Raw genomic sequence first — 131,027 nt, 5'->3', positions numbered from 1 at the left:
GAGAGGTGGGTGTTGGTCTTTTCTCCCAAGTGACTAGTGACAGGACAAGAGGAAATGGCCTCAATTTGCGCCAGGTGAGGTTTAGGCTGGATATTAGGAAAAATTTCTTTCCGGAGAGAGTGGTGAAACACTGGAACAGGCTGCCCAGGGAGGTGGTGGAGTCACCATCCCTGGAGGTGTTCAAGGAATGTGTGGATGAGGCATTGTGGGACATGGTTTAGTGGGCATGGTGGTGTTAGTTGACGGTTGGACTTGATGATCTTACAGGTCTTTTCCAACCTTAGTGATTACGTGATTCTGTGAAATACAGAATAACAACCTTCCTCCACCCTGACCCATATTCAGCCATGTTATAGCAGGACTACAAACACCGCTGTAAGAGTCCTTCTCCCACCCTTAAAATGACTGTCCCGTATTAATGCACTTATTAGAGGTGCATCCATGAGCTCCCCACTGTGTGTGAGTATTCCTCAACAGAAAGGCACACGTGTGGTCCTGAAGCTAGGTGGTGACATTTCAATTCAATACACAGGGAGCTGTAAAGTGGCAGGAAGAATAAACTTTGATAACATGGTGTATGATGGACCAACTGAAAGGTGTTTTATTTTCCAGATCTTCTTAAGACAAGCATGCAAAGAAAACCTTTACTAGTTAGAAAACAAAGCACGCAGTGCTGGTATTTGAATACTTAGGGGGCAGGCAGTGGGTCTTGTGTCTCAGTGAGAATTGGGAGCCCGATGACGGGTCACATATCAATAGGCCACACAAAGCAGGAGCAGAGAGCCCTAGAGCCTTTCCTAAAATGCAGGTCTCCAGAGGGTAAAACAAGGGCCAGTGAAAAAAAAAAAAAAGGGGGGGGGGGCTGTTTATTTATTTGTTTAAACAAATCCATTTTCTTTATATTCTTTATACTTCCCTGGCAGCACTTAAGCCCTGCAATCAGTAATCAGTGCAGACAGATTGTGTGTCCAGTGGATCGCATTAACAAACAAAACTGTTTGTGATTTCCGACATGTCGAGGCAGGACAGACCTGCCTGGCTCCTGGCCGAAGGAGGTCCAGCAGCCCTGGACGGCTCTGCAACCACTTTGCTGCTATTGTTCCTCCTCTCTTTGTCTTCCTCTGCCCCAAGGAGCCACTTTCACTCATCCCTTCCTGACCTGGCTGCTACCACGCAGAACACATGGGACAGTCCAGACGATACTTTATTCCCTCCTGGCCACCAGTCATGCACAAGACTGCAGTCCCCATGCAATGGTGGTGCTGATTTCTTACCACTCTTGTAGTTTTAACGATAAAAGTAATTCCACTGAAATGCGTTGCTTTAACAGGGTAAGAGTTCACTAATAGAAACCATCTGCAAAAGAGAAGCTTTCAAATGCAAACAGCTTGTTACTTCAACCCACACCACATCCATTCTCCTCTTTCAACCTGTACCACGTACACCCTACCCTTCAGAAGTTGATTGTACTAGCTGCTATACACTGTCACTGTTTATAAATTTAAGATGATGGCACAACTAACAGCAAATATGTTTTGCAACTGTCCAAAGGAGAATGACCATAAACCAAAACCAAATAAATACATAAAGCCCAAGAGCACCATCCCTCGCAAACTTCACACATAGGCAATGTACAACCAAGAGCTGTCATGGGATAAAAGCAAGCCCGGAGGGAGCAAAAAGCTCACCTTAACATTAAAAACAGCACAGACAAAACATATGTGGTTTGAACATAGGACAGGAAGAGTTAACAAAGAAAAATATTGAAGTCACTTAAACAAACAAATCACTGCTGATATTGTCTCTGGAAGCAAAAGTAAGTGATAAAAGTGTCTAAATGGGAAAGTTAAAAAACTCGTTTACTTCTTTCTCATTTTGCTACATAGAAAAACAGAGCATTGATTATAACATTGGTTTCATTTACACATATATATATATATACACACACACACATTTTCTAACACCAGCAATATATGGCTTTGAACCTGCTAACCATTAATTAGTTCAAGCAAATTCTGAGGCTGACCCATGGCCACCCATGCAATCAGAAAGAGATAAAATGCAGATTTAAATACAGTACAAAACCACTTAGAGCCGTCTTCCACCACAGGCTTACAGAGGTTTCCTCAGGTCAGAGTCTGACCTTGAGTTGAGAAGGCAAACTCTTTCACTGCTTGTTAAAAAAAGGATGAATATTAATTCATTTCCTCTCCACTTCCAAACAACTTGACTTTGTAACCATGCTCCTGAAGCTGCTTCAAATTATTAATAGTCTAATCAGGCTTATAGCCACTTGCAATTACCATATACAGCTCATTCTCATCTTGCTATTAACTCCCCCTTTACATAGTGAACTACAGAATAATTGAGCTTGGAAGGGAGTGCGTTGACGCCAACCTTCCGCTAAAGGACAGCTTCAACATCGGGTCAGGTCGCCCAAGCCTCATCCAGTCACCACAGAGTGGCCTCCAGGGCTGGAGACGGCACAGCCACTCTCCTGTGGAGTGCGTTCCTCTCACCCATGCAGAACCTTTCCTGCTGCAACACACGGCTGCTGCCTCTCGTCCTCCCCATGCACCTCCGAGATAGACCACTGTTTATTCAGCTGCTTGATTTTGGCAGCGCTGCAGTCTGATCTCTGGAGGCCCAGGCATGACTGGCGGGTAGGCTGCTCGGCTGTCCTATTAGTATCTCCACGGCAATATAGATAGCCAGAAAGGTGCATGCAACTTCTTCAGCCTTACCAATTGCAAGTTATTTTTAAAGCAAACACACCTATTCTCTTCTTCCATTTAACTTCAGGAGGGTGTCGGTGCTTACAGCACTGGCTGGGTGGGGACTGCTCTCTGCCAGCACGCCGCCTCACCGGCCCTGCCGGGAGCCTCCCGGCTGGGCTGCTGGCATGAAGATTGTGCCGGGAAGAGCAACACAGTGCCAGAGACTGGGAGCCCCGGCTGGTGGCAAGGGGACCGCAGGACACCCGGGGACACCTGACCCAGGCAAGGGAGAGCCTGGCAAACAGGCCTGAGAGGAGGCTGTGGGGCCGGAGCAGCTGCCTCGCGCCTGGTCAACCACGCGCAACCCTTCGCTGGAGCAGCCCGATGGTGAGGTGAGGCGAGGCGAGGCGAGGCGAGGCTGGGCGGAGGAGCGAGGTGAGGAAAGGTGGTGAGGCGTGGCGAGGTGGAGCCACGCAGCGGAGCAAGGCGAGGCTGAGGCAGCAGCCCCAACCTCCTCCTGCCTCCTGCAGGCTGAGCTCTAGACTAGGAGGAGACAGGCTCTGTCTATTCCAGAAGGCTTCTAGAGAAAAGAATACATTAAAACCGTGGAAGCCGCTAATTGCACGGCACCGGCCCTGCTCGCCGAGGGGGCCCGGGAGGTAAGGGAACTGCCACGCTCATCATGGCGGCCGAGGGCGCCCCGCAGCGCCACTCTCACTATGGCGGGGCAGAGCCGGGACGACCCTCTCGAGATGGCGGCCGGGGCGGGGCGTGGGCGGAGCCAACCCCGCGGGCGCCCCCCGTGCGGAGCGGTCCCGCGGCGCTGGGGAGGCCCCGGGCCGCCCCCCGCCTGGCGCGCTGGGGGTCATCAGGCGGCTCCCCCGGCCCTGCCGCCAGGCGCCCAACGCCGCGCCCGCAAGATGGCGTCCGGCTGCCCCGGAAGCGCTCGGCGCGCGGGGAGGCGCCCAACATGGCGTGGCGGTGCTGGGCCCGCGCCTGGGGCCCGCGCCCGCAGAGGTACGGCCGGGCCGGGCCGGTGAGGGGGCGGCTGGGGAGCGGGGCGGCGGCGGGCGGTCGCGGCGGTGCTGAGGGTCCGTGTCTATCCCCGCAGACTGACGGTGCTGCTGGAGCAGCGACAGGGTTTCCGCCGGGCGCGGCCGCGGCCCGAGGAGCCCCCTGCCCCCGCCGCCGAGGCGCGGCCCGGCCCGCCACCCCCGCGCCGCAGCCTCTGCCCGCCGCCGCCGCCGACCCGCGCCGGCCGCCCCTCGCCGCGCCGCCTGGTCAAGCCGCTCCTCTTCGCGGTGGGGGTAAGTGGTTCCTGCGGGGGTTGCCGTGTCCGGGCCGGGGGGAGCGGGGCCGGCAGGGAGCCCCGGCGGGCAGCGCCGCGGCGGGACCCCCGTCTGTCAGCGGTGCCTTGGTTCCCGTTAACGTGCTAGCATTGCTGAGGGCCGAGCGACCGGGAATGGCGTGTCACGTAAGCCCAGGGCGAGCCTGGCTTCCTGGGCCGAAGCCACACACGGACTGCGCTCGGGACGGTGCGTTCGTTTTGACTTTATCCGGTGTGGCCCAGTTCACAGGCTCTGCCTTCGGATCCGCCGCCATCTGGCAGTATGAGTCGCTCAAGTCGCGGGTCCAGACCTATTTCGAGGAAGCTCGAGCAGACTGGTTGGATAAAATACGGCCGCAGAAGAGGGGGGACTTCAGAAAGCAGGTACACGGAGCCAGGCACGGCCTGTTCGCACACGGGTGGGTCCCTGCGGAAGCGTGAAACATGACCGCGTCTTTCTTCTGGTATGGGCACATCTGCGAGCACCGTGTGTTCGACAGATACTCATCCAGTTTATCTTGATTTTTAACCTGGAAAAATAACAGGTTCTCAGCAAATTGCAGTGGATGCGTTTCCTTACAAGAATTAGTTCTAGAAAACTGTAACTCACAATATCACTGCAAAAGCTGTATTGGAGAAAAATACCATCTTCACCCTGAAATGCAGGGAAGGGAGGTCAGTAATAGTAGTTCATATATCTAAACTAGGTACTTTTTACTTTCTCATTATAAAAAACATTCTATTCTTGCTATGTCTAAGCATTCTCACAAGTGCACATGAACTCTGAAAGAGGACAGAGCTAGCTTCAATTCTGAACCTTAAGCGTACAATTTTTTAATGCTCTGGCTTCTGAAACGCATTCGTATTTTCAACCTGTACTTCACAAATATGAGAGTTTAGAGGGCTTTTTACAAGAGCTGACATTTCCATGCAAATACTTTGGAGTTTGGGCAGTAAGAATAACGTAAGTACTGCAAGACTTGTTACAAATTTAGCTGACATCCCCAAAGTGTCAGTCATTGAGTTTTCAATTAAGTGTATTTAAAACTAAACTAAACATGCATGTATGTTTTACCTTTGTTTCAAGGCAACTGCTGTGGCTTGTGATAGACCAGGCTTGATTATTCTTTCAGGTCTGCTTGTCCAAGGGAAGTAGGGCTGAGTGTGGAGCTGGAGAAGCACGGGGTCCTGGGCAGGACACAGAGGAACTGTTTCTGTAATGTGTGTTGTGTGCAATACGGTACTTCTTTCAAAATGGGCATGTGTTTTGGGTTAGCCCTGGTGGGCAGCCACGCACCACACAGCTGCTCGCTTGCTTCCCCCGCAAACCCCCAGTGGGGTGGGGAAAGAGGAAAGGAAGAATCAAAGCAAGAAAACTTGGGGGTAAAGGTAAAACAACAACCAAAAGAGTTGTTTAATAAGTGAAGGATAAGTGGCAGAAGAGAGTAAAAACCCAAAACCCGTGTCGCAAAGGCAATCACTCACCATCTCCTGTGGGTAGATCAATGCCCAGCCAGTTCATGAGCAAAAGATGGCTAAACCTCCTAAAATCCCCTCTTTTCCCTTTTATTTCTGAGTATGACATTATATGGTAGGGAATATCTCTTTGGTTAGTTCAGGTCGTCTGCCCTGTTGTGTCCCCTCCCAGCCTATTGCACACCCCCAGTCTATTCACTGCAGGGGCAGAGTGAGAAACGGAAAAGGTCTTGATGCTGTGCAAACACTGTTCAGCAAAAGCTAGAACATGAGTGTGTTATCAGTACTGTTTTGGTCAAAAATCTAAAACGCAGCACCATGTATGGGCTGCTATAAAGAAAATTAATTCTATTCTAGCCAGGCCCAGTACAGCATGCTTGCTTGCTCAGTGTATATGAACTGCAGGTGAGATTATGATTGCCACTTAATATTTTAAATAATTTTGTTTTCCTTCAAAACCTGAAGGGGAAGATCTGGTGATTAGCTATCCAAAAAATAAAACAGAACTGCCCTGTTATTAATAGGCTTGAACTGGTAAGTTCTATTTTTAAAAGCTCAGGATCCTCCAATAGCTTCCGAGGGCATCACTCTCTTGTATTTTAGAAAAATCATGTTTGTTCAGTGTTCTTTTGCTGGAGAACTTTGTAGGAAATACTGTATCCTGTGCCAGAGGATTAAACAAAAAAATGCAATGAAGTTGTGTTACTTTGATACCAAATAGTGAATGATTTGTTTCATACAACATTATCTTCCCCCATCTCCAACCTACAGATAACTTTTATGACATTGTCCCCATCAATATGGTTGGAAGGTCATTGCGCTATCAATAAATTATTTGTCCAAAAGTATTCTGAAAGCTGAGGAAGGTAAAGGGGAGTGGAGTTTTGTCTGTGGGCTGACTGCGCTCAAAATAAACTTTTTCAGGGGTTTTAAACTTGGAGGAGGGCTGGGTGAGCTGCACGCAAGGGGGAATGGATTCCACATCTTGTGAGCCACCTCTGCAAAAGTGACCCTGGCACAAAAGTGGAATCTCTCAAAGGTGGGTGGTGTGATGTCAGACAGCATTAGGGTGAGGCTTAGTCGAGGCAGGGTTCATGCTAACTTTGGCTAATCTGCTAAAGTAAGCATTATGGGCTAGACCCTTATTTATTACCAGCAGAGGTAAACCCATGGACTTGTGTAAAAGGATATAACCCCATTCTTTTTGAAGAAACTCTTCATCTATGTTGGGATGTTTTATGAAAAGGAGGGTAGATAACTACTCTTGAGTAAGGAAATGCCAACTTGAAAAGCTAAACCAATCAGAAATAAAAAAGTTTGAAACCGATTTACTTAAAAGATTTCAAACAAATGCTTTCCATTCTTAAAAAGGTAGAACCTCGTGTGACTGTTTTTGAAATTGCAAATACTCTACAGTGGCACTAACGTACAACAATTCCGTTTCAGGTTAACAGCTGGTGGAATAGCCTGACTGAGGGTCAGCGGACTGTGACAGGTTTGTGTTAGCTTACAAGTATTAGACATTCACAGGAAGAGAAATATGGCAAACAGGTACAGTATGTTAAAACAGATGGCTTTCATACCACGTTTAGGTTGTTAGGCACAAAGCATGTGTAAACTCACACCTGCACATATACTACTTCTGCTACACTTCCTTCTCACAAACTATTTTTATATGCATTAAAAAAATCCCTGTGCATCTGTGTGAGAGAGTGTGGAGGATTAGCTAGAATCTTCCCCGGCAACATTTTTCTCAGGAACTGTGAAAAACAGCAAATGCTTTTAGAAGGAATATGAGTATATATTCCACTGATATGTGGAAATAAAACTCCCTGATAATTTTTTTGCTATTTTACATACGTAGTGTTGCAAATAAGAAACTACTATCTTGAGAGCTTTCCTTTGGTTATGATGTAGTTTTGATTAGTTAGCCTAACATCACTTGAAATTCCCAAGATAAATGTAATGCATGGAGAGAAATTGACAAGAGCTTGATTAAAATCTAAATAAAGTAGTTAAGCTGTATCTGAGCTCTGAATTGTTCTTCCACATACGAGCCAAGTCACGATACAGATACAAATATTGTCAGTAGAGAATATTTATGTGACACCATTCTGTAAAGGAGGCACAATTATTTTCCCCTTTAATGTTTCTAGCTATTAAAAAACACTTTAAATACCTAAATGCTTGGATAGAAATAGAGAAGGCTCTTTAAACAAGAAACAATAACTTTGCATCATTATGTTTCTAATCATTCAGTTTAAATAAGAATGTAAAATAAGATTGCAGTAAACATCTGTGAAGTAAAAAGCTGTGCATTTGCTGTCTCCCAAAGGTAACTATGCCTTAGCAATGCCAACTCAACTTTTTTATGCTTGGTCTCTAAACAGTATCTTTACAATTACCTCAGAACTAAACCTCCCCAGAAAATGGAAGGGATGTATACCGCGTGTCTGTATGCTTCCTCTAGCCACCGTGCACAGTTAAATGCAACTGTGCAGCAGATCAGTAGCATTTGGAAATAAGCAGCTAGAGAGGCAAGAAATGAGACCTCTTAACCTGGCTCTTGTTTCATTGGTTCTACAGTGGAATAGAAGTTTGAAACCATAACTTGAATGTCTTAAGTACAGCTTTTCTGGATTGTTGTATTCATTCATGACCTCATATGTTAAAACAGTTGCAATTAAATGTCATATTTCTGAAAGGCTTCCATTGTATAAATATAGCTTTCAGTATTTTTCTTTGCTTTTTCTAAACTCTATAAAGTAAGAAGTGGATACTGCTTTTAATGAAATAGTGAAGAAAATGTACGATTCTTGTAAGCTTACTTTTGAATCCTTGTTTACAGTAAGCATTATGGCGTGTTACATTCATAATTTGCTTTTATACTGTTTTTTCCTCTTAATAGGTATTATAGCTGCAAATGTCTTTGTATTCTGTTTATGGAGGCTGCCTGGTATGAGACGGGTTATGTTTACATATTTCACCTCAGATCCATCCTCCAGTAAGTGAAATTTGGGGGACTTCTCTACATTGGGATTTAATAGAACCTCTGATCATACTGCAAAAGCTTTGGACGGCACATAGCTTACTCACAGCTCCATCAATCTCAGTCATGTCAAATACATCATCTTGTCTAGACAGAAAACATTTCTAGGGGAGAAAAAATAGAAGTGATGGATTAAGAAAAAAACCTCACTGGTGCTTTTCTAAATATTGTAATGTCAAAACTGTTGCCTGCTATCTGGCCTTTTACTGCATTCAGTGGGATGCAGCTGCTGCTTTTGTAAAGGTGAAGAGGCACTTCTCTAAGTGATATCACAGCTTTCTGGACAGAATGCTAATCGTGCCAGTCTTTGGGAAGCAGGAAAATAAGTCATACTATGTAATGCCATTCAAAAACTAGTCTCAAATGTGATTTTTTTTTTTTTTCTTCCTTTAATGTTCTGTGGCATGCAGATGAAACAGTCACCAGTTACATGCTTGTCTGTTGACAAAAGTGCACATGTATTAGTCTGTGTTACGTACAGAGTCCTTGTTTCAAAGCTGTGTTTTGGGTCACATTAAAAAAAAAAAAACACACAAAGAACTTGGCTTTCACTGTGTGTGAAATGTTTTTGAAGAGGTTAACTTAGGAAAGCAAGTTACTGGTATTTAATGGCAGAACAATTAGTTTTCCTTTCTACAGTAGAGAAAAGAATTAAAAGGATGAGACAAACATGCATTAGGAGAGGACTTTCTGCTGTTCTCTTAATTTCTGCTGAAAAAGTGGAAGCTCAGCCAATTCCCCACACACACTCCAAAGCTAAAGATATTGCCCAGATATTACCCAGATCTGAGCATCAGTCATCCTGGTTTAAATAATGTTGACCTTTAAACTTGCTAATTGACTTTTTTGCATTTTCAAGGCTGCTGTTTCAGTGAAGAGAGCTAGTAGCTTTTTGAAAAGAAAACAAGTTTTTCTTTGAGTCCATCTCTGTAGCAAAATAATTTTAGATGCTCGCAAAATATATTAAAAATCTTTCACCATATACATATATAAATAAAACCTCTCTTTTCTTTTCCAAAGCATAGGAGACATGTCGTATGATAAACTTTTTTAGATTAAACATTCCCCAGTAGGTAATTAAGACTTTCTAAAGTAGCTGTTTGTACACAGCTTGCATATCTCTGGGATATATGTTCTACCTTTCAAAAGGTACTGCATGGAATTTGAAATTTGTTACATTTCTGGGTTTATTACATAGCTTGTATTTGAGAATTCTAAGCGTAATTAGCCCACAGTATGTCTTGATAAATTTCTAGTCTGCATGACATGTAAGTTGAAGCAAACTAAAACACTTTTTTTTTTTTCATTGTTCTTCTCTTTTGTAGGAGCCCTGTGTTCTCCCATGCTGCTCTCTACGTTTAGTCACTTCTCTCTATTCCACATGGCAGCAAATATGTATGTTTTATGGAGTTTTTCCAGCAGCATTGTCTCTCTTCTGGGATGTGAGCAGTTCATTGCAGTGTATCTTTCTGCTGGTAATGTTAAATTTTTTATTTTTTTTTACAACACTTAAAAATATGTATTCATGCAAGCAAAGCATGTGCATGGTTAATAGATGTATAATGACAGATGGCCATCGTTCAGTCCCACACATTCCTCTATACTAACTGCAGTACTTATTTGCTGTCATACAGAATTTTGGTGGGTTTAGGATATTTGGCTTCAAAATATCATGACAATACAAGTATCTGGTTTGAAGTCATGCTTAGCTACCAAAATAAAATAGCTCTTAATACAGCCTCATGGGAGTTTCGTGGGAAAAGATGAGGGTTAATTCAAGTTAAAACAAACACTGTGGCCCTGCCCCGCCCCAAAAAAAAAAAAAACCCACAACCAACACTAAACTAAACCACACCACTTACTTACACTAGCTTCTGTAGGAAGATGTACAGATAATATTGTTGTACTTTCTGATGCTTCAATGCATTGCTAGCATTGTTTCCAGTAGTCATTTTTTCTTTCTAGGGGTTATCTCCACTTTTGTCAGTTATGTTGCTAAAATGGCCACTGGAAGGTTTGAACCATCCCTTGGAGCTGTAAGTATCTCGGAATGTGAGAGACCTTATAATGATGTCTGAAGCCATTTTCAAAGCCTGCTGTATTCTTTAACCTGCCTAAAAGCCAAGAATATATTTGGGATAGTGGAAACTAGGAAAGCTTACCAAAACCCAGTAATCAGGCAGTGATTCCTGTGTAGGAACTTGCCCATTCTTCAAATACGTTAAATCTTGTAGCAGCAGCCCAGAACTAATGCCACTTAATGCTAATGGCTTGTAAATGAGTACTTAACAGCAGGACCTCTTGTCACTGACCAGATAGTTCACTTCTGTAACTTAAAATTATGCAATAATATTTGTGAAGTGTATCACAGTCTTCTCTAATTGAAAACAGAATAGTTTAGAAAGAGATCATGTAATCAGACAAACAAAATCAGCATGCGATACTAGTGGAAGTTGTAGGGCATGCTGTGCCAAAAGGGCAGCACTCCTGCCAAAAGTCTTACAGTATGAAAGATTATGAGGCAAGTGGAGGAGATGTTGTGGTTGTCTGTTCTTTACAAGTATTTTTAGTAGTAGAACGTTTTAAAACACTTAACTTGCTATAAGTTTGAGGCTACAACTTAGCCATTTGCCAAGTTTTAAAGGCTCCTCAACTTACTTTACTAAATGATTTTGATAAAAGCCAAAAGTCACATTCTTATTTTGCAATTGGAATAAAAAAATCTGTTGAGCAGTCCCTAATTTAGAATTTTTGGTAGTGCTGTCTATGTATTGTCCCTTTATCTTGTGAATAAACTATATCTAGAGCAAGTTACTTTCCATTTGTCTTACTGATCTGCACTTACTGAAACTGCCACACATTGCATTAGTTTACTGTATTCACAGCCTTTCCATTGAGATATTTCATGGATACAAAAGCCCACGGTCAATTTAGTACAGATCAGGGAATTGCTTGTTTCGTTGACAAAAGATTTCTTGTCCCTGTCCATCTGTTATTTTCCTTGTTTTGGTACAAGCTTCAGAATGATTCCCTTCATCTGAGATGTCTGTGTTTGATTAATATATGTTACATGTCTGGGGTTTACTGGGGAGAAAAAGCACATTAACGTAAATTGTTATCTTAAAAATCTGGGCAGGGATGTATTTCTTAATTATATAAGAGCATCTGAGGGGTATTTTTTTCCCCAGTATTTATAATTCCAGATATTGAAATTAAATAGCAGTGTCTTGTTTATTTTTATTCTGAACTTTGCTGTGTTGCTGTGTACTTTGAGGTTTACCACAGGGTTGCATTTGAAAATAAAAGCCAAAAGGAAGATGGGTTCACATGCAGAAAAATAATATTTTCCCTTATGTAACAACTCAGCTTACTTTCATGTATTTTAATGTCTTTACAGTCAGGAGCTATAATGACTGTCCTTGCAGCCGTATGTACAAAGATGCCAGAAGCAAAACTAGCCATCATTTTTCTTCCAATGTTCACATTTACAGCAGGAAGCGTAAGTGCCTTTGAACTTCAAAGAAATCCTACTCTTAAAACATTTTCTCCATACCTCTCCAGTATCTGAGCATGTGTCCTCTTTGTTTGTGTTTCTAAGCTGTTAAATTTGTTTTGAAAGGCAATACATGTCATGGAACTCCTGGAGACCAATTCTGAATTGTTGCAGCCTAGCACAGTCATTACACAAGTGTGTAGTGAATTTAGAATTATCTTAAATTCCATCCTCCATGGGTCTGTTTCAAATCTGATACCAAGAGGTGAAAGGAGTTGGGAGGGACTTGTGCTCACCTGTCTGAGGAAACATGCATACAGATACTGTTCTTTCTGATGGGTGATATTTTTATAGCAGCACTTGTTACAGGCTAATCTAATACTGATACACTCTTCTTGAAGAAAAACTTACCAAGATGGGGAAAAAAACCCAGAATTTTGCTTTGCAAGGAAAATAACATTCCAGCCCTGGAGGAATACCTGCCGCCTCATTTGGATACCATCTTTTGATATTTTAAGAACACTGTTGGAATTAGAAATAAACTACCGAGGCTTTTCTTCATGTGTAGTACCAGGACTTCTTTTTTGTTTCATTAAGTTCTTTTAAGCACATCCACTACCTGTTTTAAGAAAAGCTTCTCATGTATACCTTGACTTACTTTAGTAAGTTAATCATCTTTGGTCCACTACTTAAAGTTGTTTTACTTAAAGCAGTTAAGCTTTGTTGTTTCAAGATCATAAAATTTAATTTTTTTATTGTAAGTAAATGAAGCTTACAGATTTGAACAAGTGTTCTTAGATACAGCCTTCATGTTTCTCTTGCACTTCTGCTTGAGTGGACCTGTTTTTTTGCATGCTACCCTTTAACTGCATCTTTCCTAAAAAAGATGGCCAGGGTAGAAATATTGGCAGAGCCACAGAGAGCACTGCCATGAGGAAGTACTTACTGCAACAGTAAAACATGAGCAACATTGGCTATTGCAGTATCAACATTGGAATGATTTTAGCCCTACTATGTAATTGTATTTCTAAACTTTATGTACTCCTTTAGCCTACCTTACATATATGGTAATCGGCTTTTAAAACAAACAAGCCAACGTAGCAATAGAGCTGCTATTCTAACACATACGCTTAAGGAAAGAAATCCTACTTAAAGCAACATTTCATCCTAACATTAAATCTGTTGGTCTATTTGGAATGAGGCATTTAGTAAAATTTTGCATAATTACAGTTAAGGTGGTTTGCATCTGCTGAGGATGGTATACTGTTGCTCATGCTGTTTCTGGCCATGGAGTTGTTCATTATCATCCTCATTTTCTACCTTGCAATAGATGTGTCATTTAGGAGAGTGTGATGATCAATTTCTATCAGATGACAGGCATGCTGCCCCACATGTTCCATCCCCAAGAGGGTTGTATTTGGGAGGACAGATGCACATGACCTAAGCTATGTCAGAATTAGCAAATGAGAATGTTGCAGTTATGTATTTTGTGGTGTCTTTTATAGCATGTACTCTTTCAAGTAGCTTCCTTTTTTTTTTCTGACCTGAGTTTGGAATGTATGTGTAGCTTTAGAAATGAAGATTGGAAGAGACTGAGTATTTGAAAAGGACACATTCCTACCCTGCACTATTCTGTAGCTGTTCATGTCTGTATTTTGACAGCACAGTACAGCTAAGGCCCGAGTCTGTTGTTTGAAAACAATTTATTTTTTTTACAGTGATTGTTTTGATATAAAATTTGAGATTTTTTTGATCCCAAATTTTTGCTGTGTGCCAGAGTATGAAACTTTGTTATCAGCGGCCATTATATGCTGTGACTGATCCTGTCCATTCCATGTTCTGTTCCTGTCCAGGCCTTAAAAGCCATAATTGCATTTGACACTGCAGGGCTTGCTCTAGGCTGGAGACTTTTTGACCATGCTGCACATCTTGGGGGAGCTCTCTTTGGAATGTAAGTTTGTATTTACTAACTTATGTTTATTTCGTATTTAAATCTGTCCTATATTTTTTTCCTCTTCACTTCCTCTTAGTGTGGGGGTTTTTAGGAAAGTTGTCTTAAGTAGCATTGAAGACAACTCACTGTTATCCTTGATAGTGCTATAAAATTGTGTGGAAAATACTGTTAACAGATGCTTAGAACTGAAAGAAATTGAGCTGGACTGCCTTAGAATGATAGATTAGATCTCAGGCTGTCCTGTCACTGTAACCTGGGCTGGCTGTCTCTGTCCTGCTCTCCCCAGCACATTAGAGAGTCACAAGGCAGATGAGATTCTCATGAAATACAGCATGCACAAATTAAAATAACTTCAGAATTAAACAGCTAAGAAAGTTTCTTTGTCTCAGTGTTTTTCCTCTAATTGCCAATTTAGAGAGCTACAGAGTTAGTGTAAGCTCAGGCCAAATTCCTTTGAGCAGCCTCTACTGCTGTTTCTCAGTGTTGCTGCGCTGTATTTGTGTGGAGCCTTCCTAATTGGGAAAGAAACCAGTTTGTAGGAGACAGTTCTGCATTGTTCTATGTTTGAACTACCTTACCTAATGAGTTTTTCCCCTTCTACCTGATTGCAGTGTTGTCTTAATTTGCACACTTACTGCTAAGAGCGTTTTTAAACTTTTTATGGAGGCATCTTAAAAGCCTACCTGCAATTAAACTAGGCCAGAGAAAGAACAGGTGGAGGACACTTTTGTTTTGGTCCTTGAACTGGTTTGCCTTTGTTTGCTGTTTCTTGGCTTTGGTGTCAGTAAGTTCTGTGCTGCACAGTCCCCTTTTCTCCCTTCCTGTGGCATCACAAATGCATTTGATTTAGTCTTGCTGATTCGTAGCTACTTTCTGCCATGACGTATCTGTATCAGCTTGTTCATTACAATACAGGTTCACATATTATTAAGATAGGATAGCAGTTGCAGTAAAAATTGTCTTGAGTTGACAAGTATCCTTCCTCACCTATGTATCATCTTCTCTGATCATTTTGGTCACTACATCCTAAAACAGGGCCTCTATTTAGGACAGATGTTGAATGGACAAAGTATTTTCTATACATTGCCTCACGGACAATTGTCCGCTTCAGAAGGCAGCTATATGATTTAACAGAATGGCCAGTTTACCTGGCACTGGCTGATGGCTCGTGTAAAAGTGCTTTTGTTATTCGGGACTCGGGTGTGAAGTTAGGCCTGTGGAAGCAACATGCAGTTGCTTCCCCTCCCACTTCCCCACCTTCCCCTCCCAAACCTCCCTTGCTTAATCACTTATGTTGATATTCATATATAGTTCTCTATGAATATAAATTAAGCTAGAACACTTTGATAGATTAAATCTTCCTTTAGATGTTTATAGAAGAAAATTCGCTTTGAATGGAATGTGGCTGTTCATTATGAGGCAGCTGTATTTACATATGAGAAAAATACTTTTACTTAGTGGTGTCAGTAAGGATTAGCGCAAGCCACAGTACTGTTTTAACAGTCTCTTAAATGGAAACAGGTTTTTGCATCTTTTTTAAGTAGAAATCATGAGAGCATGAAATTAAAGGCATGAAAACGGTTCATTCTCAGGATTGAGACAAGCAAGAACACAAGTTAACTATTACGAGTCAAGAGAACAAGTGGCTTATCTGCCACTTCCCAGGAATGTTGTTCTTTCTGCTTCAGTTTATCTTGTCTCCTATACTAAGGATTTGAGTTACAGGCTGATCACTAAAATCAAGTTCCTCAGATACAGAGGAAGGTTGCAGTTGGTTTTAACTAGTATTTTTTCCTCAGGTGGTACGTGACTTACGGCCATGAGCTCATATGGAAAAACAGAGAACCACTGGTGAAAGCTTGGCATGAAATGAGGACAAAGAACACAGGAAAAGGAGGAGGTGGAAGATCTAACTGATTCTAATCCTGGAGATTCCTTGTGCCAAAGTGGTACATTACTTGAAGACATGGGATTGAATTGGTTTTGAAGGTTTTTTGCTACTCCACATTAATCCTTTAAGCAGCTGAAGTTTCTAGTGTAAACTACAGTTACAAAAATGCATACCGATAGAAAATGAACTCTGACAAAGGTGGAACAATAAAGGTTTTTATCCTATTGCTCTCTGAGGTGACAGTCTGCATTACATTTTTTAAAGGAGGGATAAAAAAAGCTTTCCAATGAAGTGACCAAAAGCTCTGTCCAAAAAATAAACTTCAGAATGGGGTACAACTGGTTAATATTTAAGAGAAACATTTTTAAAACTGAGGAAGTTAATGGATCATGCATCCCCCCAACATCCGTGAAACAACACTAGGTGCTTTCCTAGAAGGCACGCTTTAGACAGATTGGACTGCAACATAAGGCTGATGTGGTAAAGTTCAGTGCTCTTTATTGTTGAAAAGATTGGATGAGATAAGCCAATGGTCCTTTCTGATCTTAAACTTGAAATACATGAAGCAATACTGGATTGTTTGCCAAAACATATGTACTGCTTAATGGTCCAGCTTTATTTGTCAGCTGTGGCTTATTCAACCTACATTTTTCATATGCTGTCACATCTTGTTAGAATTTGCTATTACTATATCTTCTCTTTTGTAATTATGTGCAGTGGAAGAATGACTTATACTGTGGGTTTGGATGTTTTACCATGAGTTATACTGCTCTCTATATTCTTTTACTGCATTAGGTGTTTTTTCTTAAAGCTCTGCTGTATTGCTAGTTTCCTTATAAGTTCTTAGAAAAACCTTAAAACAGGAACACTTGGTTCAGAATGTGCCAGTTTGAGAAAAATAAGCAGCTTCAGCAAAAATAGATGAGGTGCCTGAGATCAGCAAGACTGTAACTGGAAGCAACTACTAAAGTAAACCTGAGGGTAGTACCATGACCAATGTTCCCATAATACAAATAAATAAAAAGAAAAATTGGATTTTGGGGCATGCTGCTACTCTCTGCCTGTCCTGCAAGGATGAGTACCAAAGCCCTTCCTTGCAAAGGGCTGAGGAGTCTGCCCAGATGTGAGCTGGTGGGTTCAAACCCTTAACTCTTCCCCGTAGGCTGAGTTAGTCATTCCAGATGGACTGACTTGCCAAAGAACACCTTGCATCTGTAAGAAGCAACTTGTGCCTTTTTACTTTACAACAGTGCCTTGCAGAATATACGTTTCCTGTAGGGATAAACAATACATAATGCTAAATGGCACCATCTGTAATAAGTGATGGAGTACAAAATTGGTGTAACTCCCTTAATGCTACCAGCCAGTGCTCGAGTCTAAATTTTTTTCTCCCTTGGAGAATGAGACACTTGAAGATTTGTTCCTGTAAGTGCCTGTTGACTTAAACACTTAAAAAATGAAAGAGTTTGAGTATCTACTATTCCTTTGCTCCGCCTCAGCAGCTTTCTGTTTCTAATCTGTCACTTCTCCTTTCCTACTCTGTGATACTCAGGACCAAGCATGCCAGTTTTTAGGGCTTCAGGCACAGTATGGCAGAGGGCAGCCGAACGTGCAGCCAGCCGCACTGCTGCCAGTAGCAGCCACCTCCTGCAGAGGCAGGGAGAAGCCGGCAGCATCAGAAGATGGCCACTGAACAGGCTTGTCATAAGGGAGTATTCCATGCCAAAGAAGTTCAAAAGCCATAGCTCACAGTATTTTTTGCATGTTGATTTTACACCTATTTAATACTTAACTGTTGCCTTTGTCCACTTCCTTTTTTTTTTTTCCCCTTCTCTTCCTTGCGTTAGTCCGCTCAACAACTTACCTAGGTCTCTTCAACACTTCCGTATTTGCTGAGGGCTTTTTAGAGATCCTGGCTGAAAGCAGCTGGGAGTAATATTGCAGGAAATGCAGCGTATAAACCGTGAAGGACATTGTATTTTACAGGGCTAGAAGAATAAACCAAGGTTACAGTTAAGTTCTTCACCGTAGTAGTGCCAGTGCCTATCTCAACGTTTGAAAGTCATGCCCCTGTATCGCTTGCAGAGACCAGAGTCCCGCTCTCCCGGTATGTTAGACCTGCTGAGGCAGTGTGATATTGCTGCACCCTTCCAGTTTGCAGGAAGGATGCAGCTGAGCACCATGACATTTTCAAGCTGACCCTTCAGAGACAATGCCTGCTGGATTCTCAGAGTTACAGGCGTTCCAAGCTCCTGAAAAAACAGCCTGGAACTGTCAGTGAGGTTTGGAAGTCACTGTCTTTTTCAGTCAGTGGCTGTGGTTTGAGGGTCTCATGCCTAAGCTTCACCTTAACTTCAGTCCTAACAGCATTCACCCTTCTAAAGGCTGTTGAATACCTCTATCTTCCTCACTTGTAGAAACCCTAGAGGTATTTAACATATGTAAGGTTGTACAAAACACATTCACATGGCCAAGCAGTGGGTTTCATGTCATCTTGCACCTGAGCCTTTGTGCAGCATTGTCTGCCAAAGGTAAGCTATCTTCTCTGGTCCAAAACGACTTTCAAACTGCAATAGGCAAGTCAATACTCACTCAGACAAGGAATGGCCTGGAGTTATGACAGCTTACTACAGTAAGAAGGATAGCTTTCTGGCAAACAACTGCCCTTGCAAAACCTGGCATCAGGATATGCTGGTATCTCAGTATTTAGTCACACCTTTGAATGGCAAAGTAATTAGAAGAATGAAACAAACCACCCACAAAATAAAACCCAAACCCAGAAAAACCAGCAACAAAAAAACCCAACCACCTAAAACAAAACTAACCACGTGGAAAGACTTTTTTTCACCCCTTTACAAAGAGCTTATTATTGTGAACAAAAATACAATGTGGTAATTATGCAGACACTTGGCAGAGACAGCAGCTAGTGTTTTGTGTAGGAAAATAGCAATAAGTATAAAGTCACGGTTAATCACATAGAGGCACAATCCTTCATCCCTTCTCAACAGCTTTAAGAAAGTCTGCTGCAGCCTTACCATGTTTAAGGAATATTTTGCTCCAGTGTAGTGATCTGCTTTACCGAAATTTCATTTTAGCAGTAGAACAAGCTAACTGTTGGAGCGTTCAGCCCCCATTCCTGGCAGCAACAGCTGTTTTGCTTTCTGATTTGACGGCTTGCCTTTGTCTTACTGTTGCAGTATTCCCCCCCCCAAGCTTTTAATCATGATAAATCTCTTCTAAATGCAGACAACTTTTTAATCTCATCCAGCTTCTTCCGGTTTCCCTGTCCGAGATAGCCTTTGTGCCAATTTCATCCTACAAGCCGTGATGAGCAGCTGCTCAAAGCACTCCCTGATTGTAGGTGGGCTCCGAGACGTGCAGTGCCAGAGCTGAACTCAGTACTAGGAAGTGGCAGGCACAGGGAGAGCAGAGACATCCGATTTATTCTCCAGTGTATTTTGCCAAGTCAGGCCTAGGCACAAGGATCAGAGCATCATTTGTACTGTGCCGGTGATAATGGATGATAAAGCGGATGTTCTTTCTCTCGTGACTGTAAAATCCATTTCTCTTTACCAGGGTAAAGTGTTCTACATCTCACCCAAATATGATTCATTTTTTAAAATTACTACATAGAGCAGAGTGTTTCTAGGAAAAAAAAGAGCAGCAGAAAATTAAGAAATGGCTCCCTGCATATTCCTAAAAGTATTTATGTTTATGTGTTTTTCAGGCAACGAATGAAACGCAGCATCCAATATCCCCTATGTTACCGTGTCAAGGCTTCCGTGTGGGTCCAAAACATTGTCACCTGAAATTTCTGAGTCTCCTTGCCCTAACCGACACCCATCAGGGGCATGAAATCAAAACTGCTAGTAGCACCAGCAAGCATCAGACCTGGTATTTAGGACAACAGGATCATCTGCAAATGAATTTATTGCTATCCCTTGATAACTGTGGTTCACAGGGAGGCCAGACACTCAAGGAGGTGTTCTGCCTCAGTCCATACCCACATTTCTAGCCCTCCTCCTCCTCACCAGAAGCAGGTCCAAATCTGGAGTGAAGTCTGAGGTGCTAATACGCTACAGATACAGACTGCTCAGCTGAAATAAAGCAGTAAATCTTCGCTTTTCGAGTTCCACTGTGTGATTAATGTCTTATTAGATCTTATCAGATAACCACCCCTAACTAGATTATTACATTCTAAAGTGAGCTAACTGTCTAGTTAGCCTTTAAATAGAGGATTTTCTAATAGGTGGCATCTCAGTTTACCCGTGTTCTTCACTTTTACAGCCTTATATTTCATAGTTTGGTGACCCGTTGGGAGATTCAGCTGCTTCTGTAACAACCCACTGAATGGAGAATTGTGGAGGAGCATTATGGCCTGTAGCCACTTATTACGCAAGACGTCAAGTTTCAAAAGCCAGACTGATCCCCGATGTAATTCTGTCGGCTTCAGTGGTTTGCGCCAGGAGCGTTTGGGTTTGAACCTGAATGTACAAAAGGAAAGCCGTAGGTTCTGGCCTCTGGCAAACGGTAGATGATGTGGCCCATATGTTAAGATATAGAATAGACGCTCGCATTTTGGTCGGTAAGTGGTATTTTAAAAGTGAAGTGGTTGAACTGTTAATGTAAATGGGGGGTGGGTTGTTTAGTGAGGGGTTTGTTTGTACACACCTATCAAACACGCATTGCAAAGCTGCTACTTCTCATCCAGGTGACTTACTCTACACACCAGGTTTGGTATGCAAACGCTTTCTCTGACGGTAAATGGTCACGGCTGCCTGGAAATCATCACCCCGCCGGCGCGGGCACGGCTCCCCGCCCGCCGACGCGCGGGAGCGGGTACGCCACGCAGCTTGCCGGGGCAGCGGCAGCACCCAGCGCGCCGGGACAGCCTCCAGAGGCGAAGGCGCAGGAGGAGGGAGGGCCGGTACCCCTCAGCAGGCAGCGCACCCCGCCGCGGCAGGGACGCCGCCGCACCGCGGCACCGCTCGGGTGGGGGGCCGGGGCGGGCTCCGGTCTCGGCGGCGCTTCCCCGCCCCGGCGGCTGCACGGAGCTGCTGCCGGCAGCCCGGGTCACGTGTGCGGGCCGTAATCCCGGAGAGGGGGTGTCGTCGCCGGGGGAAGGGGGCGGCGGGAGGAGGGGCTGCCGCCGATGAGGGCTGAAGCCGGGCGCGCGGCCGGCTGCGGGCGCCGGAGCCGCGGGCGCCGCTGCGGGCGAGGCCATGGCCTGGCCCTGCATCAGCCGCGTGTGCTGCCTGGCCCGCTTCTGGAGCCAGCTGGACAAGTCCGACCTCTCCGTGCCGCTCACCATCCACAACTACTCGGACATCGAGGAGCAGGAGGACGGGGCGCCCCAGCGCGGCGGGGCCCCCCCGCGGGGCAGCGCCCGCCCGCCCGCCGCGGCCCCGGGCCGCCCGCGGGACCCCGCCGCCGGGAAGCCGGGCGGCCGCAGGAAGGGCCGGGCGGTCGCCGCCGGGGAGCCCTTCGCGGCGGAGACCCAGTACCGGCGGGACTTCAGAGCGTGGCCCCTCCCGAGGAGGGACGCCTTCCCCTGGGTCAGCGCCAGCAGCGGCGGCGGGAGGGACGGGGCCGCCCCCCAGACCGCCCCGGGCCGCTCCGCCTGCGCCCTGCCCGGCGGCGGCGGCGGCCCCGAGCAGCTCCGGCCGCGCTCGCAGGCGGACGGCGGCCACACCACCTCCTACAGGTAACCGGGCCCGGGTCGGCTCCCTGCCGCGGGCGAGGACGCTCCTCCGCAGCGCGGCGCGGGGATGCCGGCAAACGGCGCGGGGGGGGGGGGGGGGGTGTAACCAAGGAGCGGGGGCTGCCGCCTCGGCAGCGGGCTCCGCCGGTCGCCGGAGCCGCCTTCGCTTTTCAAAGTGCGCTCCTTAAAAGCCTCGCTCGTTCCCCAGGCGGGTGCCTGACCCCGGCTGCGCCGGCCCGGCCAGCACCATCCCTATGCCTCTGCAGCACAGCCTGCCCCGGGCGGGCACGGCGGCCGCGCCGCCCTGCCTTCCCCGGCCCCGGCCGGGCCGCCCTGCCTTCCCCGGCCCCGGCCGCCGCGGTTCGGGGGGATAAGGGAGTAAGCCGGGACGGGATCCACGATGCCACCCCCCGCGCAGCAGCGCTTTACCCGCCCGCTGCTGGGAGGCACAGGACTTCCCACAGCTGAGGCTGCCCCGGGCCTGTCCGTGCTCCACAGTCGCACTGAGCTGCGCTCCCCGAATCGGTCAGTGCCCTCATCTTTTTCCCCTTTAAAACTCCTGGAATGCCACATTCGACGCAAGCCAAATTATTGCCTCAAAGATCAGTCAGATGCGAAGACGGAGAGGATATATCCCCAAAGGTATGCCCGTATGGGTAATGGGAAAAATTGTCACCAAGCACCTTTCCCAAAGCCTTTAAAAATTAAGTGGCTTTTATGTTATTGATGCCTTCCCTTCCCTATGATCAATATGACTGATTACAGACACTCATTTTCTGGAGCAAGCAATCAGGCAGGATGCACCTCAATCCAACCCTTGTTCTCATTGACATCCACCATGGGAGGAGAGGGGATTTCAGCTCCTACAAAGCTGCAGTTGAACACTGTACCAGTTTCATGGTGTTACCACACGCTCCCTCATAATGATGTTTGGCAGGTTTTAATATACCTATGAGGTATATTAATAGAGTAGTTATTTTTATTCGAATAGAATCCCAAGTATTTAGACACTTATTATCTATTATGTACCTAGGAGACATTTCTCTTCGTAATTGCAATTCATTAGACTATTTATCACAGCGCTTTTAAGACAAACACGCTGGGGGCCCTGGGAAGGATTACAGGCCTGCACGGGTGAGTGTATTACTTATCCCACTCCTCCCCGCACAGGCAGCTGCCCTGGTACTAGTGCAGTTAACATACGGACTCTGGAAGGATAACCGCAGTGCTGGAATTTATGCGCTATTTTATCCTTTGCCACGTCTCACAGGACAATCACAGAGCAATGATTATTTTTGAAGAAAAGCACTTTTAAATTGCAAAGCAGCACAGGAATTACTTCAGAGAAACCTGCCTAGAACAAGACTAGCAAGGTTCGTCTTTCAGAAATGCATCCATCTCCGTGTTGTTGTTGAAGCCTCCCCCACTTCTTCAGCCTGACCCCAGGGGAAGGGTGCCTTAGCCTGCATTAGAGCCGCAGCTTCCCTACAGCTGTTCTAACGCTCTGCGAAGAGTCACTTCTCACACCTTTCATCCCTCCGACTTGTCTCTTCTTACATAGGGCTCTCAATTACTGTTATGACAGAGCAAGAAGTTTACAGACCACACGACAAAGTACTGGCTGGGGCGACATACCAACACGCAAATCAAAACAAATTTTACAAAAAGTAAGACTTAAGGTAGTCAAGGAACTCCTCATGGCTAATGGGAGGAGCAGTGCAGGGTGAGGATGGAGGCACAAGCCAGGGCAGCCACACTAGGACAAAGTCCTCACGTAAAACCTTTAAGCTGTTTGAAGGCTATATGGCACAACTAATGCAGACAGGAGAAGTCAAATCACTTTTATCTTATTCCAGTAATTCCCACAGTTTCTTTGATTTACCACCTAGTACAACACTGTAAATTTAAGTCCCCATACCACTGAGCACACAGGAGTCTCAACAACCAGCAGGAGAAAAGTCCACAATAGCTTCACAAGCTGCAAGAGTCTATTTTGATTTAGATTTTTTGCTTTTTTTTTAAAAAAAAAAAAAAAGACCAAGTACTTGGCAGAGTTACTCACTCTCATTTTCAGTTACACTTGAGGCACTGGGTTTGTATTTGGTAGCGTCAGTCATGCCAAAGCCCCAGGAGCACACCCCTGGTCTGAGGCGGGGAAGGGGCGATCCACAGCACACCCACCTTCTGTGAGCTGAGCACTCACAGCCACAAAGACATTTCCACTAACACCACTGCGGTTCAGTTCTCCTTTCCTCTTACCTTATTGTTTTCCAAAGGCAGCACTGCAGTCTGCAGACATTTACCTCATCTTCAGGTAGTAGCTGAACAGCACCATTAAGGCTTGATGTTCTTCAGCTTCCTTGCCGACAAAGGCCAGAAGGCCCCTACTCGTGCATTACGCTGTCCCTTGGTGGCCACACACAGCTCCACTGCCCTCCGGCAGCAGGGACCTGCCCCGCTTTTTGTAGGCTGCACCCACCCACAGGTGAGGAGGCAGTGCTGGGGAAGCAGGGAGGGCAGATCAGCTGTGGTAGGGGCAGAGCAAAGGGGGTTTCTGTTCCCAGGGGCAGCTGGAGGGTGCTGAGCCCTGAGGAGAAGGGTAGCGAATCACATAATGTCTTTAGCGGGGTTGGGAAAAGGGAGAGTGTGTCCTGCACAGAGATGTGCAGGCGGGGACCACTGCAGGTAGATGGTTAGAGAGGAGCAAAGGTGTGGAAAACACATTTTTGGTTAGACACACTCATTTCCTTGCTAGGGAGAACCTTGGGGAGATTGCCCCTTTTTTGCTGTTGCAGGAATATCAGCCCTTCCAGCAAGTAGGGTGGCCCTGAGGACTGGGCTCTATGCGTGGGACCGCTGCCTCCACTCTCAGAAGAAATGGGCGATTGGAGTCCTATGTGCTACAGGTGCTTCGGCAGGCTCCGCACCCAGCCGGGTCGGGCACGCACCACGAGGCTCTTGCTGGTAGGATCGGCTGCTGCCGTGTGGACACTGCCAGTCAGCGGCCTCCAGCTGTGTTTCGTGACTGTCAGGTCTCAGCAGCTGGCTGGGCTTGCTTAATGTGAAAGACAGAAGATCTGAAGGAAGGGAAAGACTGGCTTGACCAGGACAGCGCAGGAAAGTTGGCATTGATACGTGGTCCACTCCAAGGAGTCCACTCCAATGGCAGTGGTGGTTTTCTTGCTTAATTCTGTAAGGTGTTGGTGAGGGTTTTTTTAGGTTTTGTGGTTTGTTTGTTTATTTTTAATTCAGGGATTTTGACTGCGTGGTTCTACAACAGCCTATATTGCATGTTTGTTTCTGTAGAGCACCCAAGTGTAGTGGTGAGTGTCCTGTGAAGTTCAGCACCGTTTGATATGCTTTTGTGCATCAGTGCACTGCTCCCATGAGATTTCATTTTGCAAGTTCCTACTACATCTTTCTTTCTGCATTCTTTTTTAAGCACAGAAGGAAACTCGGCTGCATACCAAACTGGCTGTACGTGGTGCAGCCAGACAGCCCGACTGGCGTTTTCTAGAACAAAATAAACCCACCCCCAGGATCAGTGACCAAGACAAAAAAACCAGTCCTATTCCTATTGACTTCTGGTGGGAGTCTTTCTATGGCCAGAAGAAAGATAAAAGTGGAGGGGGTACTGGAAGAACACCTGTACCTCTGAGGAAGCAAAGATATTTTTAATTTTGAAAGAATAACTCTGTATAAAGGGTGGAAGGACAGCGCAGCTGCCTGCCCTCCAAGCTATTGCCCCATGGCCCCAGATCTTTGCGGCAGCTCCTGTCTCCAGTCCCTGGATTCAGGCTGGAGTTCTGCAGGCTCTGACTAAAGGCAAACCCTAACTGGGCTACATGGGGGGAGCTCAGGCACACAGACCAAGGCAGATCGATGCAAGCTGCACCTGAAAGGCTAAAATGGGATGTGCTCCAACTGTGAAAAGATCCCGGAGAGCGCTGCAGAGGGTTGCGGTAGATTATACCTTAGTGATTCTGGAGGAGGCAGAAGGAAGCGCTTAGTGGCCTCCTCTGCACCTTCCTGAGGGTTTGTCCTTTGGGGTCATGGAAGGGGCTTCTCCCTTTCAGCAGGCAGTTGCAGGTGCAGTGTACTTCTGACTTTGCACACAATTAATTATAGTACTAGGTCTTGATTGCACTTAGCAGACATTTTAGAAATAGGCAAGTGCTTTACTTAGCTCCCTTCTACAGTGGATGAGAGAAGCTGATGCTGTCAGCAGGTATCTCCAGCTGGCTCTGTTCTCTGGATGTCATCTTCTTACCTTGTTAGAAGGCAACGGGGATGAGGGCGCAACCTCTAAGCCAGGGCTGGTATTGCTGGGAGGAGAGCCCTGCTCAAGGCTCTGCTGTACTTCAAGTCAATTCAGACCTCAGTTTTCCCGTCCGTAACCTGCCAGTTTCTGGAAAGCACTTCAAGTGTGTAAGTGAAAACGTTCCATCAGAGCTGTGAACGATTGTTTTGCCTCTTCTTCCCCCACCCATCGGCTTTGCTTGTATTAGCACTCAGGGAAGGGGGAGGATGACTGCGAATTTCTGCACAAAATCAGAACGCCAGCCCCAGGCTGAGCCTAATCTCTGCAGTTGGCGTTTCCGCACTCTAGGTGTTTTGAGCGGGCGTTAGAGTCAAGAACACCCGAGTTGTTCGCAGGTGGGAGGCACAGCAGTAAAGCAGACCAAACTGAGGGCCTTGAGATTAGCAGGGTTTCCTGCTCGCTCAGAGCAAGCGATTTTGTTTTGTTGCTTTGATGAAAAGAAAACACGTAAAGAGCTGGGGTTGTTATGGAGAAAGAGCCTGTTGTGCCATTGCTAATGCTTTTGGGAATAGCAGGGTGGAAGATCCCTCGGCAAACTGAACTCCCACCTTCTTGTGTGAGCATGTGCTGTTGCACTGTGACCAGGGGCAGAGACATCCTCCCCACCGGGGGAGATGCCGCAGAATGAAGGGGAATGACACTTTTCCCCATATTTTGCTGTTTATACTATTCACCTGCCTTCACACGGTGCTGGTGCAGAAGGGCAAGGTAAACTCTGGTGACCGCTTCACGTTGAAAAGCATCTTATTGCAGCTGTGCAGAAGACAACAGAGAAAACACCTGCAGTCATGTTCAGCAGAGTATGGGATCACAGCACACACCTGAGCTGGCAGGGTTAATAGTACTGTGTATGAAGATCCTTGATCCAGCAAGATATTTAAACACATGCTTATCCTTAATAAAAGGAATAAAGCTTTTATAATCAAGGCTTACATTTATCTTTACATTCTTAAGTGTCTTGCTGCTTAGGGAAATTAATACTGAAGCCCCTGATTTTTACGCTATTTAAGAAGTAAGCTTGCTTGGTGCAGGCTTTGGGATGGATCCAGAGAGACTTGCGGTGCGCTGCATAGCCTGGCTGGGGGAAGGGAGGGCTTGGCGGGGGACAGAGCTGTGCAAGGAGAGAGCGAGGGGAGCTGGAAATAGTGCCTCAAGAGAGGATGTCTGTTCTGCAAAGTACGCTGCAGAACTGAAATGGGGAAGATTCAAAGCTGTTGCATAAAGGTAGGAGGAATTTCCTCCACTCAGAGTACACCCAAACTTATGTTAGCGGAAAAGGGGAAAGAACGGGAAATGGGATAATGACAGAAGCCAGGACCCTAAGACCTACCCACAAACTTCCAGACACACGGCTCCGATAAGAGGGAAGCAGCTGCCTGTCCTATCACACCACTGTAAGTGCTCCTTCCATGGGGATCTGTCTGTGACCAGAGCAAGCCCCTAAAACTCACCCTAAGACAACAGTTTTAGGCTTAAGGATTTTTTTCCTGGCATTTCAGTCCAGTCTTTTGCTGTTGCTTCTTTCCTGTGAGTTATGAGCAGCTCCAAGTACTGCCTGACCTTGCTACAGGTGAGAGCTGTGACGGGAAGCAGACACAGGCGTCTTCTGCTTTCCTCTGCTGTAATTCCTGTGTGCTGGTCTTTCCTCTACCTCTCCAGCTTTTTCTCTCCTTCAGCTTTTCCTTTCCCTCATTTCTGCCCTCACGCTGTGCTTTTTGGCTGGATCAGAGTATGGGCACAATCTGCTCCTGTGTCCAAGGCTTGGAAGGGCCTTCAGCACCCCTCCGGTGTCTGACATAGCTCAGAGAAAAAGCAGTTTAATGGCTCCGCTACCCAGGAGGGGTCCTGGCTTTGTCCACCCCACAGAGCTCTCACCGCTGCATCCGTGACTCATGACATTTGCAATCCTCTGTTGACCAGGAGATGTCCCAGCGCCCTGATCTGTGCAGGTCTTTGCCGTAAGCAGACGCAGCCTGTCCTCGGGGAGAGCACCGCTGCCTGCCCGGCTCTGCCTGGGCAGAACAAAACTGTTCCACCCGAAGGGGCGGCTGCGCGGCTGTGCCAGGACCCTGCCTGCGCACCTGCGAGGAGCTGCAGTGCAATCGGGGGGCTATTTCATACCCCATCACCTTCTGCCCGAACCCCTCGCGCACCACTCTGGCTTCCCCAACAGACACCTAGAGTAGTGTGTACTTCGAAAAGAAAATAACAGGGACCCCCCAAAACTGTGCACACAACTTTTCTTCCAAAGGGAAAATGGGACAAATGTTCATTATGCGGCTTAATTCTCACTGGCATGCTGGGTATGAGAAGGAAGAGGGCAGCGGAAGAATAAATGCAGCCTAGCTCCGGCAGTGTAGCCCAGAGTTACGTTCAGCTGTACAGGGTGAGCCTTTTTCTCTATTTCTTAAATGAGAAATGGGATTGTAATGCAGTGGCTCCAAACACCAGCGATAATTAATCATGTGAAGCAAACCATGACGTAAAGATAAGGTACTAAAGTGCCAACTGAGATGGCATTGGTGGCATAGTAGGAGACGAAGGAATGCTATAAATACTGAAGGTAAATCTGGCTGGAAATGGCAGCCCCAGCATTGCCAACAGCATGGTCAGTACTTGATTTCCGCCCTCTGCCTCCCCACACCCAGTAGACATGCCCTCCATCCCAGTGAAATCAAAAAGTTTTCTAGGTTCGATTTTCACTAGGTCAGTGAAATCAAAAAGATTTCACAGGCAGCTTTCTTTGCAAGGCCAGAAAAATACTTGTGGAGCACATGAAACAGGGAAGGAGCTGGATGCAGCACGTGGACCGGCAGCCGCGTGGCTCGCAGCACCCAGCAGCCCGAGCCGCAGCCCACGGAGCTGGCAGCAGCGGCACGCTGTGTGGAAGGAACAGAAGGACCAATCCTGAATCCATCATTCCAGGTCACGCCCTGAAGTCTGTGAGGCCACATGGTGAATCGTGGTGAGGGCCGGTGGGAGCATCCCCCCCGCCTGACCCCCTGTCTAGGCTGTTTGTCCACCCTGGTACCGGTGGTCCTGCTCAGCCGGGGGGGGAGATGGCACACAACCACCAGCTCACTGAAACAGCTCTCTTCAAAGCTGGGCTTTGTCGTAACCCTCTGGTAATTATAGTCCAACAGTTTCTTTGTTTCTAGCGTACACATGCTTGCTGCATTCCCCATCACCACTGGGGGGTTAAACTGTCCCAGCAGGCCACTAAGCCTCCTGGCTCCCCACGCTGCACTGATCCAAACCTCCCCCTCCAGACAGCTCATCCTGACACATTACAAAAGAAGAAACGCCTTTCCCCGGGCTCTGTTAACCAATTACAAGAAAAAGCAAAGAAATGATCGACAAGCCAGTGATTTACGTGATCAAAGCAGTTCCACAGAGTAACAGGGCAACCACCTGTAAAAAGCTGCTTCTTTCTCCTTCCTAGAGCGAGTCAGCTGTAAAGCAACAGCAGTACACAAAAAGCAGCCCTTCCCTTTTGATCTCTACTATTTTAAAGCCTTCCTACAACTCGGGAGGCCTTTTTCTTTCACAACCCTAGTGCTTTAGTACTTCTAAGTACCACTGGGTCATTTCTATTTATGGAGATCAAAACTCTTACCTCTGGGTTGTAACAGTGGAGAACAAACCAGAACCTCAAGAGAGCCTGGACACTGAGTCATGGGCCTGGAGACTATTTCCCCTCCACTGCAGGTCCTTGAAGCCCCGAAGTAACCTGACAACTGCTGCTGTCCAGGGATGAGGGGAGGAGGAGGAGGGCCACAGCAGGAAGGATGAAGATGACTATCTCCAGCAGCAACAGTCAATGTCTCTTGTGTTCATCCCCAGCAGCAGCTGGATGTCACACCATGCAGGGTGCTCTCCTTCTCCATGCCGTTTCTGTAATTTCCTCTCCCACCATGCTGTTTTCTTGCTAATAACTGCTACTTGTGTGATCTTGGACAAGACACCACCCACGGTGACGGACCTGGGGAAGGGCAGGAGAGGCAATGCACTGGCTGAGCATGACCTGACGCTTTGGCTTCCTCAAGCACAGGGAGCAAACGTTGCACCAGGGAGTGCAAGGGGGGAGACAGTCACTAAATCTTGACACTTGACATCTTAAAAGAGGTGGTTCCTCTTCCCCAGGCTCCGAGTAGTTTCTGCATTTTGACTCCGCTCATGACTCCATGACTGGTTTCTAGTCAAGCCAGCAAACTGGTATTTGGGCTCGTGTTCCTTCTGACTCTTGGCTGTACAGCTGGAGGTGAGTGCGTGTGTCCTGCAAGCTGAAAGGCAGACCAAATTTAGTCAGCTGTACTTTCAGGACCAAAAGCTATCATTTTAATTTCTTGTTTTGTTTCAAGTACCCTACCTCCCAAAGGAGATAAGTCATCTCTGTTTTGCCCAGCCCTTCGCTGCGGCCTGACGTCCTGGGTACGCCCAGGAGGAAATGCTGGGTCCAAATAAGAAATGCTGCTGTGGATCTGAGCTGTGACTGTATCTGCCCTCACGTTTCTGTCTCCGTGGGTGAAGGCAGAGCATTTCCTCACTGCATGTAGGTGCCTCAAAAATAGTTTTGGCTCTCCAGGCTGAGAGGAGAACGGTTTGGCTTCCAGCCAAAACAAGGCTCCTGAGATCCAAAAGGGCTGTGTTTGGGGGCCTGCCAAATCAGCAAATGATCTGCTGCAAAGCAGGGAGACAGAGCTGGCTGCAGAGACGAGCAGCACAGTCATTCATTGGAAGCCAGGGACACACTCCATTGCAGCGTAATGCAGCGGGGAGACCAGCCGGCACGCGGATGAATGGTTAGGAATCAATGCCACCAGCATCCTTGAGGCAGTCCAGCTTTATGTGGGGTGGCAGGTTCCAGTTCCTGGAAACTGCTGGGACATAATTGATGGCTTTGTACCATTTTGCTGGTATTTTGCCCAGTAGCTCTGCGTCCTCCCTCTGGCTGCACAGCAGAGCTCAGATTTAACTCGGCGTTCACTTGCATCTGGGATTCCCTGCTGAAAGGTTGCCTTCTTGGGGCATCGCTTGGCCAAAATCACCTTTCTGCAAAGGTGCTTCCCTATCCTGAGGTGCTAAAGCAGCAGGAACCGCACCACCAGCACCGGGAGAGCTGTGCAAGCACTTACCTGCTGCCGGAGCAAACTTGAACAGCAAGGTGCAGGGAAGGTAGAAGGTGGCGGCTCAGAACAGTGAGAGCAAACTGATTATAGACAAGATTTGCAGTGCCCACGGACAGCCCTGACAGGGCTGGTTTTGCTTTCCGACGGGCAGGAAGCTTTTCTGTAGAGCAATATCCGTTACTGAGTGGATTTAAGAACTCACTCCACCTCCACTCAAGCTGACAAACTGCTGTCAGCCCCCGCTGCGGGCTCCTGCCCGTTTCCCTCTGCCTGCACCCGCACTCATCTGTCCTGACGGGAGGCCAGAGCCAGCAGCTAGCTCTGTCAAGAAACAGTAACTTAAGGTTTTCAAATTAATTTTGTTTGCGTGCTAGTTTCTCACTGGCTTACAGAATCACAGAATCACTAAGGTTGGAAAAGACCTGTAAGATCATCAAGGCTTAGATACAGTCTAGGGTTGTACCCTGTATCTACAAATCAACCAAGAAAAGAGGCAGCATTTTAAGGCTGAGTCTATGTTTAGAAATCAAGCATAACCCAGGCAGTGGATATTTTGGTAAGATACTAAAAGGATCAAGACCAAACTACACATTCTAAAATAGTACTCCACACTTACACACTTGAAGTAAGATTTTTAAAAGAAGAATTTGCAGCTACTATCAAAATAGCAAATAACATGAAAATTAGGCTGTGACCAAAGCCAAGCTTGGCACTTTAAAACACAGCCTATTTCCCTAGCCTGGACATGGCTCAGGAGTCAGTCTTACCCCTTGGTCCTGTCTATAATCAGCAAGTAAAAGTCAGTTATTATTTAAATATGCCAGGATATGAATGTAAAATTGTCACAGCTTTGTTAGTCGCCTCTCCTTTTGCTACAGAAGCTGCCTAAATTGGTTGCCAGAGGTGCGCACTCAAAAAGAGCAGAATTCTGTCTTCTGAGAACAAACAAGCCAGCTCAGCTGGCTGCTACTGCAGCATCCGGAAAGTCCTAATGAGAGGGCATTCGTGAAGCCTGTTTGTGACAGGAGGTACAGAGAAGCCGAGGGGGGGCTGTGGAAGGGAGCTGGCAGCCGGGTTAAGCCAGACCCTGCCATGCTGTTCTTCAGTGCTCTCGAAACGTGTGTTGCCCAGTGCGGTCTCTGCCCCCGTTTCTGAGATGTCACTGCTCCAAGAGTATGTCAGCCAAGTGCTGCCTTCTCAGACGTTATCATGCAAAGTCAAAGCACTTGCCCCCGTCTGAAGGAAAATATCAGCGGAGGCATCTGCCAGCTGCGATGGTGTCTCCCTTTGGATGCATTTCAGACTGAGTTGCCACTGAGGCACAGCACAGCACAGATTGTCAAAGGTGCCTGCTGTCGAGAGAGCTAAAGCCAAGGAAGGGAACATCAGCGGTCTCCCTCCACACGGGCGAGGGCTAGACACTCTCAGCCCCAGACCAAGATGTTTTACATCGTAAGTAGCCAATGAGCTATCAAGCAAAAAGTCACCCTGACTTTTTCCTACCCAGGAGGAAAGCACTGAGCACCTCTGGGGGAGAGCACATTTTGCCAGGACTAAAAGAAGAGTTAAGTCAGGGCAGCCAGTTCGCCCAGTCTGTGCCCTGTTGTGTCTTGCAGCCTGGGCTTTCTGAGAGAGGCAGGCCTCTAGGCTCAGTTTCTCTTTTATTCTCAGTGTGCCTTAGGCAAGTTCAATCTTACGAGCTGATTGTAACCAGCCTTGCCTTCTGGCTTTGCAACCACTCTGAGCAGAAGTACCCTGTGAGTATGTTGTGTTTTATGGTTCTTCTGTCTTGACAATCTCATTTCAGGCAAGAGTATCGCCCATGGACTGGAGCAAAACCATCCAAGCCTATAAAGACAAAGCAGGGCTTCATTATCCCAGAAGACCATTTTGTTCAAGAGACAAGCTACAAGGCAGATTTTAAGGTAATTAACATTTTTTAAAATCCCAAGGTCAATGTGAGTAAGCCCAAAGTACACATAAGGAATTCCTCATTTATTGTCAGTGTGGCACGTGTAGAATAAAGCTGTGTCCTCATTGACCACTCTTTCATCACTGCCCATTAGGTAATGTGGCCATCCTTTGCTTTCAAGAGAGACATGCTAGAGAATGTCATACTGTAACTTATCATACTTCAACCTGAGACCATGATTTTAAACTGCATGACAGTTAGGAAGTTCAAGATTTGCGGTTCCCTCAGTTGGATACCTTATGTACAACGTGCGTGTCATTCTCTCTCTCTGCGCAAGATGCATTTAACACTCTCTGCACACACTCAGAGCGGTCAGCGTGCACTAGCGTTAGGGCTGTAGTGGGAGATTCAACCTCTGGTGCTAATATCAACCACGGACACAGGTGTTTGCACGGGAATGTTTGCAGATTGCTGCTTAAGGAACAGCACCCACCCAAAAAGGACAAAACTCCCCCACGCTGGTAAGGGCAGAAGCTGCCCCCGTTACCAACACCGAAGAGGATACAGCTGTGGCAAGCAGCCGAGCCGCACAGGTCTTGGGCTCTGAGTCTTCCCTGGGATTTTCCTGTGAGTTTCTGCAACCCTCTATATCAGCGTAAGATCCTTTTCTTGTTGGCGAAATACATCTAAGTGTTACTGAAAATCCCATGAGGAAACGTTCTCTCTGTACTCAGTGATTTCCCTGGCAGGGCCCCACACACTCCCCATCCCCACAAGAAAGGAAAGTGCACACCGACGAGGCTCTGGTTTAGCTGCTTTTTGCCTTAGACCACCAAAGAGAACAGCACTTCACAACCAACCACAAAAGCTGATCACAGGCTGCACCGAGGGACTCAGAAAGCAGAGACGGGAATGGGGCTGAATTCCCCAGCCGCAGCGTGCTGTGCTGTTAGAGGTAACAGCAGCTACTCCAGGGGCCACACGTAAAAGTAAATCTTTGCCTTGGAGGAGACAAGGAAGAAGTGTTTAATCAGCAGACAGTCAAGTGCTTCCTCCGCAGAGGATTGCTGGCACACTGCTGCGACAAAGCACACGATGGGTATATCCAGCTCCACGGAAAGTGGGACAGTGACCTCAGGCAAAACAGAATGTGCAAACCTCACCAAAACTTCCTCCTTGCTCTGAATAGTCTGGGCTGCTTACTGAGGTGCAGCAATGAGGATAGAGGGTATTTAACTCTTAAACCTTGTATTTTGACCCTTGTATTTAATCTTGTGTTTTGACCCCAGAGGGGCAAAATACAGTGTCTTCCTGTTTGGCAGATAGGATGCAAAGGAGAGGGTCCTAGATGAACCCCTCAGAGTCCCTATGCCAGTTCTCGTGGAAAGGAAAGAGAAGACTGGAATCCCAGACACAAACACATGCTGCCAAGGACACCACGCTCTGGACGGTGTAAGCAAAGGTCCCGTTTTCCCGAGCCCCGGGGTACCACCGCAGCCTCTCTCGCAGACAGCGTGGGAAAGGTGCAGTCTTGGAATGAAGACGGTGCGGAGGAGCCACCAGTTCAAACCGAAGTCAGACTCTCCCTGGTTTACACTTGGCTGTTTGGACCTTCCCTCTTGCCTGAAAGCCCATGGCTTTGCTGGACACGTGGGAGTCAGGTTTACGTTGTGTCCTGACAGCCTGCACGTAGGACTCAGACTGCTGGTTCTCCCCAGCTACTCAGCTGTGCACAGGCTGTTTGTGACGCTCCTCTTGTTCCTTGACGTGTCAGATGCACCCCCAGTGGAACGGAAAAATCAGAACAATGCAACAACAACAAACAGATTGATAGCTTTTCCTATACTCTCTTCGCCTGTGGTCTTGGATCTTCTTTCTCTACTCAGATGGTGCCATCAGACTACTCGGCACTCAGCAAAGCTTTCCACCCTTTCATGTCTTATGGCCAGATTCACCCAGAATCCTGGGCTGGATGCACAACTAAGGCCAGTCCTGTTTCAAAGCCTTTGGGGTTTAAGCATTAGGGAAGACACGAGCATCCAGGTGTCCCTCATGCTTCAGTACAACCACAACAGCTACATACTGGGTGAAATTCTGACTCCGCAGGCATCAGAAAGAGCAACCTCTGTTATCTCTACCTTTCCTCCAGGCCTGAGGAGTTTCTGTCTTTATCAAAGTCCTTGCAGTTTCACAGCCCGGCATGGCCAGTAACCAATTTTTCTCCTTCAGGTACTCCAGGTCTGTGCCTCTGTTCACAGCACACATAGCTTGTGGCCCCCATAAAGCATTACAGTGGAGTGTTTTGACAGAGCCTGGATGGCATTCTCCAAAAGGTTAAGGACCAGACACACCCCACTGTAATTCCTCTCACTTAAATCCAGCACCAGCCCAGCGGTGAATTGGTTGTGATGTTTGAAGAGTATGTGCCAGCGGGGCTTTGTGCAGAGGGCAACTCTTTATCTCGCGGAGGCTGGCTCCTGCCAAAGCCTGCCCAGCCACGGTTATCCCCCAGCACGCCACACACCTCAGGGTCCAAGGGCTGGGTTACAACAAAGCCCCTCCTCGGTGGCGCAGCATCTCACCTGCCCTTGAACCCTCCTGCACGCCGAGGCTGGTCTCATCGACGCCCAGCCAAGAGCTAACGCTTGTTGGGTAGTGGCACATTATAGGGGAGAGCAGACAGAACATCACAACGCTCCAGACCCCTCAAACTCTCCAGACAGTCGCACCCTGTGTCGCACTAATGTTTCTCTCCCCCCTCACCCCACTAGATCCCAGAGGTGAAGACCAGGTTCTCCCCCAACCCTTCTGCTGTTTTCCAGGCGCCGTCACGGATCCTCAACGTGTGAACCTGGACCCTCCTCACACCCAGGCAGCTTAAACGCGGCGTTTCTGTTAAGATGTATCACTATGCAATTTTCATGAGGAGCGTTAAGATCAAAGAACCGGTATTACCAAAAGCAGCTCCAGTGATTAATGATATGCACACACACACTTTCTGTTAACACAACAAACCGCAAATTGCTCGGCTCAGAAGTGGCAAAACGCGCTGCCAGGAGTGACCTAGTTTTTCACAGGAGCGGGTTCGTTACTCTGCCAGCTGGCGTCACATTAGGAGATTGACTTCGGGCAGCAAAGGCAGAATCACAGGCAACATCCCTACGCTTAACTACGCGGGGTGGGAGGGAAAACAATCACAAGCGGGATGGATAATTAAAACCAAAAAGAGTTCTATTTAGCAGTGCCCTCTAAGTAGGCCAGTGAAAGCCAGGGAGTGGCTGGCTGACTTCTGAGCTTCTTGAGGGGTTTTGGAAATAGGACCGCAAATGACATCGCCAGAAATCATAGCATCAAGGGGGCTGGTCTGAACTTCCAGGGTTGTTGTAGAAGCTGGAGGAAGCCAGCATCATTGAACTCTAAAATAAAACTGCCACACGCAATGTCTGGCTGGACAGACACTTTCCAGTTAAGGCTGGAAAGCTGGATACTTCCAAAATTGGTGGGCCAACACAGGAGCAAGAGGAGACCAAACTTCGGGGGACAGCCCTGAGAGCGACACACCAGCCTGGTTCGGAGAGGGTTGCACGGACAGTCAGCTAGGCACCTACCAGACTCCAGAGGCTCTAAAATACTGATGTAATTTGTATAGCTGTTAGGGTGAGTGTAAATATTGTATATGGATTTTACCTAAAGCAATCTGAGAGCCTTTAATGAAAAGGACATGCTTACACTTTATTAATAAATATTAACTCTTTGCATATGCAAGGTGGAAAATATTGCCTTGAAATTCCTAAATTATTGCCTGTATATTGGTAATGCTAATGCTAGGAACAACCAGAAGCGAATGTTATTTAGAAACTCTCCTTAAAGAAAAATGTAACGTAGAATGTAAGACATCCTTCATTTTTAAGATAGGCCATTGTAAGTGTCATTATTCTAAAGCTGATTTTTTTAGATTGGTGTGCATTTAACTTTTGCTGAGGTACACGTGTTTTAAGAAACCATTTTTTACCCTTTGTTCATCGAGACTGTAGTGGGTTTACAGTTTCTATCTCGACTACTTATGCAATATAATTAGTCTACTGCTTATGTTATGGTTTTGCTAATTATTTTGGGGAAAAAAAAATTTGAAAAACTTTATGTGTTTGAAACACACAAATGTGTTGGCTAGAACGAAAGGAAACTATCCTCAGACTTGAACAGTGATCGGATATTCGTTCATCTATAATGAAATGGACTTGAACACAGGAGGATTTTTTGCTTAACCTTCCTACTAGCTGAAGTCGAAGGCAAATTTAATGAACTTTGGGGACGCTGCAAACATGTATGCATTGCTGATAATTCCCATAAGAACAATTTTTGAACTGTTGGCATGTGGATTGTAGTTGGAATACATGCAGACAGCATCTTCTCACTGCATTATGTGAGAATTTAACGGTGCCACTGTTCGTCACACTAGCAGGAGCGCACACAACCACGAGAATAGGTAACACTTGCAGTGAGCCGCATTTGGTGGGGACAAGGGACAGCACTTCCCACACTCAGCCTTGGACCCAGAGGAACCTACAGTAATGCCAGTGCTTGCCAAAATAATTTTTCAGGAGATTCATTTTTCAGGAGATTCATTTGAAACATTCAAACTGTACTAAAGGTTTTGCATGTTAGATCTTTATAAGAATTCAATCTGCCTGTTTAATCTCTTTATAATGTTTTTAACAGTTTTGTTCAAACAATTTAAGTTCATTTCAATCCTGGACTTTATTAACAGCAAAAAAAAAAAGGAAAAAAAAAAGAAAAAAGGATAAATTGTCTATTCAGTCTCTCTTCTTAATTCACTGTATTTCTTAAAAAAAAAACCAACCCAGTTCTAAACAAACTGGTAATATAATAAGCTTGTATTTTACCAAATGGACTGGATTTAATTTAATAAATTAAAATGTATTTTGGCTATTGGTTCTTTCCTGCTTTTTTTTTATTGTAAAACATAACCCTTGGGTATTCAACCTCGCAGGAAAATTTGGCACTGCATTTCTCTCTCGCACAGCTGCAGGCGCAGGACAGCACAGCACACAGGACACCAAGCAAGGTGTCACGGAGATGCCCGGCTGCATTCACAGCCATCAGCAGTCAACGCCGTACTCCTCGAGCTTATCTGCAGGCACAGCCCCCCAGCAAGAATGGCTTCCAAGGCACATTTCAAGCTGTGGCCCGACTGCTGATTTGGAAGCGCAACTGCTTTTCCAAAGGAAAGCTGTTGCTCTGCAGAATTCATAATCACTTCTGGGATTTTTCCCAGACATTTTCAGAGAGAAAGCGAACTATTCAGCAAGCCGTGCATCAACACGAAGGGGAAAAGGGGATGAACGAGCGGTAGCAGTTTGCTGCATTCACTATGGGGCAGACAGAGGTTAGATCTACGCCGACGCAGGTGCCACGCTCCCAACACCCCCTTTCAGTGGTGCCCACAGTGTGCCCTCTTAACAGAAAGGGACAAGCAACTTGCGTTTCACCTGTTTCACTGAGAAAATGGTGCTAGCTTTGAATTTTAAGAGACCACCACTTTACAGTCGCTCCCAAGAATATTTTAGTGAGTAAAAGTGCCGAAGGTACAACCAGCTTCCCCAGATAGTGCGATGCCAGCTCTTCTAGCTACTCCTCAGAAGGCTTCCAGGAGAAAGCCAAAGGCTCATGAGCTATTGCCTGGCTCCAACTACAGTAGGGATGACTGGAAGGAAAACCAAGCAGGCACTTACCACTGCAAGGGACAGGGCGATGCAACTGGCTGCTGATGTCTGCAACATACCCGATTTTGCAGGGAAAGTGCCTGCCTCAGCCAAATTGAAAGGTATCGCACCGAGTTCCTCTGAAGAGGGCAAATCTACAGAGGTTTTGCAGGCTCCAGGGACTCACGATGCCACGACTGCTTCCAACGCTGCTCTCACACTAGTATTTGTCTTCCCAATTGCTCTGTGTTCACGTCCAAGTCCATCGAGGCCTTCCAAATGTAAATCACGCTGCAAACAAGGGTTATTTGACACATAAAGAAATGTCCTTTAAAAGGGAAGTTTTACACCTGAAGCTTTATCATTTACTACCTGTAGGGTGACACTGAACACGCTTGTTCCGTTCCATCTTGCTGACACCTGGCCTGTTGGGATGCTGAGGGAGTTTTGTGGCGGCTGCACCCACTACATGGGAAATACTCCATTACTCGGGACAGTTTTTGTTACCTGAACCTGAAAAGTTCACAAGCAGCACATTAACGATTTGCCTGCTTTCATAACCTGCGCATTTCTCTTTGCATTGCACTCATTTCTTGGAGGGTGAACAATCAGACACAAACCTATCACCTCGGCCTTATTCATACCGCTTTTCTCCGTCTTGGCCACTGCAGAAACGTACGATCCTAAGGACCCGCCTGGATTACCACAAATGGATGCTGGTGCCATGTAGCCCAGCGAGGCTTTCGGAGCGGAGATGGCACAGAAGGGAGGGATGATGCCTTGTTCCTGGTGGCACAGGCTTTGGTGTCACCAAGACTGCGCCTTGTGACCCAGACACAGAGCTTGCTCCTGGGCCAGCTCTGTGTGCAAATAGCTTCATTTCTAAAGCGGATGGTCTGGCACCCTCCGGGCAGGCTGTACCTGGCCACCGTGGCCGGGAGATGCGTTCCCCAGCACGAGGGCAGGGCTGCGGCAGCCAGGAGGGAAGGCTGCGGGGGTTAGTGCCAAGGGCCTGGCCCACAGGGCGCAGTCAGCCTTCCTTGGCTGCGGCGTCATTCGTTTGGCTCTGGCAGCGTAAAGGCATTGCAGCGTGTGCTCATTTAGGAGGCACTTTTATGGGATTTAGCACAAACAAGAACAAGTTTTGCAGTCTTTTGAAAGGCATCAGAGCATTAAGTCTGCTCACAGACACCTACGATTCCTCCCCCCAGCCTGGGGAAAACAGAGAAGTTAGCTTTTCTTACTTTTTCCCATTATGTTTGGTATTGGGTGCCCATGCCCAGGTGGTGAGAGGGGGGTCTCCGTGAGGAGAGGCCAGGGCAGCCCGGTGCCGGACACGGCCCGTTCCCCAGGGCAGCTGGGGGAGCTGAGCCCTGCAGAGGAGCCGGTGTCACCCCTGTGAGACCCTGTTTAAGAAAGGGGGGAGGAAGGACTGGCAAAAGGGACCACTAAGGGCAACCCCCCACTCCCCTGCGCCTCTTGCGGGGAGAGAGGAGGTGGGGGTCAGGAATGAAGGACTGCAGTCGAGTCTTAGGAAAAAGGGGGGGGGGGGGGGGGGGAGTATCCAACTCTATCCTAACTGGCAATGAGTTCAACTAATTTTCCCCAAGCTGAGTCTGTTTTGCCTATGACAGTAATTGGTACGTGAAGTCCCTGGTTTTATCTTGACCCACAAGCTTTTTCATCTTATTTTCTCCCCCTGTGCTGTCGAAGGGGAGTGAGGGAGCGGCTGGGTGGGTGCCTGCAGCCGGCCAACACCCACCCACCCACCGCGCTTTTCAATCTGCCACACAACCCAATTACTTTCTGTTTGAACAGGCTGCTCTGGAGAATGCAAAGTTGGAGGAGCTAAGCTTGCTGAGCTCCTGGCTTCCCTTCCCCCAACCTCCAAGAGTTTTTTAAAAAGACTAGAAATGGGTAAAACATACCTTTTCCTTCAGATCAATTCAAGAACTACCGATTTTTATCCAGAACTAACTAAAATGTTCTGTGTACACAGAGTGCACAAAAATCTGTGGATTCGGAGAAACTTCTTTGAGTGACAGGTGACAGTCAAGACAATCCTATCACAGCTAATAAAAGAATTTATTGTAAACATATGTATCTTACACAATTATACAGTATAATACAGATAACATGAAGGATTTAAACACTCAGCATTACAAACAGGGGCAATATTTGTAAAGAGATCTTTAACTTGTATCGAGACTCGTTAGAAAGCCAGAGAAATATACCGTAACATTTCAACACACCGTATCATCTGTAGCATTCCACACACACCTGAGCGGGTGTGTGAAATTCCACCACCTCGAACTCCTCTCCAAGCAACTCCCACAGGAACTTCTCACCAACAAATTTTTCTCCCACCACTTTTCAAAATTCAAAGAACTTGTTGCAAACATTTCCTACATCTGAAGGACTAAACAAATGTGTTATTTTCTATCTGCTTTTAACAGATTTCATTTTTCTTCAGCAAACTTTAAATATTATTAATATAGCATCTCCTAGGAGAATAACCTGTGGTTGCTCAGAAATGTAGCAATAGATCTCCACTGCAAGAACCCCATTAAGACCAAGGGGCATTGACCTGCCTGCTTCAGGGTCAGGTTCAGGACTCATTCTGAAACTCCATTCCTCACAGGAAAGCAGGACGCAGGCAAGGAAGCCACAATTTGCAAACAGATACCCAAAGACCAGCTCCTGCATCCTCAAGAGCTGCTCTGGGCATCTCAAAACCCCAGAAACTAAGCCCGCAAGAGACGGGGGCTGGAAATGCATGTCTCATTGCAGAAGATCATAGCACAACTGAGTTTGCCCAAAAGGCTGTTCCCACACAGTCTGCAGGCTGTCATAGCGATAGCGACAGATATCTTGAAAATGCCCTTCTCTTTTGTAAAAGCTGTGTACAGGGGTGCCTGAAAGCAGCGTGGGCTTGAGTTCACTACAGCCTACAAAGAAAGTGTGGGGCCTGCAGTTCCCCAGCTACCTGGATTCCTCTCGACTCTCCACACAGAGCTCAAACACAATCACCGCTGCTCGACTCCTTCACGCTGACCTCAACTGAAAAACTAATGTCAGAGCTAAGCTGTGCACTTTACTTTTGCAGGCAAACCTGCACTCAGCTCACCCGAACAAGCCACAATTATCCTTTGAATCCAGAGCATCTGAAACACCCTTTCTAGGGGGCATTTAAGTCCTTCTCTGAATGCTGCTTGCATTTCATCCATTGGTCCCATTTCCTAAATTTAAGGGCCAGGTTGTGCCACGCTTCTTCAAGCGAACCGTAACTCCCTGTTAGCTCTGATGAACTGAGGGGGGCTTATCTGCAGACCCTGGTTTTATTTAAGGTGGAGAAGACAGGCAGCATCTCACCTGAGGTACATAGTACCTTCTTCAGTTTAAGAACTGCATCAAACCTACGCTACTCTCCTTGGAAGCCTGAAACCACCCTCTAATTGAACTGTCTTCCACAGCTCCTGCACACTACTGGAGTTACCATCACCTGTCTTCTAGCCCAAAAAAAGCACCAAAAGATAACATTTTAAAGATTTCTGTTCCTACCCCAGGCCAGGAAAGATAACTGTAGTTTAATGTTTATAAAAGGCTTTGTATTGTCAAAGCACGGCACCAACAAGAGCGAGGCCTCAGTACACCCCTGTGAGGTAGGTATCCTGCTCCCCATGCTCAGAGATGGGGAAACTGAGGCACAGAGTGATTAAATCAAAGGCCATACAGCAGATCAGAGACCCAGCTGAGATCAGCGCATTGGAGGTTCTGGCTGTTTGACCCATGCTCCATCCACACGACAGCACTGCCTCACAAAACAAGCACTCTGCAAGCATGAGGGTCCAACAGGAGTCCCACCAACTTTACAATGGCTTATTCACACTACTAGCAAGTACCCATGGGGCAGGACAGAGGGGTGGCGGATGTGGGGTGGTTAGGATGTTGTCAGCGAAGCCTTCCTCCACGAGGTGTTGATAGCCAGGCTGCAGACATGTCTCCTACACCGGTGATGTTCCTGAGACAGGTAAGTGCTGGGGTTAGTAGCAGAACTTCTTCTCCTGCAGTCAAGACATCAGAGGAGCTCCCCACAAGCAGCAAATCTCAGATTTTTTGATCCTATCAGGCCTCTCTGTGTTGAGCAGAACTTAAGCCAAAGTGGTGCTGCTCCCACAGCACTTCACAATCCAAGCTGATCGTTAGTGAACGCTGTCAAAACATTAAGACTTGTACAACACAGCTGGTCACCTGCCCTCCAGCACACTCCAAACCTTCTGGCAGCCTGGGGAGGCACTCGCTGGGCAAGCAAAGGGTTTCAGCCAGTCCAAGCCCACAAACACTGAATATTGTCCTTGCTCCTCTCCTTTCCCGTGCAGGACAAGTGGTCAGGCAAATCTTACCAAGGCTGACCATGGGTTGTTCATCTTGATTGAGCATGTGCCAGTCCGAGGTGACCAAGAAAGGTGGCATCTGACACCTCCTCTAGAGAGGCAAGCAATTTGGTGAGGTGACACTTAGCTGAATAAGCTAATGACAAGCCTACCCAGCTGTGCTCTTGGTCACATACATCATGCTTGAGCAGGACTGGCAGAATTTGTTGCAGCCATCAGCCTTCTGCTTGCCCACACCCAAACCTAACCAACCAACCCACCCATCTACTCAAATGAACCACCTTTAAAAGCTGCCTTTGACTTTTCTCATATTCAGAGTGCCAAAGCAACTGTTCTGCCCACTGCATGGGGAAACCAACTCGTATGTAGACTGCATCAAAAAGCGTAATTTCTTTTCTGAAAAAAAATGTTCAATCTCATCAGTACAGCTGTCGTCAGAGGGACCAGGCCTGTGGAATCTCTCACAGCTAGCAACTCGATGCAACCTGACAATGTTTGTTCAGCCACTGAACATACACTTACCAAGTAAACACTGACATTTAACAACTTGATTTGGAACAGAGCATCATTTTGTTGCATTAAGGTGCATCTTTAATTGGAGGTAACAATCTAGTAGCCCAATGATATAAATGTATGTAATAGTGTCCTACAGAAATACTGGATTTGTCAACTCAACTTCAGTCATAAATCCACCTTTTCTGTAGCATCTTCTCTGCTCTATTTCATTGTTCCTCATTTAGTATCTTCATATGTTTGTTTGTGAGGAAGTCAAGAAAGGGAATATTACAGATGGCTTTGTGAATATTCATCACTGTGATCTCTCTTGGAGTCCTGCAGGGAATGCATCAGAGATGCTATTATAATACATAAAAAGACATGTGTCCATAAAGCAGAAAGTCAATAAATTTACTAATGGGGGGGAGGGGGCGGAGAAAAAAGATCAATTAAAAAAAAAGGATAAAAGAGCAGGTGTTAGAGTAACACAGGAAAAGCATTAAAACATCACAGCACAAAAAAGCCACTCTCAGATTACTGGGAGAAATATCTTGGGAACTGGGACAGGAAAATCAAGTGCTGAAGTATTAATTCTTGAACTTCTATAGCATAGACTATGTGTATATATTTCTATATATAACATATATACAAATGTTTAATATATATAAATATTTATATATTGCATACAAGTAAATATTTGAACTAAGCATTTTCTCATAGTGGTTTTGTTTTTGTTTTTTTTTTTTCAATTTGAAGCTATCCCAAGTCATGCTGCTGAACAGAAATCAAATGTGGTCTAATTGTTACCATAAAAATCATTCAGTATCTGAGCCAGAAAAGAGAGTATCAGTAAAATAAAGAAGAGATTATTTAGACTGTTTAAGTTCTGTCTGGCCATGGGCAAGTTGTCTACATGGTAACCTGAGATGGACAAGAGTGAGAAGGTTCTTCCAACAGGTCTCTGTAGAAACCGGTCATCTGCCTTCGAGTGTCACAACACGCCTCACACGTCATGTCACATACAGAATCCTGCCTCAGTTTTTGATGTTGTCTATGTTACCACTCCTTTGCCACTATGGAGCTAAGAGATGACAAACCCCCTCCTAAGGCTTGGATCGTCCCAGAATATAGTTCATAAATTCTGTCGCTCACATGATCTGAGCTAATCTGTCTAAATTCCTCAAGCAGTTCAGCCCTTAGTGCTGGCCTAAGTGGTCTAAGAGGAAAGAAGCTGCTGTACCTGTTGTGAGGAGCTGTCTGGTATGCAACAGCCAGCGCTTGCCGTAGAATATCACTCATAAGCTGTTCAGTGGCCTGTGACAAAAGACAACATTAGGAGACAGCATTATGAAAAGAGGAAAGGAACATGCTATTTGCTCGAGTATCAGTGTAAGCGCAGCTGGAATTCTGGCTCACTTCAATCCTGTATTGCATCAGCAGGGGACCATTCAAGATGCCCAAGTGAGTTTTATTAGCACTCTAATAAGAACTGAGTATATTTAACAGAAAGAAAGAGACTTATAGATGCACAGAGCTCAGACTGCTACTGCCCAGTCTGTTTTCTCTCTGGACCTGCAGAGCCGTATGCACACAGCAGGGTGGATCCAACGTTCCAGAGCCTGTGCTTCAAAGAGCATTTTAGGGCCCTGCCTCTCACACACCAGAGCTTGTTTTGTACATGGCAGATTCCAGCTATTCTCCTGGGAGCTGGTATATATGCTTGTTAGCCACTCTCTGTGGTCACCAGGTTTATGTCAAGATGCTTTCACAAAAACCTCCCAGCCTGGACAGCAAGCAGATGGCAGCCGTATGCCCTACGCACTTGGCTTAATCAAGGTTCAGTCAAAAGCTAATTACGGCTCTTGGCTTTCTGTGCCTGTATCAAGACTAGAGCAGAGGATTCTAGGACGTTCAGTCAGGTAAGCGGGCATAACTCTACAATTATAATGGAGCAACCTGATGGTTACAATCTGTGTCCACAAATGGATGTGCCTGTGTCTGAGTTCAATTATGATAAGTACCACAGAGCACAGCAGAAGTGGGCATGCGAGTGCGTGTGTTACCTGGAATCACTCAGCTTTTATAAAACTCATCTTCTGATAAGCATCAGTCTATATAAACAATCCCCAAAATTGTCTTTGGATTGAAATACAGCAGAGCACTGCTAAAAATAATCTGTGTTAGCCTTCAGTCCAGATCCAAGCACTCCAATTCCATGCTGTTCAAAGCTTTGGTAAGAAACCATCTCTGTTTTTCCAAAATTGATTATGATAGGTAAATGGTTTCTTGTACAAGGCAGAATTGCTGCTGTCTGCAGGAATTCAGCAGTCTCCCAGTAGAGACAAGCCAGGCAAAAAGGAACTGAACACTATTTAGCAAAAAAATAGCTAACCTCTTATAAAATAATTAAGCCTTACAGAATTCTGGTAGATTCCCCCCCTCAGTTCTGAAGGGCAGGGCAAAGCAAGGGGTATTTTCAAAGTTACAGAATGAGTCAGTATCTTGCTGGAGGTGAGAATCTGCAAATCACTATTCTGTGTCCAAGCCAACAAATCAGTCAGAAAGCTGAAAACACACACAGAAGTATATGACACTCTTTGGTCAGCTATATATCTTTCTATACATGCACAAAGACAGACATCAGACTCTGCATCTCCTGATTTGATAAATGCATATTAATAAGGATATTCAATCTTTTTTTCTACATTACTGGGTTAATACAGTCACAGGAAAGTTCTTAATGTGAAGTAATTTCTTACCTTTAAAATCATATCTTCTATTACTGATGCATAAACATTCTTTTGTACCTCAGCAGGCTGAAAAGAAATCCCTATCTATAAAATAAGAGAGAGAGAAAAAAAAATAATATTTCAAATAACACAACCCACATTTTGCTACAGATGAGAATGAGATAACAGAAACAATCTATTACAAAGGGTAGTTAAAAAACAAGCAAGCAGACACTGCAGAACTTTCAGGCAGTGTAATCTCAGGCTTCATTTAAAAAAAAAAAAAAAAACAGTCTGGAGAAAATGAAGCTTGCCCATTAGAACAGCCTGCAGAAATGCCTCTAAAACACAGAGGAAATAAAAGCAGGTTTTAATTTTTGTTTCAGAAAGTCCACACAAACACCAGGCTGTATTGGGCATCTTTGGATTGAGAATGGAAGCTCCATTTTAAAACTGTACATACATTCAATCCATCTATTCACAATCTTCCCTGTACCTAACTATGGCAACTGAAACCACTTTAAACAGTACTCCTGGCACAAAAGTTCCACATCAAGAGTGTTTCATCTCCCAGTCACCCTCTCATCATGCCTGTGCCCTTGCCACCTATGTAGCAAGAGACTAGATACAGTGCAGAACCAAAGTTTTGTCCCTTGATGGCAGCATTTGAGGTGGAGACAGAGATAATTTCTTTCTCCCACAACTGCTGCATGCAAACCCCTCGGCTGCTCCCGTCTCTGCTGGTACAATGGCAAGCGCTCTTTCCTACAAGCTGAGTCAGTCTCCTCTCTTTCCCTCCTGCTGCTGTGATAGAACACGCCCCCCCCCCCCTTTCTTTTACCCTAATTTGAATAGAGGGAATAAACCCAAGCAGTAGAGAAGTTTGCTGCGGTCTTAGCTTTACCGCACCTCCTTTTCAGGAGCTACTACTAAACGCCACTGCTCCAAGCAACAAGCCCAAATCTTTCACATGATAGGACAGGGAGAATTCAGTGCTAGCGCTCCTGTTCCCTCATTTCCCCTTGCTTCTAGCCTTCCAGGATGATTTTTCTGGTGCTAAGCCCTACAACACAGCTACTCTGAAATGACCTCCTGGCTGGCATGCTTCACCTACTCCTGCCAGCACTGGCCAGCTGCGTATCGTCAGTCAGGAGGTCTAATTTTTCCAGAGCATTTATAAAAACTTTCACAAAGCATCCAGAGACCATATAGATGAAAGAAAGGCAACTAAATAAATGTAAGACCACAACAGCAGCTCTTATTAGCTTTATGATTCACTTATTACCTTCTCTGCAGTGTCCCTCACAAACTCTGATGCAGGCAAGGAAGCCAAGTAGAACTTCATCTCCTCTTGTTTCTCCTCCTGTTCTTTCTTAATGTTTATTTTTAATGGCTCGCTAAAGTTGAGAATATCTACTTCCTCTTCATGTTCTGGTTCTCGTTTCAGAAATTGCTGTAGTTCCTCTAGTTTTCGGCACAGCTCCTCACCACTGCTGTAAGATGAAGGGCATTCTGAAAAAGAAGCAACCAATTAAACACAATAGGTTATGGAAAGCTGTTTATAAACACACTCAAAATATGATAAGAAATTAAGGTAACTGGAAGTTATTTTTGCAGTTCCTACCAAACATAAGGATGAACAGAAAGGCAAACAGTTATTGAGAGCCTTCTAATTATATCTTCATGACACTCATGGTCCTCTCCCTCACCTGCCCCTACACCAGTCAAGGTGGCTGCATTTCGGACAAAACCAGGCTAATGCGAGCCTCCTAACCATTCTCACAGAAGCTTTTTGACAACTGGCAAAGCAGTCTGATGCTCTTCAACTTGCTTGGAGACATGGAGTTTTTACTACGTAGGCACCATGTAGCACTAACTCATCTTTTACATTGTGAAAAGTATTATCATGCTTTTTAAGAAGTATCAGAGGACAGATTTGCAGTGGAATTACAAAAGGGTAACCTCTTCTCTGCATGCTCGACACGAGCCAGTAAAACCTTTAGTGGAAATCTACACAATAAACAGATTCTTTTCTTCAAAGACAAACACAAATCTAGTTATTTAGATAGAAATATTAGAAAGTGGATGTAGGCTTCCTTTCCACCTTCAACAACTGCAATGCAGGGCCAGACTGAGCAAAGAATAATCAAATCCATACACTTCTATGAAATACCTTAAATCCCTGTATCATCAGAACAGAAAAATATTCAGCTTTGGGAAAGGGATTATCTGAAGGTGAAACAAGGGAGCTTAACTGTGAAGAAGGGATGAAATTAAAGGTGTGTGTTTAATACATACTAAAATGGACTGTGGAGATCCCAGAGCTAGTACAATAATGTAGCAGCTGCAGTAACACAATGTGAAGCTTCACACGGGCCAATTCATTTTACTTTTGGAGGCAAGTTAACCCCCACTGAGCTCTACGCTGCCGCTGCCAGTTTTGGGGGGTTTTTGTACCTGAACTGTTTGCACGGTAAGTTTTAACAGAGGCTAAGCTTACCCAAGGGCAGAACTGTCATTACTCCCTATGCTTAGTTTGTGTGCCCGCTTACAAATGATTACATTGTGGGCCAAGAATCATCTCTTGTAAGATTTACCTACACTGGGCCTCCAAAGGCCCTGAAGCATAATAAAACCCAAAAGAGGGCCCGGAGAATGTCAGGATTAGTAGGAACAAGGGGCAGCCTCACTTGTAGGCTTGTGCTTAAGGTCTCCAACTTCTGTTATTCGAGTGAAACAAGTTAAAAACCAAAGAAAGTAAGAATCCTCTTCTCCTGAAGCAGCAGCACGTGTGTGCGCATACACACAGCCTTGAGCCGTTTAATAAACAGCGTCTTTGGCAAAAAGGAGTTTTCTGTCCCTCCATACTCACCTGGCTCACTGTCTATCTGTGTCAGCACGTCTTCAATCGAGTCCTCATCGTTCCGCAAGGTCTCCGGGTCAGGTGGAGTGTAGCCATGGCATCGACACCAGTGCACCACGTGCTTTGTTTTCAGGGGTGTAATGTTGTGAAACCTGGGGTGCTTCTCTATGATTTCTTGTAGGATCTTTCTCACTGTCATTGCTCGCTGCCACTGTGACAAAGCAAAAGGAAATCTCATCACACTGGCTAAAACATTTAAGGCTCAGCTATGGCCCAGAACAATAATCCGGGTTGCAAGGAAAACAAAAAGGAACGCAATTTTCTCAGAAGTCAGAATGACAGGAAAAACAAATGTGGAAGATGGTTCTAATCCTGACATTAGGCAGCTGTAGGCAGGTCATTTAAACTCTGCTTTCTCATCCAAACAAAACCTCGAGAAACAGGAACGCACACTTAGAGGGGCACAGACACATTTGTCTTGACTTGTACTGTCTCGTCTCCCGAGTATCACCTAAGATGGCATAGTGCAAGAAATCCACTAGAGCAAAATATGCTGCTCAGAATTTTTGTTTAACTCTTTAATCATTTAAGTTGGCAACAGCAGAGGGTCTAATCAGTTTTAACGTCTTCCCTGTAAAACTCCATAGCAAGATGAAAAACTATGAAGAAATAGGGGGAAACATAACAACCCCAATACAAAAAGGTCCAGATTAACTGAAATATTTATCTTTAGTGAACTGACAATCTATTTCAGCACTAGCATTGCTTATGTCAGATCCCTCAATTCTCCTCCTACAGAAAGCAGACATCCCATGAAAAGACGGACAAAGTATGTTGGGTAAAATTACCGTGACCATGATATGCCACAGAGGAGTGATGAGGATAGAGTGCTAACAGGACAGTTTGCAAAAATTCTGATTTTGAAAAAGCTTCAAAAATATCTTACTTTGAACCAACTGAAAAATGACCTTTAGAGTCCCTTCTGCTTGAGAAATGATAAACTGGATCACTACCTGGACACAAATCAGTGCGTCTTGCAGCAGGGAATGTTTCCATTTAAAATGTGACAGACTGCTTCAGAAAACAAATCAGCCAACAACAAGGAAGGTTCCATAATTCACAAATCCTTCTTGTGTCCCTAACAACTGCTTATGAAACACAGGAGGAGAGGATTACCTCAGCTGCCCTCCTCTTTCCAATATTCCAGCTGTAATACTGTTCCACTGAACTGGCACAAAAAGAGCTTGCATCTTCATCTAGAAAACACAAAGCCAAAAACAGTATTAAATTTTTAGGAAGTGAAGTAAGATAAATTCTGGTTTTGATGTTATTTAGTGAAGAAGAGGGAAATATGTTTCCTGCTTACAGGATTAAGGACTGTAGCTCTCCAACTCTTGCAAATGCTGTGTCCTCTCGGAGCACAGCACAGACATGTCCAGCAGACACTGTGGTTTTTGGATGCAAAACCAGCATCCCTCTCGGTCACATACACAGACATCTGTGGCTATGGGCTGTTTGAAGCCTCTTCTTCCCCTCAAAACTGTAATGAGGTAGACCTGTAAGTCTGTCTTACTGGTCAAAGTTTCTTCCTTTGGAAAATTCCCCCCCCCGCACTAATTATAACAAAAATGAAACAACAGTGAAAAGGTTTCCTGGCAAAAACATGAGGAAGGGATATGAAACCTAAGCAACGGATTCATGAGTGCTACAGCAGGCCAGAGAACTGTATGTAATGAAAGCTTCAGCGTGCTGCCCACTCTTACTTTGCTCACTGTGCTTATCTTGAGAGGGTCTGCCCTACCCAGTCTCCCGGACCACTTGTTCAAAGTGCATTAGTTACCCGAGAAGGCTGATACATTTTCAGCTACGTACATCAGTAAGAGGTATGCAATTATAAAGTACCATAAAAGATTAAAACGTTTCTCTGCAAACTACCACCTTTTGCTTAAAAAAAAAAAAAAAAAAAAAAAGGAAAAACCCCAACAACTTCCAATGCTGAGCTATGTTATCATATTTGCAAGCATTTCTGAAACCCTGGCATTAAATTAAAAATAATATTGAAAAAAATTTTTTTAAAAAGCACATCCATTAAGGATAAACCAGGGAAAAGACAACCTACTTGCAGCCATTACGTGAAGAAGTACAATCTATTTCTAACCAAAAAAACAGGTGAAAGGTAATAACTGGTGACAACATATTTGGCTTTATTGGAAGAACCTAATTCTAAGCACCTTTAGAATAACCCCTGGAGTAAGCTCTCTAGGAGAGCGGCTTCATTTCATTCCATTCCACCTTTTAATAATTTTTGCGGCTACAGAGCATGAAAGGCATTCTGTTGATACACTGAAAATAGAAAGCAAAGCCTTTTCATTTACTGCTTACTTTTTTCAGCAATTAATGGAACCTTCTTCACTATTGCTGTTAAAAGCTGCTGGATGTTCTCCAAATATTCTATGCTGCAAGGGATAAAAAGAATCACAATGAAGAATACTGTTGGAAGCAACGAATCAGATGCAAAAGCTTTCAAAATCACTGCATCATTTAAAGTCCCTAGCCCCAAGGCATTATAGCAATACTAGTATGAGGATAAACTGTTATGCCCCAATCCAGAGAAGGTATTTCAAACAGCCCTTCCACTTGCCAAAGTGTCCACATCTGAAGCTGCATTTGTCGTGATGAAGAAACTGAAGACAGGCTTTTTTGGGCAGGTCTGGAAGAAATCTTGGCATCATCTCACAAGCAGCAACACTACTTTGAGGTATAAGACACACCTAGTAGTGCAGGCTGTCCCAGTAGGAACATGGGATACTGCATGGGAAACTTGGCACTTATGGGAGTTTAGGTAAATTTTACTTAACCAGCCATACTGTATTTAACTTGCAAGAACTGTATTTTCCATTAGTTATTTTATAACTAAGATAATTTCCAGTGTGTACTGACTTAAGATTTATTCCTGTCTCCTACACATACTCTCTATCAGGGTAATGTCTGCAGGGATATTTTGGAATAACAAAACTTTTCAAAACATGGAGACAGGAAAGTCAGCCACTGGAGGAATCAAGAGCAGAAGAAACATCCTACACATTATAAGAAATATGCAGAGAAAATTCTGCACACTGAGTTCTGGTGAAAAAACACTAACAAGTACTTGCAAGAGCATCACAAAACGAGGCACTAGATTTCACAGCATCCAGTGAACAAATACTCCAATGATCTTTATTACTTAATTCCAATTCTGAACCAACATAGGCCTCATACAAAGAAAATACAGAAGTATATGAGCCTTACAAGACTAGAGAGGCAAGAAAAGAGACAGTTCTACTTATTTTAGATGACCCTTTTTTGACCTGCATTTGGCTGGGCAGTTTGCCCTCAGTAAGGACACACAATGGCAATGGGAATTATACAAGCAGTGGATGATAAAGAGGTTTTGGCAGCTTGAGATTTTAGCAAACCCCAAAATAACTGCAGATCTTCAAATAATTTTTTCCCCTTTCATGAGCCCTGCGTACAAATCCATTTACAAAGAAAATATTGCAACACTGTCCGAAACAAATGCCAGCCAACAGGATTAGTACTGATACAGCAGCATATGGGACAGAAGATTTTATAATGTATTTCTAGGTCAAACATAACACTCCTGAATGTATCCCTAGAACCTTCTCCTTTCCCCCTGCTATTTCAAAGGTCAGAAATCCTCATAGAGAAATGAACAATTACTTGATAACGTAATTCCCAAGTTCGGAGCTCTCTTCTGTTTTTACTGCTGCTTGGCCTTCTTGTGTACCCACAGAACTGCAGTTTTGTCCTGTTGAATCAGGCTCCATCTTAACTTCAAAGAAACAGAGCACATTTTAAGAGACAAAAGTACCAGTCAGCCTGATAAAGAATGTCTTGCGAGACTCCACTAAGACTAAGGGTCTTACATAACATCACGTCATTTGTTGTTTGCGTTGTGATTGTTAAGCACGAACAAATCTGGCCTTCAATTCTGCTGAAAGAAAGCCACCAGAATCTGTGTCCCCCGCCACCAAATCTCAACATGCTCACATCTCATCCTTTTTAAAAAAATTTGTATTTGCATAATCAACTGCTGATGTTTTGAATATTGCTGCCTGATCTAGATTGACCTGCCTGCAAATGTATGTTGGCCTTTCTGTAAACAAAGAGCTATACAGAAAACTACTAACAGTTTTAGCAAGAAGTGACATTTCAAAGCGAGGACTTTTTTTGAAGACATCACTGATTTTGACATCAGTGAACTTTCTCACATCTAGGGCAGAACTCTAGTGAGACAGGAGCAGGAGAGACAGAGACGTTCCCAACCCAGAACAGCCAGGCAGTCTGGCCATTCATCTGGAATGGGGGAGACGCATGACAGCTCTGCAAGAACTGGACTTTCTGAGTATCTCTGCTCTGGTCTATGCATTATTCTGGGAAGTACTGTATGTACATCTTTCCCCTGTGTGTGTGTGCGTGCACGCACACGTGCTGTCTACACCTAGTGCTGCTGGAGAGCATTCTCCAGTACATTTCACCATAGTCACTATTACGAGGACCACAGTAACTGTGATTAAATACATGCTGTTCTATGTATTTCTGCAATGATGGATTGAAACAATGAATGTTTAAGGTACTCGTGGTAGCTTTCTAGAACACCCTCATTTCTCTCTGTACTTGCCTATGCTTTGGGATTTGTTGATGGGGAAGTCACTGTTAATTTCCTCGTCCCCAGATGCCATTTTTACTTGATTTAAACCCTACTAACAATGGAAATAAAGGAACCCACAGTCACAGAGTCTACTTTCATAGTCAGGCCACTTCCATAAAGCAGCACCAGCTTACTTCTACTACTTATCTTACTGAGAAATTCCTTGTTACCTTTAGTGATGGATGCTGTAGAGGGACTAGGGACAACCGTACTTGCTGCTGTGACAGCTGTAACAGCTGAAACTTTGCTGGTGGAAAGCGACTGTATCACTGGAGAGAAACAGCAAAAAGCAAAACAAAACCAAACAACAAAAAAACACAACAAAGAAAAGAAAAAAAAAAAATCAAACTTCATACACTTTGACAAATAACCATGTTCAGAAGCAACACAGTGTTTGCAGCACAAAAGTTTAGGGATGAATTTCCTTGCTACATTTTCTTCTACCTCTAACTTTGGACCATGTATGCCAACAGTGACCAAGAGCTACCCTGTGTCAAAGGGGATTTTCAAACACCATCTGTCATCCTCCTCTGCCCTTTACCTTTGTTCATAGGCATGAGTATTGTCTGAACACCTCCAGAAGCTGTGTTTACACCGAGCTGTTTAAGCTGGCTGGGAACTGTCAGAACAGCCTGCTGTGGACTAGACTGATTTGAGTGGATTTTTAGCAACCCTGCAAGAAGAACGGAAGACAAAATGTTAAATAAAACACACCATTTTGTTTATCTCCAGCTACTTCTCTCCCTTTCTGCCTGAACCAGGATGGCATGTAAGCCAGCGGTGCCACCTTCTTAACAAGACACAGTTCAGTGAACTGTCAGACAAGTTTTTCCTGACACAGATGATTGCTAAAATACTGGGGTGCTGCACCACAGTGTGCGCAGTATTACATGCTGCACAGCGCTCGGATATTTGTAAAGCAAGTTTCCTAATTACCTAGGTAATCTTAAGCAAAAGTTGATGTAACACAAACCTTTCAACTGAAGCAGGCTCAGCACAGAATAAAACACTGTCTTGTCAGAACAAGACCTTGTGCTCAAAGGTCTGGTAAGCCAGTGACCGACAGCTCTGCTGTACTTACACAGCCACTCTCACTGAGGTACCCAAGTGCCGCACACATCTCTGCAATTCAGCTCAGCAGCATCCACTGCAGTCAGCAGAGCACAACCAACCGTGTTTTAAACTAAGTGACAAGCCCAAGGCTGCGCAGCAAGTCTGATGAAGGACATACCTGAACTGAGTGTCCCACATCTTTCTGTAACATGCACTGAATACATCCATAAGGATGGCTAATCAAGCTATGAAGCATATTAAAGTGGGGACTGAATTAAATCGCTGATTTTAGGCAAGGCTAAGAGAACAAGCAGGACATTCAGATATTAATAGCTTTATCAATGGCAGCACTTGGTGTCTTCGGTGGAAACCCACGTGGCTCCAAGCTGCGCCGCAGTGCCACGGGCGAGAAGCACTCATCACCTGTCCACCAGCTCTCTCCTCCACAGTGATGACGTCTCAAACCACCACAGCCAGCACTCTAACACTGTGATTTGGGCCTGTGTCCGTCCTTTCTACTGCTAAACCGGCTACTTTCAATATACCTGTATTCAATCTATAGCTAACTTTTATTCAGACTGTGGAAATTTAATAGGCTTCTATTTTAGAACATTGCCAACAGTACATTTCTTAGTTTCACAATGGTAATGTTATACTCACGATTTGTTTCAAGATAAAGTTTCCACTTCGCTCATAATTTCTTATTCTTGTGTAAAAAACATAACTGCCTTCCAAGTACTAGACATGCAAGATCTGGTGAAGATATCTCTTGGTTTGGAAGATCCATAGCACTGGTCAGTAAGGCTTTCACCACCAGGCAAGAAGGCTAACCTAGTATCACCAATTCGTTTTTTAAACATTTTAGTCTCTTTAAGACTCATTTAAATAAAAGCCCGTATTTTTAGAATTAAAAATCTGAGTGCCACACATCTTGGAAAAACCTTTTCTTCCACCTCCAGCCTTCTCAAACACACAGCCCCAGGATGGCCAAGCTCTGCGGTGGTGGCTGGCTCCCTTTAAAACACTGACCCCCAGCAGTTCTTCTGGGGATGTTAAATGGTGAACCAAAGGTCTCCTTTGGCACAAAGCCAGCCTCCAGCAAGCAATTAAATGCTCATAGCTTTGCAAGTCTCTTCCCAGAACATTTTTACCACACTATGAGAAAGTGCATCATTTAAAAGTGTGCCTTGGAGGATGTCCCAAGTGTGTGATGCACATATGTGTCAGGATAGCACAGCAAGGGACCCAAACAGCAAGGCAAGTGAGAAGGGACATTATCAAGTAACCCTATTAAGCTTGATGGGTGGGAGACACTGTTCATTGTGAAACAATGGGAAATTTTGAGATTCTTTTTGAAAAGTTGCCTTTAAGAATATGCATCTGCACAATTTTAACAGGAGGTTTTGGGTTTTTTTTTTCATTTGGTTTGTTTTTTTGTTTGTTCTGTGGTGGCTTTTTTTAAACATCAAAATAACTGCTTCTTTTGGGATTCATGATGAAGTCAGTGCCTCAGGTTACAAAAAAAAATTAAAATAAATCTAGATTATACTCTCATACCTAAATGGCAGTCTTAATCTGAAGGTTACTTAGAATAGCTTGTTTCCTACAAAAAAACCCTTGCTGCTTTGTTTGCAAAAAGGAAAATACTCAACTGCTTACTGCAGAATTGTGGCAGTCGTTAAGACTCTGTTACTTTCAAGCTCTGTGAAACAGAGTGATGAAAAAAAGAGGAGTTTGGAAGACTGTGTATGTAGGAAACAAGAAGAGCTGCTTTAAAAAGACACTGTCAGATGGGCTCAGTGTCACTTGCTTTCTCTTTTCTGTATTTGTACTGTTTCCACTTAGTAAGAAGTCACTTCAAATGAACAGAACATGCCAGCAGGTGAGTTAGGAGTCAAAATGGAAATTTCTAATTTTAACCCATAATACTCAAATTAAACCTGCTATATTTGCCCTCCATGATACAAAAGATAAAGGAGGACCATAAAAGTAAATAAGGAAAACTCCCCTTTACATAAGGGCAGTCCATCTTTATTACCTCTTCTTCATTAACTTGAAACATTCCAGATCCAATCTACATCACTGTACTTAATGGATTTTGACTTCAAAGCCTTTAGTTCCCCCTAATAAACAACTCTCACCTTTCCAAGCCAAACAGAGCAGATGCAAAGCTTCAAAGCCAAATTCTGCTTATGCAGATTCTCCGACTTCAGTGGAATTTCAATTTCAAACTAATCAAGTCTGTAGTATTGCTGATACCTTGATAGTTCCAGCATTCAGTGGCACGCTGTGCTCTTGAACAGGCAGAAAGCATCTTCTAATGAGAACTTGGCATGAAAACTAAAATCCCTCTCCAATACCAATGGGCAACTTACACTGTTATTTGTAACAGATACAGTCAATACACTCATATGATAGGATGCCAAATTATTTACACAGCTCTTTGGCTAAGCCAAAAGTTATGCTAATAAGGTATGCTTTAGAAAACATGACTCTACTTTTACACATTCACAAATGCAGGTGACTATGTTCTTCCATTTTACAGTGAAGACATCTAAAGAACTCGCAATTGGATTCTAACTTTCTATAGGAAAGACATAAAGGGACTTTAATACCTGATACTGCAGCTTTTCCAGTCACAGGCGTTGGTGTAGTCATCAGAGAAGCAACACTTACAACAGTAGAAGTAGTCTTATTCACTACTGATGAAGTAGACTGGCTCTGGCTTATACAGATTTGGTGTTGTTGTCCAGATGTCTTTGCTGTAGGAGCTCCAGAAGATGATGAACTGGAAGCTGCATTATCTATTTGCTGCATAAAAGAGGCAGAGAGGGATAACAAATTCCTTTTCATGTCATAGGTGATTCAATAATAAGCACAGTGAGGGAGTATCTAGAAGTAGCAAAACCAAGTATCTATTTATCTATTATTAAGAAGCAAGAGGTTCTCAAGCACATATCCAAAGCCCCATATACAGTGACGGTACATATAGAATGGAGGTGTTTGAAGGAGACAAAGTGGAACTGCACACACAGGAACTGCTACCACAACTGCTTTGATAGTATCTGGAGCCACGTCCCTTAACTTCAGCAAGCAGCTAGGCCTCCAGATGAGAAATTTGACCCAGGAATGTTTCATGTCTCCCTGATGCTCAGAAGTCCAGAGATATCAGCAGCAAAGTAGAGAAAAAATTTTGGGATAAAGAGGCTGGACAGAAAATTTCTATCTCTGCAGCTTCACTGAGAGCTGCAAAAACAGTAAGTAGCATTTAACGCAAATTTTAGCATCTTCACCTATATATGCTGTGTACGCCGCCAGCATTCAGCTCTCTGAGGGCAGCATGGCATCAACTCTCCACTTGTTTAATCTTTGCCTCTCCACAGGCAAAAGCAGCGAGGCTGGGGGAACTCTCCCAGTGAACTATACACTGTCCTTTTTGCTGCCTCCTCCCCACACTGTGAGCTCCAAGTCCACTCCAGGTGGAAAACCTGCATCAATTGGATACATGGCTGCATCCAAGCACAAGAGCATTCACTCTAGGAACACAAACGTTTTACTTCCAACCTCACTCTATGCCAAAGCACCTCGTTCCAAGCCTGGGCGGTTACGACTTCTCTGGGGCGGAGGGGAGTGACATCCTTTGAACACAATCAGGACCGATGGACCACGAACCCTGGCCACTGCCAGCCTCTAAAACTAAGCACCATGGAGAACCTGTGATCTCAGAGGAGTGACCTACAGGCTAGTTACTGCTGGCTTTCACTGGCCTGCTGGATACAGAGCTTCAGGCATTTCACATTCTTCTGCAAATTTTTATTGCAGCAACACATTTGGTGCTTAAAGGCTGAGTACCCCAAAAATCCGATCTGTATGATTGCAAAAGCTGTTTCAGATAAAGCCTTTCCTGCCTACTTGAATTTTAACAACATTAAAAGCAAGAAAAGTGCAAGTTTTAGTTTCTCTTCTCCCCTTGTTTCTTCACACATATTACATTGTGCTAAAGAGCAAACAAGCCAACAGAAAAAGAGATGTGTGTGCTGTGCTGAAACACAAATAAGAGCAGACCCACCAGCAAAGCTGACTGAAAAGAACACCACCAATAGGGGAAAAAAGCAGCAGAAGTCCCTTCCTGGGCATTATACCAGCTAGAGTGCAAAAGTTATATTACAGAATATTGGCAAAGTTGTTTCTTACCTGGGCCACCCCATTTGTGGGAAGGGCCATGGCAGGAGCAGCAGCCGTGGTGATAACACCTCCGGATACTCTTAGTACAGTGGTGCCAGGTTTGGAGAGCTGGGACGAGGCAGGCACTGATTTTATAGACCCATCTGATATTTTCATCAGCGATGTCTGTCCACTGGGAGCAGCCTTTGAAGAGGAATTCAGCATAAGGAAAAAGGTATACTTGTTTGGATTTTTAAATGACTTTAAAAAACCCCAACACAACAACAACAAAACAAAACAAGACAAATGCTTTTTATATTACTGAAAAATATTTTCAAAAGACTTTTGAAAAGGGGCAAATTGTGGCAATAATAGCTAGAACAAAATTATCATCTCAGAAATCAACTTTAAACTGTTGACTTTGCAAAAATATGCCTATCAATCTTAAATTTTGGATGATCAATTACAAGTACTCTTGGAAGTCTGAATGTCATAGGGATCACTTGGTAGTTTTTAAAACAAGGACCTTTGGGGGATACCAAAGCCAAAAATTTTTTAAGAGCTTTAGCAGGTGACCCTTTTCTAAGGTTTAAATATTTAAGCACATTTTCGCACCTCACTGTATTCACTTCTCTAATCCCATTTCACTAAGAAATCCCAGAGCACATTTACAAACTAGCAAGCCAAGCTTACACATGACCCACTTTGAGAACAGAAATAAAGCTGGAAAACTGTGGTCCAACATCTGCATATGAAAGTAGCCTTTATGTGCTTTCCTTATCATAGTACAGCCAGCATCATAATTGTACAAAAACCAAACCAAACCAAACAACTACAAAAGCAAAAGCTTTCATAATGTGTGGCTGTGGTTCCTATACTTTATCTGACAAAATGCTGACTGGTAAGAAAGGAACATATCATTTGCGCATTACCTGTGTAAATAGAGCTGTTTTCTGTCCAGTTATCACTTTTAGTGCTTGTCCTTGTGTGGAAGATGCTCCAACTCCTACATTGCCCTGAACAACTGAAGCTGGAGTCAGCTGCTTCCCAGAACTCTGAGGTGAAGGCTGGCCAACCAGAAAGGTGCCCTGCTCCAGAAATAAGTTAGGGAGGTTAGCACTTTGAAACACAGTTAAAAGTCAACAGAAATCTAGGAGTGTCAATACAGGGTACAAAACTGTAGCTGTAATGCAACAACAAGATTTCATCTTCTGAAACAAGGCACTGCTAATTGCAGTGGATGCTTCTGCACTAAGAGCTGGACACAGCCTTCTCTTCTTGGCGCAGAACACGACTTTCTGATACAAGGGAAGGGGTGAAAAAGCCACAATCAGCTTCCTGTCTTGTCAGAGGCATCCACTACAATTTAACACACTTTATGCTCTTTAAGTTTATTCTTTGTGACAAATGCTGCTTGGTGTGCAAGATCAGAGGAGAGGCTACTGCCAGGCTAGGCAAAAAAAAGGAGAGAAACCGGGACATTCTGTCACCTTCTCACTTCAAAACGTATTTAGTCCCCCCAACAAGGGCTATATATTCAGAGCTCAGCATACAGAAATCACAGCGACAATGGGAGGTGTGCACTCTAATAACCTATCACCTGAGACCTTGCCACCCTTCCTGCTTCTCATCAGTGTTCAGCTGCTACCCTTCAGAGGCTTCATTCACCCACAATCACGCATGAACCCCTTCACACAATCTTCCTTTTTCTCATTTTTCTTCCTTACTCAGCCTTGCCATTTCTCTCCAGTAATCACACAACCATAGAATACCACGTTGGACGGGACCTCAAGGATCATCTGGTCCAACCTTTCTTGGCAAAAGCACAGTCTACACAAGATGGCCCTGCACCTTGTCCAGCTGAATCTTAAAAGTGTCCAATGTTGGGGAATCCGCCACTTCCCTGGGGAGATTGTTCCAATGGCTGATTGTTCTCATTGTGAAAAATCTTCCTCGTGTCCAGTTGGAATCTCCCCAGGAGTAACTTGTACCCATTACCCCTCGTCTTTTCCATGTGACTCCTTGTAAAAAGGGAGTCTCCATCTTCTTTGTAGCCACCCTTTAAATACTGGAACGTGGTGATAAGGTCTCCCCCTAAGCCTTCCTTTCTCAAGGCTGAACAAACCCTGTTCTCTCAGCCTTTCCTCATATGGCAGGTTTCCCAGTCCTTTGACCATCTTTGTGGCCCTTCTCTGGACCCTCTCCAGCCTGTCCACATCTTTTTTGCATAGCAGGGACCAAAACTGAACACCGTATTCCAAGTGTGGCCTGACAAGCGCCGAGTAGAGTGGGATAACGACTTCTTTATCTCTGGTGGTGATGCCCTTGTTGATGCAACCCAGCATCCTGTTGGTTTCCTTTGCTGTAGCAGCATGCTGTTCACTCATATTGAGCTTGTTGCCCACCAGGAACCCAAGGTCCTTGTCCACAGAGCCGCTCCCCAGCCGGGCAGATCCCAGCTTGTGCTGCACTCCTGGATTATGTTTTCCCAGGTGCAAGACCTAACATTTGCCTTTGTTGAACTTCATAAGGTTCTTGTTACCCCACTCTTTCTTTATTCTCCTATCTCACTGCTTTCCTCCAACTCTTATACATCCTACTGGGTAAGACAACTCTTCACCTCTGTCATATCACCTCTCCTGTTTTGGAGACCCTTTGGAGACTCTGTCTCTTCTCCACCCACTGCTTCCCCTGGTCTTACTCAGTGCTGCTTTCTCAGCCCACAAGGAGCCAAGAGGGTACCACCCTGCAAGGGGAGATGAGGGGCAGAGATGTGCTAACAGCAACTGCCTGGCAGAGGGGAGAGAGGCAAGGGTTGTTAAAGAGGATCTAGATCCCATAGCCCAAGAATGTTTCATATACTACAGAACCACGGAATATTCACGTATTACCACTGCAGCCTGAAATGTCGATCTGCTTCAATTAAGATGCTTACACCACTGACCTGGGGTGTCTGCTTCAGGATGTAGGATGTATAGGTGAGGTGCTGTGACAAGTTACTGCTTGTGCTTTGGGTTCCTCCTCCTCCACTATTTGTAGAAGAACCAGATTGGAGACCTGTAAACAGAAGAAAAGGCTTGACCCTTTGGTAACCAGACACTGTCAGCTGCTAAAGCATCCCTGTATACACAAGTAATTGAAAACACTCTGCAAGATGCTTGCTGCCACCTGTTTTGCCACTGAATAATATTATTACCCAGTACAGCACAGTTCAGATGTGCTGCTGTGCACTCTTACAGCTCAGCAAATGCCATTAACAGAAGGGGCTACAGGGGAAATAAGGAGGACTGGGGGGCAAGCAAAGCCCATTTCAGGCTTTTTATCAAAAGAAGATGCTTTCCAACAGATGAACAGTCTTTTCATCAGTCTTTTGCAGGTTATGAATCTGCAGCAAAAGCCCTAGAAACACTCTGAATCCCACTGGCTTCTTAATTTTACTTTTGTTCGCTGTTCCAATGCAATTTTATTAACAGAGTATTAGATCATGGATACCAAGCAGTGGTAATTTGCAGCAACCCTTTGGTATTGCTCTGCCTTCAGAAAGAACAGCCTGCACACAGGCTTTTTTGCAGTCTCTCATTAAGAATCAAGGGTGAAAAAAATACTTATGGCTCTGTCTTAAAAATCACAAGTATTTGCTCTTCCTCAACGCCTGTGAGATTATTTCCTTGTCAAGGTTGGACTGCCCCAGCTGCCTCTCTAAATTTCAAGCAATGGGGCTCCCATCACAAGTTCTACAGCCCCAAAATACCTTCACCAAGAGTATCTACTTTTTCGGTGACACATACTCTATTGCCGTGTTGCTGGTATTTACAGCCTTATATATTAAACTGAATAATACCTCTTCCCCACTGCCAGTATCAGAACTGGAAGCAAAAAGTTTACAACCAATCCATCTTCCAACCCACCCCAAAGCCTCAAAAGGAGCACTCTGGAGAAGGCTCACAACAAAACTCTTCATCTACACAGTCCAAAACCTGCAGTACTCTTTCCCTACAGCAATAGCACACTATAAACAAAGTATCGCCCATCAGAACTATTTCAGCAATGTTATTCTCCAGGTATTTCACAGCAAGTTTGATTCACAAGCCCATTAACAACAAAGTGTTTCTGCTGGTCTCAACAGCTTGGGGCCAAACCTTGTGTCAATATACAAAAAAGATTCCCACCCCCCCCCATTCCAGATACAGTATCTTGTCCTTTTCAAAGTTAGTTTCTTATGTTTCTAGTTTCTCCAGGGTGTCATTCCATTACTTTATTAATAGCTTTCACAATAGCTTTCGCAACTGCATTCAAATCCACCTCAGTTCTACATCACGAAAATGCAGTTGTCTCTTCCTACAGATCACAATGAAGAGTTAAAGACAACCCTTTGCTGAATTTTCAGGAAAATTACACTGTCTGCTTTCAGCACAGAGAGAAAGACATTGAGAGCACTGCATGAAAAGCAGTTTCATCTGAAACAGAAGACACTTACAAGATAGCAGTCTTAAAAGCACCACATACTGTGTTGCTGTGAACAAAGAAACTCCATCCCATTACTGACTTCCACAGTACCAGGATGCTTTATAGCAAAAATGCCAAACATATTAATTATGCAGTGATTACATTATTTAACTCATTAGATTTCCCTGCAAGACTAACTAGCATTATTTGTGGCTCGCAGTATGGCTCCTTGGGGTATCAGAAGCAGTTTTCCTTTCCCAGAAGGATTCTTGCTGTTGGTGGTGAGGTACAGTTTGGTGCCTGGTGGTAAGTTTGCCAAGTTTGCCAGGTTGGTGGCTGGTAACTGCAGTGTGGCCATCACTAGAACGAAAGAATAAAAAATAAAACTTCTGCTTGCAGAAGGTAGTATGCATTGAAATCTGCACAGGATGAAAGTACTAGGAGTGACATGCAGCTAGCCTTTGATAATCCATACCTAGTCGGCCTAATCGCAGATTAACTCCACCAGTGAGGCACAGACACTTTTTTGAATAGGTCTGAAAAAAAATCTCTCTGCGTGCAGTACCACTTATGGCTGCAGGCCAAAGCAGCACAGCCATGGGGTCTACAGGTTTACTCCAGTCCAGAGGCCACGCAACACCTTTCAAACAGTCTGGAGCCTGAGCTAATATGCTCAGTGAAAGCCAGCTGCATGCAGAAGCAGGCACAGTGCTTCTGCCCACAATCCTGTAACTGTTAAGCACTGGGGAAGATGTGAAGATGCAGTAAGGACAGTTTGGCTCTTGTTGCTTGGATTTATGTGGAGCCCTTTGAGCATCTAAGAACCACAATGCTGAGCAAAAACGTGAGACCTGGCTCCATGAAAGTCTACTAGGTTTCTAGCACATTCTCCAGCATATCTGACATCCACTCACAGAGGACTGCATGTTTTAAAGTACTTGTGCTCCCTCTTCCCCCTTACAAATAACGAGTTAACATTTTCTTGATTACCTCAGTCAGCCTGAATTTCCCTACAGACCTCTCTACTCATTCTGAAGTTTTTCAATCACACACAGTTATTTTGCAGTTGAAGAAATCATTATAGAGTCCCAAAGTCTACCCATCATGAGCTATTAACAAAGGTGTAAAATTACTCTACCTGAGCCTTGAGATGTACTCTTCTGAGCACCTGTGGAAGAAACTTGTGCCTTTGTTATAGTCTGCACAGGCTGAGCAACAATTGTCCCTCCACCTCCACTCACGATGGCTTTGGCTACACCTTGAGTGACAACCTGCTTCGGACCAACAGCCTTTGCTACCGAAGAGCTAGATTTTGCCACAAGTATCTGGCCACCACTAATAGCCACTGCTTGTTTCACCGTCGACTGTAAAGCAGAACCAACTGGAACACCGACAACCTGCAACAAATAAATATTGGATGATGTGCTGCTGGCAAGAGTAATCATGTGAATTCTAGCTGGTACACTTCCTCCATCTCTAGACATTTCAGGACACTTTATACATGTCTAGTCACGTATAAAAGCTATTAATTCGGAAACAAAATTAAATTGGCAAGAGGCCAATCCCAAGTAAAAAGATAAACTGTTAAACACAACCTGGATTTCAGAGCACCCACAAAAGATTAACTACGTTCAAATTACAGGGCACTTCCATTTTTTTTCTGATATATAAGCAATGGCTTAATTCCAGCTGAAGATAAAGCTTGCCTTGGCAAAGCACAGAGATCCAGAAATTTAGTTTCAACACATTCATGGGAACAGACTCCCTGGGAAAGCTATGGCCTCAAAGCAGAATCCACAAAGTGCCTCAATTTTATGTGTTGACAATAACCGCAGGCAAACATGAGTTTGCATACCTGCTCAAACAGGCAAATAAGGCAGTAAAAAGGACAGTGAACTGTTGCAAATATATATTTACTCATGCAAAAGTGAAAGCTCCCTATATGTCTGTTGTGCTTGGCACAGGATTTGACTCTATCCACAATGGAAACAGGCAAGAATGGAGACAATTTCTGACACATCTGTCATATCGCCACTGCAGTTACCGCGCCTTCTCAGAAGCTGCGTCACTCCTGTCATAGCAGCACTGCATTGGCACAGACTCCTACAATAAAACACTTGAGTTGCCACTCAAGCAGGACTGCTTCCACCTCATGCTAGTTCTGGCTCAGCCTCCACCCCACTCCCTATTTGTCCTGTTCTTTTTCGTTGCAGGCCTGCAGTCTAAAGAAAGAATTTGCCTCCTCTTACAGAAAGATTTGGATGAGTTTCAGCAAGAGCTGATGATGGCAGCCAACTTTGTGGGTTGACAGGCTCCAGTTCAAAACCACCCCCACCCCACTGTTGCAATGGCTTAGACAGAAGTGAGAGATGTTCCCTGTACACAACAAAATGCAGTATCGCCTGCTCACCCTGCTCCCTTCTCAGGGACTGTATGTAAGCACGGTATGAGCCACTCTGTGCACATGGGGAAACCAGCTACCCATGGTGCTGCTGCCTGTGTCTGAGACAGAAGCAACCCTACACCCTCGAGAAAAGCATGAGGTGTTGCAATGAAACCACGAGAAAGCCAGCTTACACCACACCAAAGATGCCCAAGTGCCTCGTACCTTAGACTGCACCGTCCCCTCGCCTGTGCTCACGACCGGCTTCTGTGGTGACAAGGCTAACATGTGACTCCCTTTTACAGTGACATACTGCTGCACAGAGGTCTGCGTGGTTGTCACTGGTAGTTGGGGTTGCTGGGGCAGCTCTCCTGGCTCCTGCTTTATTATCACCTTTTTAATAGGAAGAAATAATAAATCATAAGAAAAACAAACACCTTAAACCACTGGGGATCATTTCTGGAACAGCCTGTCTGCACGAAAGGTCAGGCAACAGTCAGTAAACTCAGACGTAGTTCTTGCACACCACCAGCTGGACTCTAACTCAGCTCCAAGATGAGGGCTACACCCAACACACGAGCGTGTGAGGTGGGTATCTGTATTTACGAAGCATTTCAGATTTGAGAAGTGCTCATAGAAGTTACAGAGTCACAGAAATCGCTAGTAATATTACAGCTACTAGACCTACTAACGACGGACTTGGCCAGACCTGACTTCTGCAGGCCCTGCATCTCAGAAAGGAGCCAGAACACTTCAAGGTTTCACATTTCTAAGCACCTTCCTGCTCAGAACACGTTCTAAACCTCAATTTTTTTTGTATCCTGCAAAATTACAACCGATATTATAGCTATAGATATTGTAAATATTACAGCTGACATTATTCTCCTGTGTATACATTTTATGTTTCTCAGCCTAAATCTAACCGCTAAGATCAGCGTCTCAAGAAAGGCTGGGTTTTTCTGCGTTAGATTGCTGTAGGTACTGTAACTGGTAGGAAGCATTCTTCCACCTTTTGCTTGGATCACCTAATATTGCCAGAAACAACTTTAAATTCTGGATGGTAACACTTAAGGAAATGTATTCACAAGTGGCAACAGCTGATATCCAGAAATCACTACAGCGTTTTTTAAGAAGCTTCTTATAAATCTACTGCAGTTTACTTTTACTGTATCCCACTAAAAAATAGCTTTAAAAAGATCAGCTTCAATGACAGTGATTCAAAGAAAAACAAGAAAGGATGAAAGGAGATAAAAACAACGATCACCGGAACAGTAGAGCCACAGGAAAAGAAAAGAAAACAAGATACATTTTTTGAGAGGTGCTAGAGAGCTCTTGGCAGCAAGACATGTTGGTTCCAGTAACAGTTTTACGTGCACTGGAAGTTATACAGTTTGTGGCATAAGTCAGCATGAAATGGCATTACTGGGCTCCTTGTCCCAACGCAAAAGCCGAGAGGAATACCTTTGTAAAAGCTCCAAGTCCTCCAGTGACCGATTTGGGGCTTTGCACCTTGGAATGACTCCCAATCGGACAAAGGGGCGGCATGGTGGCAAACAGAGAATCCTCCTGCTGAGAACAGAAAGAATGGAGCAAAAATCTATGAAATGTCCAATACAAGAAATAAAACAAGTGACTGCTAATAAAGGGTAGCATGGACCATCTGGGCAGTCCCACATTACCTGTACAAATAAGCCGTTTCCAAAATCAGTCAAAACTTAAGTAAAAGGAGTGTAACATACTTAATACAACTTATAAAGCAAGTTTTATTTGGAAAGTTACACCTCCAACAGCAGTAATGGTTTCTTACCATATCATACATAGGTGAAAGAAATCGACTCATGTTCCCTGCCCAGCTTTTTACTCAAAGCATTTCAGAGCTGTAAAATTCAAGTAGGCTGAGGGTGGATTTTATCAATGTGTATAAATACCTGATGGGAAGGTGTAAAGAAGATCGAGCCAGACAACGCTCAATAGTATCCAATGAAAGGACAAGAGTCAATGGGCACAAATTGAAAGACAGGAAATTCTGTTTAAGAAAAACTTTATTTCATTTAATGGTGATCAAACACTGAAACAGGTTGCCCAGAGAGGTTGTGGACTCTCCAGCCTTGGAGATACTCAAAATCTGACTGGACACATTCCTGAGCAACCTGCTCTAGTTCACCCTGCTTTGACCAGGCGAGTCAGACCTCTCCAAAGGTCCCTGCCAACCTCAACCATTCTGTGATTCCATACACAGTCTCAGAGAGAGAAGACAATCCAACAAGAAACAAGTTACGGAGGGGAAAAAAAATGTTCAGTTTAAGTCTGCAAGCAAAATTCTTTCAGATTAATTTTTGCTCTCCTGTAACTAGAAAGACCCGATGGCACACAGTCTTTCCAGGCAGAACTCACCATTTGGCAGAAACAGTGAGGCTACCTAACTAAATGGAGTAAAAAACATTTCCACACCTGCAAAATCATGCACCTGGCATTCCTGGATCTGAGACTCACAGAGAAGTCAAATGCATTTGAGGAAGTTTGTTATGGTTCTGTTTTGTTTAAGTAAAATAATTGTACTCTTTTACAATGTGAACTCCAAAGCCGTGGTTTCACAATCACTTGGCCCATCCTTGGGTTGGATCACGACCAGAAAACAAGCGCTCAGACTCTAAGCGAATACTCCTGCTGTCTTCCTTGTACTGACACACATGGCTGAAAACAGATTTGTTTTCAACCAGATTGGTTGCCTGCTCTGGTTCACCACATCGCTGCATAACTGGTAGCAAACAGGGGGAGGTGCAAAGACAAGGCTAAAGGCATAACCAGTCCTCTCAACAGCAGCCTGCAAATCGGTCATTTTAAAGTGACTGAAGAAACACAGCCCTAAGTCATTAAAAAAAAAAATACAGAGAAAATTAGCACATAGTGAAGAGATGAAAAGTGGTGAGTTAAACACAATCTGTAACATCACACTGAACTATCAGACACCCCCTCCTCTTTAAAGAAACCATAAAATGACAGCTTTTCCATCAACTAGAAGACAAAAGTAAAAATATATTTCTGTTTACAGAGCTATGATTTTCATATATGTGTTTTTTAAACACCTTCAGTTTTTAACTTTGCCCTGGAAATACAGAATTCAACTGTTACTAATGACATGTCCCTACTCTGACTCACTGAAAACCTTTCAGAAAGAATGCAAATCAGTGAAAAATAAAGACTAATGAATGGCTTTCAGTATAGTTAAGTGAAATCCATCTGAGCAGACAGGCTCTTAAAAGCTGAATAGCTGAATAGCACACCTGACACTTAAAATGCTACTGCAGACTAATTGCTTTAAACAGCAATCTTCAACATATTTTCCCTAACAGACATAAGAAGCATTTCAGTTCCAAATATAAAGTGATTTGCTCTCTGCAGGCTGACTGGCAAACCTTCCCCCCCCCCCCCTATCCAGAATTAATATTCTTGTGACTTGGAGACAGGGAAACACTCCTGTTTTCAGCAGCATACCCACCAGCTGCTTTCAGAAAGAGCCTCGCTGACACCACTTGCTTGCCAGAAATATCCTTCCTAGCACAAGATGTGGGAGAGATTTTATGTGAGACAGTTCAGCTCCATACCTTTTGGGTTTTGCAGATCAGAAGCATGAACGCTATTTATCACTGTTTGTTTACACATTTGGTTACTCCACTGTTTACACAAACATTTTTCTAAATGCAGGCAGTTGTAAAACCACTAAATGAGCTATTTTCAGGCTGCTAGGAGCAGCTGCTGTACAAAAATAATGAACAGAGTGAAGGTTTTGATTGAGGTAGGCACCTCTGGTTTAATCACATACTGTCACTAACAAAGTGAAGAAGATCTAAGTCAGCTACAGAAGAGCTTTTTTGAAAGATAAGACACTTTGAGAGCAATGACCTCCATGGATTTCTTTGTAGAAAAGCAAAAGAGCAGTGCCTTTAACAGAGGAGTAGGCAAGTTTAATTAGAGCTGCACGAAGTGACACTATCATCTTGTATAACCACCATGTTCTCATATGGCTGCATCTGTTAGACACAGTAATCCTTCATATGAAATAACAATGAAAAGAACTTGCCCGAAATGCAGAATTTATCATACTAAATTAGTAAAGCCCTATTTAATAGGAAGCTGGATTTTAAATGGAAAGTACGCACCTAATGAGAACATTACCTTGACAACTGAGGTGACAAAACTGCTCCCATGAGTCTTTGATACAGGTGATCCAGTTCCGTGAGAGGCCTGACAAACACTGGTCAGTTTGCCGGTTGGGCTCCCTGCGTATCGGGAAATAAAGCAGATGTCAGGTGAGGGATGGGGAGCGGTGCCGCTGATCACATGAAACCTCTTCTAACAAGAAACATGGCGTTTCATTTCGACTCTGTATTCTCCATGAGCTACGTCAGTGGGAGTTGGCATGGGCACAAAACAAATCCACTACCGAATTTCCGCCTGCAGAATCCACACCCCAGAGAAGGTACTCTCCACTCAAGGCTCTGTTTGCTGCAAGCAAAGGGTCAGGCACCTTCCTGGGACACTGAGGATATCAGCTACAGGTGTGACCATGTGAAATTAGGCCAGTAAATGAGCTGCCAGTCAGAACTTGCTGCTGCAGATGTAATGTCCTCCACTGCCCAGAAGCCACCTGAACCTACGCTAGCCTCGGACACTGGCACAGGGGAAGGCCTGGAGGAGGCTGGAGTGGGAGGGAAAAGGAAGGCCAGAAAAGGAGGGAGACAAAGCGAGGAGTAACAAGAGGAAGGGACAGAATGAGGCAGGGAAAAGGAAGAAACAGAAATAGGGAATGAAGACATAGGCTCCTCTGTCTGCGGAAGACTGCTCTTGCAAAATCATCATAGGGAGGCGTGTGCCATAGCACTCTCCTGACCCCCCGACATGGATGGGGGTTCAGTGGTAAACTTACCCGGCAATATCAGAGCATGTAAACACCACTGTTGCTCAGCAGCAGTTTTGTTACTGCTGTTGGTTTGGTTTGTTAGTTTCGTTTGTTTAGGAGATGCCAAAGCCATGGACTACACACATGAAAACAGAGTAACAGTTTCTCATACAGTTAGTACTACAATCTGCACTTAAATTTAGAAGTAAATGAGCAGCCATTTCTTACAATGGGGTTTGGTAAGACTGGTTTTCACAGAGCATGAAGTTTCAGATCTCACCCCTCTTTTTAAATATGATCTGTGACTTTGTCTGTAAGATCACATTACACTCAATCCAGCCCGGCTGCTGTTGCCAAAAAGCCAGTTCCACATTCTCTCTTTCTCCCTCATAGCAGGGGGGTCTGGTGATGAGGCTATCTGACAAAACTCAGTTTGCGGAGGGGATGGTATTAACCTTCTGCTCTGCCACTGATCTGATCTGACTCGTGCAGGATATGGGGGAAGCAGCAGGAGTGCAGAGGAGGGACAGGCAGCAGGCAGTTTCTTCCAGGCCAGTCTGTACTTACGTCACACTAATGTGGTGGGAAATTACACCTTTAGTAGCATTAAGACTTGTACGTCCAAACCATCTGGTGCATCTACAGATCCTATCCTCCATGTACAAATCTCTACTAGAAGAACACGAAAGTTACCCAAACCATGATAAACCACATATGCAGAGTAGACAGGCAGGCTGGAGGTAAAGAAACAGAGAAGAAAAAAGGTAGAAAACCCCCAACCCTATTGGTGAAACAGCTTCAGTGTTACCAGGAAAGCCCCAAAACATACTTTAAAAAAATTCAGCTATGACTATGTTCCCCCTACCAATTCCCTCTGTGATGAAGTTAAAATGAACATGACAGCTGTGTTCTCTCAGGTAAAAGGAGGAATCGTTATTAAGAGAAGAATTATTGCACTTGCCAACCACACCCAGTGAATGGTTTGTGTGTTACATGGATGCTGCAGTTCACCACATGGCTCTAAGCGCCCTTCTGAGATGCTGGCAAGCACACACACATACACAAACAAGTGTGTTTTTAAATAGACAGTGGTTCTTGGCCACAAATCACAACAAAGAAATTACTTTTGAGTGACTTCTCCTCCAGCCCTGACACAAAGATTACCAATTGACTCCTGGACCCATCACCTGCCTCCTGCGTTTCAGGCCTCCCCCTGACCCCAGGCTTACATCACCACTGAGGCACCGAGAGAATCCAGTTAGAGGAATCCAAACTGGCTGGAATCAGACCAGCTAGAAGTTGAGAGCAGTAACAGAAACTAACACGGCTGTTACCCTGGTAACCTGGGTCTACTCAACCACTTCAACACATCTAGAGCACCGTACAGTGGAACTTAAGACTGATCTGCAAGTCGTTGCAAGCTCTCCATGCTTTTTGCCCATATCCATAGTGCAGTCCTCACCCAACCACCTGTGCACTGTTTCTGTTTAGATCTCTGTGCACCACAGTCTACATTACTTTCTCCTCTTCCCTTTTTGCCTGCAAAGAACAGGCTCTCTTTGAAGAGGAATATGTGAATTCGATTCCACCTTACACTATGTGCTGTCTCCTGAAGGAAGTTATGTTAAAGTCCAAGACACCCTTAACCATGCTACACCAGCCAGTTGTGCAAACCAGTAATACCGCCCTCTTTCTTTGCTGAGTACTTTTCCATCTTTGCAAGCTGAAATACTGTTATTATACTAATCATTTTAAAGGAAGAATAAACTTGAATGGGTAAGACTAAGCCACTGCCTTCTGTGATCACACTACACACCTGTGCTTGTGGCTGCTGCTCCAACCATCTGTCCAGGCTTGTCCACAATAATATACGGATTATTAATGACTGAACTAGCAGAGCCTTGCTTCATGTGCACCGGAGTGGAGGTTGGGGTACGAGGTAGCGGAGATGGACTAGGGGTCGATATTGGAGAACCTTAAGAGAAAAAGTCCAATGCTTCTATCTTGTAAATGTTGTGAGAACATAAAAATACAGCAATGGTAGTACTTATTTAAACGGCTTAGAGAAGGAACATTTTTTGAGGATGCAATTCCCAGCCTGAGCAAGATCACAGGACTTGGAGAAGGAAAGAGGAGACAGAAGGAAAGGAAAAGGCACGTAAAGCACTATGGCTCATACCTACCCTGAATATTCTCTGCCTACCAGGACCTTGAGAAGCCATCTACTCTATGCCCGAATCCTGCGGGACGTTACCTAAATCATTCTCACTGCCAAGACCAGTCCAGCCAGGGAGATGGAGAAAGAGAGCTGAGCTCCTTGATAGGCGCTCTCTTTCCCTTGTGGACCCCACAGTACAGGCATTCAGAGCCAGGAACTGAGCAGTTCGTGTAAAAAATCTGTGTGATACAGCAGCCATCAGACTGGCATGGACACTCTTGTCTCTTAATACAGCAGAAGCTCTTGAAAGCAAACTCTAAAACATGCAACGTCTGGGTAAGAGGACCATGAGAGAGAAAAACTAGAGAAGAAAAAAGCTGCATGAGGGGGTAAACAAGAAATGCAGAGCAAAGAACAGGCAAGGAATTGATCAGAGAAAGAGATGGGAGCAAGCACACTAAGCTTCAACTGCCTGTTAATCTGCTTTCTTGGCAGTGATCGATAATTAAAATGGAACATAAATGCTGATCAAATAAAATCCCCATGTCTTATAAACTGCTTTTGAAATCTGAAAGGGGTGACATTTCTCAGCAGACAGCAGAGCCTTAGAAAAATATTTAGCAGGGAAACATTTAAATAGCGAAGATCAACAGAGAATAGTCCAAGGATTTTAAGAAAGATAGGATGGCCCCTGTAGTTCTTGCTTTCTGGGAAGCCTTGGGAAAAGAAGATCAAGAGAAGAGCTTATTAAGAAAGAAGAAAGCACTTGGCATAGGTTCAAATGTAAATGAGCCCAAGTACAGTTTTAAGATGTCAAGGAAAAATATTGAAATTTAATAAAAAAAACCAAACCAGACACACTTGAGGAAAATAATTTGGGAGCAGATCATCAGAAATCACACAGATGATAGGTGATGCTTCATCCTCTCTACCCTGAACACCAGAAAATGAAGGGATGTAACAGGTCATCTTTCAGCTTCACAACATGTGACATGGTGAGCTGCACCTCAAAACTTTCTGGTGTAAAACATCATCCAGTGGATGGCATCATGCCCAGGCAGGGAAGGGACTATAGTGAAATGAGTAAACAGCACCATGACCATGTTTGGTTCAGAAGATATCAAAAGAATATCACATTGCTCAGTGCAGTCAGCTGCAATTTAATCCAACAGAGGGTGGACCTTTGGAAAAGGAAGACCAAAGCTGTTCCATCTCGGGAGATACTGCAAGTACAAGAGGGACCACTTGCGTCTACAAGGTTGAACCTAATTATTTGCCCAATAATCAGAAAACAATTTTCTTCTTAATCCATCCCAGTTGTCTGAAAGCGGGAGGGAGAAGAATGGCTTCTTCCCACATACAAATAGCCCACATGGAAGATGTGTCCTTGCCTGGGCCTTTCTGTGGGCAGTAGTCCAGTTAATGACTATCACTTTCATACTTAAAAGCACTGGTGAACAGGGAGAAAACAGCTCTCACCCTGCTTTTGATCTGATGTGAAGCATTTCACACTTGTATTTTTTTTCCTTGAACATTAAGAAGGGTGTTTAGCTCCTTATTCTAGAGTTTCCTACTGCCTGACATTCAAACATTGGCAGGAAATCAGGGGAAGGACAGAAAACAAGTCCAACTGGTTCACTCTTGCTTTCCAGGGTGAAGCACTGGGATAGGTAAACTAACATTCACCTGATACAATCTTGCAACTCATGGTGATAGGCTGGAAGGATTTTCCTGGCGACTCTGCAGGGCTTGGACTCTGACCTTGAGGCACTATTTTACAGCTAGCTGCAATGGGTTGAAAAGCTGAATTTCCATGAGAGCCAAAGGCAACTTTCTGTGTGGCTAATTTGGTGGGAGTCCGTTCTATCGAAGATGGCAGGGAATAAAACGTGGCATGTCTTTCGGTTTCAGCATTCCCAGGGAATCCTGATTAAAACAGGGAAAAGAAGAGAAATAGTTCTTAGGCTGAGACATCTAATTCCTTACTGTGCTTCTCTACACAAACAACTCAGGTACGACAAACACGCTCTCGAAGGAAGGAAAGCAACTGGTGGGCAGCGCTGAACGGGGAGAAAGTGGGGTAGGGGGTTCCTCCTGTGCAAGCCCGTTGGATTTGTCCCTCAACAGAAGAATAAAATGCTACCGTGCACAGCCTGTTCAGCTGTGGCAGGCGATCAGCCACTTCTTACACATTTTCTTGGAACGACCCTTCCACTGACCAAAAGCTGCTGGTAGCTTTGAGCGTCCTTGGTTAGGGCTCCACAGGTCTAAGGCTGGATCTCCTTCGCAGAGAATCTCACAGTGCATTTTTTGGAGTAAGCGCACAAAGAGACCACCTACTGCCTTTTGACCTGGGTTAAGGAATCCAATCTTATCTGATGGAGAAGGAGATCAGTTAACTTGGAGCTGATGAGAAAAGCTGTTGCCTGTCAAGTGTAAAAAAAAGGCAAGTTTACTTCCTTCCTGTTTGCTGCAGCACTGCTCACCTAAAGGTGCTGCATATCTTCCTGTTCGAATAAAAAGACTGTGCATTTAAAATTTGGTCCCGTTTCTCCTTTTTTGGCCACAAGAAAACACCGCATTTAAGCAATGGACATTCTTCTCAGTGAGCCAGGACACCGCCAGCGGCATTACAGCACCTACCAGAAAGCGCACCATGCCAGACACCAGCTTAAAGCCATTCAAACACAGGAGTGTCAGGATAAATCAAGAAAGGCATCAGACCATGTTGCATGCGACCGTATTTTGAAATATAAAGTTGCTGTTTCCAGCAAGTTTCTCACACTAAAATGTGCAAACGATGAGAGACACCCTTGTTTTTCATCCCAGTTAACCAAGGTCCATCATGTAAGCCTTGACACTGTTTATTTCAGAAAATAAAGCTAAATGCTAACAGAGGCACAGTTTCTCCTACTTCACACAGACTAAAAATCAGAACAGTGTGCCCAAGTGGCCAGCACTAGCTTGTTTCAGGCCATTCAAATAACCCTAAGGCATCAACTGCTGGCCCATTGCAACAGGCGCTGCATTTCCTGATCTTACAGGGGAAGGTGAGAATGAGACCGTGACATGCACAGATACCATTCCTCGGACAAGTGTACACTACGTCTTTTTCACTTTCTATTTTCAACACCACAGTTACGTAGTCATTTTTTTCTCCTGCAGTCAACTCATATTAGGCACCGATGTACATAACTGAACGCCACTAGACCAATTCCTTAAATCTACAGACAGTCCCCAAAACATTCAGAAACCCAAAAAACCCTCTGAAAACAGTCTGCCAGGAACAAAACTACAACTGCTATTCAACAACCTTTTTTACAACTACATCCACTGCATAAAGCCCCATAGTCACTAGGTTAAAGCAAAACAGAGCCCACTCAAAAACCAAATAAACCCTAACAATTTCTGAATTGCATTTCAGAGCGCATTGAGGAAATAATCATCTGGGGTGAGCAAGGAGCAGGTAGCACTGGCAACCTTTAAGCCAAAAGAGCAATTAAGAGGAGGTATCCAGGAGAGCTGAAGTTCCATGAACTCGAATTGCACCAATACCCATTCGCTTTACCTTTGTCCACAGAAGCATCTGGACTGGAGTCCCGCAACTGTTTAATCGGCGAAGAAGCTTTGACCGGTGCTGGGATACTCAATGGCAGTGGTAAAGATGTAGGGACGTCAGAAAGGTCAGACTCCGAAGACTGGGAGAAGAGATATTCCTCGCCAAGGGAATGCCGATGTAGCTCCACATCCACCACCTTCCGGAAATAGGAGAAAAGACGACATTAATATTTGGCAGTTAAGTAAATATATAAAAAGTGAAAACAACTACGCCTTTTTATTTTAATGTCTGGAAACCTCTCCCTCTCCTCCCCCCACCTCTGCATAAAACTTCCATTCGTTTCAGAGAGACTTCCCAGAGGTCCAGCGGCACCTGAGCTAAGACAAAAATCTTGCAACATTTAACTGCCACAGTAAACTAGCACATCTCTCAGTCCGTGGGGAAATCTGAATAGTGAACACTGTAAGGAATACAGAGCCCAGCTCCAAGCATCCCACTAAGGAAAGGACTGCATCCTCCCTTAGGGACAAGCACGAAACTACAGCTTGCCTTTTCTGCCTTTTTTGATAATGCCTTGAGAAACACACCACATTACCTACTCTTCAAAAGTGTTCTTTAATCACAGTAGTAGACATCTCAACGTTAATGTTTTCTCCACAGACTGAAAAGCGGAAGTAATGCAATTTCACCATAAAAATTTCCATTCACTACAGTACAACAACGGGAAAATAATACCAAAAAACCTTTACGGATATAGCAAACTATGAGTTATTAATTAATTTATTTTATTTTAAGAATTCATTTTCCATGAAGATACTGAATGTTGACAGACGCAGAAACTTAGAAGTACTTAATATACTGCAAAATTTCAGCAGGGTAGTTGGGTGATCCCTTAAAATTAAATTTTTAATGTATGAGATCTGCAGCACATCAGAATGCAAATCAAGACATTTGGTACCAGAAGCTCCACAAAGAAATAAAAATTAAAACTGTAGTACAAGTTCTTTATGAAAGAAGAACTGGAAACAGTCTCCCCTGAACTAGAACGGGGAAAAAAAGACAGTTGTCACGCACAGTGACAAGGTGTCATAATCATTTCATTTAACGAGAGCAAAATCTACATTCCAGAAGTTGTGAAATCAAATGGGTCTAACTCTGTTCTTAGTCCCGTGTATCTTTTTCCTTTTAAACATCCTTAATGGAATCAAAGTACAACATCCGTCCCACGACCCACTGACTCACCGTTTCTGCACCAAGTGTCTGCAGGCCTGTGTAGGTCCTGTCCAACTGGGTAAAACAATACAATATGTTTATGTTAACCAGGGAGAAGACATATATTAGCTAGAATTTACAATAAAATTTCTTTGAAAGGGGTTGAAACTACGTAAATTGAGCAGCAGCACATCAAATATTTTGAGGCCACAGGGTCAGGAATCTGCGTGCTCTGTGTAGCACCCTCTCTTCTGCAAAAAAGCCAACCACAACCCAAAGCCTACGCTAAAGTAGAAAGAAGCAAAAGAGCTGAAGGAGATGAGATTGTTGGGGAGATAAATCATAGAATGGTTTGGGCTGGAAAGGACCTTTAAAGGTCATCTAGTCCAACCCCCCTGCAATGAGTAGGGACATCTTCAACTAGATCAGGTTGCTTGGAGCCCCATCCAGCCTGACCTTGAATGTTTCCAGGGCTGGGGCAATTCTTATGTCCATCTAAGAGGAGCCTTTGAGGAGTGTCGTTTTTTATTCCTGAAGTCAATATAAGGAAATAATAATGAGAAAAAAATGAGAGAGATTTAAACTAACCAGCACAAAGGCTGTGTTTGCACTATACTTTTGATTAAGTAACTCTTCACACTGAGTATCAGCTGATGAAGAAGCAGAAAATCCCAGAGGCATCTATTAAGATACCTATAGAGAGAAGCTGGGTTTGACAGGTTCCCGGTGCCCCGGAGCTCAGGGGCAAACAGGCTCCCAGCCACGGAGGAAAGCTTAGCTCACTCACATCAATCACCTCACAGCCGCCCCAGGTTCAGCATGCAAACAGCAAAGATTTGCTGATTTGAGTTCTTGCGTGCCACAGACTGGCTCAGTTTTCTTCTGTAGGCTGGGCTTCCTTCGCTGCACAACATCCACCGTACTGTTACCAGTTTCTCCCCAAGTTATATCTCTCCAAATATATTTTACTCATCATCTGCATTAAATGTCCCTAAGTTCCAGGGGAACATTTCCAACCTTCTCTACTGTCTATATTTGGGGTTGCAATGAGGTTTCCACGTTAGCAGGAAATTCATTAATGCAGGCAGGATTTAAATAAAACTAATCATGCTGCTCAAAGGAACAGGAAACTAAACCAGCTCAGGACTTAATTCCACTAATGCTAAGGACTACTAATTAAAAGGAAAACAAGAGCAATGGCCTAGTTTTGCAGGACTGCTGCATACTATAAATCCTATTGAGTGTCACAGGACAGGTGAAGAAGTTGAAAAAGGAAGCTCTCTTCAAAAGGAAGAAGGAACGAACGGGGAATCTCAGCCCCTCCCTGCCCACTCTACAAACAGAGATAATCTCTACCTGACACGCGCAAGCGCTGAAGGAACAGAGGAGATACGGCAATCAGTTTACCAAAAGAAAGATAGCCCTGCAGCACCCTGTCAAGTTCAAGCCAGTAAGAGCATGATAAAAATCTCAAACTGCAGGGAAACAACCAGTAAATGCTTTGCTGATCTGAGCAGAATCAGTTCCAGCTCCTGCAAGGCTGGGTTCTTTGGCTACGGCATTGCCTCCAATATAGCCCAGGTAAGAGGCTTTCCTGGATCTTTTTTGATTCTCCAGCTCAACTATTCATGTGCAAATAACCAGCAGGACATACACACGACAGAGAGAGGCAGAAGCACACGCACAAGCAAAGCCTCTTCTAGATTGTGCAGGACAGCTCATTTAATTGCCTCTCTCTCAAATATTTTGTTCAAATACCTTCAAATTGTGTATGATATCGATCCTCTTGTTCTGGCTATCCTTGAAGTGTATCTGGACTCTCACAGGGAATTCTCCCCAGCCTCTCCTAGTCAGGTGAAATGGAGGTTCTCTGGAAACAAATGGTGATTCACATTTTGGATGCAGAAGTGGTATAGCTTTCACCTACCTCTTTTTCAGAAAGCCAAAGGCTGCTTTTCTAACTGACAACTAAAGCTATCTTCAGACCCGCTCTTCACCACAGAGAGAATGCAATCACAGAAATGAGAATTTTATGGCTTTGGACAGCTGAAAACATACTTTTATTTTGCACAAGGGGACAGGGAAGAAAATGGTAATAACACTGTTGGATGAGAGAACACGGGAAACAAGTGTCTTTGGGGAAAAAAAAAAAAAAGGCTGTGTAATGCCAAATGAAAAATACTTGTTTCAAAAAAACCCCCAGTCCTAGGATACAGCTGCAAGGTGAGTTTTCAATGCAGCATTTTGCAATCACTTTCTGCTATTCCCTATTTAGTAGCACGAAGGCACAGGCTTCATATAACGCCAAGAGAAAAACATACAGACAACAAGGAAAAGCTAACTCAACCACTGTCATTCTCCAAGCTGAAAAGGAGGGCATATTTATCTCTAACATTTACAGTTACTTTGTTGGTATTTCAGATTGTTGTTATTGTAAATCCCAAATGTAGTTTTGCAACGACCCCGCTCATTTCATTAGGGTCACAGCTTTGACTACGGGTCTGGGAGAGGACAGAGAAGCTGCGCTGTTTCTGTAGCACCAACACCATTACACTGATGGGAAATCCCTTGAAGCATGCAGCCAACGCCACTGATCTCACTACAGTAGAGAAATATTTGGGAGAGGGATAAAACTTCTTGCCCAAATGCACATGTATCATTAAAACTAAGGGCAAAAGAGCTTTCTGAGACTCCTCTTTCTCTTCCTCACTGGATGCGGTGGGAGGTAGAGAACACCTCTTTCAACAACAGAAGTCTAACCTGCACAGCAGACAGTGTAACACATACAGGAGATGCACAAACTCACACAAGTAACATGAAATGCAACAATTAAATGCTTTTTTTCAGTAGGAAAATCCAAAAAACTGCTCGGCACGTTTGCTACATAGAAACTAATTTATTTTTACTATTATTTTGGAGTAAGTCAAGCCAAGCCAGAGGTTAAAGACAGACATGGAATACAAAACCAGGAAAAGAAGTTGCTAACTTTCTAAGAAACTTGACATATAAGCCTGGCAAGCATAAAGACTGGAATAACGACTGGAATAATTCCTTATTACCTCACTTCTACCAGGTCATTAGGTTTGTAACTGGGATGGAGGAAGAACCAAACTTTCTTGACAAAATGATTTATGCTGGGTTCTCTCCGAGAGCCTCGGACATACACCATCCATTTATGGGTCGACTGATCATTTTCTTCTCTCTTGTCAGGGGGAATGTACCTGGCAAAGAAATTAAAAAACAAACACAAGATAAAAATCCCAAATAGATGAATATCACAAAAAGTATTTTGGGAAAGATTAGGCAAAAAAATCAGAGATGGTAAAAATGCCTATGTGCACCTTGCGCCCTGTACGGTTCTGCTCATTATTCCTTACTCTGATGGTTCATCCAGCTCTTCAGAAGAACTCCAGAAACAGATACAGGTCCCATAATCTACTCTATGCTTCCAATACATGTCCTCAACTTTAGTGCACAACTGCCATATGAAATCTGACCATTTAAATATTTACTTCTTAATTAGGCTTAATTTTAACATTCTACCACTGTCAAATCCCCTTCCCCCTCTTTTCTGAGATACCAAGAAGTCAAATCACTCCAGATCACAACATCAGCAACTCTGCTATCATATACACAAAAAACAACAATTCTTATAAATTTTTAAGATGCTTCTTAGTCAATACTTGGTTCCGGGTCCAGGCTTAGGGTGATTTTCAAGATGCATTTCGAACACCATAAGTCTCATCAGCAAATGTTTGCTACTTTCTGTGCAAGAGGAAAAGACCGACTTGAGCAGGGCGAGGGTGGAGAGTCAAAACCTGGGCTTGTCCATAGTTTCCTAAAATGAATGCCTTTCTTCAGTAATTCCCTCAAAGTTCAAAAGGTATGTATATTTACCTGCTTTAATTTTTGGGGGGGAAAAAATTATAAATAAAAACTGTACAAATTAATTTCTTCAGACTATGCTGAACTTTCATAAATTTCCTCGTTCTGCTGGTTTGTTTGGGGGTTTTTTGTTGTTTAAAAAAACCACGTTGTCCCTATGGACCCGCTGAATTAACCATTAGGACAACTTGCTTTTCCAAATTTTCATGGAAAAATTTGGGATTTCTAACTGGTCAGAAAAGGCTGAACGACTCCCCTTGAAAGAAACAGATCCTAAAACCTCCATATATATATATACACGCATATATATATATAAAAAAAACCCCAACTACTAAAACACCTGTTCCTCCCACAAAAAACCTCATGCAGATACTTGAGGAGGGAAGCCTTGGGTACAGTGATTATTCAAGGGCAATACCTCACATTGTGACAGCCTAGCATTTTTATTTGTCTCCTAATTTTAACCTCCTATTCCATTTGATCCTGAAATAAAGGCCCATCCCTCAGACTCTGGATACTAACTTGGAGACGTTGCCAACCACAATCGTTTTCTTCACATAAAGCCGTGAAGTCTCATCATTTGACAGTCCGGCATTTCGTTGTCCTGGTTTTTGAGAGCTTGAAACACCCGAACTGTCCTGAGGGTAGGGGAAGAAAAAAAAGGCAAACAAAAAAACCAAACATTCCTCTTAAACATCATTTCGTTTGGTGCTAAAAAAGTAAGGTGTTGTTAAAAAAAGTAAACCTGCGTAGTTAAATGAGAGACTAACAATGAATCATCCCTAAAAATACTTAAATTGCTATCTAGGCACGTTTAAGCAACTCAGGCATGCAACAATGATATACTACCTAGCCAAGCGTACACTGCGTGGCTTAACTGAGCGTACATCATGCGACATACCACGGATCTGAGCCATGATTTCAGCTTGGGTTTCAAAAGCACTGCCACTGCACTATCTGAAAAAAAATCAAGCATTGCTAGAGTGGCATTATGTTGGTCACTAACCAGAAACAAAGCTAAATCTCCCATGAGCGGCTTCTGAAAATCTAAATCTTTCTCATTCCCGGCCTCTGCTGCTTTGAGGGACTCCAGCATTGCTTCAGGGCTTGAGACAAGAATTCAGCTCCAACTCAACAGGGATAGCAGTCAGCCATACCACGTCACTGACATCTAGATAAGCCTACAAATCCACTGCAATTCTTGGGCATAATGAATCCAACCTAAGCAACCTTGTAACATAACCTCAGCTATTAAGCAGTGGCCAAGACTCCCTGGTAAAATGATGACATGACCGCCCACGGTGCCAATGTAGGCTGCAGTGTCATTTGCACAGGAATGAGAGGCTTTTCTACGACTCTGTTGCACAAAGTGGCTGTCCAGAGAATAAAGGACTGCCATCCTCTCTTGAACAATGGAGTTGGTGCTGCAGCTTCCTGGAGCATACTCCACTGAGCATTCGTCAGATGAGGGTCACCGTGGGGAGCAGTGAATTCACCAGGAACCGCTACACCTCCTCTGTTAAGTCAGTGACGCCCCAAACTGGAGCAAGGAGCCACAGAAGGCTGGGATGGCTCCTGCTCCTCATCATTCCCTCAGCCACCTCTGGGCCACAGGCTGCGTTGGTCAAAGATGTACCAACATGCTACACCCAAGCAATACAACTGCTCCATCAACGCCCTCAGTGCAGAAACAAGTTATATTGGTCCGGTGGTTTACGATATGCAATATATAATGTGGACCCACCTATATCTGCCTTCTGCTATGGACCCTAGGCAGGGTTTCAGCAAACTGCAGCCCTGTTATCGAGGGTGTCATGCTATTTAACGGAGGCAGAATCATTGCTCTTTCTGCCATGTATTATTGCAACTTGTTCAGTTGCAGAACATAGTCATACGCAATGATATACCCATCCCCAGTCTGGGTTAGAGGCTGTACTCCTCCGACAGGCCTGACAACTTAAAGGAACTGGAAGAAAACTGAGGAGTTTCATCTCACCTAGCAAGCTGCATTTCACCTGCAGCCAGCGAGAGAGCCTCCCCGGTGGAGCTAACTGCAGCCCACAGGTGAAGCATTTCTGTAGCTGCACAGCGAGCCATCAAGGGAATGGATCCAGGTCAGAAACAACCCAGAAAAAAGTATGGGGGAACAATGAAAGAAGGTATTTTTAACCTGGGTCAATCTGCTTCAGTTAAGCCAACAGTGACATTAGCACAACAGCAAGCAGTGTCACCAAGAGAAAAACAACCCAAACTACGCACCCAGGCTCTAGCAGCTCACACTCCCAGGGTGAGCTAATCCACCAGCGTCACTGTGTTTTCTCCACAGGCTGCTGAGGAGGCCAAACCTCAAACTCCAGTGGTTCAACCACTCTAAGCAATGCAGTCCCCATGGGCACCCAGGGCCAGACGGCAGCATTGCTTCTTAAAAACACTGCTGGGAATGACACATCTTGCTCTTCTCTGCAGGCTCTACCCTTCCTGACCTGCCTTCCATCTGCACAGCAAAACCCTTTGCTCAAGCTGTGAAACACCTCCTTCCTACCAACTGAGACAGCGGCAGATAGCTGGGCTAACACGAACACTATCACCGCTGCCTGGCTGACCTCTCTGTTGGGCAAGACTGAGTTAAGAGGAGTTACCCAAGTTACATACACTTCAGTTAGCCTTACAGCAAAGCCAGGCTGAGAGAGTGGGAGCAAGCAGTTGGAGAGCGTAAGAAACAGATCTTCAGCAAGGCGAGTGAAAACATGAAGAGCTCCTGGTGCCAGCACTGAGTCCAGAGAGAGCACACACCTCCAACAACTTGACCACCACTCGAGTTTTACTTTACCCGGCCAGTATTTCTGCTCTGTCTCTGGTCCATGCTGTTTGTCAGCCGCTCGTCTGTGTCCAAGTTGCCATTGTCTTTGTCCAGGAGAAAGTCATTGTGCTGAGAGAGCGAGTCGCTCTCGGAGTGGTTGGCAGATGGAGTGTCTGAGCCCTGGTTAGCTGGAGACGATGATCTAGAGGGCGATTCCAAGAATTTCTTGATTGAAGGGTGATTAAGAATTGTTGCATCACATGACCTGGTCCCCTGCAACAAAGAGGTCAGGCAGATCTGGTCACTATTTCCCTGCAGCCCAGATAAAAACGAAGCTGCGCCAGAAGAGAAAAAAAATCAACGTATGAAGAAAGAGCAAATATTTAATCAGCTGCCCGGCAGGAAAAACATATGCCACAGAAGATAAAAGCTTAAAAACAGTTCTACAGAAACAGCACCCCAAACTGAATCTGTTCCTTTAGACCTTCTGATCTCAGAAACCCACCTGGTTTTGGAAAGGAGGACTCCCCATACTACCATAACCTTTACAACTCCCGTTGCTCAACTCCACTTCAGTGAGGGAAAAACAAGCCGGACCTTTTTGTTTTTAGACCCCTCCAAGTCTTCTGGAAATCACAATAGGAAAACAGGAATAGAAGTGCAAGCCCTTGCTTGGAACATAAATTCTCACAGTACCAGAGTGAAACCCAGGTTTTCAGCACCCATCTACAGCTCTCAAAATCAGCTCAGATCTTTACTGGAAATTAGATAAACTCCCTGAATTGAAACGATGGTAACTAAAATACAATGGTAACTAAAATACCTGACATGCAGTTCACTACCAGTTTAATCAGGAGTCTGCATTCAGCCTCAGTGTGAGTCACGAACATCCTGGCGTTACCAGCACATTAAGGACAGAGTGCTCAGAACTGGGCTTTAACTAGTAGGGTGGTTGTGGTTTTTTGGGTTTGGGGATTTTTTTTTTGTGAACTTTTAATCTCTTTATGATATCTCCTTGATTTACCTCCTGCTTTACTGCTGCCATCAGTCCGTTCACCAAACCATTAACAGACTGGCTGCCAGGGTAAAGGAAGGATGGTTTCATGGCACTGCCCGAGACTCAAGAAATCTTGATTTTTAGTTTGTTCCCCGCCCCGAGAAGTTTCAAAACCCATCTGCTTCCATTCTCCTCCTGTGAAATGGGAAAACATGTTCCCCACTTTTCAGGGCTCTGCAAGGACAAACTGTACAGTGTGTGAGAAGCAAGGTGCTCTCATGCAAGAGCTGATGAAAAAAACCACAGAGTATTTCAGAAACCAGAATCAAGTGCTGCTGAACAACTTCTCAACTGCTTAACGAAGAAGACTCATCTTTGCCAAGTACCTGAGGCCCAGCTGATGATGCACAGGTCACCTCTCCCACTGCCACCCCATTTGCAGTTCGTATTCCACCATTTCAGAAAACCACGTCTCAAAACCAATACATATCCTCCTTAGCAAATATTCCCTAAAGTCCTATTATTCCCAAAGTAATTTTTACCTCTCCAGCTTTAAGGAGACCAGCAGATGCGTAATAGTTAGCCACAATACAGGCACGCAGCTTATCCATCATCCTTCTTGCTTCAATCAGGCGCTATGAAAAGAAGAGGCAACATATAGTTATGGATAACCACTGCAGCAATCCCCCAAACCCTGATACACCAGGATCTTATTTATTTTAAGAACAAAACCTTTATACCTGATCTATAACTTCAATTTCATGTTCTTTACTCTTCATTTCGACTGCAAACTGTTCTTTTATAATTGTCTCAATCTTCTGCACAGCAACATCTCGAGCTGTACAAGGCCACACATGGAAAATAAAGAAGAAAGAAGTATTTATGTTTCTATTTTTGAGGCTCTACTTGAAAAAATAAAGATCATTACGGAGTGAGAAGTGAAGGGATAATAAGTTCAGCACACACAAAAAAAGGGAAGGATCATTTTTCTGCAAAAGAAAGCAATTTGTCTTAACAAAACACACATGTATCTTTAAAAGCTAGTTTATGTGGAGGGCTGTTTTTCCCTTTTTAGGTCTGAGATGACAAATAACAGAAGATGGGAAGAACAGGACCAGTTTGTTTACTTCTGTCTCAGTAAAGCTGTAAACACTAAAAGGAAAACTCAGATGTGCTACAGCCAAGTGCAGTTACCGCTGCGATTGCGCAGGAGTTTGCTGGAACACTACGTACATTTTTCTGCTCTCTTTGGCCTGATTCATATCCAGGAAATTTACACCACATCATGCAGCAATAATAAGGCAAACTAATACTTTATAAGTTTAGCACTGGCATGAAGTGCAGCCTGCTCTGGAGTGCCTACAAGCCTTTTATTACCCACAAAGGAAACTACATTATCGAAAGCTGGTCTACCTCTTACAAAATCCTCTTCCAGCACAGCAGTCAAAAAATTTTAGCCTTTCAGCAGGAGTTTATTGACCTTGGTGGAAACCATGTAGTTTAGTATTTCAAACTCTGCAAATACCTTACTGCAAATTAGTGGCTAAGAACGAAATTGGCATCTTATTGTGTTTTTCTAGAACACGTATAAACACAGATGTAGAGCAAAAAGAATTATTCTTCTACCAGAGGCTTGAAATACTGCCCTTCCTTTATTGCCATCTCCATTATATCAGGGGGGTTCATACAACATCTGTTTTTACCAAGTTCTAAGCAAGAACTTGGAAAAGCAGGAATTGTACTTCTAGAAGAAAGCCTGGAAAAGGTCCTCCAGCCCAAGTCAGAAGCAGATCAGAGAAACAGCCTGGGTTCCTCTGAAAAAACTCTCACAACATTGTTCCTACGTGGACTAGGAGGCAACAGCACCAAGACTTTGTTCTGAGCTTCAGAGGAAGCATTTGTTTTACCAAAGGGTACATATCTGTTTGAAGAGGTTTCTAATATCTCGATAAAAAGAGTAAAGAAATCAAAATCGAGTCAAAACTTTGCTGGTATGTTCCAGCTAGCATACAGAATTTCACCGTCTGATCAGGTACCTACAACAGGAGTAACACAACTGAGGCTTCTATTTGCAACAGGGGTATCCTAAGTATTTTTACTTATTTCCAGATACCCATGTGTATATATGTATATTCTAGCATCAGAAATAGTTCAAGCCTACATTAAACAGAATTATGGTTGAATCTGTATGAATAATGCAAAATTAAAAAACAGAGGGATGTAATTTTCCTCCAGCCATGAACACCATGCCTAGGAAATTCATATGTAAGGCTTAACACTTAAAATAAACCTAAACAGATTAAGGTATGAGACGTGCAGTTCAGACAGGGACAACTGCATCTCTTCCCAAGACTGATGCCATGCAACACCAGCATTATGACAATTAAAGCACTTAAGGATTTGTGGTTATATTACAGAGGCTTTTAAGAACACTTGATTTTCATATTTTTTCCCAGCTTAGCATCAACCACAGTCCTTAATTAAGATCATGTTAGTGAAATTTGTATACTTAAGGAATTCTTGTATTGAAAGTTGGAGATCTTCCATAAGAGGAAGAAAGCAGCCAGTCTGGAGGAATCACCTGAACAGCAAGTTCACTTTGGCAAGGACAGTTTTCCAAGGCCCTGAGACCTTGCCTGCTAACTATTAAGACCTTCTGCGAAGTTGCTTTAGAAGCAGATTAAAAACCCGTCTGCAGTCCCCAGGACACTCCACCACAGAGGGTGGCAACTTCTGGCAGCCAGGCAGGGCAGGCAGCTGGGAGCGCTGACATTCTTCTGCCGTGGCCAGCTCCACTGCCAGGGTCCCTAATGGACCTGGCAGACAGGACCTGCCCAGCAGCACACTGAGCCCAGAGTTCAGACTCCCCAGACTTGTCCAGCTGTATGCCGTCCTCCAAAACATCACCCTTGAAGCCATCATCTGTCCCGCTCCAACTGGCAGCTCCAGCATCCTGCTCTGTCCCTGGATCTTCTTCACAGCCCACAGCCAGCTTCGGTTTTCTCATCTCCCTGTTTGTCAGCTCCTCCTATCGCGATCCTCTCACTAGCCGTGCTGTGCCAAAAATCACTAGTCTACTCCCTGTCCCAGGGGCAAGAAGCTCTACTCTCATTTGCCCAGAGACGACTGCAACCTGTCCTAGGCACCCAGCCAACAGGCTGGCTCCCAAAGCAAGCATATCCGAGCGTGCCAAATGCAAACCTACTCATCCAGCTACTCTCTCCACTACGCTTCTTTACCCACCTCTCCTTCAGTTGGGTAGCTGCTCCTCCTCCTCCCTTGCATCTTTCAAAGCCGCTTCCTTCTCCCTAACTTACCCCTTCTACACTGCTCCATTTCACTTTATCTGCCTACTCATACAAACATTTGTCATCTTCCAAGAGCCAGTCTACCTACTGCAGGGTCGTGGATTTCTTTTACCCCTGCCGCAATGTCAGGGATTTCTTCCCTCCCTCCCATGCTGTACTGGAACTTGCATCCCCCAAAATGTAAACAAACTGCCCATCTGTCTGGAAGCAGACTTCAACTGCAAAACAGATGCACAGGCTGGAGCACATCTCAGCATGGGTAACTGCTGGGAAGATGCACTGGGAAATACTTCAGCAAGCACAGGGGCCAAAGTGCACGGCTGGGGCCCTGGAGAGGTTGTGCTCTGGACGCTATCATGCGCCAAAGCCTGGATCCTCACTCCTTACCGAAGCTCGGTTCAGCTAGCAGGTAGGAATGGCTCCATGTAGGACAATCACATCTTCGTTTGGCCATACAGAGGTGTGCCAAGCTCCCTCGCTCAGTGTCTGCCCTTTGACCCCGTCGCTCCTACCCCGGTCCTTTCCTGACCCGCCTGCAGACAGCACACCCGGCCACAGCATTTCTAATTCCACTCGGGAGAAGATCCCTTCAGTTCAGACAGCTCCTACCTGACTGTTCGGCCGCTTTGTGACGCTTGTTGGGATGCGTGACGGTGATCTCCTCGTAGTCAGGGTCCTTCTCTGCGATCACTCTCTTGATCCCAGACATGTTCTCTCCACTGCTCCACCGAGAGGAAACACAACAGCATTAACGTCGCCCGCAGCGACCTTCGGGGCAGGCTCCAAGCCTCCTCCCGCGGGCCTGGCAGTCACCACGGGGGCCTCCAAGGAGCTGGGACACCTCCTTCCCCAGTCGCTACAGATCAACCCACAGCCGCAGAGCTCAGCGTTGCCCCGCTCTGTGCGGCCCGGGAGCTCCAGCTGCCTCCCGCTGGCGGCGGCTGACCACGGCCCGCGCCCACAGCCACGGCGGCGCGGCAGCGGCCAGCCACGGCCCGCCGAAGGACCGGGGGCAGCCCCCTGCGCCCCGCCGCCCGCGAGGGCTGCGCCGGGAGCCGGAGGACGCCCAGGCGCGGTCTGACGGCGACCTCAGGAGAGCGAGCCGCCTTTCCCGCGGCACAGGCACCGCCACCTCCGGCCTGCGGCACGCGCTCGGGGGCGGGGGGGGGGGAACGGGAGCCCCCACGACCCGCACCCCCGGCGGGCGGGGAGACACCGCGACCCGGCCCGCGGGGCCAGCCACGCGCAGGTGCCTCGGCACCAACCCGCGGCCCCGCGGGGCTGCCGGGCGTCCCCTCCGCGGGACAACCCCTCTGCGGGACACCCCCACCGCGGGACACCCCCCACCGCGGGACACCCCCCACCGCGCCGGGCGCGCGCCCTCCTCCCCCCTCAGGAAAGCCGCTTAACCCGAACGGCGACCCTTCCCGGGGGAAGGGGCAGCGCCTCCCACCGCCTGCGCGACCCCTCTGAGGCGGGGGGCGGCGGGCGCAGCACGGCCCGCCCGTGCCCAGGAGGGACCCGGAGGCGCGAGGCAAAGCCGAGGCCGCGCCCGGCGCGGCGCTCCGCGGAGCCGCGCGGCTGCAGAGCCGGGCCGGGCCGGGCCCGGGCGGGGGCGGGACGCCCCGGGGCGCTGGGAGCGGGGCGGGGCCCGAGCGGCCGGGCCCACGTGCGCGGCCGGCGCCGCTCCCCTCCCCCCGCCCGCGCACACAAAGCCGCCGCCGCCGCCGCGGCGGCCGCGCGCTCCTCCCCCTCCCCCGCCCGCCCCGCCGCTCACCCGCGCTCCGCTGCGCGCCGCCCGGCCGCGCCGCCGCCTGCACCGGCCGCCCCCGCCCGCCGCCCCGGGGCGCTCAGCGCCGGCCCCTGCCGCCCCGTCCCGCCGCCGCCGCCACCAGCCGCGCCGCCGCCGCCATGAGCGCAGGGCCGTGCGCCTGGCTGCCCGTCAGCGGCTGGGGCGGGGCCCGCGCAGGCGGACAGCGGCGAAGGGGCGGGACGGGGCCCGCCGACCGCCCCGGGGGGCCCCCGCACCTGCCGCCGCGGGCAGGTGCCGCCTGGCCGGGAGGCGGAGGGCCGGCCCTCAGCCCCCCGGCCCCGTCCCCGAGTGAAGGAGGCCAGGAGGGAGCGGGGGAGCGCGGACGGTCCCTCAGGCGGAGGCGGCCGAACCGGGGTGGCCGCCGCTGGGGAGGCCGTGCCGCGCCGCTCCCAGCCTGGGTGCGGAGGCAGCGAGCGGATGGCGGGCAGTTATTTACCCTCAACAGCGGGAGGAACCCGAGATTAGCGACGCTGTAACGTTTCTGTCCAGATGTATTAAGGTATTGGCCTAATCCTGACTGACTGGGTGAAACGACCTTATTTTAATAGGTAATAAAATTTGAGGAAGACATTTCAATACAGAAGATGGTCAGTGAAAGGAGGACGATTAGCCAAAATAAACCCCGAGAAATGAGGCGTGGGCCGGCTGAGGTGCAGGATACCAACAGTCTGCAACAAGTGCGCAGGAGCACCGGGTGCCCCCCGAGCGGGATGGCGGCCCTGGCCGCCCTTACCTGTTGTGCACACGAGGTCTGCTGGACGGAGTTTTTGCACCGATCTCACTGAAATTAGGCTTTAAAAAATCTCACACCATACTTACTACTCGCTGTATTGCAGAGTCTCTCAAACCCGAGCTAAAATTGTTCAAATTAGTGTAGTTAATACCACGGTTTGTGTTTGGTTTTGGCCAGGCTGTGATACCTCTGCAGGTGCGGCTAATGGCAAATAGTGGTTTGGTCTGTGGTAGTCCCACGGTTCATGCAGTGAGCTGCTAACCAGCATAAATTAATGTTCTGCTCATACATGTGTTTGCAGACTTATGAGGGCACTAATTAGCAAGCATATGCTGAATGTTCAAAGCTTCGCCCTTGAAGTCCTCTTTCTTTCTGATTTCAGGACCACTACTACAACGGCTTTCTGACTTCTTACCAAGGAACAAATGTGAACTATGGCAAATCGACGGATGCTGTTCTTATACTCAAATTTGTATCGAGCTCATCAGGAAAAGTATGTATATAATGTAGTTCAATTTTATTTTCTTCCTTTTTCCTGCTTAATGGGGAGAGGAAGAAGAGGCTGTTGTTAAAATATTGCCACCAGTTGACAATGTTTAAGACTTGAAATACCTTAAGATGGGCTTCCGGCCCTCAAAAATATTTCCATTGCTTTACAGTCTGTGGATTCCCTTTCAGGCAGCGTTACTTCTTTCAGGAAAGCACACTTCTGCAAGCATTGAACTTGGTCGTAACTTACTTTTGGCATCACAGCAAGAGCCGCTTGGTTGCTGTAAATGAGCCTGACCACACTGTAGAACTGTGGCAGACACTGTTGGCTTGCCATATTTTATTTCATGTTAGTAGGTATTTGAAAACCACTACGTATCTCAACACATAGACTCTCATCCCTGCGGGGGTAGGATCAAAACTCTTGAAACTAGCGCAGCTACTTTAGTTTTCTGCAGGTCAAAGCTGCAGCAGTGTCATCATCTCCGTTCAAGTAAGTTATATTAAAATGCAGAATGTCTGGCACCATTTATACAAAAAACTTCTCTCTCTTTATAGTTATTTCTCTGTGTCAGAGATACACAGAGTACATTGAATATCAGGGCCTCAGGGCCTTGGGCTTTATTTTGGTACATCCAGAACACCCCACATCTGAACACACCATCCAGGGAATAGATTTGTGGTACAAATTAGATCTCAGTGGCTACAGGGCAAAGCTATGGAAGCTGTACTCGTTTGCCACAATGATTAAAATAAATGTTTTTGGGAAGAAGGCAAGACTAGGATGACATGAAGGGCAAGTTCTTAGTCTAAGATCCAGAACGCACATTATAGAGGAAGCCAGGAGCACAGCTAGTATTCTACTTGAAAATACATGAAAGATGGATGTAATCCACAAAAAATGGGGTATTAAGCCAAATACTTTGTTATCAGTTCAGCTGCTGTAGTACCACCCCATCACAGTCTGAACCCTGACCCTGCCATCTGCAGGTGGGACCTCGAGATGGCCAAGTAGCTAATTTTAGGAGAATAAACTTTCTATATGAGTCTTTCCAACCTGTATTGCTGCCAGTCACCTCCCTAGTATTACATTACCTTTTCCTCATTTCCCATCCTGGTTTTGTCTTCCAAGTCCACTCACATCCTTTTCAAACCACTGCAATACCCACGACTAACCAGTATTTCACATCCCACCTCTGTGCTTCATCATTTTTCCAGTTTTCTTTCCAAGTTTCATCTTTCGCACAGCGTCCAGCTTGCCTTTATTAATGCCAATAGTAAGTTCCATGATGAGGACAGAAGAATGAGCAGGGGGAACACTTAGACTGGGAGACAGAAGAATGGATCGATGGATGGATATAGAGACTGCAAAGGGGCAGAATCCAACGAGTGAAATGACCCAGAAAAAAAAGGAAGAAGTTTCCTCCTTGCACCACCAAGCCCCACCCTGGAACTTCTCATAGCCTAAATAAAACACAGGGAACTATTCAAAAGGCAGATGTTTATTAGGTACACTGAACTTTTAAAAAACTTTCAAAGAATTATGAAAGAAATATATTTAAATATAACAGGTGTTATTGCAATTGCGCTACATTACAAAATCACTTTTCTACTGCCAGCACAAACTGAAGACCTTAATGTTATATGTGAGATAACATTACACTGACTCTGGCACACAGTAAGTGGTCTGCACTTTTTTCGTTCAAATGTTATTTGTGCTGCGCCAGGTTGTTCTTGAAGACAAGATCAGCTGTTCGCAGAACTACGCTTTTATGTTTCAGTAAATAAAGGAACTGGCAATGAATAACATGAACTGCTGTTTTCCTCAGCAAAAAAAGGAAAATCAAAACATGGTTTCAGGTGAAGACAAAATATCATGAGTAACAGTTCAGGAAGTAAACTCTCTTTCCATGGCCAAGTAGCTCCTATTAATCCAACTCCAAATTGCTACAGGTGCACCAAAAGGAGAATGACTCACAGGTCCAGCATTTACACAGATGAAACTAGTAATAGTACATTACATTCAAGTCTCTTGATTTTGCTTATTGCCATGCTGCACCATATTATTGCTTCATATTACATATACTGAACAAGAGGTTCATGACTGGTAAGTCAAAGCATTCAGAAATACCGTAGAGGCTATCAGCTAAACCAAGAAACTGTACATGTGAAGGACAGGAAGTCAAAGACTAAACTCAAATCCTTTGTCACTGGGAAGTGCTCGAAACAAAAAATAGGAAAAAACAAATTCTGATTTCCCTAGATTAAATCTGCCATAGCATTGTAATAATAGAAGCATTCTAGGCATATTCTAAATAAGAGGTTTAACCACTCTAGTTAATGACTGGCAAGATTTATTTCTCTTAGAACAGTCTGGACAGTAAGACCGATCCTAATAAAGATAACAAAGTGGGAGAAGTAATCCCAGCTCTTTTTCACAATAGATAAAAATATAGGTGAATTCAAGGCACAGGTATTTCAAAAATTAACACACATTATTTTCTTTGGAACTAATAATACAAAGTAAGCCATAATTACATTATCAACATGCTGTACATAGGGGCTTTTATGTGCATTACTTATAACAGCATTATCAGAGAATGATCACAAAATTATTCACATGCACAGAAGTGCACACATAAACATAAAAGCATAGACTGGAGCACTACAGTAGAAAAAAAAGTTCCTGTAAATAGAGTTCTTAGACAGTAATGTTATCAGGGCTATATACTTTGAGTAACATGAATTTATGTGTATCATTAGTTATGGAAGATGGCTGACATAAGGCCAGCGTGCAGAGAACATGTGATTGACACATCTGGTTTGGGGTTGGTAGGAGGCTGCTGACCATTTTGTGGCAATGCTCATAGCACTGACACAATCATGATCAACTGAGGGTGAGATCCATTTTTATTCATGGCACCTGAAATAATTCAACACTGAGGAAACTTGTGTGCTAGACATAGTAAAAAAAAAAAAAAAAAAAAAAAAAAAAATCACTGCTTGGCCCCCAGTCAGGTAGCAAATTTCTGCTTGAAAATGTCATCTTACTTTGTAGACCCCTTTTCTGAGTATATATTGCTCAGATTTTTTTTAACCAGGCACAACAAACCATTTAATTTGTACTTTCTTATGTGCACGAGACTACATTCAGATGAAAACATTCATTTTGCCTCACAGTGATCAAGTCTTGTGAGTTTCTTAATGCTCTTGAATTGGCTTTTGCCATCTTCAGTGGTAGGAAAAAAAACATGTATACTTGCCCAGTTGGGCAATTAGGAAAAATGAACCTTTGGCTTTCATGAACATTGCCACTGGAAGACCATGACCATATTTGCATCTTTGTCGCTCCAACTGAGTTCAGTGAGTTGACGAATTGTGAAATATTTTTACCACCTGAGTTTCAGCATCTGGAATTGCAAGCTTACGAGCATCCAGAATGTCTTGGTTTCAGCAAACCCAGCCAAACGCACAAACCCCAAATTCACTGCATTTCCTCCTGCCATCTCTCGCTTCCCCCTCCCCAAGTTTCTCTCTTTGGAGCTGTACTAAGTTCACAGCTCTGCTTACCCGCTGAGAGTGACAGCTCCAGCACATCACTCTGCCTTGGGAGGAGGGAAACCTGAAGTCACAGGGAATGGGACCACTTCTTGTTTTGTCCTTGTAGCTCAAATAAAACAGAAGCAGGAAAAATTGCGTAATAATCTAAAGTGATGTGGTGAACTCAACTATTTTGAGGAATAAGCTAGAACAGTCGGCAGTGCTCTCAAGCGCACATGACCAACAAGCACAGGTAACCAAAGCTTCCTCTGAACCTCGGTCAAGGTGAGCACCTTCTCTTCCTATATTGTCAACCTCTCTCAAAAATTTGCAATGTTAAAAATACCATTTAAAAAGCTTGAGTAAATTATGGTAAGGGTCCATATCAACAAAATCTGAATTAAAGATATCTGTGCTTCAGAGAGTAGAAACAAAAGCAATCTTTGATGACAACTGCATTGCTGCCAATTAAAATACAAAAATAGCAGTACAACTCTAGACCCTTGGTGCTAGAACAGAAAGCACGGTGTCTAATCCTCAAAATGGATACCAGGCACATAGCATAAAATGAATCATCTGATGGTACAAACGGAAGAGATTCCACAAATTATGCCTACTTAAGCATTACCAAGAAGGGAGCCTACCGGTAAAACTAAATGATTACCAGGCAACGTCACATGCTTGATGGCTGTAAAATGAGGGAACGCATGGTATATCTAAAAGCGGAAGGCTACAGGCTGCACTATAATACAGTACTGAAGTTATCTATTGAGAACCTTCTTGAAGGCAGGCTGCAAGGAAGCATCAACTTTCTTTTCCGTTAACAGCATATTGCTAAGAACAGAAGGATGTAACTCATGAAGTGGATATCAAAATGGAGAAGGAAAACATTTACTCTCATTTCTTTTTAAGAGTGAAATATTTAAAAGGTAATTATCTATTTTTGTGGAGTGAAATATTAGACAACTCTTAGAATTTAGTTTTTAGGTGTGACTTTGGAGCTACTTGAGCCCTCTTCCCATATATGGTTAGACTGAAGTTACATCTTTGTGCAGGTGTCTCTACTTTGGAGCTGCCAAACCTATTACCATTTATGATTAAAATCTTTTGATTATACTACATGACATTAATAATTTTCTCTTCCGAGACAAAAAAAAAGCCAACTTGATGCTCAAGCCCATAAACTGCAAGCAGCTAGATATGCTTAACACTGAGAATTTAAATCTTTGAATTCATCTATACCTAAGTGAAATGCATCGGAGAACAGGTGGCTCAGGAATGCAACTTCCAAATTAATGCATCCTTCTAGAAAAATGGTATGTTTTCATTAAACCAAAGCTGAATGGTTTTCTAGTACATCTGAAAAGAATTGTTCTAACAGAGCAGGCCATAAGTGCAAATTATTTAGAGTTAACAAGCAAAAAATTCACTGCTTGTTTTAAGGAAACCATTGCATGAATACCTGCCATTTTAGCAATGCTCCACACATGTAACTGTTCAGCATTGACTACAGGTTCAAGAATTGTAAGCAGAAGTTTTCTTCTACACCTACATTTCTGCATTTACTGGTTCATTAAACACTGTCAATTTCAAAATAATAGGTAACAGTACATAAATTGTTGAGAAAAGACAAGTATACTATAAAATGGATCTTCAAAACCACAGAAAGCAGTATCTTGTTATTTACAGAGTAGTACAGTATTATAAACACAGATTAAAAGATACCTATACATAAGACATTGTTCTACACCTACAGAATAAAGAATGTTTAAAAACAGTTTAGCATGACAATCAACGTTACAAGTCTTAATACAAACAAGAAGGAAATCAAAGGAAAAGTATTTTTCAAATTGCATCTCTAATGAAGTGCTCCTATTATTTTTTACATTTTCATTTACAATGATGGCATAAGTTATATACAGTGTGAGTATATAGTATCAGTAACTGGGTAATTACCATTGCTATCAACAGACCTTATTCACAGGTACTGAAATTACCTTTTCAAAGGTAACACTTGGCAAGCAGAAACACAAGAAACTTAGAAAAGGATTAATTTATCTGATTCATTTGTCTTACCTTACCAAGGGACTTTCTTTTTAGGGCAACATGAATGTATGTGCTCAGGGACTGACTTCTTAATTACATCACTGATACACAGAGATTTGTATTTTACCAGTATTCTTAACATATACAAAGCAGTGTTTGGTATTCAGCCAGAAACTGAAGTTTGTATCCTTTCCTGAGGTTGCAAATTAATGCATCATGAAGTGCAGCTCCCAGTGCTCTTTAAAAGTCATGACCAGATGTTACTGAAAATGATGACTCCCAGTTTGGCATAGCTGCACTGAGGGTCAGAATTTCCATCTCATACTCTGGGAAAACAGATGAAGAAAAGTCCAGTGGAACAAACAACGTTCCAGAAATGGTGCTTGTTTTCACCCTCCTGAGCAAGCATGGAGACCAGAACCCCAAGGCCAGGGCTGTCTCTGCAGGGGCCTTATGTTGTGGGGTTTTTTTCTGCCCTGGCACTGACCAACTTCCCTACTGGCTGCTGTCCTCAGAATCCCTTTGAAAGGCAGTTCCTGAGGTTTTTGGTGATTAACAGGAAATTGGTACACAGACAATCCTATTCATTTTTCAACTCTCAAGTGCTATTTCAGTTTTTAATGAACTTGTGTCTGAACTATACAACTGTGTACCGGAAATAAAGAAACCTAGTATGGAAATCTAGGGAGGACTTAAAAAAAAAGAGGGGGGTGTCAAAATACAGGTGCTTCCTAGGCTTCAAAATCAGCCAAAACATGTTTTGTGGGAGTTACCTCATATGGCTACATGGGCAGGTCCACAGATACTTTTCTGGTGACAGGAGGGACCTTCCCAGAACTTCTTTATCTGAGGCCAAGCAGCTTATACAGTAATTTAACTGTGGTAGACTAAATGATTGTCTGAAGAAAGGCCAAGAAATACTTGGCAGGTACTCTGCCATCTCTGCAGATGAGATATCCAAAAGACCAATTTATAAGCTGTAGGGTGCAACATGAGTCCCTACCTCTATTATCAGGTAATTTATAATGTGATTCAGAAAAGCAGAAGAATCCAGAGTTCATCATTCCTTTATTCCTTGAACAGTTTAGAGATACTTCGCAGTGAGCAAAGAGCGAACCCAGTAACTTTCAGAATTCAGCCATACTATTCAGAAAGTTAAGAACTGGGATTCAAAATTTGTTTCACAGATGCATGCCTGCACTCCAGTGGTCACTAGTCTTCCCTGTCATGTAGCCTCGTACTTCTGACGAACATTTAGCAACACCATGAATAAGGTCCATAGCGTTAAGGTACACAATCGTCACTGCAGCGTGTTGCAGTGGCTCCCTAAACAACCAGTTTCTCCTTCAGAAAAAAAGCATTCCTCAAGGATTCTAATATTTGTCTTATGTAGCTTGTTTTGTTGGGTTTTTTTAAATTCCAAACCATGCATGATCTGACATAAAAATGTACTTGGTTAAGCCAAGTAATCTGCTTGTAAGAATGTTGTGCATATGAATTACAATTACATAAGCTTTTTAAATTGTTGGTAATTATCCTAGATGATTCTTTGAAATTTATTTGCCTCTGTATTTTTCCAATTAGCAGAACCTGAAACACCTTGCAAATACCACTTCTTAGGAAACAGGCACAAATACTTGTGAAGGCACTTTCCCCGCAAAGTTTCCAAGATTTTAATCACTAATCACACATAGGGCAAACTTTCTGAACACTAGTACAATGTACTATTACTGCTGTTGTATCAGAGCCCATAGCAGATATAACTGAACTCTGGTTACTTGATAGATTTGTAGACTTGTTTTGTAAGTTAAATTAACCCTTTTTCTAAAGGCACAGGATATAATTTTCATGCGACACTTAAGTAGCAAAAGGGCATTTTCCCACTTCAGGATCTTTAAAAAGTCTGTCCTGCAGCAGACCACTGGATTCATTCATGCCATCTTCTTTTTTCAAGAAAAAAAATTACAGTTTAAAGCCTTTTTCATTATATCTATGAATTGTCACACAGCCGTGATATGATATTGGCCTGGGCATGGCTGCTACTCCTGTGATAATGCCCGTTGCAGGGTCATAACAAAGAATAGTGTCTGTGGCTTCGCCATTTTCTCGTCTTCCACCAAGGATATAGATTTTTCCATTACACACAGACATGCCACAATTCTCCTGTTTCAAAATACACAAAGGAATACATTATTATTTAAAAAACAAGACCTCAGTTCCTGCATGTCTACACCAGTGCAGAAGGACAGCATTGTGACTACCGTTTGTAAACAGACTGGCCTATACTATTCCCTTCTGAAAGGGCCAATGCAGAAAGCACAATTGTTGGGGAGAGCAGCAGCACAATCCTACAGAAAAGGCTATTTCAGGTCTACTACACATAGCTCAGACAAGGGACACAATGGAATACAGCTAAACGCTGTACTTACCATTTAAACATCCAAGATAAGGAAAAGAGGAGGGAACAAAGGTTTTCAGAAGAGGGACCACAGTAGGTAGTATTAATGTGAAAAATGGGAACAAGGAGAAGCACCTTAGAGGAGTAACATAGAGGGATGTAAACAGGGGAGAGGAAAAAAGCCATGACTAAGAAAAGAGTGCATAAGAAAGAAACAGCGCTATGTCTTACTTCAAACAAAGACAGACAGGTTTTTTTTTCTTCCTTAAAAGCAGGCATGGAAAAAATACTCAGTTAAATAGAGAACACAGATCAGAAGAGAGGAATAGAGGGAAGGCCAGGAAAAAGAAGAAATTTCTGTTAAGGTAGATACTGTAGAGTATGTGATTGATGTTTTAAAAACATAGGTAAAATTAACTGATATGTGCACACTTTACTACCGAGGGGACACATTTTTAAATTCTGCTCAGTGTTGCATATGTGGAATTGATACAGCTCTCGCTGCTGAAGTCAGATACTTCCTATGCTATACAGTGGTTTTTTTCCCCACACTGCAAGAACAGCCTTCAATACCTTTTATTACATTGAAAGGCTTCAATCAATTATAAGGAAATTACTATCGTTAGTCTAAATTAAAACATGCAGCATAACTTGACAGAGATCAATTTCTATACAATTAAAGCATCATCTATTATACTGTTACACTGTTCTCCAACAGTAACTGCTCTCCAACAAAAAGACTGGGCTGGCTAACAGTGACACCCAGCTGAAAAGCAACCCGTTTAGAAACTTCTTCTTCTGTGAGGTTTTGAATTATGTAGATGGAGAAGTAAAGCAAGAATGGAATCAGAAATGCAATTTTAACCAGGTTAAACAAGTGTATACTCATTTCGTGCCAAGATACTAATGTAAAAAAAAAAAAATCTTTCAGATGTCTAGAGGCCGTTTAGTGTTAATTACCTGTCTGCTGAATGTATTCTGTACATGCATCCAGTAGTCCTCAACTGGATCATAGCAGTATATTGCTTTGGTAAGGCCACCAGCAACATAGATCAGATTGTTTAAAGACACAGCCGTAATACATCTTTTTGCGATAGGTATAGTTGCACGGAGCAACCAAGAATTAGTATCGGGATCGTAAGACTGAACCTGAAAACAAATACATGTATTTCATATTAAAAGCCTAACTGAAATAATAACCAGGCACACTCATACAGGTTATACAAGGAGAGCCAAAGAAGCAGTATCTGGTGGGCAGTATCTCTCCAAGAAAATGAAGTCAATATAAACATAGGTCCATATATGAGTAACATCTACATATGCATATATTCAACGTTCTTTTCCTAACACTCAGGCTTAAGAATTCACAGAACTTGTGAAGCCAATGACAGTATCCATGAGAAAGACCACAGTGTATTGAGTTAACGTTTCCTACTCTGTATTTTTTTGTATTATAATAATTCCATACTCCGTTCAGCAAGATGGTTAAAACAGGTATCTGTATGATCTGTTTTTTAACTAGCAATACTGTTTACCATGGATAGAGGATGCTATCAAATACAAAAAAAAAAATTAACTGACCTTGTCAGAACATGTGTTGTCATCAGGGCCACCCCCGATCACGAACAGTTTGCCAACACAGCTGGTGACCGCTGGAGAGCTCACAGCTTCTTTAAGGGGAGCCACCTCTGTCCATCGATTAGAAAACGAATCGTAACACTCTACACTGCTGAGGCGGTTTTGCCCATCATATCCTCCAACAACATATACCTGTGCAAAGTGGTGAAAACTATCATCGTTTCATTTTTAGATTAGTTATTACATTTAAATATGACTTTAAATTAATTTAAAGCTGCAAGAATCCTAATTTGCTAGGTTTGTGAAGGGCTACTTTCCTCAAATTTTTAAGTTATACACAGGAGGAGAAGAATATTGTCTAAAAATAGTAGGTAAAGACTCCCTGTAGAGTTCCATTCAGTCACATGTGGAATTACATTGCAAACACGTCCAAAGCATAGTATTATTAATACTGAGATAGAAACTTCCTATTTGAATGGCATTTGTTAAAAAAATGTTGTCTACATTTCTCTTTTTACAGATTACATTCAGCAACAGCAGCAGCAAAAGTTCATCTGAATTTACCTTTGCTTTCCTGTGTTTTGCTTTTTCCCTACTTGCTTACAAAAATATTTCTTCCTCTCAGTTTGTAAAGTTTTCTTTACTTTCCTGTTGCTTCTCTCACATTTAAGAAGCGGAGCTCATTATTATTTGTGTCTACCTTCTTCCCTCTGTTTGCTCCAGCTGCAAGTCTCATCTCTAAGAAGTCCAAGGGACACCACATGAACATCTTCCCTAACTTTCATTAATGGAAACCCCACAGGCAGTTGATCCCAACTACTGGTTTTATGTTAAGGCATATATGCCTTCAAAATACAGCAAAACCTCCCATTTCCCCACAGCATGCATTTGGTTAATTTCAATATAAAACATTAAACAAAAGAGCACAGAGCTGACATTCAGAGCAGTACCAGTTTCTGTTAATAACTGCATAAACTGTTAACTTTTGACAGCACTTCTGAAGCACAGGCAAATCCAGATGCCTCTTCGCTTCCCAAAAAATTGCTTCTTAGGGATAAAGCACCTCAATAACAAAAAAAAAAAAAACAAACCCCCAAAAAAATAACTGAGGGGTAACATGATTTTCTTGTCCATGCATAGTGCCTGACTGATAAAGAGCCCAATTGTTTAAAATAGTCTTTTATTTGAAAATTTGTATTTTTAAAACTATTTGATAGGAAATATGAAGTAATACTAAATAGGTACATATGTTTTCTCCACTGTTTTCTTACATAAAGCTAACATCCCCACTATAAAAAAAATTATAAATATACTTCTCTTACTTTACCAAGAAGAACAGCCATTTTATGACGCCATCTGCCTTTATTTAAGGAGGCAACTCTGATCCAAATGTTAAGTTGAGAGTTATAAATCCAAACATCCCGACTATTGATTCTTCCACCTTTAAAAACAAAAATATGCCAGTTTGAATAAATTCATTATTGAATGAGAAATGTTAACTATTAACATGCCCCTCTACAGTAGGCAATGAAAACTTTTAAGGTGAAATAAAGATCTATCTGTATTTATGTATTAGACTGAAAAAGTAATTTTCAGTAGATTTCAAACATGAAAACATACAGTACTTTATTTTACTTATGTGTGCCTTTCTGGTAACATGCTGAGATCACATTAGATTATTTCTTGAGATTGGAATGCATTTTAATGGCTTTTGCCCATGCTCTTCAGATTTCCTTTAGTGTTACTACCTGGATGAGACACTCGGAATCTTAACTGTTTATGTGCCTCATGGCACAGAGCTGTTCCTCTATTTGGGTCATGCATACATCTTTGTTTTGTTTTGTTCAAATTACACAGGTACTACACGTCTGAGGAAACAATTTCTTTGGTTAAACAAACACATGGGGCTTGGTGTCTAAACCATCAGCCGTACTGTATAATTTACCCTTGCTTAAAGACTGAATGAGAGGTGTTTAAAAACCTACAGCTATTGCTCATTTCACTGTAGAAGGCTGGTATGAATGGATCCCCAACTCAGGTGCTAAAAGAGATTTGTTTCCATTTTACATTCCCACAATGAGAAGCAGCTTTAACTGTGTTTCTTTTAGAGTCTAGGCAGCCATACGACAGAAGCAAGTCACCAGCAACGTACCAGCACTGCGGTGCTCCTAGGCAACCGGTGTTTTTAACCGGCACACAGCACATTTTGTAGCAGAGAAAATGCTGCTGGGAAAAAGACTACTTGGGATTTTTTGCTGGTAATTTTTCCAACTGCTGCTGCAAATAGGCCACTACTATATTTTAAAGCAGTGTACTTAACGAGCATAAGCTAGTCTCTTTAAATACAATTGATATCCTGGAATCAGCTGTAAAAAACTGCTGATTAATACCAAACAAAAACCCCAGAAAACACTTTCATCTACAATAAGATTGGTTTGGGGCTGGTGTTTACCATTTACATCAGAAAGTGACTTTCAGTTGAGCTTCTGGAAGTTCACAGTACAAAGATCTACCACATTAAAGAAAAAAACAAAACAAACCAACAAGAAAACAAAAAACAAACCAACAAAGAAAAGAAGTCTTAAATTTTTTAGGATTATTCACCTGAAACAAGAATATCATTCCGTAGAGCACACACCGCATACTCAGACTTGGTAAACTCTGGAAGTTTAGCCAGTGACTTCCACTCTCCTGTTACAGGATCGTAGCACTCAGTATATGGCAAGTTAAACCCTCCAACTCGTTCACAGCCTCCAACAACAACTATCACCTCAGAATAACCAGTTGATCTAAAAAAGTGAACACAGAAAACTAAGATGTAGAAGACATGTATTAGTACATTGAGGTCAAACGACATTGTCTTCAAAACTGTGTGAAAATTGAAAAGTTTACTATTTACTTCTACAGCAAAGAAAAAAAGAAAAAAGAAGGAAGAGTAATTTAGCAAACAGTTAAGATGTTTTCACTGCTTCCAGCTGTCTCGTTACATAGCAGGTTACTACACCGACACGTGTTCCACAGTGCACAACGTTCTATGTAAAAATCAAATAATAACAAAAATTCAGAAAGCCCTTACTCTAATAATATTTTCCCTTTGACTGTGTACATAAAGATAGCAGAAACAGAGTTCAAGTGAGGTCTGAGCCAATGAGACGAGCAATCTGTTTCACACTGAAACCAGTCACCCCCATCCCCCCAATTTTACAAAATTGGGGGTACTTTACATCGCTTAAGTAGTCAAAAAGTTTTAAAAAATGCAAGATTGGTTTTATTTTTGGTAAGCCTTTTTGTTGTGTTGTGCTTTAACTTTGATCCCAATATAAACAGGCATCTAATTCATACCATTGCTAAGTACTGCAGTCCTCTCTCAAAAAAAAACCCAAAACATGGCTTATGACTGCATTTGACATAAAAATTGCATGATCTGTCCCCAAATTTCCTAACATGTGAACTTATGCACATAACTTATAAATCCTAATGATGTTTTCCCTGTTTTGAAACATCAGGAATAAAACTAGTTAGCCCTTCTATCTCCTTGTCACCACACACCGTAATTGAAATAGTCCATATATATTTCTACTAAGAATATTTTAAATAGGCAAAAGCAATGTTAAATGATAATGTACTATAAGATTGTATCATGAATATATGTATCTGAGGAAGCATACTTATGCACCTGAGCTAGTCAGAAGCAACACTCTCTTCAGCTCCTCAACTTTGAAGTCATGCTCGTTCCTGATTTCTGTGTATTTACTGTTACTGTTTTTTGCTTTTTTTGAGGAACAACTCTGAAAAGAATCTCTCAAAGGACAAGAGAGGGGAAGTTCCTGTGCCAGCAAAGCATTACCCAGAAAGAGAATTTCCTTAAAAGCAAGATACTCATCTCATAATTTGCCTTAGAAGCAAGCCCAAATACATCAGCGAACTGTATGTACAAGAGGTTTGTCTGTTGATTATTTTCTAGATTACAATCAAGGCCTCCACTTACTTACTGAAGAGCTTACTGTACGAGTTTATCGATCTTTATTTTAAAACTAAATGAACCAAAAATATTTGATCAGAGAGAGCTCCTTCTGAATTGCTAAGAGTTTTGCTCTTTCAGGGAAATACTAATTTAGTACCGTATTTCAAATAGACATAAAACCAAAAACGTTCCCAACCATATCCTTTCTTCAGTTAAGAAACATTTTCTCTGTTACATTTTCTTGAAGGAGTCTTGTACTGTGTAAGCTTTAAGGTTAGTTCCAAAAGATTTTTTTACAAACGACAGAGGGCACATCAGTTTAAAAAGAAAAGTAAAAAATGTGGGAGTACACAAAAAGAATATACAGGCAAAGGCTAATTCCAGAAAAGAACTAAGGATATATTTGAATGGAGATTAGAAAAAGCTGTGATCTCAAGCAGTAGTACAGAAAGTCCTCCTTGTAGCCCTCAGAAGAAAGGGTGTGAGCAAAATAACAGAGAGGAGCTAAAAAAGGCACTAGACAGATTCCAGGAGACACTCTCTTATCAGGTAAAGGTGCACAAAAGAGAAAAGGGGGAATAGAAGATGACCGACAGTATCATATAATCCCATGCATTCCCAAGAGCAGGTTTCCAAGGGGGCCCGAGTTACATGCAGACCTCTAGACAAGGCAAGAACGCCAACCAGCACAGCATCAGCTGGACAGAATAACTTTCAGCAGTTCAAACAGATTACACTGAAAAACATTTTAAGTTTGGGAGACAAATTAGAGGAATTCCAGTAAATCACTACTTTTTTTTTTTTCCCTGTTCACTTTTGGATAGTAAATGGGATAACAGACAAATGTAAATGAGAAAAAAATCTCCTTAGGGGAAAAATAACAGACTACATTAAAGCTTTCTAAAGGCAACCAAAAAGGATGTGTTAAAAATGTATAAAGGTAGTAACTTCTAACTAATTAAAGAGAACACTTGTATATCATTTTCATACAGCTTAACAGGAACTGTGTGATTGAAGAATTCACAGGCACATGAAAATCTGAGGATAATTCAAAGCATACAGTAGGAAGAGCCTGTTTTGTATATGGCAATGTATTACCACTCACTGCTTGATCTCGGCTTGGAGATTTGCTGTGCAACACAACCAGCAGGTGACAAGAGAGACTTAAAAGGAGCATGAGACAACCTCAAGATGTCACTATGTCATTGCAAGTACATAACTTAAGAGCTCTTTCAAAAAGACCTGCTGCATTTGTCAACGATGCCTAGTGGCAAATGAGCAAGCAGGCAACCACAACCGTTACACCACGTTTTAAACTTTTATTTACTTCCGGTAACTCTTCAGTGGCTTCAAAAAGAGAAAAAAAACCAACAGAACCTGCAAATTGCAATCTGCACTGTTCTTTTAAAAAAATGGGTAGAACCCACTTCACCCATAGGTGCATACATACCCATACAAGGAATCACAATTAATTTCCAGAAGTTTCAGTAAAAACACTGGCATGGGAATTTCTGATCCTGCAGCCTGTCTCCTTTTAGAAACAGTTTATATAAAAAGGAAATTGGAGAAAGGCAAGAAAGAAGGAAAAGAGCCCTCCAGCCCCCTCTCCTCCCCAAACCCCCCAGAAATGCCCAGAAAAGATGTGATGAAAACACGGGGGAAGGGGGACCTGGTAACCATTTTAAAACACAATCTCTTTTTGCTATAGGCAACAGAAACAAACAGGCAACAGAAACAAGCGACAAAGAACTATTCCATGAATGTAATATAGAAAAGGGGAAAAAATTCCTGCTGGGAGGCCAGCCAGTTTTTCTCTTTGTAAATTACTTCTCTTGTCCCTGCCTACTTGAATTCACAGTGCACTTTTACAGCTCAGCAGTAAAACCAACAAAACCCACAAAATCCCAAACCAACACCCCTCTGCCCCCAGCTTCAGAAGTCACCTGTATTGGGCAAGGTACTTCATTTACAAACTGGAATGCTACGCTGAGGCTATTCAGATTCTCAAGGGCATACCCACCATGCACTTTGACAAAACTGTTAGGTCTGAGTGTGTTTTCTTTCTTTATCAAATTGAGTAATAAACGTACAACCACCACCACACCAAATACCACAAGATACAACCCCCTTCCAACTGCTCATGAAACAAGGAGGTCTTTGCTCTGAATTCCCATGCTCCCTCCCTCAGGCCCAGACTCCGGGTATCAAATGCCTCAGAAACTATCATTGCACCCATTTCCAAACTGCCGTGAACCGAAGGTTTCCAAAGACCCTCCATGGCAGCATACAGCTTAGAAAACCTGGCAGCAGGGCTGCAAGTAGGTTAAGAAGAATTTCTTCCCCCACAGAAGGACTGAAGACTGGAAAGCCACTAATGGGCCAAATGCTTGCCAAGTATTTATTTTCCCCCTATATGCAAGCCTTTAACACGTGCCAAAAAAAATAAAGGTTCCCTGCACAGTCACTGTACTGCAACCACATATGACTAAGAGTAAACAAAGAGGAGTAACTCCTAACACAATCTGTTTGTCCAGACCAGATCATTGCATCACCTTAATGTAACACATGATTTTATAACTACAGCTTATATCAGCTGGAGTTAACAATAAACTATCATGTCAACTATCATGTGGAGGTAAGGCTTTTACTGGGAAAATATTTTTCAGGCAAAAACCCCACCAACTTAACCACCATTGCTCATAAATGCCACTAATGGACTCTTCCTCATTTCTTCTTGCAACTTCAGTCACCTATTTGTGTAATGCATTATTAAGTAGCAGCAGTTCTGAATTATTAAAATGTCATAGAATAAGCATGAAATATTTCAGGAACTGTTTCATAATTCTTTACAAATGGAAGGTTTAGTTTCTTTACAGTTAAGAACCTGTTGTTCTGCTGTCTATTACAAATCTGTGTACTACTCCATCGGTAAAGTATTTGTGATGTAGCAAGTGAATGCTCTGAATATATATCCCCAGCCACATCCTTTATAGCATGCTGTACACTTACATGACTTCGTTATAAAAAGAAAGAAGGCTGGGAAATGGAATAGTTTACCTGCTATAGCACAGGAAGTTCTTTTCAAGATGCTGCTATTGTATGAAATAACTTAAGATCTCACCTAACAAACATTAACCTTTAGAAAATATTTTACCTTGCAAGGTAAAATAACTTCACTTACCTGAAGAGTTGTTTATTTCATAGCAATAAAGTCATCTGTGCAAAAAGACTCACTTACATTTTCAAGACACACGTGAGCTCCACGTGTTGTGGGGAAGTGCAGAAGTGTAACTGTAGTGGCTTCAGAACGTAAAACAAAATAATCTGCAAGAGATTTTTTCCTGGGCACGTGTATATCAAACATCTGTACACTGAACTATGTACTTTTACAGACATAAGGGAAAAAAAAGTATGCCCTCACCTGCGTGGCCTAGTTCGGGGAGACATCATCTCATTTCCAAGGATATGGTATCGCCTGGCTTCATGCAGCAGCTGATAGCACTCTGGGGAATTCTGAATCAGCTGGTCCACTTCCACAGTCTGAACAAAGTAGTTTGGGTGTAACAATGGAAGCCTGACATGTGTCAGAAGTTCATGTAACACTGGTCTTCGCAAGTCAACTGCCCGATACACCCAGCGCATGACAGCTTCAAACACCATCTCCTCCTTACTGATCACCAGTTCATCACTGCAAATGTAATCAATAAGCTCATCCTTCCCCAGTTCGAGGAATTCTTCATGCTGGGACACATCCTCAAACGTCTGTAGCGCAAAATTCCTGCACTTGGTGAACAGTGTCTTGAGCGAGTGCGTATCTGCAAAGCGCTGGATTCCCAGGCAATTGCAAGGATCCAGCTGTTCTTCCAGGAACTTGGCACAGGCGTCACGCAAAACACTAATCTGAAAGAGACTTGATGTTTCAAAGAGATACTGCACATTCTCTGTAGTGATTTTCACCTTGCCAGTGTATACATACTGTAAAAAGCAATCCATAGCTTCAGCAAGAATGCCATTGATCTCCACTAACATCTCTCTGCTTTCTCTATGATCATTGCAAAACATAGCTCTGAAGTAGCTGCTGCAAGCCGAGAGAACCGCTCGATGGCAGGGAAACTCCCTTCCTTCCACACAGATAATAACATCTGTGAACAACCGGCTGTCTCGAAATTCATTGAAGATCTGGAGAATGCTTTCAGCATGGGATGATCCCGAGGAGAAGTCGAAAAACTCAGGGCCTGACAATGATTTTGGGTCCATTTCAAAAACTTTCCGCTTGGTTGCAGGGGAATCTCGTATCCCACTATCCTCTCTATTCAGTCTGCGCCCCAATATTAGTACCATTGTTACATCAGTTGGCTATAGAGTCATTGAGAAAAGTTTGCAGAGTTTCTCCTTTGCAGTCCTACGGTCTGAAAAATTAACACACTTCAGTATTCAGTCTGATATATTCTTAATTTCACTATGAGAATTAGACAAGATACTTGCTTCGTTACTCTAAGAACTGGTACAATTTTTGACCTTTACTAGAGATGACACAGTATTACAGGGCAAATTACCGTGCACAGGGCAATGCAGCATTATCTGCTACACAGTAAATACAAAGTATACCCATAGAACAGGTGTCATGGATGGCAAGTTCTGGATGTCCCAGCACCACTGGTCTTGCATTAGTGTTCAAGATAAAAAACGAGATCTTGGCTTCAGCAAATCACCTGACTGACGGAAGCCAAAGATTTCCTCAATAAAGATCCAGAACTTGGGCTTTTCTCATTTTTCAGTGTAATCCTCATTTCAGCTGGAGCCTCCAAGTACTACTATAACAGCACTAGTCAAAGGTGGGGCGGGGGGAAGAGACTGAAATTTTCAAGATAAAAATTCAGTTGAGAAATCACTCCATTTTCATTATAAAGTCTATCATAATGTAGTCTTATAATACTAGTGTTTAGTAACATTCAGCTATCTCAATGAATAACCTTGATCATAGGTTTTTACATGTTCATGCCTAGCATCTAAAAATTAATTCACTGATAATCTAAGGTTCAATTAAAAATTAATGTAAACCTCTAGCATACAAAACAGAACGAAGAATTACATTTGTTTTTGTAAAACTACTGAAAATAAGAACCAAGGGCAACTTTGCTGAGGACAGGGAGATTTTCTGTTTTCCAAAGTAGTACTAGAAAAAAATTACTAGCAAAACTTTTTGCTCAAACACTTCCCGGTTTCCAATATGACATGCGTACGACATTCCCCCCCAGCATGCAAACACACACTCACATTATCAGAGCACTGAAGTTGCAAAAATCAAGTACACAAATGTTAACATATGCCAATATTGAAGTTTGTAGGTGAAGAAAACGCAGATGATTTTGCAGATAGTGCGTATTAGAGTTAACGTGATCAACCAATCTAGCAGCAATAGGGCTTTTTGCCCCTCCTGAGCTTTTAAATGAACTGGATGAATGTCCACCAAGAAAATACACTGAGGCAACAAGAGGCTGGGCAAAATGCCCTCTTGGGTCTGATATAAGCATCATTCCGAATGCTTGTAATATATATTTGTATGTCTAGAAGGACATGCACTGAATTATTTTGAAGTTTATGGAAATTTTTTTCATGCTTCCAAGAGGTTATATTCAGTTTCCCTCATTCCCCACTTACAGAGTCAGTAAACATCAGCTCCTCACAGCAATTTCATTTCCTGACGTGCTAGCATCTTTAGAGCTGCAATTACCCAATCCAAGTCTAGCTACATCATCGCTTAATATAGAACACAACGAACATGCTTTTTTTAAACAGGCTTTTTACACAGCACCTTTAAAAGGCACCATCTTAAAAAAGAGCAAGAAAAGAATGTGTGCTGTACATTTACTCATCAAGAAAAGAGGTTTTAAAACTATCATTTTTCATATAAAATTTTTTATGCATATTTACATGGTAGATTCTTGGTATGGCTCATTTACCCTGCAAAGTATTTAATTTTAATTTAAATTAAAATAGGATCAGTTGTCACTGATGCGTGAAAAACACTGTTGCAATAAGCCTATGTAATAACTGATTGCTTCAGAGATATTTTAACAGGGCATAAATGGACAGTCTAATCTGTAGCTGATATTCTATCCAATGTATTTCACAACCATTTTACCCTGTAATGACGCAGGCCGGATAAATACTAAAACCAACAACAACAACAACCACCACCACCTCACCAGCTCTGTTGCTAACACCCTAACGCTTACATTGAACTTGATCTGCAATTAATTCCATACTACTCAGCATGAGAAAGTGGGCAGAAATGAAACATCAGCAGTAGAAAAAGGAAGTGTAACTATGAAAATATAAACCCTAAAGGCTTGATTCCAGTGTCACAGATTTAAATCAGAATAATTCCACTAAAGCTAATGGAGCTTTTCCAAAGCACAGCTAGCCTGAAATCGGAAACAAGACACTGGCATATTGCATGAAAGGACAAAACACTGCAACTAAGTAAAAAAAGCTTCAAGATCAGATATTTCTCATTATGTGAGAAGTTAAGACTTAAGAAGACACTATATTATGCAATCGCTAATAAATGGAAATAAGGGCTCTGGGTTAAGACTGCTCACTGAAGGAAGCAATGTCTTCTTTATGCTTGGAACAACACAAAATTAGTCATCAGTGAATGGTTTTATTTTTTTTAATGTCCTGATGGTTTAAAGAAATGGGAGACTAAAAAAAAAATAATCCATGGAGCAAAAACTAATCAAGGGAATAAATACTGCAAATTCACAAATAAGAGAATGGAAAGGAGAAAGAATTACACTCCACTGCAGAAATTTATGCTTTTGAACATACTGTGCTTCAATTTCTATGCAGTAAATAACTTCAGTAGGTTTGCTTAAGCAAAGTAATTTTACAAGACTGTCAGTAACACTATCACGTGTTTAGCTCTATCAGACACACATATGGCCTTCTTGCAGATCATGCTCTGGCAGTTTTAAGATGTCACCACTTCCAGCTGCCCGCCCCATGTTTCAGCCCCAAAGCTGGAAAGGCAGAGGGGAATCTGTGCCTGAAGCCAAGCTGCTTAGTGTGCAAGGGAGGGAAACACAAAAGGATATGCTTGTCTGCACCTTCCATGTATATAAAGGTACTTATACATGAACTACAGACTCTGCATTATAAAGCACCAACCACTTAAGAGAATTTAACACTGAGATATCTTCGGGAAGTTTAAATGAAGCAAAAGAAAAACAAACCAATTTTTTTCCTAAATGCAACCATTGGAAATTTTAATAGCAAAAAAATACAGAATGCATGGGATTGCTTGCCTGAGCAAGGGTCAACAAGGATGGACCCGAACCAAATCAGAGAGTCTACTCATTCAAAAAACTGGAAAGGAAAACGAAATCATGCTTTCTATCAACAGGTTTTAAAAACGCTTTACAAATACAGACATGGCTCCAATATGAATGTTACCTGTACATGCACATCTCTAAATTAAGCTGAGTTCACCAGAAGATCAGGTTCCTCTGTTTCCTTATTTTATATTGTCTATAGGCTTGTCTACACAAGATGTTCCTCAGAAATAATTTGACTATGAGTCCAATTCAGAGGCCAGTAAATGAGGTCTATAAAATGTTTGCCCTGGTACCTTCTATCAGTAAATCCTCCTGTGCAAATTACTTTTATGTTGCACTAAACTCCTCCTTCCTCCACTGCAACATCCTCATGTATTTTACCCCTCTCACTTCACCTGCAGCTCTGGCAACAGCTAGCAACTTTCTGGTAGAGCTTTTTTCCTATCAGTTCTGCGGCACAGAACTCCTTTGGTCCGTTAGCAGAACTGACGGAAAGCCGCAGAGGAAATGCAGCCAGGGTCGGGGCGAGGCCCTTCGGTAACACCTAGTCATCAGGTGTGCCCGAGCTCTACCTTCAAAGCTCACCCTCAGGGTGTAGTTTCAGGAGTACCTGAAGCTGAGCTGGGCTTCTGCTTGCTGCCAGTGGAGTTGGCTTCCACCCTGCGCCCGTGCCCACCGCCGCCTCACGTCAGCACCAGCACTTGCGTGGCGTGGCTGGAGAGGTGACCGTCTGTAAAGGGAGAAAAAGAGGTGCTGGGAACAAGCAGCTGCCCTGGGGAAGGGCAGGAGCCACCGGCACGGCCCCAGCGCAGGCCTGCGGCAGCCCAGCACGCTCACGGCACAGGGCACACCGCCTGTGCCGCCCAGCCGGAGCTCGCAGGCAAGCCACCTCTACTATTACCTGGTACGGTGTGAGCAACAGCACCCCCAAGGCAACGCAACCCAATGTAATAAACTAAATAGTATTTTCATTCTGGAGCATGGGAACTGTAACTCGGGTTTGGCCAACTCTAGTTATGTTATTTGTGATTTCAGATAACATGATCTGCAGATGTGCTTCATCTCCGATGTCTGGTTACCACAAGAGTCAGAGAAAACAAACTCGCAGTTTTATCTACTGCAACACACTGGCTAAACCACAACACGTGCTCTTGCTTTTTTCTTTTAAAGGAAGAGGGGGGAAAAACAATCATAGCCTTTCCCACCACCAAAAACACACACAGCATTTATTTTTCGTTCTTCTTTCTTTGTGATATAAAAAAAGTCCACAAAGTTGTTGGTTTTAAAGGACTTTTCTTTAAAAAAACCCCACTTCTTGTTTTACAATAGAAATGGAGGATGTGAACGCCTTTAAGATGAATGAAGTCTTTAAGAATACTGAATAACTAGTAAACAAGAATTCAAAGCGAACAAGCTCATTGACATGGTAAGGAGTTAGGTGCACTATAGGAGTTTTTTATTCTAATGTAAGGCACTATTCTGATTAAAAAAATACTCTGAATGCCAAAATTCAACAGTAATCAAGCTAATGACACACACAAAAAGCCCTAAGCCCCTTCAAAAAAAAAAAAAAATCACACAGCAAAAACAGGAACTGATTTGGACATGAGACTCATGATTATTAAGTAAAACAAAACAAAGACAAGCAGCAAAAAGGAACACCTTTAAACTATACAGAAGTCTTTAGGTAACCTTTTTGTAAATGAAAAGGTCACTTAGAAGGGCACGCACCCACTGGAGGAAAAAAAAACCAAACAAAAAAGCACTGCATACTATCATTTACCTATGGGGAAGAGACTGTGGAAAAAGTCAACATTCTTCCCCCTTGGTTTCGCTATCATTTTTACACACATTCAGATTTTGTTTAAAAAAGAAAAAAACAGAACAAAAGCCCCAGCCATCGCACGCGTCCTCATTATGTGTTCCAAGGACTTCCAGGGGGTTCAGCCAGCTGCCTGTAAATTTGAAACCAACAAACAAACAAGTCGCAGCCACCAACGAGCGCAGTAACAGCCAGGCCGGTACCACAACCCAACGAGACTGCTTTTTCCTAAAGGAACGGGAATATTGACTATGTGGCAATGGGAAAATTGGAACAACATACAAACGTGTACATCTGAAACCGTGTGCGTTACCAAGGACCCCAGAGAGCAAAGACACAAAACAAACCCCAGCAAAACCAGCCAGGGAATCGGAGGCCGATGCCGGCCCCGAGGCGGACGCCGACCCTCCCGCGTACCGTGCGCCGTCCCCGCCGCCGGAGCCTCCTCGTGCCCCGGGGGAACTGCCTACGCGCGGGGCTCTATCCCAAGACATTCCCAAGCTGTCGCTGCCCCTTTTTGCTGTATAAGGGAACAAAGCGCCATCCGAACTAAGAAGAGAACCAACAAAAAACCCAGCAAAACACACGAATTGCGGAGAAGGCCGGTGCGGAGGGGAGGCCCGCGGGCCCGCTCCCCGCGTGTTTACCGGCGGCGCTGGAGGCGGCTGCACCAGCACAAAATGGCAGCGCCAGGCGGGAGCGGACGCGCTTCCCAGCCCGGGGGGTCATCGGTACCAAACACGGCAAAACACACGGAGAACAGCCGCCTCCCGCGGGCGCCCGCAAGCCCCACCGGCGGGCCCCGCACCGCGGGTACCGGCGAGGCCGGGGTTTAACCCCGGTGCTGCAGCGGGCCGGCCCCACAGCCACCAGAAGAAGCCGAGCGCCCTGCACCCGCGGGACAGAGCCCCGGCGGCGGCGGCAGGCCGGGACCCACCCGCGCGCGGGGACCCCGCCATGGCAGAGCACCCCCCGCCCTCGGAGCCAACGGCCGCCGGGAGCGCGCCCGCCGGTTGACACGGTGCGCATGCGCAGTGTCGCTGCCGCTCGGCCCCGATGCCCCCACACGGAGCCGCCGCGCGCACGCGCGCCCTCCAGCTCACCTTCACCCCGAGCCGCCTTAGCGACAGCCCCCCCTCCGCGCCCTGCCCAATCCGCGGGCGGCTCCGCACCGCGGCCCCGCCTCCCCCCGCCTGCCCGTCCAATCCGCGGCCGCGGGGCACCCCCCCAGCCGCCGCCGCCGCCGCCGCCCGGGGGGCACGGGGGAGACCCACGTTACGAAACCACCGCGGGAGGGCCGGGGGCACCGGGCACCCCCCGCCCCGCTCCGCCGGCCGGGCCGGGCAAGCCGCACCGCCCGCCGGGCCCCGCTGCCCGCACGGGGCGGGGGGGCGGGGGGGGGGAGACTGGGGACGGACGACACGACACACACAGCCGACAGGTCCCGGGGCACCGGTGCTGCCAACGGCCCTTCCCTGCCACACCACCGCGGCGGCCGCCCCGCGCTGCCTGGCAGGGCCGGGGACGCGCTGTCCTCGCCGCGGCGGCTAACGGTCCCGGCCGGCCCCGCGTTCCACGTCCCGGCCCCGTGACAGACGCGCCTCGACGGGGCTCCGCGCCGTCCCCGGGGGGCCACCGGCCCGCCGCGGGGGCCCCGCCGCCGTCCCAGCCCCGCGCCCGCAGCGCGGCCCCGCGCCCCCCAGCCGGCCCGCTGCCCCACTCACAGCCGGGAACGGGCCCCGCCGCGCTGCGCCCGCGAGAACTGCTCGGGGGGTCGGGTCGGGTCGGGTCGGGTCGGGTGGGGAGCGGAGCGGAGCGGAGCGCTGCGATCGGTGCGGTGCGCTCGGGCCTCTCCGCCGCCGCCGGTCGCGCTGCCAGCGCCGCTCAAAACAAAGGGGCCGGCGGGGCATGTGACCTCCGAGCCACCGCACATGATGTCACGGCGGCTCCGCGCGGCCCTGGGAGCTGTAGTCCCGCCGCCCCGCCCGGCCCCGCGCCCCGCCGCCGCCCGGAGCCCCGGGTCCTGCTGCCGGGCGGCGCGGCACCAGCCCGGGGGCGGCTGGAGGGCCAAGGGCTGCGCCGGGTTTCGTCTGCGGCAGCGTCCCGGGAGCAACGGGGGCCAAACGGAGAGCCCCCGGCACCGACAGCGCTGCGAGCCCATACCGTTCGCAGCCCTTTGCGGGCACCACCGGGAATAGGCACACCCCGGTACTCCTGGCCGGAGCCCAACCAAAAACCCCCAACAAGAGCCACCTCCCAGACTAAAGGTCTGAACCACCAGGTCTCGGGGGGGTTTTTCAGTCTACGTGACCACAATAGAAACTACGACCCAACAAAATCAATCAAAAGAGGATCTTTGTCTGCCTGAGCTACAGCTTCACATAAAGAATATAGAATTTCCAACTGACAAAGTTTTTTGCCGGTTCCTGGTCAACAGTAATGCAAAACGGGGTGCCCCTTTCCCCGCTACGCCGGGACAGGCAAGGATAGTTTCAAGCTGGGACGTGAAGAGCACTGCCCTCGCAGCTGGAGGTCGCGGTGGTGGCAGCCAGTCAACTGCACATTTAAAGCAGGACCCTGGTGTCATCGCCGTGCAATTTCAAGAGCAGGTCTGAGCCTGTCCTGGAGTCCAAATTCACTTCATATCCAAACTATTTGGACACTGGCCCACGCTCCAACACAGGCTGATGGAACATGCCTGGGAGTATGGAAATTTATTTTTGCTCTGCCCTTTAGCATAAGCAAACTTGGAAGTTCATAATGCAGAGCAGCGAGGCAAGGGCAGGGATGTGCAGGCTTAAATTAATTCATTACTGGGTACTAAATGAGGCCTTATGCAATGCCGTGGAGCTGGTGTAGGCAGGTAACTGCCTGCATTCTCCTTCCTAGAAGGATGACCTCTCCCTGCTGCCTCTTACCACCAAGGGAAAGGAAGAAATATCAGTTCTTCTATTAGCTGCCACCTGTTTTGCTCTCCTAAATGTAACGTGTCAATCCCAGGCATAATATATCTTTACCTTTTAGTGAGCCTACACAACATTCTGACCTCAGGATATTCCTCCTGTTGCCTCCCTAGGCCCTCCCCAGGAAGCGTACGCAGCCTTGTGCTCTTTGCAGTAGCTGGCAGTGCCCCTCCACTGAAACCATGAGAAGAGCAGCATGCGCTCAGGACTCCGGGATTGATCCTCTCTGGAGCAAACCAGCCTCAGATTTTCATAGGCCAAACGAGCTCTGCTTCTCCCTGGGGTCAGGTAAATTGCAGCTTTGCAAAACAGAATTACTAATGAAAACGTTAAATTTCTGAAAATAGACTGAAAATGTCAATGATTTTGGTATGTAAATTGTTTTCACGAAGATCTTAAACAGCTGAAACCTTCAACTGTTTTTCTGCCGAGCTAAAACTCAGAACTGCTTAGCAGATTTAATTAGAAGTGAGGCTGTTCAGTCAATTTTTCATCCTCTGGCTGCAAAAGCAAGAAGGACCCCAAACAACATAAACAGCAAAGAGAAGATCAGCAGACAGTTCACCTTGGATGGTACAGTTGCATTGCAATAACTTATTTCCCCCACTGAATATAAAAAAGATTACTATCCTGAAGTCTTACTTGTTACAAAGACATTAAATCTAAAAAGTATATGACCTAAGAAAAATGTTTTGCTTAAAATAGTTCTCTTATCAGATATATCCTCTCGTCTGCCTCAGTCCTTTGAGCATGTAACTCTTGGGGTCAATACGACTATGTAGAGTTCACTTCAGAAAACATAAGTGGGATTAAAGGATTGAGTCATGGGAAGGAAAAAAATTAAAAGAGGGTCAAGATATCGCTGAATTGCCTTGAAGGAGCTATCTGAAGGGAGTATGTTTACTCCAATAAAAACTGCACGTGGCGAAAATACCTTGGGTGAAGAGGGTAAATGGAGCATTTAAAAGGAAAATACTAATTAAAAATCCACATTGAGCAATCAATTGTTTCATAATGTGCACATGTATGCGTGCAGTCACATCCAGGCACTTCCAGTTCTGAAAGCCAACGTCACCGAGGATGTCGGATATTAAGGATACTTGAGTTGCTACTACATCCTCTTGGTCTTCATTCCTCTGCTAGCAGGGGGATTGGCTGTTCTTTCTCAAGCAGCACCAAGCATTTCTCTCAAAATAAGCAGTTGCACGCTGTCTGAGAAGCTGAAGGCCATTATTAAAGATTACTCATTTCTATAAAGCTTCGTTAATACTTTTTTAACAATGTAAAGTACTTGTAAAGCATTTAGGCCAATATTTTCTGAAGGGGTCAGTGATTTTGGAGATTTTGAAGGCATCTTCAGGGCACTGGAAAGGTTAAAACCTAAAATTAGAAGCCTGTGTGGAAATTTTGGCATGCATCCACCGATGTTCATGTGTTTTTCTGGTGGTGTTGAATTTGAATACCACCACTGTCGGGCACTTTTCAGACACATTTCAATGATGCGGTGTGCCACCTAAATGGGTCAGTGCATTCCTCCAAATAAACACGTTAACTATTTTGGGGAGTCGTGTGCCAGTATGCTCCTGAGAATTTTCCTCTGCTGTGGGGAGCGTTGTAACGCCTTCCTGGATTTTTCTAAAATTAAGCAAAACTCAGATGGTTTTCAAGTAGTTCAAACACACAGAAAATGAAACCAAAGAAAATCCAAGATTTCTTTTAGTAGTTATTTACTGCTACTGGACACCTATCCTAACCAGCCTGGGGAAGGGCTCGGAGCTTAACGAAGGAAGAGTTGAACGTGAGCTGCGGCAACCGAGAGACAAGTGCAGGAAGCTGAAGAAGAATATGAAGGGAGCAGACAGTCTAAGCGCCACGTCCCTTACCCCAATCACTGATCAGAGAGAAGAGAGCAACACTTAACAGTGAAAAACATTAAAAACCCTGAATGCAACATGGGGATTCTATCACCGAATGAAAGAAAGAATTTAGACATTTAATTAAAGATAGAGGATGAATGCAGGCTAATGACTGACAATGAATAAGCAACATAAAGAACGTTATGAAGAGCTGTGAAACAAATGGAACAGAGATGAAATAAATACTTTTCAGCACAAGGAGGGAGAATAGCTTCTGACGTTGCTAGAAGAAGTTTTAGTGGATAGAAAGCTTCAAAAAGAAAGAGGTGGTGTTGAGTGACAACATCACTGCAGATCCTGATGCAAGTAGGCACAAAATGTAACGACAGAAGCCATTCAGGAGGATTACGAACAGTAGTCAGTACTGAGCAAAAGGAAAGGTGACGTTAATAGCAATTTGTGAGGAAATGCAGAAGAGTGCATTCAGTAGCTATTGAGGAATTTACATTTTGAGTATGCCAGGGAAAAGCGCTAAGGTGCATTAAGTGAAAAGGAAGAGGTGTATGGAAACAGCATTAAAAAGAAGAGTCTGGATTTAGATGAGGATGAAAGTACAGCAAAGCCTTTTCACGTGGTAAAAAAACCTCTCAAAGAAATAGGGAGAACACACCAAAACTTGCTAAAATCCTTCCCTTGACTTTGAACAGACTTTCACCACCATCCTGCCAAAAACCCTGTGGGTCACCTTGACTTGAGCTGGTCTGCTGTGGATAATCAGCAGGTACAAGCATTTTGGGTGGAAGGCACTTTTCCAGGACTGCTCCCTTTCAGCCTCTCCTCTTCCCATCACCTGTTTGAAATGGCAACCGTGCCAGGAAATGTCATCTGCAACATGCAATACCAAAGGGCCCTGGCAAACCAGTACTCCCTCCCCCCAGACAACTCTTCGTCATTTTTTCCATTTTCCCTGTCTCCTGGCTGACTCTGTAGATCCCCCTTTCCTCTGACCCCGCATAATGCACGTCCTAACCCTTTGCTCAGGCTGGCAATGCTTCCCTGGGTGTCCGTCTGCAGCGGTGAGGCGACAGGATGAGCGCAGACCCCGTCATGGGGAATGAAATGGGGCACCCTCTGCAGCCCCGCACGCCCAGTGCCGGAGCTGGGTGCCACCCCACCACCTGCACACTCAATGCTCGCTCTTCCTCAGCTGGGGAGGCACTGGGATTACAGACTGTGTACTTGACTTATGCACAAAAGCCACCTGGCAAAACGTCAATAACATGTTTACTGATTTGGCCCTGCAATTAGTATTGCATATCCCCCTGTACACTCTGGTCCTCGCTTGGCCAGCCCATGTTCCTAGCCCATGCAAATCCCCTCTCTTCCCGCTCATCCCAGTAGCCACTCACTGCTGTAAGCACCTCAAAACAAGGCCCATGCCAATGGTGCTCCTGTGCAGAAAGCGCGTGTCTAATTTTTCCGCCCGATCTCACCCATCTCCCAAGCCTGGGAGATGACTATGGGAGTGGAATTGCAGAGCTGAGAAGAATGAGCATTGCATCACTGCTGCTATAGACACTGAACTATTGCTTTTTTTACATCCCTTACAGTATCAAGACACCATGAAACCAGTGCCTAACCAAGAGAGATATGGACAAAGTCTGCTGGTGTTTGTCTGGTTCTTCTCTTTAGGGAGACATAAAAAGCAAAGAAAAAGAAGTTGTTTGAGCTCTTTTTGGCCACAGAGGCAGACTTGAACGGAGTTGTTCTTGCAGAACGGCAGACAGACGACACGTGCAATCACTAACCTAGCAAAAGAGTGAGGTAGGTACCTGCAGAAACAGATCCCTGAGCTGATGTGGCGTTATCGCCATGTTCCCACCCAGCCCCGTAACCTCAAGCCCAACCACAGTCCCACAATTGTTTGCATTAAGTATTTTCTCACAACAGTATTTTTTCACACATCCCTACACCACAGGCCTTCGCTTTTTGCCACGCTGCCAGAGAGCACCCAACTGCAGAACTCCAGCTCTGCCCTTCAGCCACACTTGGTAGCTCTCTCCCCAAACCATTTGCCAATGCCAGGACCAATTAATAGGCAGGAGTGTTGCACCTCTTCATCTCCGAGACCTTCAGGCGTTCCACAAGTTAAATAAATCCTTTCTCCAACCTATGTGACTGTGAAAAGCTTTGTCTGCCAGTGAAGCAGAAAATAAGGCACTTTTCAAATAAACATTTTGAACTGGCGTGTGCATGCCACTATCCTAGCTTTGGGAATCTCAGACTTGCAAAGCTACCAGTGACCTCTGTACTTGCAGATCCGTGCCACCAGCTACTTCTGGTGCAGTACACACCCCTCTGGTGATAGGCTGAGGAACAGAGCCTAAGTTTACAAGTTGGTTAGTTTGGACTAGTACCCTTGCTACCCCTAATAGTGACTGTGGGACAGCAAGCTCCCAGCTGCAGGACCAGCCATCCTGCATGCTGAGGAGGTCCTCACACTGGTGTGCTGCTGCTGTGCCTTCGGAGTGATGCTTGGGCAAATCTCTAGATGACTTTTGCCATCTTGTAATTCTGGCTACCCCTTCACCTTGGTCATCCACAAAGCTTCATCAGGTAAAGTTAACCCAGGAAGAGTTAGTTCACCAGGAGCTCCATGATTTCTTCCTCCTCTGCTTGCAGCCAGATGTGCTGAATGGCATAGCACCTGCTTTCTAAGACACATGCAGCTGCTGCTCCGTTATCGGCACTGTGGTGCAAAGCAAATTCTCTCCAAGCTGACTAACAGGATTTGGCTCTGAAAAGATGGAGGAATCATGGGACGCCAAGAAGGACAACTGGCAAGTTTGTCCTCAAATCCCAGGCTTCCTGCACCCAGCAGAGCAGCACAGAACAAAGCCCCCTGCAATCCAGAAATCACTGGTGGGACTCACCAGGCCGGCATTCCCAGCCTGAATGCTGCTGCCTTGTCTGAAAGCGATGGCTGCCGTGGGCATGGACAGATGGGGCGGGATGTGGAAACAGCTGCTGCGTGGATATGGCTGCTTTGGAGTGGCACCCAAAATCCCAGCCCAGATCAACACCCCGGTCACCCCCTCCTTCGTAAACAAGCTTTTGAGCACCTGCTCTGATGCCTAAAATGGGACTGTTTCTGGACCTGAAATACTCCTATGGAGGAGTTGCGTGCTTCTCTAAGGAAAGCACTCAGCTCTGTTAAAATGCTAAGCCAGACTAAAGCAACTTCAGATCACCGGTCCTGGACAAAGATTTGTCATACGAAGACAGGAAAGAAAATGGTAGCCAAAGTAATCCCAGGAAAAGCACACTTAATGAAGGTTTGCAGATTCCAGTCCAGTAGCTAAATCAACATGTTGTTTTGCCAAGAAAACATTGTGAAACCTGTGGTTTACTCTTTGATCCTAAGCCTTCCCTACCCATCTATTCATAAGCAGTATCATTAGGCAGAAATGATTGTAAAAATAAGATTGGTTAGTTGGTGAGCTTCTGATAATAAACAGATTGTTTTGTTGTGTCACGGCCGGCTACTAGACTTCCCTGGCATACATCAATATGGTACTGAACCTTGAAGAAAAAAAGGAAAATGTAAAATATTACATGTGGTATGATAGGCTTTCTTAGCCTTTTATATTACCATTTTAATATATAGGAGACAATATTTTGTCATTTTAAAAGGAGAGGAGAACTGAATTGAGGAACAGGTCATTATTGTAGGCAGGAAGCAATACAAAGGTGAATAAATGTCTCATTTCTTTAGATGTTTGCTATATTTATATTATTTATATTTTTCCCTAAAACTAAATAAACCTAATAATGCTCATCTTTTTTCTAACACAGAAACACACTAACAAGAGTATGAAATTCTGAAGCTCTTCTGTCTTTCCCTGGGGCAGATATCATGGAAATGGAAATTGCACTGGAATATTAAAATTCTCCGTTCTTTTTCTAATGGGAAAATTAAATTTTTTAAAATCAATATTGATTGGCAGAAAAATTAAAGTAGCATTTCTAAAGTTAAAACTCTAAAATTAGAAGTGACAAACTTTTAAGTTACCTGCTTTCTCAAGCCTAAGATGACTTTGGTCCACTCTTTCTCCAATGTCACACCTCCAAAACTTCACAGGTAGTCAGATGCACCTCCGCTCCCTCCCCGACGCTCAGTAACACTTAACACGGCCGGCGAGCTGGGCTCCACCTCCTGGCCCTGATACCAGCCAGCACAAATATCTGTCACGGTTTCCAAATTCAAAGCGTTGCGGCGTTCGGAGCTCCTCGCCTGGCCTGGCGCAGCTGTCCCAATGCCCTACATTCCAGACAGCTTCCCTGACTGATTGCACAGCCCCGGACCTGACAGCTACCGAGGAGCTTTCACAGCACCTCCTCAGGCTCCTCGCTCCCGCCAGCCGCTGAGGTCTGCAGCAGCCACGCGTTAGACTCTTGGCGTATGTCAATACTGCACGTGAACTGGAGCCTGCGAGCTTGTGTAAGGACATCTCGCCCCGTGCTCTCAGAGCTTTCCCTGCACGCTCCTGTCCTAGGTAAACCACAGCTTACCGGCAGCGTGGCACAGCCAGCGCTGGCTCCCCAGGCTCTCTGAGCTGCGGGCTGGTGAGTGAAGCTAAAGTGTACGTGAGTCTTGGTGTGTCCAGCTGAGGAGCTCTCGGCCACTCTGGGACACCCACCCACAGGGTGGCCCATGGGAGCCCACGCAGCACCCACAGCAGGAGGAGCAGGCTGGGCAGCGGGCTGGAGCACTCGCTCCCCAGGAGCCTGGGGAGAGCGGAGCCTGGGGCACGTATTCTTACAGAGTGTGGGACTGCCGGGCTTACATCGCGCGGGAGAAGGAGGGCTTGGTCTAGAAAATTGTAATGTGCTTTTCTGGCCACAGCCACTAGGAATCTGCTGTATTCAGAGACAGAAAGTTAGGGCTGTGTTAAACCAAGATTACTACGATCAGCTTAAAAAACAAACTAGCAAAGGCACAGGCTCCTAACAGCGTAACACCTTCAAATCCAGTACACGGGCAGTTAAAGCATACTCAGATAATTTCCTTCCCTCATCAGGAAATACCACAACTTTTTCAGCACTTCCTCTTTTTACATTTTAAATCATTGCACTTCACACAATACCTTTATTTGCATAAGGATATTAACAACTCACCTACACTGTTTCTAACTTTAGGTCATTCATAAGTCAGTCACATAAAATGCAATAATGATTTTTACTACTGGTAATAATTAGCAAAATGTACATTTCTACAGCATAATCTCTGCTCAGTTTAATATTTTTCCACCTGCTCAGCTATTTAGTTAACAATCTGTCAACTTAATTCCTCCATAGGCTGAAGGCTGGGAAGTAGAGCTCATTCACGTTCCCAAGCTCCCCGGCTCACACCATACAGAATTAAGATTAAAGACCTTTCCTATATAACTAATGTCGAATTGTCTTGAAAGCTGTCTAACGACGCTGCCTAAAGACCAGTTTTACACAAGTTTAGCTTTCTTGCAAAAGAGACAATTAAGACACCCTGCTGAAAAATTGCAAAAGCTTAAAAGTCAGCTGTGAGCTAAACAAAATAGCTGTGGAGAAAAATTAAACTGGAAATCAGACAGACATTTCATAGAATCATAGAATTATAGAATGGTTTACGTTGGAAGGGACCTTAAAGATCATCTAGTTCCAACCCCCCTGCCACGGGCAGGGACACCTTCCACTCGATCAGGTTGCTCAAAGCCCCCTCCAACCTGACCTTGAACACTTCCAGGGTTGGGGCATCCACAGCTTCTCTGGGCAACCTGTTCCAGTGCCTCACCACCCTCATGGTGAAGAATTTCCTTCTTATATCTAATCTAAATCTACCCTCTTTCAGCTTAAAGCCATTACCCCTTGTCCTATCACTACATGCCCTTGTAAAAAGTCCCTCTCCAGCTTTCTTGTAGGTCCCTTCAGGTACTGGAAGGCCGCTATAAGGTCTCCCTGGAGCCTTCTCTTCTCCAGGCTGAACAACCCCAACTCTCTCAGCCTGTGCTTCTAAGAAAGGTGCTCCAGCCCTCTGATCGTCTTTGTGGCCCTCCTCTGGACTCGCTCCTACAGGTCCATGTCCTTCTTATGCGGGGGGCCCCAGAGCTGGACGCAGTACTCCAGGTGGGATATGTACTGGCTTTGTACAGGAGAGCACATGTGTGGAGGTGTATTAAGTCAGATTGCGCTTTGACCAAAAGTTATGTATTTGTTTATTGAAAACATGTAAATTTCTGCTTCTTTCCAGTTTGCTTCTTTCCTCCAGACCGAGCAAGGCTGGGCTTTCAGCAGTCGGCCGGCGGGGAGCCGACTGATTCTGCCCTTCATTATGGCAGAAAAAGAGACACACGAATTAATGACATAAATTTTGGGTTTCCAGTGAAAAACTCATGTTCCAAGAGTAGCAATATTTGCCAACGGCATCCTTATTTTTTGGATAATTAGACAAGCTAGTAAATGACCCCACGTCAGCCAGCAGCAGGAACTATCTTGTATGGTGGTCAAAAGAAATGACTGATTCTGTGAGCTGCTGTGTGCACCACACAAAATGTCAACTCCCTCTTGTAAAGTGGCAAAAAAATCTCATTTGCCTTCAGCCTGTTTCGATTGGGCTTCACTTAAACATTTTCTTTTGATTTGGGTCCATAGGGGTTTCTAGTCTGATAGACTTAGTCCTGCAGAGAAGGAAGCAAAGGAGCCTGAGGCTAGTCAGCAAGTGGTGTGGGTACAGAGCACACCGATTACTCCATTCACTATTCCTCTTATGGTCTTCCCAAGTAATAGATTGAGAGTCTTTACATCTTGAGAAGAAAATCTGCATTGCAAACTAGCAAAAGCCCATCGCAAGGAATGTAAGTACCACACTGATTCTGGGGCCAGCATTTCTAAGCTTCAGGCAGTCCAAAAACCAAAGCAAAATTCGGTCACAGCTCTGGAGCGTCACTTGGAGTGTAGACTCATCAGTTAGGTATGTGTGCACAGAACTGGCTGAGATCAACAAGCCTTAATGTAAAATAGAAGTCAGCATTGCCTTAGACTTCAATAAGATCTGAGACTAGGTTTGTTTCCCATGGTTTGGCGTCACACTGTCAGCATTTCATAGGGCCACTTAGCATATTCTATGAATAGACTCAAGAACTGAAGTTTCAGTCCAACCGATATCCCTACCGTTCATTAACATCAAGCACGCACTAAAACATAGATCTCCACATAATCCACTATAAATGGCAGTTTCCTCCATTTCTCAGCTCTTGCCAAGCAGAACAGCTCTCCTTCATTTCAAGAGCTACTTTGGTGGTCATGTTTTATCAAGCCTTGGAAAAAGTGCCTGAACTATAGTGCTGTTACTTCTTGCCAAGGCTGCGTTTCTTACCTTGGCATGCTGGACGCCAGAACCTGGGTGCAGCAGAAGGTGGAGGTGCACGAAGAATACAAGATCAAAATATCACTGAGGACAACAGGCCTCTACTTCTTCTAACATGGGCCTACTTCTTTGTGTCCACTTATGGAGATCAAAGGTATAATTTACTTAGTGGAAGAATTATTTGTGCATAAACAGCCATTAACTAATAATACAGAGAAGATGCTTTTAAATCCAAATGGGTGGCACAGCAGCCGGCATTAGACAAGTGACCCAAGCATCTTGTTACTTACATAAACTGAAGCAGGAGGGAGTCTGATGCTGATGACAAAACCTCTTTGTGAGTAACACTGGCAAAATCTTTTAGAGAGCAATTCAGGACTAAGTTAAAAGAAAATGGGGCGCTTCTTGCCTAGAAGAAACTAACTTTAAGAATCGCATTTCTTTCCCTGTTTGCGTACAACAGGGAATGGAAATAACTGCTGCAATTTTGTTTCGAAAATTGATTATCTTGAGGGGGGGAAAAGGGAAGCAATTGTCTGTTCTCATGAAAAACCTGTAGTAGTGTAAAGTGTTGAGGAAAGAACATCTCTTTTCCAGGGAGAAGGAGAAGACTATTCTGAATGGGGAAGGCTGGTTACAGCACTCATCAACTACCATGGCCTGCACCTACTGCATTTCTTACGAGTCTTGCCTTCAGCTCCATCACTAGGCTTCAGTCCTTCCTGTTTCTTTTGGGTGCATCTCATCTTGGGCTATAAGGTCTTAAAATACAGCACTAAGTGATGTCTCAGCTGCTTGTGCCTGCAGCTTTGGGAGTGACCCTGCTGCACCCCCAGAATGCAATTCATCTTCTTCAAATAGAATAAACACTTATTTAAATAGTAGTCTTCCTCCACCACTCCCTCAAAAGCCTATGAGCAGGGGATCAAAGATTTCTAAGCTCAACTGGCCCATCTACACGTCAGGGTTAAAGCTTACTGACCTCTATAGCCAATAACACACATGGGAGTAATATGATTAGGATAACAACCAGACTTTGAATACTGAACCCAAATAATCTGGCATTTACAGTTTGGTCAGCCGGGACCTCTCTTTTATGCCACGTGAAAGCACAGTTTGGAGTCACTCATCTGGATTGTTAGCACAATGCTTGACTATCCCACTACCCCTAAGAAAACAATACATGGAAGCAGCGGTTATTCTAGAAACATCCCAGTGACTTAAAATACAAGCAAAAACAGTCTGAGAATAAAAGTTGGGAAGATAATAAATGCAGCACTAGCAGAGTAACATTGCGATACTCTCAAAATAGGAGGTGCTTTTCAAGAGTGAGGGGATGGGACAGGCCAACCTCACATAAATCATGGTTGTTTGCTGACTTTGAACAACTGCAGCTGCCCAGAGGGAGGGATATGAGAAGGCTCAAGGAGTGGGTTTTGAAATGGAAGGTGGTGCTGGTTCAGAAGAGGGAGCACAACTGTGATGAAACAAAGATGCCAACTTGCAGTTTATAGAAAACCTGATCCACAAATTCTGGATGTATTTTCAAAAACAAAAATCACATTTGTTTCCCCATAGCTAAACTAAGAACGTGCTATTTTAAGCTAGTGAACATTATCCCAATCTAGTGAAAACACAGACAAAATATCCAGTAACTTTCCAGGGTTGGCAAGATTATCTCAGGCCTCAGCTATCTTTCTTTGCATTGTGCTAGCAAATAGCTCCGGGTGAGATGAGCCCCATCTCTGCTTCCACACAAAGCAACAACCTCTGCATTAAGCAGTCAGCTGTGTGCCCCCAGCAGGGTCCCCTGCATTGTAAGGCTTTTTCTGCATTTATTTTTTCTGTATTTATCGGGTTGCACAGTGGAAGTGATTGCAGGGACTTCAGGTATAACTCAAAAACTTCTCAAGACTCCTCTTCTGCTGCTGTGTCCTCCTCCTGTTGGAGGCTAGCACCTTTAAACAGGCCACCTCAGATGAGAGAACGCTCCCTCCCACAACCATCAGGAAGTCTGTTGACGCCTGAAGATGTAGCTGTCAATACGTTGCTGGGAGCTTCAGCTTTGCAAGTTATCTGTTTGCTCCTAGGGAGCTCTGGTGATGATTTTTGCAGCACTGGGGGAAGTATAAGGTGGAATAGCCAACAGCAGCCACTTGGTCATGGATCACACATACCTGGAGCAACACTGGTGGTTGCAAAATGGACCCGGTCTGGAATAAGAGGAAGAAGACAAACAGCAAGGATGCACTTTGTGGGAGCTCTGCAGTGACAGAACACTCACGGGAGAGTTCCCTTCCAGGTCAGAAATATGAAGTCATTGCCATCTGCAAGTTCAGTAACCTAACTCAAGCTCATTACCTAGAGTAGGAAGTTTCTGGGTCCCAGTCCAATACCAGGCTGGCTCAGCATCTTCTTTCTCAGCCCGGAAAAACTCCTGCCAGTCTTCATCTGGGCTCTTCCTTGAGGCAGCCACATGCTCCCATGTTTCTTTGCTGGTCCCTCTCAGACTCGCTAGGTTATAAGGGCTCTGTTACCTAAAGTACAAGGACTGTGGGAAGCAAAACAAGTAACAGAACTGTCAGAAATAGGTTTCTGTGTTTCTGCCTTTGTTTTAAGAATGCTTCAGCTCCTTTCTCTCGATCTATTGTTGGTGGGTGTCCCAGGTGTGATTTCTTCTGGTCTTCCTCTTAATCATGGCCCCATGTCCATGACTTTTCCCAGGGACTGCCTGAATCTTTCACTCTCCAAGGTGGGAACCAGGACTCCTGGCCAGTCTGGGCAGATTCACCTGGCATGATCAAGCTTTACAGCACTGAAATGCCACAGCGATGAGATGCTGGTTTCAGGAACAGATGGTTGAAAATGGTCTGGTGTTGGCTACAGATCAACATTTAAGCAGGGAGCATGGTCAATGGCTAACAGAGGATGCAGAGGTAAGGAGGTCAGGGCAAGATGCAAAGCAGTCTCTGAACTCAGCTCGCCAAACACGTACAAAACAGAGATACATATGTCTGTGATGTTACATAGCTCTATAAACTTACTATGTGACAGAAGTGGTGGACATACATTATTTAGCCAGTAATTCCAGCCAGTTATCTCAAGCTAGTACAGAATCGACATAGCTCAATTCAGTATGTGTAAGCTAAAGAAAATAGACAAACATGTCATGAACAAACAAGCCTTCAGCTCTTACCCGATTAAGTGGTTCATTTAGCTAGCAGGTAATTCTTTAATGAAAACAGTAGGAGTGCAGCCAGAACAAGTTTCTAAAGGGCAAAAAGAAGAATGTGTTTGGAAGCTGCTACCATAAAGTAACAAGCTGGATTTGCCCAAGGATTAAATAACATGTTGCTGCTGCAGTCTTGGTGACGGCGCAGCTCAGGCAAGCAGCTCCCTGATGTTGGGTTTGTTCCCTTATACTTGCAAAGACACAACATTCACCTCAGCACTGCCCTGGTGCTTGTCCAAATAATGAAACTAGCTACTACCTTTGCAGATTAATCCCTGAGCAAGGGATCCTGTAAATATTAGGCAACCCTATAAAAACAGACGAACAGAAGAAAAAAGGAGGGGAGGTGTTTGGCAGGAAAAAAAATTTAAGGGTTAAAAATACATCATGTGGGTTGGCAATGGCACAGAAGGAGACAGACTGCAGATAGTGATCATTGCTACTACCAGTCAACACTTGCTTGAGCTACTAAGGTCCTTTCTACAGTGCAGTTAATGGGTAGCACACTGACAATACCACAGCTATCAACCGACCTAGTTACTGCAGGGTTTCCGTTCCCAGCACTCACAGACAATACAATCTTACTTCAACTTTCGCAACTATTAATGCTTCGTGTAAAGCTTCAGCAACAGGAATCAAGTGATCACTGCTGAATCTCAGCTTTCACTTAAACAGATAAAGAAAATATGAAGCTTCTCACCATCAGAGAAAAGCCTGATAAGACGAATTCCCTAAGGTCAAAAGTCATGCCGATAAACAAAGAGAACCTAACCCAAGACAGGGTTAAAATATTGCGATTTTAAAAGCACACCTGATATTTTTGAGGGGTCTCCCTCATTTTCTGATTGTATTCCTGGAGGAATACTTGGTGGAAAGATGGGACTGGCTTTAAAAAAGGAAGCATTCATTACCAAAAGTTAGCACAAAAGGCGGCAGGAACACATTTACATCAGCTGGGAAAGAAAAAAGCCAAAGCGCTGCACAGACTACACAAAATGAAGAAAAACCCATTACAAGGAGGTAGGGGAAAGCAGGAGATTTTTTGCTTTCCTTCCTCTTGATCATCCTATCCTACACAAGAAGCCTCTAAATCTGGCTCTC

The 131,027-nt window shown here is 44.5% G+C and overlaps 4 protein-coding genes across 4 annotated transcripts; 2 read left to right on the top strand and 2 right to left on the bottom strand.

The window, feature by feature from the left end:
• Positions 1 to 3,687: 3,687 nt before the first annotated feature.
• Positions 3,688 to 16,138, top strand: PARL (presenilin associated rhomboid like). Its single transcript, XM_059822716.1, has 10 exons — positions 3,688 to 3,734; positions 3,829 to 4,024; positions 4,288 to 4,428; positions 6,967 to 7,015; positions 8,429 to 8,524; positions 9,895 to 10,044; positions 10,535 to 10,605; positions 11,967 to 12,068; positions 13,916 to 14,013; positions 15,816 to 16,138. The coding sequence occupies exons 1-10, from the start codon at positions 3,688 to 3,690 to the stop codon at positions 15,931 to 15,933; spliced, it is 1,068 nt and encodes a 355-aa protein (XP_059678699.1). The 3' UTR covers positions 15,934 to 16,138.
• A 4,991-nt stretch (positions 16,139 to 21,129) lies between these two features.
• MAP6D1 (MAP6 domain containing 1) lies at positions 21,130 to 35,851 on the top strand. The gene is made up of 3 exons (XM_059822934.1): positions 21,130 to 21,611; positions 32,866 to 32,983; positions 35,742 to 35,851. The coding sequence occupies exons 1-3, from the start codon at positions 21,130 to 21,132 to the stop codon at positions 35,817 to 35,819; spliced, it is 678 nt and encodes a 225-aa protein (XP_059678917.1). The 3' UTR covers positions 35,820 to 35,851.
• A 4,993-nt stretch (positions 35,852 to 40,844) lies between these two features.
• YEATS2 (YEATS domain containing 2) lies at positions 40,845 to 89,459 on the bottom strand. The gene is made up of 31 exons (XM_059822479.1): positions 89,360 to 89,459; positions 86,183 to 86,280; positions 85,985 to 86,077; positions 84,476 to 84,718; positions 82,168 to 82,283; positions 80,820 to 80,981; positions 79,519 to 79,630; positions 77,791 to 77,835; positions 76,558 to 76,744; positions 75,657 to 75,659; positions 74,676 to 74,915; positions 72,648 to 72,806; positions 70,108 to 70,211; positions 67,393 to 67,500; positions 66,142 to 66,324; positions 64,687 to 64,945; positions 63,747 to 63,908; positions 62,047 to 62,159; positions 60,035 to 60,190; positions 59,133 to 59,306; positions 57,554 to 57,749; positions 54,427 to 54,558; positions 54,056 to 54,154; positions 52,895 to 53,006; positions 51,557 to 51,630; positions 50,351 to 50,430; positions 49,184 to 49,385; positions 47,597 to 47,823; positions 46,342 to 46,416; positions 44,823 to 44,896; positions 40,845 to 43,918 (listed from the first exon to the last, which is right to left on the bottom strand). The coding sequence occupies exons 1-31, from the start codon at positions 89,457 to 89,459 to the stop codon at positions 43,810 to 43,812; spliced, it is 4,197 nt and encodes a 1,398-aa protein (XP_059678462.1). The 3' UTR covers positions 40,845 to 43,809.
• A 3,808-nt stretch (positions 89,460 to 93,267) lies between these two features.
• KLHL24 (kelch like family member 24) lies at positions 93,268 to 113,401 on the bottom strand. Its single transcript, XM_059822434.1, has 7 exons — positions 113,262 to 113,401; positions 108,733 to 109,720; positions 103,952 to 104,136; positions 102,670 to 102,788; positions 101,351 to 101,539; positions 100,730 to 100,918; positions 93,268 to 99,534 (listed from the first exon to the last, which is right to left on the bottom strand). Exons 2-7 carry the CDS (start codon positions 109,650 to 109,652, stop codon positions 99,334 to 99,336), a joined length of 1,803 nt encoding a protein of 600 aa, XP_059678417.1. The 5' UTR covers positions 109,653 to 109,720; positions 113,262 to 113,401; the 3' UTR covers positions 93,268 to 99,333.
• Between the last annotated feature and the right edge of the window lie 17,626 nt (positions 113,402 to 131,027).

The sequence above is a fragment of the Gavia stellata genome, chromosome 11 (genome assembly GCF_030936135.1).
Source record: "Gavia stellata isolate bGavSte3 chromosome 11, bGavSte3.hap2, whole genome shotgun sequence".
NCBI classification, from domain to species: Eukaryota; Metazoa; Chordata; class Aves; order Gaviiformes; family Gaviidae; genus Gavia; species Gavia stellata.
Note: the sequence above shows the minus strand (reverse complement) of the source record. Positions and strands in the feature narration are given on the sequence as shown.

Coding starts and splice junctions, on each gene's coding strand:
- PARL (XM_059822716.1), top strand. CDS start 3,688: ATGGCGTGGCGGTGCTGGGCCCGCGCCTGGGGCCCGCGCCCGCAGAG. Junction 3,735..3,828: donor TGGGGCCCGCGCCCGCAGAG/GTACGGCCGGGC, acceptor CTATCCCCGCAG/ACTGACGGTGCTGCTGGAGC. Junction 7,016..8,428: donor GGGTCAGCGGACTGTGACAG/GTTTGTGTTAGC, acceptor TCCTCTTAATAG/GTATTATAGCTGCAAATGTC.
- KLHL24 (XM_059822434.1), bottom strand. CDS start 109,652: ATGGTACTAATATTGGGGCGCAGACTGAATAGAGAGGATAGTGGGATA. Junction 101,540..102,669: donor TGGCTGTTCTTCTTGGTAAA/GTAAGAGAAGTA, acceptor CACTTTGCACAG/GTATATGTTGTTGGAGGATA. Junction 100,919..101,350: donor ACAACACATGTTCTGACAAG/GTCAGTTAATTT, acceptor ATTTGTTTTCAG/GTTCAGTCTTACGATCCCGA.
- MAP6D1 (XM_059822934.1), top strand. CDS start 21,130: ATGGCCTGGCCCTGCATCAGCCGCGTGTGCTGCCTGGCCCGCTTCTGG. Junction 21,612..32,865: donor GGCCACACCACCTCCTACAG/GTAACCGGGCCC, acceptor ATCTCATTTCAG/GCAAGAGTATCGCCCATGGA. Junction 32,984..35,741: donor GCTACAAGGCAGATTTTAAG/GTAATTAACATT, acceptor TCACCCCACTAG/ATCCCAGAGGTGAAGACCAG.
- YEATS2 (XM_059822479.1), bottom strand. CDS start 89,459: ATGTCTGGGATCAAGAGAGTGATCGCAGAGAAGGACCCTGACTACGAG. Junction 82,284..84,475: donor AGAGCAGAAATACTGGCCGG/GTAAAGTAAAAC, acceptor CCCTACCCTCAG/GACAGTTCGGGTGTTTCAAG. Junction 43,919..44,822: donor CAGACAGCTCCTCACAACAG/GTACAGCAGCTT, acceptor CATTCCCTGCAG/GACTCCAAGAGAGATCACAG.